Raw genomic sequence first — 125,677 nt, forward strand, 5'->3', positions numbered from 1 at the left:
TGAAAGGATGCTGAATTTTCTCCATCTATTGAGATGATCATAAGATTTTTATCCTTCATTCTTTTAATGTAGTATATCACACTGATTGATTTGTATATGTTGAATCATGCTTGCATCCCAGGGATAAATCTCATTGATCATTGTATATGATCCTTTTAATGTGCTGTTGAATTTGGTTTGCTAGCATTTTGCTAAAGATTTTTGCCTCTATATTTATCAAGGATATTGGCCTCTAGTTTCCTTTTCTTTAGTGTTCTTATCTGACTTTGGTAACAAAGTAATGCTGACCTCATAAAATGATTTAGTTGTATTTGGAAGTGTTCCCTCCTTGATTTTTTGGAAGAGTTTGAGAAGGACTGTGTTAATTCATTAAATGTTCAGTAGAATTCATAACTGAAGCCATCTGGTTCTGGGCTGTAGTGTAGATGCTGACAACTAGCTTTGTTGATTTAATAAAGCCTGATTGTAAGCTTTTGATTTCTGAAGCATCCATATCAGTGTCACCTATCTCAAATAAACAAACTTCAGCTATGCCACTAGACAAAGAGCCAAGCTGCTGTGCCCATAAAGTTTCCTTTTTAGAAAATCCTGGGTGACCTAGATAACTGACCCTTTGAATGACCCTGTGTTTACCATCTTGTGCTTTAAATCCCACTCTTATGTTTTAAATCCGCCAATATAGAGGAAACTGTGACACCCTAGGCACCCTATTTTCAACACCAATAAAGGCAGAACCCCAGATTTTCTTCCCATCCAGGTAACCTCACTGTGTGGCCCCAGTCATACTGTGTGCCTCCAGGACTTGTGAGTAAAACCTTGCTTTTTTTTCAAAGTTCCTTGATAGTTGTTGCTGAGGTGTGTCTTGCAGTCACAATAGGGACCACAGGGTCAGTCCAGTTACAACACTGGTTCCAGTCAGAGAAATGTCTGTAGGAGCTCACCACAAGTAGTACGGGTCCAGGTGGATGCCCCAAGACGTTGCTAGATAGATAGTATCACTATCGATAGGCTAAGACCGACACTAAATATGGGCTTTTCTTTGTTTTGAGAGATTTTTTATTACTAGTTCAACCTCTTTACTTGTTATTGGTCTGTTCACATTTTCTATTTCTTCATGATTCAGAAGCTATATTATTACATGCATACAAATATATAATTTTTTATCATTAGGAGGTGACCCTACGCCAGCCAACTGACCAACAGACTGACAGCTGAGGACACATGAGCCAGCCCAGTGCCAACTTCTGCCAAATATTAATCACTCCCAAACTTAGTGTATTTAAACAGCCATTTGTTTAGTTCATTGTTCTCTTGGTCAGCAATTTGTGTTGGGCTGATCTGGGTGGTTCTATTGTCCTCATCTGGGCTTGCTTCTTTTAGCTAAGGTAAAAGATGAGCCAAAGAAAGATTTAGTTTGCATGCAGAATTTAGAACGAATATAGAGGGGCAAGAGATATTTCTCTTATCTCCAGTCTCCTCAGCCAGAAAAAAGAAACTGAGGCCCCAAAATGAAGAAACTTGCATAAGATCACCAGAGAAGTCCAAGAAGGTACCAGATGCTGAATTCAAGTGCCCTAGGCTTAGTATTTTCCATAACATCATAATCCCAACAATGAATCCCCAACTGTATTAAACAAAGGATAAACCCTGAGAAAGTGCCCAAGGAGCATGAGCACTCAGGAGAGCTCAGGACAAATCCTTGGATTCATTTATACCTTTATAAGATGGTTAAAAGCCAAATTCTGAGCCTACCAATCCCAAACTCTCCTATTTTCTAGAATCCATGAAATCCACTATGTGCTTAAAAATACAAAACAGTCAATTCATGTAATAATTAAAAGACTTAAGCTTTGTGGAGTGAATCAAGCAGATGCCAAATCAGTTACAAACACATTTTAATTCTAATTTTAGGCTACCAACTGATTCATTGCATGAGATTTGATGTCGCTTGACCTTTCTGCATCTTAATTCCTTCATCAGAAAAATTAATACCCCTAGGGCAGAGCATGGTGATAATTAATGAGATAACGGATCCAAGGGAGAAAATGAAAACACATGGATCTTTTTCCACTTGGTGGATGGAACACTGATGCTCTGGTGTCTGAAACAAATGCAGAACATCTACAAAGCAAAGTTTTTTTATTGAGCAAGAGATAGGGAAGGAAAGAAAATGTCAATAATTGTTGAGGGACATTTCTAACAGTCTTTGAAAACAGGCAGAGATCTAAAAACTCAGAACCAAAAGGAAACTTGTTGGGCCCTATAGAGATCAGGCAATTCCAAGCTGAAAAGGCTCAGAATATAAGCATTCTAAATGACAAATGATGTACATATGATGGGAAAAAGGGCAAAAAAGAAAAGTGTGTACAAAGCAGCCCATAGGAAATAATAATGAATTTTTTTCTTGAAAGGAGATAATCAGAGAAGTTTTCACAGAGGCAATGAGAACTAAGCTAGATTTTGACACAGATAATGGATCTGATGGATAGTAAATGCCTATTAAAAATTTTTCAAATAAATGAATTTAAAAAGCATTACCCATAGAAGTCTCACCAAGGGCAAAAGCATGGATGGATAGACTATGGAATTTCCAGAACTCTACAAGTGATGTATTTAGTATTGCTTCGGTGAAAATTTGGAAGGGCAGAACAGCTACCATCACTGATGAGAATAAGAGCTGAATGCAAAGAACAGATCTCTGAGGCCTTGTATGTCATACTAATGCTTTTGAGTGTGTCCTGTTAAATTTGGAAAGCTATAAAAATTTGGAAACAGAATAATAAAGGACATTCCAGGTAGAGGCACTGAGATGAACAGGGAGTTTCTCTCCCCAGATCTCCCTTCAATGAAGGAATTACTACCCCAGATGTTAAGAACGCTGTTGACAGACAGCCTTCAGCTGGACCCCCTCTTGGGCCTGGCACAGCTGTAAAACTGCCTACTCCATGAGCAAACCCTTCTCGGGGCAGCCCACATCCAATGGCCAGTGGAGGTGGGGATAAAGGCCCAGCCATTTTGGCCCCACCTTGGGGCAACTCTGATAAACCCTAGCGGAGTCAGAGCTCCTGTGGGGTTGGCCAAGGCCATCACTAGAATCCTCTTGCATTGCAGTTCGACTTCTCTTTCAGGCCATTCCTGCTTCTCAGACTGGAACTCCCAGGGGTGAAGAGGGAGGTATCTGAGGCAGGTCAAGCTTCCTTCTGTCAGGCAGGAAATACCTTTGTGCCATCTCAGCGCATCCTCCCCCCTCTGTGGCACAGACCTTCAGAATCCTTTGGTGGCAGCTCCTGTTTTGGAACCAATAGAGTAGAGCAAAAGGAACCCTCATGTTGGGATCAAAAGGAGTTTGAGGCCAGGTTATGTTATGTGTCTGGGTCGAGCAACTTCACTTCTTTGAGAATGGGGAAAACAATGGGGGAAAATGGGGAAAACAACGCCATTATCAGAAATTTGGTGGTGGGAGTGGACAAATACATGAGATGAGAAAGTGCTTTATAAACTGTGTATACAGGAATGCAATGAATAGCTATCTAAAACAATAGATAATTGTTCCTGCCCCTTGGTCAGATTGTCTTTGTACTTCAGGGTTTTTCAGGTAAACACTCTGCAGGAGTCAGAAGAGCTCCATGGAAGGGTTATACTGCCAACTTGTCTTTGCCTATGTGTTCTCAATTCCTGGAAAGGGCAGGGTAGGAATAAGAAGGAGAAAATAGATCACAGTTCAAATTACATACCATCCTCAGAGTTGAGAAGCTTGGCTCCTATATGCCTAAGAGGCTGAGGTTATGCCTAAATGAAGATATGCATACATACATCTGCATGATAAGCAGCTCTGCTAAGCAAGATGAAATATCTGCCATTTCATTCCCATCATGAAAATGCTTTAGCCAAAATTAGTTACAATATAGTGTGTTAATGAAAGGGAAAAAAAATAGTATTCCAGGCAGTAGAACCCTAGATTATAGCAAAATGGTTACTTTGGGGAGAAACAATTGTAGATGACCTTTATTTCTTCCATGCGCATTTCAGTGAAAATACAAATTTAAATTACAAATTTACCAATTTGCTACCATGAACACATAGTTATCTTGTTGTGGTCAGACAAAAATAATTGTCATAAAATAGAATAAAATTTTAATGTTTCTATGATTTTATATAAAGCTGCAGTGTTGCTGGGCTTGAAAGGAGAAATAAAAGAGATTCTAGAAATCACAACTTTTGTTATCAAACAGGAACTTGCCAGAAAGCAAGCTCCGCTCTGGGCCCCTGGGGGCAATCACCAGATGCTTGTGATCTGTTATAGACTGAATGTTTATGTCTCTCAAGTTCATATGTGGAAGCCCTAACCCCAAATATGACTACATTTGGAGATATGGCCTTCAGGAGGTTATTGAGGTTAGAAGACCATGAGGATGGGGCCCTAAACTTTAGGATTAGTGTCCTGATAAGAAGAGACACCAGATAATCCTCTCACTTTCTCTCCTCCTCCCCTCTCCCCTCTTCTTTCACTCTTGCTGTTGCTCACTTTCTCCTGTTCCCTCTCTCCCTCTCCCTCCCTCTCTTTTTTTCTCTTTCCCCAAAAGAAAAACTATTTGAAGACAGCAAAAAGACAGCTGCCTGCAAGCCAGAAAAAAATCTCTCACCAGAAACGAAAGAAACCAGCTCCCTGATCTTGGACTTCCAGTCTCCAGAACTGTGAGAAATAAATTTCTATTGTTTAAGTCTCCCCGGCTGTGGCATTTTTTATGGCAGCCTGAGAAGACTAACATGTGATCCTCCACAGGCCCTGTGCCAGGTACCCTCAGTACCCAGCAGCTCCAGAAGTCCATTCAGTGCCAATTTCTTCCCTGAACCTGGGCCCAAGTTCAGAGGCCTAGAGAATCAAGCTGTGAGCCAGAAGGTCTCACAAAGTCACAATCATCCTCAATACTCGTATTGTATCGCAAAATTTTTCATCCAGGGTAAACCTGGATATTTGCATTGACCGCTTCAGCCTGAATTGTTGAGTCACTACATTTTAAAGGGCAAGAGTCACCGTAATTGATGACAAAGGATCAGTCCCATGGCAAAGTCACTGCTGTTTTCCCTCCCTCAGCTGCCATGTCACAAACCGTAGCGTAAATTGCAGTGAGCAGGAATCACGTGCAGCTTCACGTCAAATGATTTCACTGAAAATGACTTTATTTTCACAACAGGTGGTAAGAATGAAATTTCACTTTAAATGTCCCTTTTTCCAGACCCCTGCTTTGACTACTACTTCCAGGTTCTCGTGGTAAAGAAAGAAATCAAGTTTCAACTCACTTCCAAATTAGGTTTTATTCACTGGCTTTTTCTTTTGCTACATAGCCAAAAAAAAAAAAAAAAAAAAATTAAAGTAATGTTATAGGTTAAGTTCAAGTTTCTTTTTCATTCAGTTCTAAATCCTTTAAGTAACTTTCAGGAAAGTTTTGGCTACTTTTTTAACTATTAGAATGCGGTCTTTCTCAAATCACAAATCATTTGGCCCCAAGCCCTCATTGGCAGGAAAATATTCAGGGGTTAGGTATCTAACCTCTGAGGTTGTAGAGTGGGCTTCATCACTTATGAGCTGTGTGGCAGTGTCTCAGGAAAGGTAACCTCATTTTCATCAGCTATTAAAGCAGAAACAGCAGTAATAAGGCTCTGCCCAATTCTACAGGGGTTCTGGGACACACCAAACCTCACACTCTTCCTTGGTTTCGAACCAGTTGGTGTTGCCCCCACAGCTGCCATACCAGAACTGCTGGCAAACCCGCTCCTTCTTGTTATAGTACCATTTCAGGATGTAATCCTGGCAGTCGCCTTCCACTGGATGCAAAGACAAGGACCCGCCGCAAAACAAATGCAGAGGTAGCTGAATTTTCTGCATAAGCATGACAGGAAAGGAATGATGATTTGGTGTCATAGACCTAAAAATGAATCATAGCCTCACCACCAATTGAACAAGTAACTTAACCTCTCTGAGACTTGGTTTCCTCAACCATTAAAGCAATATTAAAAAAAAAAAAAACCTACATCACAAGTTTGTTGTAAGGTGTCACATAACACATGTGAAAGGTACGATACTGTTATAGCTATTACTTTGCACAGTACTTAACATCTGGCAGATACCAGACAATGTATAAGTGAGTGAACGAGTGAATAAATTAATAAATAAACTTTCTAACACTGAGAACTCCTTATTTGTTTATTATACTTATTTCTCTTTTTTTTCCAACCATCCCAATCCCTTGCCTAATCCCAGCCTTCCAAAGGCCTAAGCAAATCCAACTTATCTATGATTTACTGCACCCTGACACTTGCCCAAGAAGTTAAGATATCTATTAAAAGAAAAACATTATGTTCCTGGAAAATAAAAAGTAGTATTGAAAATCAACAAGTTACAACAGAGCAAAATCTTAGATGCCTTGAATTTTAATTCAGACATTTATTTTCCCAGGTGTGTAACTTCTGCCTTCTAGGAAGAATAGATTTCCCTTGGGCACATTTTATATCATAGAAAAATATTCTTGTTTCAGGTCAACTTTGCAGCATAGAATAGTGGTATCTTCTAAATAGTTTCCCCTGGGCCTTCCAAGCACTCCCAAATAAAGAAGACAATGTCTTCAGAATGTATGAGTTAAAATGTATGGTCTGCTCTTGAGAAGCTGCCTACTCAAGTCCCATTAATTTAATCAAAAACATGCTAGTTTTCCTGAAGGAGTGACCGGATGTGCTGGGCACAAGAGGATGAGATACACTCCTAGTGGAGTGAAGAACTGATCTTGAAAACTGTCTTACGCCTTGACCGGGCACATTTGAATTGGCCTGCTGCTTGAGTATGATTCAGGAGGGGCGGAGGTGGGGTGAAAGAGAGCAAGCAGTGAGGGCCCAGGAGAAGGAGCCAGAGAAATGCTTCTCCACAAACTTATTAGAGTCAACAGAAAAACACTCCAGTGATTAACTTTTGACTGAACTCTGTACCTACAAATAGGATGTGGCTCAACAATCCAATAACACCAACCTCTACCATTACAAACTGATTCCAACCGACAAGCCAAGGACTTGCTTAAACAAAGCATTGTTTTTACTAGTGACGCTTTGTGGCTTTTGCTTTTAGAAACCCCATCCTTGCCTTCAGTCAACGATCAAACAGAGGCTGCTTCTCCTCAATTATTTTTCTAGGGCAGCACTGTCCAGAAGAAGTTTCTGCAATGAGGGAAGTGTTCTATATCTGCATTATCCAAAATACTAGCCACTGTCCACATTAATTATTGGGTATTTGAAATATGGCTATTGTAACCAAGGATATGAATTTTCAGTTTCGTTTAGTTTCAAATTATTCAAATTTATGGCTAATACTTGGTCGACACAGCTATAGGTGAATAAATCTTCAATTTTTTAAACTAAGAATCTCAAAGTTATTCTTGCAAACTAACACTCAGGAAGCCTCAGAGTCTTTTTACTTTTATCAGTATCATATAGCATTGAGGGTGGGGCAAACAAGTTTTCACCAAAACAACTGCAAGCCCCCAATTTTACATTTGCATTATTTTTACCATGTGTGTTAACTTTTGCCTTCTTGGAAGAATCCTGCAGTAGTAACCAGTTTTACTCAAGGAAGTCCATGGAATCCAGGAATAAAGAAAGAAAAAAGGAAGAGAAAGAAGGGAGTTGGATAGGTATGAAGAACAGCTACAATGAAATTGCAATTTTGCCTAAGCTGGTTCTGTCTCTTGGTACAAATGTCTTATGTAGCCCTACTTGGTGGAGAAAAGTAAAAGAAAAAAAAAATAGATTTATGTGCTTTGGAAATAACACTGAAATGGTAAATTATACCAAGATTAGCCTGGCTTCTATCAAGAGAGATGACCTTATTTAATTCTTCACAAGTAGGTGCAATAGAGGTTACAGGTGCTATGGCAGAATTTGGCTTAAGATAAAGGGGCACAACACAAAGGAGGCCACGAAAATTTAATACTACCTGGGGGTCAGAAAGGACTCTAAGTAGAGGTGACACTGAGTATGAAAAGATGAGTAGATGTAATCCAGGTGGACATGGTGGAGAGGATGCAGACAGGCAGATGGTAAGCAATGGCATGAAGAACAGGGCATGAAGGGCAACTGTAAATAGTGCAAGGGGTACGTGAAGGGAAGTGGCAGCCAGTAGGTCCCTGAGCACCAACGTAGAGATCTAATCACAGCGGCCTATGTGCCTTACCAAGGCACCTGGACATTATCTTATAAACTATGGGAAATACAGAAAAAGTGTAATGTCACAACCAGATCTGGCATTTTAGAAAAATTAACTTTGGTGTCCAGAATGGAATTAGGGGGATGGACAATCTGGAAAAAAATGAGACCAGTTAGACAGTACTGCAGTTACACTGGAAGTGAAAGCCAAGGTGTTAAGAGGGAGGATGTGGGAAAAGCAGATGGGTCTGAGAGATGCTAAGGAGGCAGTTACTCCAAGAGTAGTTACCTGTTGGAGGCAGGAGGGTAGGAGAGGAAACAACTAGTGTGATATTTGGGTTTCAACTTTCCATTCCTGGCCCAATGGGGGTTCATTCCGGGAAAGAAATAAAGGAGAAAGCTTGGAGGAAAAGACCGTTTGTTTGAGATGACTGAGGGCATGTGCAATGGTGCCATCTGGAGGTTAGATAAAAACACTGGTCTGCATCTCAGGAGAGAGTTAAAGATGGAAGATGCCAATTTGAAGTCATCAGTACAGAGGGGAAGAGTTGAAGTTGTAGTAGGAAAGCTGGCTCCAGTCATGTGTGGAGAATGCTTAGAAGACTGAAGAAAGGACCTTGGGAAAGGCATTGCAGATTCACCATGAAATTAATGAAGCCAAAGCTTCAGGATCCTCCATTTCCATAAGCCTCTTACATGTACATATTCACTCTCATGCTTAATTTTAAAAATTTTTTGTGTTCTTTTTAGTAAACAGAGCCCCCCTAAATTGTATAAACTTCAGGTTCCGTAAAACCTGGATCCCCCTGTGAGGATGAACCTAGGAAGATGAACTCACAAAGATGGAGGAGTCAGAGGTAAAACAAGGATCTTATCTCCAAAGCTAAGACAGGAAAGAGTTTGAAGAGGAAGGTAGTGACCAACAGTGGCCCCCATCTCAAGTCGGCAAGGTCTGAAAGGGCCTTTTGGTCCTTTTTGACAGTTCGGATGGAACACTCGTGAAGACAAGAGACAGTTCTTTTCTCTGGCTGGAGGACAGGAAGACAGGGTGTGCAGAAATACAGGAAGCTGCAGGAGGCCACATCTGGCCACCTTTATTTCTTTTGGAAGCAAACAAGAAGGGCATCTGCTAAAGAAAGAGACATGGAGGACGGAGAGGAGCTGGTAAAGGTTTGGAGTGGCCTCGAAATGCAGTGGGAGGGGACTGGCCAGAGCCAAGTTACAAAGTGGGTGGAAAATTTGGGGAACCTTCGAGCCTCAGTTTTTGTGAATACAATTAGGTTAGATTACCTGTAAGCTCTCTTCTATCTCGTTCACCTTAAATTGTGGGAAAGAATGCCTTAGAGCAGTGGTTCTCACTCTTGTTTGCTCAGTGGAATTACTAGGTAAGCCCCCTACCCAGAGATTGATCTGGGGTGAGGTCTAGGTATTGAGAATTTTAAAAGAGTCCCAGATGATTTCAATTTACAGCCAAGACTAAAAATCACTGCCTTAATAAGATTACTTGAGAATATTATATACTGAAAATAGAATAATCAACAGAGTAAGTAATTCTATGCTTAATTTTTAGCCTAAGGAGGTGAAATGTTACTGTCTCTGCTGGGAGTATGGCTCTGTAATGCCATTATCCTAATACTTTAACTCTTCTAAGCAATTCCTTAAGTCACTCAGTGCCCCATTGAAAGCAGACATTCTGCAGCTTTCAAAAAAAATATTACTGAATTGAAATGCATAATCCATACTGTGAGTTGTTGTATATGAAGGCAAATCCTATCCTTCTACAGATAGCTTACTATGGTCATATAAATGGAGCATGAGCTGAGATCTATGCTTTGTAACATGGCTGGGATTTTCAATAATGGCTTCCTAAGTTTGATTAGTGTTCTTAAATATCTCACCTTTATTCCTCTATCTGGTTTTGTTATTTCCTTTGCACATGCATTTGTTTTGGAATCTAAGGGTGGGACATATCATCAGCATCTTAGCTAACTCAGATTGCAGCTTACTATGTGGCAAACACGTGAATTATCAACTTTTATTTTCAAAACAACCTTATGAAGTAGGTATTCACATAATCCTCACTTTACATATCAGAAAAATAAGCCACAGAGAGATTAAATAATTTAGATGGAGAACAATCTAGGGGCATTCAAAAAACCTCTGGGAAATTATCGCTCATTTAATCTAAGCAGCACTAACCACACCACTCACTGGAAACTCTTTCAGCCATCTTTCCCCTGATTTAAAAAAACTTCAGAGTCAAAACCCCCCAGATCTCTTTCTAATGTATTCACCGTTTTGCTTACTTTGTTCTACCCATGTAAGGGTAATGTGATATTTGCATTACTACATCCTGTGATCCAAAATCATGCTGCTATTGTTTTAGATAGATGGAAATGTTCCTGAAACTTGGTCAGAACACAGGCGGCCACTCATACTCCCTCAAGGTCAGGAGTATGTTCACTACTTCTGCGATAGGCCATTGCTGCTCCACAATGAAGTACAGACACTTCATGATGTGTGCCTCCATCATGCTCCCGGAAATAGCTTCTGTTCAGCTCCAGTTTTACAGATAGATGAAAGTTAGCCATTTTATGTTCTCTTAAACTGATTTCTTTAACAGCATACATGAATTCGTTCATTTGGAAATTGTATAAAGGGAACTGTATAAAAAGGCAAATTTTTCATGCTAACGTAGTGTAAAGGAATTTTTTTTTAAAGATAAAGATTTTAAAAAGTGAATTCAACCTAAGGAACAAGAAGCCGTTTGGTTTTTACCAGAGGCAGTGCCCAAACTTATTTCTTTTCCATTTTCTTTTTGTTTTGCAAGCATTTCTTGTTCATTTTCTTCAGCTGCATATCCATTCTTTTCGTAATTCTCAGGTGCTTCTTTCTGAGTTACAGATGTCATCATGGCTGTTCCACTCTCTAGAAGAAAGTCTGTTGCTTCAAATGCTTCCAAGTCATCAGCAAAGCCAGCTATGCCACGGCGGCGCTTGGGCGACCTGTACAGAAACAACCCACATCAAACTGCATAACCAAACCACAAGAACAGAAAGGTTCAATTACCCTGCCGTTGCTGGGCTCAGTAAGCTTTAGGTTTGGGGCATTTCCTGATGACTTTGTCATCACATTAGCTACTCCCTTAGGTCTGCAGAAGTGTTTGAACGAACGTCAGGATAATATGTTCAGCATTATTAATTTTACCTTTGGGATGTGGGATTAGAAGCTGGGGGGGATGTAGTGAAATGGAAATTTTTCATTTTTTGCTTTTATACAGTTGTGTGCTCCTTGAATGTTTTTTATTCGTCCCATGTTACTCTTAACATTAAAAAAATAAGTAAGAAGAAGAAAAGACAAATCAAACCACGTCAGAGTTGGCAAATACAGGAACATCTTGTGTTTTGCAGGCATTTCTTGTTCAATACTTTGGGTCAAGTCAAGGACTGGTATTGCCTGTGACCATTCTTTAGGGAGACAGTTTCCTGCAGGGAACAGAGCTATGGGACAACTTCAGCTCCCCCCTCAGCCTACCTCTTGATAAGCGTAAGTGGTTGAAGGAGAGTGTCCCCTCGGTTGGGGCCCCCACACTCTTCAGTGAGCTCTGGGGGTGGGTACTGGTTTGTTCCACCTAAAAATAAAATATCAAACCAAATCAAATAAAGCAGAAAATGATATAAAATTTTAAAATAAAATAAACGAAGTAAAATAAAGCATAAAAAAACACAAAATATTACCCATTAACACAAAATTTAAAAGATATAAAATAAAATCAAATAAAGCATAAGAAAAACATACAATAAAGCAAAATAAACATAACAAAAAATGAAATAAAATAAAACATAAAAACAAAAATAAATCCATTGACATAAATCAAAAAGACATAAGATTAATTCAAGTAAAGCATAAAATAAATACAAAAGTAAAAGCCAATAAAATAAAAAAATTAAAACAAAAATGCATCTTATCACATAAATAAAATCACAACATAAAATAATATAACAAGACATAAAATGCAACCTGACAAAATGAAACATAAAAAATAAAGTAAAATGAAATTAAAACAGACTAGAAAAGTGGTCCCTTTAGCCTGCTTTTCCCTCAAATGGTTACTAAACCATCAGCCCGCTATTAGAAATCTCTCCTTCACCTCCTGTAACAATAAGAGATGTAAAGTTCAGAGCAGTTCACTGACCTTTCTAGGATCACACAGCTCACTAGTGGCGCAGCTGAGACTAGAACCGATTCATTGATCTTTGTACCTCTCACACTAGAGGGGCACGAGTGCTGTGTCAGTACTTCTAACATATCCATCAGACTCCCTTTATTTCTTCAGTGATAAAGGAGCAGATGTCCCTCAAGGCTCCCAATAGGGTGTCACACACACTTATAAACTGAAAAACTCATGTATCCCACAAGGAAGGCAAGAAGTCTTCACATGTCACAACAAGGCACCCTGCATGTGAGTTGTTTGGATTATGTACTGGTGGACAAAGCCCAAAACGAACTCCTGGAAATGTGACCATAATAATAATACCCACTCCCTCAATCCTAATAATCTCCGTTATTATGTTAAGGATACAGTTTTGGTACTGGCTGCCCATGAATTTGGTTGAACTAGTTCCAGCTGGAAGTGAGGACAGCAGGACAGGAAGCAGGGAAGAATTCCAGCCAGGATACACTGTCAGTGTGCCCTTTAACCTTCACTGTTGGCTTCCTCCACCGTAACCTGAGGCGGGAGACCCTCCCTCAATTCCTGCAGTCCCTGAAGACCTCTGAAAATATATATCATATACACTTGTTACTCAAAATGTGGTCCATGGACCAGCAGCATCAGTATCACTTGGGAGCTTGTTAAAAATGCACAATCTCAGGCCTCAGCTCAGCCCTACTGAATCAAAATCCACATTTTAACAAGATCCCCAGTGTGTGCACGTTAAAATTTGAGAAGCACTGTTATAAACCACTGGATTCTGGAGTCTGGGTTATAGGAGATAGTAATAACAGTAACTACACTTTATATTTGTACAGCACTTGTGTTTTTCTGAGCCCCTCCATGCACATATTTGAAAGTAGGCTTCCCAAATAAGGAAGAGACTGTAATTTTCATTTTGGAAAAAGAGAGAATTGAGAGGTTAAGTAGAAACCTGAGGTCTCCCAGCCGCCAGCTGAGAGGTTCCAGACGAGAAAGCTACAGTAGGCGTGGCACAGTGTCAGGGCAATGAAATAGCTCAGGGACACTGTGCACTGAAATAGCTCAGGGTTTTCGGGAAATGGGGTGCTCTCTGGAGGCTCCGCAGAGGCTGTGGAGGTGCACACACTTCGGCAATGGTAAAGGGTACAGCAGACACCTGCTTTCCCAAATGCCAGGCTCTGTAAGTTCCTCTCCCTACCCCACCCAGGGTATCCCCAGGGTTCCAGGGCCACTCACTTTTTAGGAGATTCAAAAAGGCCCGCATGAAGCCCTGGGCATAGGCCACCTCTGGGTCTGAGATCCCCTCCAGGCGCAACAGGTGCTGCTCAGAGGGGGCACTGGCTACTTGGGCCAGCTCGGCCAGCTCATGAGTTCCCACGACCGAGCCCAAGGCCAGCACAAACAGAGTGATGCCCTTGCACTTGGCCTCCAGGGACACAGTCCTTAGCTTCTCCCAGTCCCAGCTGCTGGTCTCACTGGCCACGATGGCGAAGAGAATCCGTGCCCTCCTGGGCAGTGGGGCTGCCAGGAGCACCTTCTCTAGTGTCCACTCCAGGGCATGGCCCAGGGCAGGAGCTCCTTGCAGGGGGCGGCCCACGGCCTCACGGATATGCCTCTGCATCTGCATCCGGTGCCCATAGGTGGTCAGCAGGAAACCCTCAAGCACAGGGGGTTGTCCAGAGCCTGGCCAGAAGCCAGGAGTCGTGTGCATCAACAGGGCCGCACGTGCCCCGTAGAGAGACGTGTTTGGCTGTGCAGCCACCTCTATGTTGTTGAGCATGGCATCCACCAGACTCAAGGCAGCCCGGTACACAACCTCACTGACGCTGTGGGAGCTGTCCACCACAAATGCCACGTCCACATCTACCGCCAGGGGTCCAGGTGTGCCCAACCTGCACTCCGGAGCTGGTCGGCACTTGTCTGGGGAAGAAGGCAGGGAGAGGCCAGGGTTACTATGCATTTCTTTCCTTTCCATGCAAACAGATTTCTAGATTCTCAATGAGGACAGCTGTTGCTGAGTGTTATTTGCATTGTGTTAGCACGGCCAGCAGATGGACACTGTAAGTAAATGTGTCCCTTTATCAGAAGAAAGAACTGAGATGATCTGATTCCACATTTAATGTTTCTAACCACTAGGCCATATGGCTTCCCAATCTTTAGCTTCATAGACACCTGTCTGGTTCAGTCTATGCCCTACCTCTTATGGGGTGTGTGACTTCAGGCAAATCACTCAGCCTTCCCATTACCTCAGTTTCTTCATCTTTCAGATGGGGGCAATGATAATAATAGAACCTATTTTGTGAGTTAATCTATGTAAAGTGCTCAGAACAATGCCTGGTGCATAGTAAAAGCTCAGACTCGGTAAATACCAACCAGATTTATGCTTCTATAGGAGAGAGAACTGAGGCCCAGAGAAACAACGTGCCAAATGAGATGATAGATGTGAAAGTGATTGATCAACTATAACATATTCTATGAATGGCAGTTACTACATTTGAGTTGGCCAAGTTCTCAGAACAACTCTCTCATGGCAGTGATAGGTCTTAGTGTGGAGCAATTAAATCCCCTTTTGATTTCACCTGTAGGGCTCACTCTAGCCTTAAATGATATGGGGATGGATGAGAGCTCTCCATACAGGGGTATGCATGGGTTTCAGCACAAAGTTTCCTCTGGCACAGGCTAGTGTGAGGTGTGGGGTAGAATGATGAAGGCTGAAGACACAGAATAACTTGTCAGCACCCTGCTGGTGGTCAATGGCAGTTCCAGGCCTAGAACCCGGACTCTTGACTTAATTCAGTGGTTTGCACTTCACACTAAAATGCCTAAGGAAGGAACACAAGCCCAGCCATCTACAGGAACCTAGCGGGACAGGTAAATAAGCAGAGTAGATCAGCGGTAAGACAATAGGGAGGGAAAGGGACTGCGGGGTGCTAGCAGACACTTGCCCCCTCAAAAGGGGATAGGCACAACTTAGCTCCGGCTGACTATGACTACGTGGGAATCCAGCATCTGTGATTCTCCAGACTAGTCCAACTTCCTAAGAAAAACTCGTAATCCAGAATTAATAGGAAATTCCCAGATTCTAAAATACTGCACATACCAAATAGATACACATCTGCAGAGCAGATCTGGCCCACGGCCCTTGGCTAGACCATCCTGTTCTAAAGACATCGGTCTAATAAGAAATGCTGTGCAGGCTTACCATAGCAGAGAGTGCAGCGGGCCATGTGCTCCACATCCTGTTGGCTCTCAGTCTCCCAGACGAATAAGTGAACTCCGTTGGTGCCATCCGTCTAATCCAAACATATATACAAGTTTGTCATTAGCTGAATTAAATTTCAGACTATGTTTCTTTTTCCAATTCAGACAAGCAAAACATTAGCATGATATTTTGAGGAGAATATATAATTATAGAAATATATGCATATATTATTCGGCATTATTTGACAGTTATCGATAGCCTTTTAGGCCAAGGTCTCACTGAAGGTCAGCTCTCCTCCTTCATTCCTGTGCCCAGGACCAAGCAGGCTCCAGACCCTCCTCTGGCAACAAAGTGTTTAGTATTTGAAGTTGTTATGCTAGGCCTCGGGTAGATTGACAGGTAAGGGTAACTGTATTTTTTAAAATTTAATTTTTTTTTTAATGCCTACAGCTCCTGGTATTCCTAGGTGGTCTCCCATCCAAGTACTAACCAGGCCCCACCCTGCTTCTGAGATCAGACGAGATCAGGCACATTCAGGGTGGCATAGCCGCAGATGCAAGGATAGCTTTAAAAAAGACTGTTCCGTGACATATACTCCTTACAGAGCTCTTCACTCTTTCTGTTTAGGACTGCAGCATATTCCATCATAGTCTCTCAGACTGAGCTTTACTTAAAGGAAAAACACTTTTGGGAAAAGAAATATAAAGAGTTGAACTTTTGTTTATGCTAATATAACATCAAAACAAACAAACAAATAGATAAACCAAACAGGAACATTCCTAAGTCTCCTGAAAAGAAAGGTGAAATGCATCCTATTTTGTTCCTCACACGACAAAAGCAATCTAAATTGTGCTTTTTACCGGACTTAGAAATTCAAATGAACCCAGACTGATTATGCAACTACTACATAACAATGTTCGCAAGCCATGTGGACATACAAAATGACACAGCCACACCCTCAAATCACTTAAAACCTCAGTGGAAGGAGAGATAAATTATTCTCAAGAAAGAAAGAGGTCCAATAGTATGTTTTAGGAACACAAGAAGAGGAGATTAATTTCAAGGGGAAGGGATAGAGAGGATCTGATGAAGATGATGGTATCTAGTACTTTCAAAAGAATGAGTAGGATGCTTACGTAGAAAAGTAGAAAAAAATCATTACAGCATAGAGGAACAGCATGTAGAAAGGCCCAGAGCTAGGCAGTGGTTATCTATAGAATTTTTCTCATTGCTCCCACTCCCCAAAGATAGAGAATACCCACCTCCAATGTGCAGCTACACAGCACATCTGAAACCCTGAAACTCCTTACCAGATGGAGGAGGCTGACATGAAGAATGCATGCAGAGTTGCCAACTTTCAACATTCATACAGATCTACTCCACATGGTTATAAGATCTGAGCATTGACCAAACCAAATGGACCTAATTAATCACCAAGGGTTAGAGAAAACAGAGTAGGCACGCATATGATACATTGATAGTTTACTGGAAAGCACATGGGGTGATTTGGAAGGCCTCTGAAATCAGGATTCCTATCAGTGCTCCAGAAGTTATGAGGAGACTGGGATAACCCTGGGAGCATTAATTTTACCCCCCAAGAGTTGTGGGGAAGTGCTAACCTTGTATACATTATTTTTAAATAACAGGGAAATGGGGGAAGTATGTTATAAAGTTCAGAATTCGTGTGAATGTTTAAGATACTATAAAAGACTTCAAACAAATTCAAATATTTCCCCAAGTCTATACAAAGGAATGGTTCATGGGGAAAGTTCTATGCAGCAAGAATAGATTAGGTGTCATGAACCTGGGTCCTTGTCCTCGGTGAGCCATAGTTGGCTATGTGGTCTTGGACAAGTCTCTGGCCTCGCTTTCCTCAGCAACAAAGCTTTAGGGTTGGAGTCAATGCTGCTGAGTATTCTTTCTGTTTCAACACAGCCTGGTCCTCCATTACTGTCTTCTGTATTTGCCTTGTGTTCAGGGCATTTTGTTACCTTTTCTACTCTGAGCAGCTACAAGGATTATTGTTCTGATTGTTGGAAAATGACCAACTTCAAAGAAATTAGAATAGCTACAGAATGACTCTTTTAAAAATCTTTTCTTAGGAAGAATAATTTTATGTTCCTGTAAAAAATTGTCCTGTTCCTGTAAAAACAAAATTGTGGGAACAAGTACACAAAAACAAATCAGAAGTCCATAGGGAACTATGATTCAGTATAGATTCATCTGTACCTAGTTGTTTTTAAGTGACATTTAATTACTTTGACTTTGGAATGGCCAGCATGATCCTAGTCACTGATCAGATCGATAATTTCTGAGAAAGCTCAAGCAGAGAGATAGTACGAGAGGGAATACTAGGGTGAGAAGAGGAAACAGGATCTGTGATTCCTACTGCAAAAGGACATCTCAAAAATAGAGGCCCTTAAACACCAACCAAGTGATCTGCTTGAGGCTCAAAGCTTTATTATTGTTTGAATCAGCACCTTTGGTAATTCTCTCAACCAACTTCATTTCTGATTGTCCAGTTGTGGTCTGTAGGGACTAGGTATATACTAAAGACAGGAATATATGGAGGCGGGAGGGATACAGCACAGGGATTTGCATTAACATCCTCTTTTATATAATAGAAAGACATGTTTTGAAAGAATACAGACAACCTTCAAACCTCAGCCCTCACTATTAAAGAACTCCCCATGAGCCCTGAACTGGAGAGACCTACAGAGTTAAATTTGATACTTTAGCTGCTGCATTAAACTACCAGAGTCCCATGGGACAATGTTCATTCCTGGGATTGAGCTGAGGGAGGCTCTTGGCTTAGACAGATAGATGAAGAGGGGAAGAAAGCAAATGCTGGGGAGAAAGATTTGCCTTGGGACACAGGAAGAGCTAACTGGACCCCAATAAGGGAGAGTTAGAAACAATCTGGCATCCATTTAAGATAATGGTTTGGAGAACAAGAAGAGAAAATTGAAAAAACTAGGGGAAAGAGATAAAAGAGAGTAGTCACATAACCTGTGACTGACCCCAAGACTTGAGTCCAATTTCAGCTCCTGTCAGTAGGCATGGTCCCACCAAGATTGCTGTGAAGCAGTTGACTTCCTGGACTCCCCAGCAAATAGGGGCCAACATTGGATTGAGGGTGTTGGGTGGCAGAGTGAGACTCGAGAACCAGATGTATGTGAATGCCAATTCCAGGACTATGTTTAAAACAAGTCACTAACCTCGGACCCTCCCTTATCTCCTCTGGGAAATAAACATAGATTGTCATTATTAACTTGTAGGATAGTTACGAGGATCATACTAACACTCTTCAAACTTTAACATTCATGCAAACCACCTGGGAATCTTGTTAAAAATGAGGAACTTGATTGATTAGCCTGGGGGTAGAGCTCGAGATTTGGCATTTCTTACAAACCTGGGTGATGCTGATGTGGCTGGTCCCGGGACCACGCTTTGAGCAATGAGGGGTTAAAATGAAAAAGCATAGAAAGCATGTAAGCATGGCAATTGGAATTCCATAGGCATTCATTAAATGGAAGCTATCGATTTAACAGTTATAGGGCAAAGGTGCACTCTTAGGACCTCGAGAAGATGGTAATAATGGCCTATATTGAGTATGCACACAGAAATTCTCTGAGGCACTATCTCATAATAATTCTCACAGCAAGCCTGTGAGTTTATTCCTTGTTTATGGGTGAATAAATTGAGGTCCTAGTGCCAAATAACATGTCCAGATAGCACAAGGGACAAAGCCAGAGTTTGAAGCCTCATTCCCTAATTTCTTCCTTGGTTGTTGATCCTGGTTTGAGAAAAGTAACGATCTAACAGAAAATAGGAGCCCACAAGGCTTTAACAGGGGTACATCCGTGGCTTCTAAAAAGGCCTGTCTGGCAACCCAACACTTTCTAGAATGTCCTCCTGCAACTTTTCTGAATTCTAAAATTATATCAAAATTTTAAAAACACCCCGCCAAATTCCTTTGGCCTTCCTCTTAATGTTTTCATCTTCTAAATCTGATTTTATTTTTGTCTCTGTGATAGAATTCCAAATAGATTCTTTAGATTTTTTTTTAAAAGAGCAACAAACAGAAAAATAAAATAATACATGAAAAAGAACTTTGAAATTCTAAACTCTCTTCTTTGTCTGGTTTTGACTTTGGATTTAAAATCCCATTGCTAATGAGAATTCCAAACCTTGAACAAATTATTTAAGTTCTCTGTGTCTCAGTTTCATCACCTGAAAAGTGAACCAACGATAATAGTTATCTCATTCGGTTGTTGTAAGAATTAAATGAATCAACAAGTAGGAAGATCTAGAAGAGCACCTGGGTCAAAAAACATAAACTATTTTCTTAGATATTGTTTCAAGTGAACATATGTTAGTTTTTATAAAGAAAACTGAATTTGAAATGTGGCACACAAATTGCATTTTTCCTGTAATCCTCTGGTTTTTAACTTTTAAAAATGGGGCAAATAAAGTTATGTTTTGAGACAAAAGGCAACTGGACAGTTCTCGAAAATGAGATTAGGCGCAAACAGTTCAAATGCTATAATACTGTTTTATTTAAGACTGTTTTATTTAAGAGTAGTTGATGGATGCCTTAAAAAAAAAAATCTTTTCAATATGAGTGCAGCCTCCAAGCATACTTAAATGGGCTGAGAAGTTAGGGCATCTGTTCATATAATCATTCAAATTGAACAACCATCATTTTGCCAGAAGCATCTGAGTATTGTTCTGAAAAATAAAATAACATAAAAGTGAAAGACAAAAGTTCCACAGATAATCAAAGAGAGCCCTCAGGCAGATAATTCAGAAGAAAAAATCAAGGATATTCCCCCTCCCCTAACTGGATTCTCCTAAAGACAGAGCACAGGGTAGGGGAAGTTAAGGGCTGCAATATGCCCAGTTGTGAAAAATGAAGATTTTCTGAAAGGCCCTGAAAGGGAGTTGTAGTTTTTATAGTTTCTCTCCTTGTTAATGACACCAGAAATGGAATCATTTATCACATTTGTGCTGGCAAGCACCATTTAACATCCTTTCTAAACTGTTAAATTTAAGGAACAGCATCCTGGGGCAAGAATGCATCCAATAAATAGAAAGGAGAACATATAAAAATGATAGAACTGAGGTTCGGGTATATTTAAGCCGGCAAGTTCTTTTTGCATAGCATTACATCCTTCTACTTGGAAACTCAAGCAACTAAGAGGGCAAGAACATTTTGGCAAAGAATCATCTCTATGTGAGATTTAAACACTGTCTGCCCAGGATCCCCTCTCAGATTGCAGCACTGATGAGCGTTTGGCGGGGTTGTAACTATACCTTGAGTATTTATTTCCAAAGGTTAGGGAAATTTCTTCCTGAAAGTAGAGGATTACACCTGGCAAAGAGCCTACATATTGTCTAATTGTGACCCTCACCATTTTAGAGCTAAGCAAAATGAGACTCAGAAAGATAAAGAGACTTTTCCAAAGGCACCTCATTATTGATGAAAAAGCCAAAGACAAAAGCTACATATCCAATTTAAACTATTATTTGTTTATACTCTGCCTTTATTAATCCATTCAGGAGATTATTTAGAGCTGCCCTCACAATTTTACCTATCGATGCTTAAAAGCATATTCATAGCTTTTTAAAGCAGAATCTCTCATCTACCACTTCTGCCACACATGAAACTTCAGAGAAAATTAAATGGTCTAGCACAACTAAACTCATTAGTTCTTTGAACCATATGACATTTCCATTTTTGCCAGTCAAAAACAGTTGAATATTGGCAATGTAACATGGTTCAACCCGATACCCATAAGTATCCTAAAATCTCTTAGAGAATTGCCCTTCATTTTAACAAATCATCCCAGATATTCTATGAGAATGTACTACATGGGCTTCAGTTATAAGAGTCAAGTCTGGAGAATAAGTAAATAAGCTGTGGTACATACACACACTAGAATTCTTAAGAGCAATAGTAAAAAACAAACAAACAAAAAACCAGGTTACCCATACAGACAACATGGATGAACAAAAAGAACAGACATGACATTGACTGAAAGAAGCCAGATACAAAAGAGTAATACTATAGTCTCCAACTTATATGAAAGTCCAGAACAGGTCAGTGGATGGTCATAGAAGCCAGAAGAGCAATGCCTCTGAGGAGTGTACGGTTTGGGAAGGGACATAAGAAAAATTTATAAGATGCTGAAAGTGTTCCGTATCTAAAACCATGTCTTGGGAGTTTAAAATTATATATAAACTCAACTAGCTGTACACTTAAAATCAGTGCACTACTCACTTTGCTAAATGGGTATGTATTTTATACCCCAAGTGGGAAAATAAAGAAAATTACATTCTATGGCTCCCCATGATATGATTTAGAATAGTGTTTAAGCATAGTCTCTGAAAGTAGATAATATTAGTCTGCCACAAACTAGATACCTGACTTTCGATGGTGGACTTAACATCTCTAAGCCTCAGTTTTCTTATCTCTAAAATAAACTTACCTTATGGAGTTTGGGGAATTATTAAATAACGTTTATTAGGCACATGGCACAAAATAAGGGCTCAAGAATGGTCAATTGGCACCAGTAGAAGCACTAGTAATAGAGCCCACAATGGGATACACACCCCCCGTGTGTACACATCGATTTCTGGGGAATTCTTCCCTGAACAGCTCTCATAACTCATGCAGTCCTTGATGGAAGGATAGGGACCACATACTAACTGCCCCGGTTCCCCCGCCCACAAGTGGTTCCTCTGCATACCAATAGGGCGTCCGGGAGGTTGTGTTCCTTTGTGAAGGTGATGACCACAGGGACGACATCCAGTGCACTGAGCTCCAGGGTGGCAGTGCTGATGGAAACTGCACCATGGGCCCAGCCTGCCTCGAAGAACACAGCCACTTTCCTCATGAGAAGGCCTGAGCGAGCACGTTTAAATACATGTCTTGCCACAAACCTCATGGTGTCCCCAAGGTTCCTACTGCCAGATGACCTTTCTAGAGAGAGTCTCCTGACTGCCTGCAGGAGTGCGAGCTTCCCCTTGTAGTCCGAGAAACGAATCAGGTAATCTATTTTGTTATTGTATGATATGATGGCCACTCGAGCACCTGTTGGGCAGTTACTCTCACTTATTTCCATCTTCATCAGCAGAGATAATAAAATGTCTCTCATCCTCTCAAAATCCAACTGAGAGACATCACTTGACATGTCCAGGGCAAAGACCACTTCAGTTGGAAACACTGGGCATTTGGAAACACCTTGACACAATGGATAACACAGATTTAAGATTTTCTGCAATGCCTCTAAACAGGTGAAGATTTCAGTTGATAGAAAGAAATATTATTTACCTGTTGAACAAGCTGGAAGGGAATTATTTTGGAGAGAAAAGAAGACGTTATTAGTTTGCATAAGCAGTGGCATGTTTTCCGTGTGAATGCTTCAAGATGAAAAACCATCTCCTCTGAGAAATTCAAGCAGTGGCCTTCTCAGATTCCTGAGTGTGGTAGAGACCTGTACTTGCTCCCCAATATTCGTTCTCTCCTTTTCTATAGTAATAGAACCTCAATCTATGGCTGCACATATGTTTTCCTGGAACAAACACTACATTTCCCAATGGGGCAGCCATCTTACTAAATTCTGGGTGACTAAATAAGAAAAACGATAGGTACACTTCGAAACAGCATCCTTCTCCTTTTCTTTCCTCTTCTTGACAGTCGACAGTTCATAGACATCTCAGACCATGAGGTGATTTGAGAAACAGAACACCCTCACCTCAATGGCAGAGCAAGAAAATATAAAGAGTCTGCATCCCTGAACCCCATGGAGCTCCATAGCAACCCTGGACTGGCTACTTCTGGGTTTTGATTTGAGAAATATATTTGTGTCACTGCTACTGAGCATTAAGGTCACACTGTACTGAACTTAAATCTAACTAGCACACTGAGCTATTCCAAAGCCATAGATAGGTAGATGATAGATAATGATAGATAGATAGATAGATAGATAGATAGATAGATAGATAGATATAGAAAGATAGATAGATGATAGATAGATAGATAGATAGATAGATAGAATAAACTATACATATATTATTTATAAGTGTATGTATGCAAGTAATATATTTTTATGGAAAATATTAGAAAACAAAAAATTGAAATGATTCTGAATTCCTTATGTGTACATTATATATGTGTGTATATGTGTACATTATATGTGTCTATGTATGTATATATATACATATATATATAATTTGTTTCATTTTGTTTTATAAAACTTAGAATTTAGGATATGTTCTATTCTGAATCATTTTCACTTAGTATGTGATGGACATCTATTTTAGAGTAATATGATGAATTGAATTTAGAGCAATATCATATTTTCTCCTATATCATGATTTGTTCCTCCAACATCACTTTGTGATGAGCATACTTATACATGTCTCTGTGCATATTTGCCCAATTGTAGCCCTATTAAATCTCTATCATTATGGCTTTGATATGCATTGTCCAATTGTACTTCAGAAAGATTGTGCCAACTGACATTCTTACCAGCAAAGAGTGCTTTTATACATTTCCCAAATTGGGATAGCGTTGTTCTTGTCATTTAAAAAATATTTCCAATTTGAGAAACAAAGAGTATTTCATTGTAATTTGTATTCTTTAACTTCTTGTAAAGTCAAATATTTCACGGATTTGTTGTATATTTGCATTTTTTTCTTCTCTGAATCTTCCATGTCTTTTGCCCATTTTCAGTCTAAAAGTTTTTTATATTTAGGTTTAGCAAATATAAAATATCTGTATTTGTAGATGAAGATGATTGAGTAGTGGCAATTTTATATATTTTGACATAATAGAGTAAAGGACTTAGGTCCTTTGCTTGGGTCTGTTGCTTATATTTTTTTCCATTTTTCTGTTTGCTTTTGATTTTATGGCTCTCTTCAATGTAAAGTAATTTTCACTTTTTATATGGCCAACTCTGACACTCTTTTCTTTTGTGGTCTAGACAATGGTATTATTCATTTTGACTTATAGGAAATAGGATCCCATAATCTCCCTGAGCAGCAACTGGATGAGAATGAACAGAATATGGAAGAGTGAGCCAGAACAAGAGGGGTGGGATGATTGTGGAGAAAACCCAAGCCCGAACTAAGCAATTTGCTAAGTCAATGTTCTCTCCCTATTGCCAGTAAATGAAGAAATGCATGCATTATAGGATGCAAATATCCTGAAATACATCGAAGACAGTAAATAAATTCTAATCTGAGAACGTGATAAAATGTTACTTAATATTTTATGACTCATAATTCTATTTCTAAAACATAAATTTAAATAAATAAGACATACTTCCCATTGAAGGCTCACTGTTGATCCCTCTTATTTAAATGGATAAGTTAAAAAGAACAAATCTTTTCTTTGCCCGTTTCATGATAAGAAGCACCAAGATGCATACATGCATTTTATGGATGCCATATTGTACAATAGAATTTTTCTTCACCATTGAGAAAATATGCCTTTTGACCACTCCATATCTGAGACTACATTGAGGGAGATTACTTACCCAAGGGCGAGATTGAGCTACATATATTCATTTGCAGGTTCCTTTCTTGATGGACAATGACACCTCCCAAACCTCAGTCAAATCCACAGTAACTTACGTCCCCAATCCATGATTCATCCCCATTTCACACCACTGGCTCCCTTTGACTCTTTTTCAACTTACGACAGTTTTTTCTCATGAAATCAACAATTTCACAAGGCTATTAGAAAGATGGAGAAAGAGAGGAAAAAAGAAAAAGTATTTAATTTGGAGTATATTTCTCCTTACCCTGGTGACTTAGAAATGTCATATGAATATGATTAGTACCTACCCAAAGCTTTTTAAGCCACAACAGAAAACCCAAAAATTGCTGTAGCAAATGAAACTATCCAGCAGTTATATTTCTGGATCCAGTAGTTATTTTAAAACATTTAAAATATATTTTATATACAATATAATGCTCATATTATTAGATAAGGGGAATTCATTTTTCTTATCTGCCTCACAAAGCAATGTAATCAAATCTGATTTTAAAGAAGTTTAAATCCAGCCATCTCAACACAGAAGGTATAGAAATGCCAAATGTCTTTAATTCTTTGGTCTCTATATTAGTAATTTGTGGTGCACTTTTTTAGAATGACTGCCAAGATAGGTACTCCTAATGCGTCACCTAGAATTCTGTCTCATTCCTTTGATTGCTTCCCTTGACCCCATCACTTCTTGCTCTTTGGCTGTTTCCAATTCCTCCTTCACTCACCCACGATAGTATTTTTGTACATGGAAGATGAAGAACATCATAATTTTTGAGATTCTTTTCAGGTATGTCATGAAACACAATGGCCTGCACTATACTGTGTGTTGCCTTATAAATACTTTAAAAGCAATTTTTGACCTTTACAAAAAGGCATATTGCATAGGCGTAGTGGCCCTCAAAGTCTTTCCTTTCATGTCAACTAGTGTTACTCAAAAACATCCAGATTCCCTGCAGGATTTAAAATATAATTCTACTCTTTTTACTTGATTTGGTTATAACATTTTAAAGTCCATAAACCTAAAGAAACTAAAGAATCTTTATAGATTTCTATTTCATGAACTAAGGAAGCTTTGTGTTCTGAAAAGAATAAAGTTTAGAATTAAAATCTTTACCTACCGTCATATCTACCAAGCCTTTGGGGCCCTTAATACCCTGAAAAGAACATAAACAAGTTTAAAATGCAAAATTCTAAGGTACCATACATTACTCTCCAGAGCTGGCAAATGGTTCTGAGAAAGTAAGTTCACCACGGTGCACAAATCACCTGTCCTTCACTCCTGGCCCTGGAGTTCTGTCTTACCCCTTAAGGAAGGAGTTCAGAGTGTCCAGGAGCTGTATCCCAGAACTTGTAGTCCAGGATGCCCAGGTAGAGAGCACATAAAGACTTTTATAAGATGAAGTCATTTTAAGATCAAGCCATAGTTTAAGATAAAATTTAGGAAAAGGCCAATCAAGAACTCAGGACCATTCATAGGCAGTTCTAAAATAGAACTCAGTCCTCCCCTATCCCTTCTCTTCAGGCCACCTACTAGCACCCTATCTCTGCCCTAGTACTAAACAAGTCTTCCCTGGATCCTTTAGAATAGAGCTGCCTGACCCTAGGCTCTCCAGGAGTCTACAGATCTTTGCTTTTATTTAGACTCTGTAAGGTAGTAATTTGTGACCCTGGGAAAATCACAATAATATTCTCAGCCTTTGTTTCCTCATCTGTAAAATGGGAATGAGTGGTCCTTCTACTTCTAAGATTTTTTATTTTATGACCTTGTTGCACCTCTCCAGTAAACCCTACCTATGCTGCAGTGAAATCACCAGGTTCAACACATGGCTAACTCAATGGCCACCCCTCATAGAAAGACAGCCTAGCCTCCTAGGATGAGATATGGTACAAAATGTCAATAGCACCAAATCTTTCCTTTCATACCATTCCAGGGAATTTTAAAAATATCTGTAAGCTTGCAACATTGTCAGTTTAGTTAAGATTACGTAAATGTCATGTTTTGTTAGGATTCCCTTCTAGTTTTTGCATAAATGTTGTTGCTCATTTCGTTTACGCTGATAAATTCATTCTCCAGTGAGTATTATATATTATTTTATGTATTTAGAAAAATTTATAAATTTATATTGAATAAGTATACTAGGTAAAGACTTGAAGTAAATTTGGCCCATTCCCTATAAAGGTCCTCTTGTGTGTCATTTGTTCTTAAAGACATCTCTTATCAAATCTTTACTCATTTTTATACAAAGGCTGAAAATAAGAGAAAGGAGAAGACCACGTTACCCTGGGTCCTGGAGGTCCTTGGTCACCTGGAGTTCCGACAAATCCAGGAAAGCCTGCATTACCCTAAAAATGACCAAAGCAAAGGAATAAGCTTCCTCCCATTGAATACAACTTGGTTAAAGCCATCAGGTCCACCTTGAGATACCAAGTTGTCATTATATCGAAGGTCCAATGAGTTTGAGATGGATCAGTTTATGAACTGTGATCAGCAGAGTAAGACACAGAGACCATGATTGGTGGAGTGAGACACAGAGACTAGAAAGGATTCATGGGAACTATTTAAATTCTCTCCTACATACCTAATCCCAGACAACACTTCCAAACAGAGCCATAAAAAATGTCAATACTCAGCTGAGCCTCCAGATCATGTAATTAAAAGGATACATGAAATAGGCATTGAAGGCCTGGCATCAGGAGAAACAAGAATTTCCTCCACCACCTTCTGGTCTTCAGAGTATGAGTAAAGGCATATGCTAATCATGGACTCACTGCTCATTTTACACATATTTGAAAAGACACAGCATTATCTGCAGACATAGCATTATTTGCATGTAACAGATTATTTTTTCTTTTTTAAATTTGAAACCAGAGAGCTGAATTTAGCTGAACAGGGCAATATTAGCCAGCAGCAAGTAAAGTTAGGCATAGATCAAATTTTTCTTTATGTCCTTGCCAATGTATGAAAATACCAATTATTGACTGCCTAGGAAATATACATTATCTTTCCTTTCCTCTTTTCTTCACTGAGCATTGGTCCATGTCCTTTTCTCAGAAGGCCTTTCTCTCTAATGTCTATCAGCTAAACATGGCCTAGGTTTTAGATACCCACAGGGTTATTCTTTCCAAAAGAGCTGCCAGTGGTTGTGGCTCTTCAAGATTGAATCTTCAGAATCTGAAGGAATAGATTTTTAATGGTAGACTCTATAAAGCACAGTGAAATATGACTCAAAGTCCACCAACATGGTAGCCACATTCTTGAGAGTCTAGTCCTGCAATAGCTAAGAGAAAGTTAAGATTTAGAAGACTCTGAAAGAAACAGCAAGGTTTGCTCTACAGCTAAAACAGTACCTTCCAAATGATATCCTTATTCACCAAAGACAGAGGTGCCCCCAAACTTGTTTGTTAAAAGGTTGATATTGAATAACCGAAACTCCAACTTGGATTTTCTGTTGTTACGGTTTGGGGAGCTGCTTTTGTATTCAGAAGATAAATGAACATGGGATTAAGTGAGAAGTGGGTTAGCCCAAGGAAGGTGTGGAATGCACAGTGCCTGAGGAGGACACAGACTTTCTGCTAAGAAATCCATTAATCCAATGAAAATAGGCTCCTGTGAGTAGAATGTCATGATGTGGGCCTCTATAGATCTTGGAAAATTTCTTTGGTTCTTACCCTATTCCCTCTGATTCCCTTTGCCCCCTTCTCTCCTTGGTGGCCTGGGTCACCATCTTCTCCCTTAATAGAATCAAAAGCAAAACCTTGAATATCAAGAAAAATAAGTACAAACAAATTATTCATGCTGCATACCAGTAACTAGGTCCAGAAAGGTATCTTCTTACTTTCGTGCCAGGATAGCCAGGAAATCCACGTTCACCCTAGTGTCAGAAATGAGATAAGGTCTTGTTTAATGCCATCTGACCAAATCCTTTTTTGGTACTCCTTAGGGAAAAATAAGAAACTATAATTTTGAAGAAAATGACTCAAAACAGTTGCCAGAAAAAAACAACTATAGCAATGGTTGTTATCTTGAGCTACTCCCCAGTGGCCACATTTTATTTCTATAATTCATTGTGACACAACTTGAAAATGATTTTTACGAATTTCTCCATCTGATATCTTGTGTAATGAAATTTCCTCTTAAGCACTTTTGTCTATCAGTCTAAATGGTGAGAAATGATAAAATGTTGAGTATGTTTTGAAGGTAGACTCATCATTATTTATTGTTGGACTAAATACAGGGTGTTAGAGAAAGAAAATTATTAAAGATAATTCAGTGTCTGCCTTGAGCTATGGGCAGGATGGAGTCTCCACTCCTGAGATTAAATGGGAAGTGGGAGGAGGGATACGTTGTCAGGGGAATCAGTTTTGACTGACTGGATGTTTGATGTTATTAAAAGATGACTGTTAATTCTTAGGTGTAATAATGGTATTATGGTTATATTTTTAAAGAATATTTTAGAGAAGCAACTTGGCATATTTATACATGAAATATGTAATATCCGGAATTTGCTTCAAAATAATTGGTGGGAAGATCAGTGGGTGGGAGTATAAATAAAATAAAACAAAATTGGCCAAGGGTTTTGGATTGTTTGAGCAAGATGGTGGATACATGGGCAGAGGCATCATTAGATAAGTCTCACCATTTGTGTACATGCTTGAATTTTTCCATAATAAAGTGTTAACAAAAGAAAAAGAAAAATGTTGTTTGGGGACATGGCAATGTTAAGGTGTCTACTAAATAACCAAGTGAAAACATTTGGAGTTAAGACATTGGTTCAAGCCAGATCACAGGATAGATGGTACCTGATGCCATGGAACTGCATAAGGTCACCCGAGTAAAGACAGAGAGAAATATGAGGATAGAGCCCTGAGTCTTTCAATTTCTAGAGGTCAAGAACATTCAAAAGATCCAGAAAAGGAGACTAAGAAAAGAGTGCAGCTGGCACAAACCAGGAAAATAGGGTATTCTGGAAGACGAGAGAGAAAAGGTTTCAAGAACAAGCCCACGATCATCTTTGTCAAGTGCTGCTGAGACATGGAGGATGACGAGAGCACAGAACTGACCATTGGATTTAGCACCATGAGTTTTACCTGGACTAAAGCAGACATAGTTGAGTGGGGAGAGCTGAAGTGTGAGGGTTTGGTTATCGTGAGTTAGAAATAGCCAGAGGAAAGGAAGTGGAGTTCTTTTCCCCAGCACTACTGTCATTTGGGATCCAATGGTTTGTTGTGATAGGCTGTCATGTGTATTATAGGTTGGAAAATAGTATCTCTGGTCTGTACTAATTAGATGCCAGTAGCATCCTCGCCCCCGGTCGTGATAACCAAAACACCTCCAGACATTGCCAAATGTCCCCTGGAGGGTAAACTCACCCTGGGTGAGAACCACAGTATAGACCTACTCCTTCAAAGAGTTGCCAGATAGAAATGGGGCAATGGGAGTATGTAGTTAGGTGAAGGTTTTGTTTTTGTTTGGAAGGCTTTTTTTTTTTTAGATGGGAGATATTCCCACCTCTTTGTATACTGATGTGAATATTCTATGTAGAGTGACAAGAATTTGGTGATACAAAAGAAAAAGGTGGCACCTGCAGGGGCCAGGGCCTTAAGAAAGCATAAAAGGAATGGAATCCACTTCATGAGAGGAGAGGTTGGTCTTAGATAAGGGCATGGACTCTCATCAGAGCAGTAGAAGGGAAAGCAAGGTACAGAGGCAAGTACCTAAGCCTGTGTAGTGGTAAATGTGTTTGGAGACTTTCTTCTTATTGCTACTATTTAATTAATGAAATGGGAAGCATGATTGCTAAAAATCTGGAAGAGAAAGCAGGTCTTGGAGATTTGAAGGGAGAGCAGCAGTATGAATCTGCATGTTCCACAACATTAAGTGTAGCATAATATGTATAGACTGCCTTTGTGCTTAGATCAGGGTTGGTATGTGGCTCAAAATATGCACATGTGAATTCTGCCCGGGATTCCCTGTTATGCAAACTCTCTCGTAGAGAAGAAAGACTTAATTTGCCAGGATGAGACTCCAATGAACTGGTTTCCTTACTCAGCTCTAACTATATGTGTGACCGCAGGCAAGTTCCTTTACTTTTCTGAGTCTCAATTTTCCTATCTGTAAGTTGCTGAGGTTGAACCAGATGATCACTGATGTACCCCACTGTTCCTCATTCCACAGATATTTACTAAGAGCTTACTATGTGTGGAGCATTTTCCTGTTAAACAGAATGGCAGTGGTGTCGTCTTGCAGCCACAAAGGAAACAAGAGAAATACAGAGAAGCCAGCCCAGAGTCCTGACATCATTCAGTAGCTTGTCATCACTAAACTTCCCAGAGATTTCTTATTTTGGGAAGCAATAAATGTGACTTAAACTAAAGCACCAAGAATAACTGTGGCTATTGACATCTGATCTGTTCAACAAGCTTCATGTGACTTCCATGCTTCAAAATCTCTGTCAATGGCCCATTAACTGCATGTTAAAGTACCAGCTTCTAATGGGAGTGGAAATATTCTACTATAGGAATGTGAATAATGTGCTTTAGGAACACAGAGTATAGGACAACAAATTCTCTTTGTGGAAGTCCAAAAAGGCTTCCACAAGAAGAGGTTGATATTTGAGTGGCTTTTAGAAAAATGAGTAAAAATTGTCCAAAGGAGGGAGATGGAGAATGACATATCAAATAGGCAAGAGTGCTTGCAAAGAAAAGGAGTTAGGAAAGGTCCTGGCATGCCCAGTGCTGGGGTGGGAATATCTGGTGTAGGTAGAAGATGAGGTAAAGGGTTTAATTTTAAATAAGAGAATAACAAAAATCAGCTTTTATTTTTTAAGGAGAGAACTCTGGCAGCTACAACATTTCATAAACAGCAGGTAGAAACCATTCCCGGCATCTCACTTGGGTAATAACTCTTATTCTAGCAAAATAAAGCAAAAGCTATGGTCCTTTGTTCAGAGTACTCTACAAGATAACCCTCACCTTTGTTCCTTTCCTTCCTGGACGTCCATATCCATCAGGACCAAAAAGACCCTAGAAAATGACACAAGATGAATTGTAGAGTCATCCAGATCAATGCTTGGTTGATAATATTCTCTGAACTTTTGGAAAAATCAGCAGTGCAAGGAGGTGGGGAAGGCAGAAGGGGCTTGATGGAGATGTAGCCTACCTTCATAGGATAAACACTTGACTGCCTTCAAGAGATAAGGAGGAAATAGGGTTTAAAGTTTTTAAAGACCATGATATAATTAAGTTTTTCATATTCTTTTTAATTTTTAACCCCCTCTTCAGCAAAATTATGTACCTCAACAAGATGATGCCATAGGCGTAGGAAGCCAAATCACCGTACAGAGTCCCTCTTGGTCAAACCTGCTTTCTTTGCAGGATAAAGGAACAATAGAACAAGTTCCAATACTAGTAAATCTCTAGAGATAAAGACAGCTGGGGGGAGGGGGGGTGCAAAGATTGAGATAAAGGTAATATGGTTTGGTGAGTAAGTATGTAGACTGTAAACCCAGAGAGATCTGAACTTTTAGTCTACTTCCATTGCTCGTTGTAAGAATGACCTTGGGCAAGTTACTCAACCTCCTTAAGCATTAATTTCTTCATCTATTAAATGGGGATAATAATATCATCTACATAGTATGGTTGTTGGAAGATTAAGTCAGTGTGCATGGAAAGCACTTAGCACAGTGAAGGTACCCAGTAAGTGGTCATCATTCTGCTGCTGATGGTAGCAGTAGTAGTGATGATGTTGGCAGGGGAGCAGCAGCAGTCATGGTGGTCATGGTGGTGTTATTGGTCATGGTAATGGTGTTGGAGGTGGTAGAGGTAGTAGTAGTGGAAGCAGAAGTGGTGCTGATGATAATAATTATAAAAATGTTGATGATACTTCTGGGATCTTAGCATCTGTACATGTAGACAGTGAGCTTCCTATGATAAGGAGTGAATTCAGAACATTTTAGGTGCTTTGTGCTGAGCAGACAAGATCAGATGAGAAGAAAAATTTTAAATTTTAAGCCACAGAGATCATTCCCATGGCTAAGGAGGAGCATTTGAAATATTAGAAAATAAGACAAAGAAGATTGCCAAAAATGAATTATTGGGGGCGAGGGAGAAAGATGCAAATGAAATTCATTTGCTGTTTCTCCAGCTTCTCTCTGCTGAAGGACATGCAGAACCTCCAGAGATCCAAACTATATATATTTTGGAAATGTCCAACACCCTCTAAAATTCCTAAAGTGACACCTTCAAGAAAGGCATTACTCCCCAGCTTTGTCTTTCACAGAAAGAAGTCAGTAGGAACAAGCTTTACATTTTATAAATGAGGATTTTTAATAAAGTAAAAGAGTTTTACTCCAACATCTTAATTGAGTATAGATGTAAAACATTATTTGCCCTGCATTTCATCTGACAGTAACCCTGTTCTCTTCCTTCCTTTGCCACATTTAAGTTTCTTAGACCTGCGTTTGTTTTCTCTCCTTGTTAACAAATGCACTTTCAGTGCTGAGCGTAAAACAACTGTAGGTCCTTCCTACTGCTGATAAGGGAAGTCTCAGAAATATGAGTTGCAGAAAAGACATTACTCTAACATAAAGCTCATTTTGATAAGGTGGTGAATTGAAAACAGTCATAAAAATAACTAATTCTCCCTCGTGTTCAGAGCAATGACTAAGGTAAAAATGCATAGCCCTGTCTTTGGAAGTATTATCTGTTGAAGTAAACCTTTTATGATCCTTGGTATTCAACCGTTTTAAGCACCAGGGACCGGTGCTCCTAGGAGAATCTAATGCCTGATGATCTGAGGTGGAGCTGAGGTGGTGATGCTAGCGCTGGGGAGCAGCTACAAAGACAGATGGAGCTTCGCTTGCTCATCTGGCACTCACCTCCTACTGTGTGGCCCAGTTCCTAATAGCCCACAGACCAGTACCAGTCCACAGCTCTGGGGTTGGGGACCCCTGCTTTAATCAAACCTACATCCTTAAAAGTTCGCAACTCTGATTGGCTGTCTTATTTGTTGTCCTGGAAAAAGTGTTTCATCGAACATCTCTGTATTTCTAAAAGACTCAAATGCTTGCTTCTACTGTCAAGCAGAAGAAGCTCATTGGCACTTCCCTCTTGCGAAATAAACCCTAGATTCTTTATTTATATAAGGAGTTTGAGGCTCTTTGACTCTTTAGATTCACAACAGCTCTAGTGATCATATCACATGTGTTACCCAAAATATTCATCAAGAATATTATAATTTTATGTAAAGCGAGAACAAATAATAAACAAAAATTCAATCAAGAGTCCAAAACACAGAAACTAGACTTACAGGTTGCCCTCTTGGCCCATTTTGTCCCTGTGAGCCTCTTTCTCCTGCATCACCATGCTCTCCCTTTTATAACAAAGGAAAAAGATAAAATTAATTTTTTCCTATGAGTTCATGCCATTTTAAATCATTTTTCTTAGAAATTTTACAATTATTCTTTTCAAATCCCATTGGCATCATTCTACAGTCTAAGGTAAATATCTTCCTTTAGACTTCTGTCTAAAAATATATTTAAATTTTAGGTACTGAAAATTAGCAAAACCAGGTATGCAGCACCAGTTACAGAATTTTATATTGCTATAACTTTTTCCAGGGGGTATGTGAATCTACATTTGTAGTGAATGCATGTTTATCTAACCCCTGATATGTCTGTCTAGTGATATATGTGACCATCTATCCATCTTTCCATATGTCTATCTATATGTCTTTCATTCTCTGTACCTATCTATCCAGCTATGAGGTAATGGACAGTCAATATCATCACCAACCACATCATAAACTCCTGCTGGAAATGATCACATAAGAAGAGATTCATTTAAGAAAACCCAAGATGCAATCAAGGAAGAGTATGTTCTCTGACACTTACCTTCATTCCTCTTGGTCCAGTTTTTCCTGTTGAACCATTTGGCCCTGGAAGCCCAGGATTCCCCTGCAGCAAGACCACAATGAAAATCACCTCAAGGGCCACAGAGTTAACTATCTGACTCTCTCATTATTATTGAAATGATAATATGCTCATGAATCACCCTTGACGTTTTACACAATTAATTTGATCCTCCAACATACAAAATGTATAATGTACACATTTAGCCGATAGGCAGGGAGACTGGGATCAGAGAATAAGATGTTTTGTGCAAAAGGCGAAGTTGACCATGTCCCAAGAATTAGATGACTTATCTGACTACTAGAGGGAAAAACACCATTCGATTAAGAGATTGGGAAGACAAATGCCTGGACTTTTACCCTTCCCAAATAGAAAATACTATCAAATGAGGATGAAAATAATACAATCAGTTATGGAGCTCAATTTCTCCTGACCAAGAGAGAGAATGATGATAGAACTATGGCTTAGGCCATCTAGCGCTGCTGTTTTGAATCTCCAGATACTCTTACTCCTGATTTAAATCAGGCTGCTCAGGCTTAAGGTATTTCAAATGCTCCCTTCCTTAGGAAATCACTCCCATCAACTGCCTCAATATGGTGCTACCCTTCTATGAACCACCATAGTATTGAATGGGGTCTATGGCCATGCTGCCCTGAACACGCTTGATCTCGTCTGATCTCGGAAGCTAAGCAGAGTTGGGCCTAGTTAGTTAGTACTTAGATGGGAGACCACTTAGAAAGACTGGATGCTGTAGGCATCAAAAAAAATTATTTTATATATATATATATATATATATATATATATATATATATATATATATATATGATGGGGAGTAGAACAGGTACAGAAAGATCCAAGTTAGAGGACAGTTTAGCCAATTACCTATCTGGATGACAAGTCATTTAATCCCTTTGAGGCTCCATTTCCTCATCTATAAAACTGGAGTAGTAACTACTTCCTTAAATGTCTATAAGGAGTAAACTAGTCATTTATTTCTCTTTTATGTTATTTTTTCTTGAACTGTATACATGAGCTTGTGTTATATATCTTTGAGGCTCAAACCCAATCTCAGTAATTACTATATTCTCACAATATACCTGGAGTAGAAGGGGGTACGTAGCTAGTGATCGATGTCTACTGCACAAAATTAGCTATTTCTAGAAATTCCTGATACCCAAAGATCCCAGAACAAACAGGGTAGCTTTATGCTATTCGTCTTGAAACACTCGGGTGTATGAACTGGCCATTGTTAATGAGGAGCTGTGCTGCAGCTTTCAGTTTTTCATACCTACCTGAGCACCCGGTAAGCCTTTTTGTCCAAAAGTTCCTGGTGGTCCTTGCCTTCCTCTCGGTCCCTGGTCCAAAGATGAAATTAAAGTTCAGCCAAGTTTTTACAGAGCTGCATAAGCATTTTCCATGTGGCCACAAAATCATCTTGGATGCCCTGGCCCATCGCTATCTCATTTATCACACCTTCATCAAGCAGTGTCTGCACCCTAATGCACCCCAGCATACTCACTTCAAACTCACTCTGTCTGAGACACAGGATATGAGTCCTTAACATCTATATCTTTAACCATATCTCCAGTAAAATATGATGAACGATAAAGTTTGACAACATTGCTTTATATTTTAATTCACTCAACTAATTTTAAATCCTAAAAGAGAGGAGCTGCAAGGATGTGATCTCCTTTGAAAAATCAACCTTTTCCTCATACCTACAAAGGCTGAACAAGAAGATTATGTTCTGATTTTATCAAAAAACAAAAGTACATTTAAGTGGCCTAATTTCACTGGGCACATTGCTGGGGAGTTGCTCATTTTCTCCCCAATCTGTTTTACTTTACTGATTTCTGACACTTTAATTTTTTCTCTAGCTTTTCTGAGAAATGTTTTCCTATTAGAAGGCATTGATCATGGTTTCTATACTCCTGGGTGAGGTATTGAATCATCAATTTAAATAGACCATCATATCCACATCCCAGTGGGGAATGAGAATTAAAAAGAGGTTTGATCGATTATCTTGCTCATGGCTCACCACGAGACCTGCTCTCCTTGCTCTCAGCAGCATAATAAAGTGAATACAAAGGAGAAAGCCAGGATCCAATGCTAGTGGGGGGTCCAAATTTGAATTAAGCCAGTGATCAAAGGAAAAGACAAAAACACACCTCTCAGTTGTTTCCCTCTATATTCAGATACTATTTCCTATCATAAAGTAAATACAATCTCTAACTATACATTGATTACCCATTTCTTTTTTTAGTATCTTTGTCAAGTGGAAAAACAGCAGAAACCTTCTCAAATTATCATCTGATACTCATAGGATTTTTAAAGTTAAGGAGAATGATTCAATATGTTAGTGAAATTTGTTGTTTTAAAGTTCTTCCATTTGAGGGAACTTGGAAATAATTTAGCTTTTAAAAGTGAGATGTAGAAAGTACTCCAGAAGTGTTTACAGAGCGACAGCTTTGGGTTATGCTAAGAAGACTCCAAAAGAACTGGTTGGAAGTTTAAACCCCTAGTTACCATGAACTAGTTTACAACACTCCACTGGACTGAACTCCTTCAGGGCAACTTGCCCTGATGGTCTGAATATCCCAGGCCTGTTAGCAAAATGCCCTGTGAATAATAGGTACTCAATAAACATACTGCTTATTTTTCCTGCCAAATTGAATACACATTTAATGAATTAAATACTACTTCATTAATTTAAATACACAGCTTCAGAGGCAGTAATGAAGAGCTTAGATTTATAACTATACTGCCTAAATTGAATTCTACCTTTATCATTTACTAACAGTGTGAGTTTGGCCAACTTACCTAACTTCTCCCCCCCTCACCCCACCTCCATTTCTCCCCTGTAAAGTGGGGATAATAAACCCCCCCACTGAAGAATTAGATGAGTTAATACAAGTGCTTAAAGCCACACCTAGGACATAGTAAGAGCTCACTAAATATGAGTTATTAAGAAGAAAGACTATACAACCTGCTTTGGGAGACCCTGGAAGTTAGGTATCCAAGGCCATTCTGATATATATTAAATCCCTACCAAAAAATCTAAGTTAAAATTTTAAACAAATACCCTGTAGCACTAAAAACAAGTTCACTGATACAACCTGTGGGCCTGGATACCCAAGCTCTCCTTGATAACCCTGTTCACCAGATTCTCCACGTACACCCTGTCAAAACAAACAAAATTCAGTGAGTTCACCAGGCATCTTTAGTGTTCCCAATTGAAGGCAGCCTTCCCTGCAAGATTTTATTTGAAAGCCACAAGAGAAAGATAAAAAGGATTTAACTGTCTGGGCTCAGTCCTCTTAGAATATGGAATTGGAAAAGAATGGGGTGATAGTTCCACTTATGTTGAGAAAATGAAAGACCAGGTTCTTATGTCTCTCCCAGTCTTTGCACTTTTCCTTCCAACGCCTCAGCTAGTGATGGAAGCAAAAATACTTTGTTTAAATTACTCAAACTTCCATTTTACATGATAACTAGTTACTGAAAGCCCACTTATTCTTCTTAAGGGATATGAGCTAAATGCTGACTGGTGTTAAAGACCTTTGTCTTGTATGAGGAAATTCAGAATGTTGAACACAGCAACAAGCATGACGTTCTAGGAAAAAAGAACCATAAAGCATTTAGAGAAATAGCAGAAAATTGGCTTTAAAATCTTATAGTTCTTACAGCAGTAACCTAATTATCTAGGCAAAGGATGAGTTGATAAAATTATTCATCTGATAACTGATTTAATTTCTCACTCAAATTAACTTTTTCATTTCTACAGAGAAGATATATTTGTCAAGATTGAAGATAATACCCTTCTTTCTCATGTTGCTCACATGTTGACATGACCGCTGATTATTCATAGATTTGCAAAGAAAAAAATCTTAAACTCAATTAATCAATATGTAGAACAATTACTTGTGCTTCTTAAGTTTTTAAAACTATTCAAATAAATAGGAAGCATTTCTGTTCATTATTACTGTTATATTAATCTACTCAAGAGTTGATTTTTTAGATTTATAAATATGAACCAAGTTTTATATTTATAAATATAAGTAGCTAGAAATTTTGAAACAGGTTGTGAAATGTTACCTAATTTACACATTACATTAGTGACATTAATAATGCAACACTTCTAAAAACAACATGGTGCTATATAGCAAAACTCAGACTCTTCTATTACGGCTTCACATCTATATATTTATATTAGCATTTATATTAACAAAGCAAATGCAAGAACAAAATAAAACCTATAACACAGTTTTTCTTTACAGCATCAATATGATATATAATAAAATAGAAATTACTTAAATGTTCTACATAAGAATAGTTCAGTAAATCATTGTTCTTTAAGAAAGTAAGGTATAATGTATTAAAATGATAATAGGAAGATTTGAAAACAGAAAAGCAGAATGCAAAATAGTATATACATTATGATAGCCCTTTATTATCTATGCAAGCAAAGGAAACACACAAACACGAAAATAATTGCAGGAAGATGATAGGTTTATAGACATTTAGAAATATATTCTTAATTTTATCATAATTAACAAATTAAGATTTTAGCTATTGTCAAAATGATCTATGCATTGATTTGTTTGTCATGATACAATCTTTTCCATAAATAAAATTTTATTTACAATTCCATTTTATTAGGCATCTTGCATAAGCCGGCATATCTAATTTTATAGATAGCAATGAGACCTGTTTCTCCAAGACCCACGGGATGTTGTAATTTGGAATTCAGCACCTCTGTAACCTATTTTCTTCCAATAGTACTGGCTGATCTTTAGCAAGTTATAGTCTTAACATAAATGAATTTATATGATCAATGCTCCAATACTGGGTTAACTAGCAAACCATTGACATGTTGGATAAACCCAGTTCACCCCGGAGTCTGCAAATAGTTATGATTTTGCCTCTTATTTTTAGAAAAATCAAAGCTTGAAAAGGAAAAGGAGACAACAACTATAGGGATTCATCAAGATTAGAATGTATTAAAGGGAGAGATTTCTTATTGAAGATGGCAGTTTGCACGCATTTTTCTCTACTTCCAAAATGAGAGGTTGCTCTTCCAAAATCTGTTCCAATAAGATAACAGTACAGAGACCCAGAGAGCAATCAGTCTGGATTAGAGCAGGAGGACAGAGAGCCCAGTTAGGAGGAATCCAAGAAATATAAACCTCCTATGTTTGAATATACTGAGAGGTTGTCAGTTTCGTCAAAGAACTTTAAGATTAACTAGTAATAGGCACATAGAATACAAAGCAAATGGGGAGAAAGGGTGACTTAGGAAAACAAAAGTTACATAGCTATAAATAATATTTACCTAGTTATCATGTGAATTGATTAAACCAAAAGTAGAGAAAATAAGTATATTGCAAGAATGAATTGAAGAAAAGTGTATGAAGAAGGAGATGAACAGGTTAAGAAAAATCTTTGTCCCCCATAGTAAGAAAAAAAAACAAAAACAAAAACAACAACAACAACAGAAAGAGACTCATAAATATAGAGGACAAACTGATTGTTGCCAGAGGGTAGACAGGTGGGGGGATGCGTGGAAAAAGTGAAGTGGAAGGAATAAAAACAAGGAAGGAAGGAAGGAAGGAAGGAAGGAAGGAAGGAAGGAAGAAGGGAAGGAGGGAGGGGAGGGAGGAGGGGGGAGGATTAGGGAGGGGAGGGGGGGTGAGTTTAGTTGAATTTCTATTCTTGGTGTTTCTTTCTTGCTGATTTTCCTTTATCTTTTCTTTTTTCGGGGGAGGGAGGAGAATGAAAAATGAAGAATGAAAAGCCAGACTATCTTAACTTCAGGGAAATTAGAATAGTTCTTTCTATTCCACTGCTTTGAAACTAAAAAAAAAAAAAATGCCTTTTAGAACTAATCTTGAATCAAGCGATGTTTACCAAAAAATAGTGGAGGAAAATCCCTTTAGAAGGCTCCGTCAACAAGGAATTACAGGTTCACCATATATATTATAACCCTAAGTGCAGCCTGAACAGGAATCTGAATTAGACACTGACTCTTGGCCATATACTGCAAACCAAATATATTTATTTTACAATAAATTTGTCATAACAGTAAATTTATTAAAGTTAAAATACAGAGAACTAGAGAAAAGAGTTAAGAGAAACAAAATTTTCTTTACTCTTGAATATAAAAAACATTAAGGGCTTAAAGAATTCTTATTCAGAGTCTAGCTGTGAAAGTGTGATAGAATATACCACAAATAAACATACAGCAACAGCCCGGAGGGAAACATTCTGATTCAGGAACATGCCAGGTGAACCTAGATCCATATTACAATCAACAGAGGAAAAAGAAAAAAGAAAGAAAGAAATAGAAAAACATCCAAAACTAAAAAGCAAGAAACAGCAAAGTAAAACATGTTGTTTAGAAAATGACAATAATACCAGAAGGAACAGCTCGAAGAGATGAAAGTGAGTGCTTCTGAAGTGCTAGGAGTCACAAAAAGGGAGAAGAATGGGCAGGGAAATAGTTTTCATTATAAGCTTGACAGTGCAATTTCATTTTAAATTTATGCACAGGCTTGGCTCTGATTTAAATTAAATAAAAAAGAAAGAAATAGGAGATGGAAGAGCATAGGGAATCAAAAATAACCTAAACCCAAGAGGGCCTACTGTTAATGGATATTTAGATAAACCACACATAGCATCATAAAAAAATTAAATAATTTTTTAATTTATTATTAAAAATAAATAGGAGGGAGAGGGAGAGGGAGGGAGTTAGGCAAGGACCTAAGTACAGAAAATGATAAGACTCATGTGTCTTCAAACCAAACATGTTGGAAAAGCTAGGATAGTGAGAAATCCCAATTCAAAAATCCAAACAAGTTTGTTGATGCCAAGGAAAAATTTATTTCTCATGCAATGTTAAGATCTGAAATTAATTCTTAGATAATTTTTTGTGCTATTAATAAACTCTTAGCACTTGTGAAATAAATAATATCCTGAAATAACATTTTACCACATTGGTTTTATCCACCCAAAAGCAGAAAAAAATTAACTATAATTGATTACGGCAGGTTCGGGAGAAATTAAGTGGCTCTAGGCAGTTGGGTGAATTTTCTACTCGAATTATTTAATTTTTTTATGACACATGTGTCTTATCATTTTCTGTACTTAGGTCCTTGCCTAACTCCCTCCCTCTCCCTCTCCCTCCCCTTCCCCCTCCCCTCCCTCTCCCCTCCCCCTCCCCTCCCTTCCCCTCCCTTCCCCTCCCCTCCCCCTCCCCCCTTCCCCTCCCTTCCCCCTCCCCTCCCCCTCCCCCTCCCTCTCTCCATCCTTAAATCATGAGAACACTAGAAAATAAAATAATATAAGCAGAGCAAGAGAGCAACCAGACTATGTTAGAGGTAAGTCTACACAATAAACTTAACTTTTATTTTGTACAAAAATTTCCAAGAGCATCCTGATCTTTGAATTTGAATTCTGTCTCCATCAATTATTAGCTATGTAGCCTCTGACAAATAACTTCACATTTCTAAACCTATATTTCCTCTCTTATCCATAAAAAGTAAGCAGTGATGCTCATAACTCCCAGGGCTGTAGAAAAGTTTACATAAAGTAATGTAAATAAAGGTCTAGCACAGTGATTTGTGCTAGATAAACACTTAGTAAAATACAATTTCCTTCACAGAAATATCCCCCCATTCCATCCTCAAATCATATCATTCCTCCTTTGGAAATAGTAAAAGTTCAAACTTTTTCCTTAATCTAGTGACTATGAGATTCCCTTATGTACCCATAGGAAGCCTTACTTCTTTAAGTGGAAGAAAATATTATTTCAGGGGTAAAAGCCATTTTATTAGGTATTAGTTTCTAGTCATAATACCTGAAGTATTATAGCAGATTGGAGAGGAAGCAGAGAAAGACCATATAAACTTCCCCTTCTTCATGGAAAAGGTCCCCATGGAAACTTCTCAGGGATCCTTGTACAGCCTCAGACAGCCCAAAGAACACTCTCCTTGACCTCTCAGAGAGAACTATTTAAAGTAGCTATACATGTGAAACAAGAAGCAACTCATTCTAGAAAGCACTGACCTTCCACCCTGGCAGACCTTGTCTTCCTCTTGATCCCTACGAATAGAAAAGAAGTGAAGACCTTAAAAAAGGAAACAGCCAATTTTCGCCCCAGCCTACTTCTCTGTTCCACAAAAGCAGGTGAAATATATCCCACGAGCATTTACACCTACCTGAGGGCCAACATTTCCAGTCTCCCCCTGAGGTCCATCAAAACCAGAACTTCCCTGAAAATTAAGAGGTAAAGAAAAGATCGCTTTAGATGTCTACATGCTTTTGGATTTTTCTCTAGACATGGGCTGTTCAATATAGAAGCCATTAGCCACATGGGAGAGATTAGTTTAAATTAACTTAAATTAAAATTTATTTTCACAGTTATACAAGGCACATTTCAACTGTTCTATAACTCCATGTGGCTGGTGGCCACCATATTGGACAGCACGGATGTAGAACATTTCCATAATCTTGAAAGTTCTGTTGGTTGACACTCCTCTAGAGCAAACAGATTTAATTCTGGTGTTTTAAAATATCCACATTGTAGGCATCTTTCCCCGAAGACTGTTCATTTTATAACTTCTCAGGGCTCACCATGCTGGGACAATAGTTATACACATTCTCCAACGAGTCATGTTTAATATTTTAAAAATATTGGTACTTCTATTTCTACCTGCATCTGAAAGGGTACAGACAGAAACAACAGGTAGAAGAATGTGTCTCCGCATGTGTGGAGTGATCAAGATGTACAGATGATGACAAAGGGACTGGTTGCAATAAGGAAACTCTCTAGTGCTCTCGATTTTTTTTAAGATCAGAAATGGAAAAATTAGTAGAGAAAGTATGATTCTATCTTTCAGGAGAAATGTATATCACCTGATCCAAAGTAGGGATATCTTAGACTATCATCCAGTGAAGTCGCATGCTAACTCAATGAAAATATATAAACTGGGAAAGAACGTGAAATGCAGAAACAAAAACATGTTCTGCAAAGTATTCTTCCAACTGTTATATTAGATTAAATTCTGAAACAATATGAGGGAAGTGCCAATTAAGTTGTGGTGGAAATGTTTATTTAAATATACAACGATTAAAAATTACCTTTATCAAAAGTTTATAAAGTAGAAAAATGTGCTGTAAAATCATTCTTTTCAAGTATGCTAAATTTGAGAAAGAATAATTTATCCCAAATATAGAGAAAGACAAAATGATAATTCCTCATTTTCTTATATTGTACTAGGACATTTTCAGGGAGAGTAACTTTGCCATCAATGAGTTAGGAAAGTTCAGTAGAGTGATGGTTTTCTTGGTTACTGAAATTATTGGTATTTCTCTCTATAGTTTACTTTTCTGTATTCCCAAAGTGTGACTTTTATAATGGGATTTTAAAAAATAAAGTGGGTTGCGTGAAGGGAGAAGGCTTAAGATACGGCACTCTCACAATAGGTCTTGATATAATGAAGATTCTTTCTTAAAATGTTTATCATTTTCTCATTTCAACAATAAATAGTTTTTGTAGCCAGTATAATAAAGGAATTATTTGAGCCAATGCTGGAACCACTGGGTAAAAGATGGTTGGGAAACAAAAATGTACAGTCTCAGAGTATCATTGTTCAGATTAGTTAACCATCAGAAAGAGGGAAAAAGTATGTTCACTATGGATAAACCTGGTGAACACCATCTTAATCAGGTGACCAAATAAATGTACCAATAATGAAACAAATTGACACAGTGTCTCTCCTGGTGACTGAGAAGGTTAAAGCACTTCTTAATTTCTTGCCAAAAATGTTTAACCTGAATCTAGTGACAAGGAAACAAATCCTAATTGAGAGATGTTTAGCAAAATACCTTGTCTGAAACGTCAATGTCATGTAAACAAATGAATGACTGGACAACGGTTGTGATTAAGGGATCCTACGGAGGCAAGACAACCACACGCACTGCAGAGTCCTTGACTAGAATCCAGAACAACAATAAAAATAGCCACAAAGGGCACCGTTGGGGCAAATGTGGAAATCCGAATATGGACTGTATAATGGAAACAATTTTGCATCAATATTTTCTTGAGCATGATGATTGCATTGTGCTTATATAGGAAAATGTCCTTGTTTTTAAAAGATATGTATTGAATGTTTAAAAGCAAAATGTCTTGATATCATCAATTAATCCTCAAATAGCTCAGCAAAATAAATACATAATTACCTATGTATTTGTATAGAAAGACATAAATCAAATAGGGCTAAATGATAGCAATCGATGTTCGTTGTGCTATTCTTACAACTACAACTTTCCTGTAGATTTGAATTTTTTCGAAATAAAAAGTTGGGGTAAAAGTTATACAGGTTCAATACAGACTCTTTCAACAATTCTTCCAGGATAAATAGACATAGATATATTCTACCAATTTGAACTCTTGCTGAATAAATTTATAATCTGTTTCTTTTTTCACCTAATATTACATCATAAATGTTTTTCTTGTTATGAAATAGTCTTCCAAATTATTTTTCATGGCTTAATAATGTCCTATCATGTGGGTTTGCCATTGTTTATATAAAATATCTCCTATCACTGCACATTTAAGCATTGTAGTGATGAAAAATCACTACGGTGATCATCCATGGAGCTGAATCTTTGTGTTGGTCCATGATTAGCTTTTGGATAAACTTCTAGAACTGGAAAGGCTGCATCAAAGGATGTACACATCTTAAGCTGTGACAGATGCAGTCAGTGGCTATAAAATACTCTCTCCCCTTTCTTCCTTGCTAAGAAAATCTTAGTTTTGTATGGGGAAACAACATGCCTGGCTCCAAGGGGTGAGTTGTGACAGGTCTAAGTCAATCATGGCAATCTCATTTCCTTTATCACAGACTTGCTTTCTCTGGCTCTCTTAAAATGGGGCGAGGGCAGGTAGGGAGTATAGGGCCCACCCAGTCAATGAACTACATGAGCTATAAAGAGAATGTTGCTGGTAGTGCCCTAATGAAAGGAAAGTCCCCTTTCTTATGGCATTTTATGTAAAGGTAAAGGCAAAATTCTTAGGCTGCCAAGCCCACGGACCATGATGAGGATGGCCCCATGGAAAGAAAGATGCTGCATCCCTAATGACATCACTGGGTTTTGATAGCATCATTGAGCCACTATACCAAACCTGGAATCACCTATTCCTGGATTATCAAACACGTTTATTAGCTAAACACTGCCAGTCAGGCCTTCTGTCACTTGTATATTAAAAAAACATAAACAACAACAACAAAAAAAAAACAGCATTCTAACTGATGTATGTTGCCTAAGACTGCCTTCCAAAAAGGTTGTATTGGTTGGTTTTCATTCTCCCCTGAACTGCAAAAGCATGACTGGTTTTCCATTCTTTCCCCAGTCCTAGGTATATAACAATGTTTCTCAGTTTGATTTGAAAGGCTGCTTCATCAGAGCATCTTCTCCATCCAAACCGCAACTTCAAATCTGCTCTTTGGATCCACTCAGAACTAAAACCAATGAAAGAGCGCCCCCTAGGGGAAATGTCTTCTAAATTCTTAGAGTACATTTCTTAAAGCTCATGGGAGTAGAAGAAACCATGAGCAACACAAATGCAAAAACATGGCACTGCCTCAAAAGGTTACAATTTTTGATTGCATGCACAATTCAGGGATCTGATGTTCAAGCTTAATCTTAGCTAAAGTCAATGATGGAGACCTGTGAACGCTGTGAGTATGAGGCTCACATCTGCGCTGTGATGGACACAACACTGGATGGTGTGTCCGGAGGCCTGAGTTCCTTCCCAGCTGTTAAACCACAAGCAAACCACGGAACCACAGCTCAATTTATACATAGATCATGACATTTCTTCCCACGACAACCACCAACTCATGGGAACTTTGAAGCAGTTTCTTTAATCTGCCCACCTTCCAGATGAGGAAACTGGGGCCCAAATGAATTAGTTGCTGCCCTGCTGTTCTCTTAGCTCAGTCACATAGTTGAGTAGGTTGTCGTTGTTATTGAGTTGATATTCACAGCACTCCCTAATCTCAACTCATCAAAAAGAACCCTCTCAGTGGACTTTCCAAAATAATTGTAATTAACAACAGGATGAGAAATTCTTACAACAAATCGTGATGGTTTTTTCACATAGCTACGTAATAATGATCTTGTTACAAACTGGATTTTATTCAGGACCTAGACATATATAAAATGGATATGAACTAACTACATTCAGGGAGAACTGATATTCTAAAGTTTTTTCAAAGGATGTAAATTAGAGATGAAAATAAACAGAGGTTCCTTTACAGCTGTAAATATGTTGGTATGCAGACCTCATTCCTAGAAATTGGGAATGAGATATGAGGACAAAGACACTTAGGTTATTTTAGTCATTTTTCAGAGTCATGTATTTTAATGTCTAGGACATAAATATATAAAAATGGCTTCAAACAAGTAAGCATCTGTCAAGTTAACAAGTCTTTTTCCTTCTGTGATGTCTTCTATCATGACACTTCTAGGCTTCGGACCTAGGTGAGGATCCTATCTCTAAAAATGGCTAATACCTGACCCACATCAATCGGCATCAGCAGTGATGGAAAGCAAGCCAGCAGAGTAATGACCGTGAGCATGTTTTAAAATCAAGACATCATTATAAAATTGGAGAATTCTAAAACTGAAAAGATCTCAGGAATCATTGAGTCTGATACTTTTTCATTTGGGATACGAAGAAACCAGGGACAGAGAGGTAAAGTGACATGTATCACTAGTGTTATGGGAGATAAGATTTGTACAGAAAAAAAGAGAGGAATCTATGAGATGAGGATGCAAGGACAAGGAGATAGTGGGGATTAACATTGGAAGCTCCTATCTCCATGGACAGGCTTGCTCTCCGGTTTTTCCTATGCTGATCCAACAGCTATCATCTTTCCCCACGTGCACCAGTATCCCCAAGTAAAAAGAGACCATCTTACCTGATGTCCACGCCTTCCTTTTTCTCCATCAGGACCTTGGAGGTAACTATCAATGCCAGGATCTCCCTGAAAAGTAAAAGGTTGCTTACTTCGAATGGTCAGGAAAGACCAAAAAAAAGGAAATTATACGAAGCATGCTTTTTTAAAAAAACAAAGGCACCAAAGTGGACACTTTTAATTGTTTAGGCTTACTCAGTAATCCCAAATACATAATGTAATTAAAATTCCAAACTCTTGTAAGAAACCAAAAGTTTCATAAGATAGGTTTCCTCTCAAATCTTTTTTTTGTTGTTACAATACTAAAATAGGCTGAATGATGCCTCATGAATGAATGATTAATTGTTCTTTGCCTTTGTGCTCATGCAAACAGTTTACAAGTCCCTGGATTAAAGCAGCATAACCCCCTCCTCCACCACTCACAGGATCTCCCCTTAACCCAGGCTCTCCATGCTCTCCAGGATGTCCAGGTGGTCCCGTCAAGCCCTTAAATCACACACACACAAAAAAAGTGTAACTTTCTAAAATCACCTATTGCCTAAAATAAAGAAAACATTAAGAGGAAAAAACAAATTGAATTTAAAGGGTAATTTAGTACTCGAATTTAAAGTATCCATTTACAAAGAAGTGAGACTGAGAAACAGAAAAAAACACAATATTATTGGAAATTTGTCATATGCTTGGCCCTATGTGTGCACTACCTCATTTAACCCTCAGAATTTAAGAATTACCCCACTTGCAGATGAAGGACCTGAGACTCAGGGAAGTTGGATCCAGGTCTCCTTACTACCAAATCCCTTGACCTTTTCACTACTCACAGAAACACGTGTAAGAATAAGAAGGCTTTCTGTATCTCAAATGTGGGCAGCATTAGTGGAGGAAGATCTCATTTAAAAAAAAAGTGAATAAAAGAGAGGAAAATGCTTCCAGAGCTCCTGACTACTCCTGACAGGGAACCAGAGAGATGAAGCAACTTGCCATAAGGCTATGACATGATAAGCAAATGGTGGTTTCTATTAAAACCTGCCCTAGTGGTACCATATCAGAATGCTAGTCCCCACAGAGCTACAGAGTCAGGGCGAGTCCCTACCCCAAGAACCTTCCTCAGAGGATGTTCTAGTTCTATGCCTGGTTCTAGAGCAGCGGTTTCCAACCTTTCTGGCACCAGGGACCTGTGCTCCCATGAGAATCTACTGCCTGATGATCTGAGGTGGAGCCGAGGTAGTGAATCTAGTGCTGGGGAGGGGCTGCAAATACAGATGAAGCTTCATTCACTCTCCCACTGCTCACCTCCTGCTATGCAGCCCGGTTCCGAACAGGTCATGGACAAGTAGCAGTCTGTGGCCCAGGGACTGGGGACCCCTGTTCTATAAGGTATATGCCACATTCAGAAAATAATGAACTGGGGCCCTTTTCTGAGATCTGGCTCTCAGACACACAAGGAGTGGAATGTTCTCGAAGCGCCAAAAGAAGCCACACCTCATTATGACTTGAGACATTCTTACCTCTGTTCTGGCTGATACAATGGTAAAAGGAAACATCCAATCCTGATGCTTACTTTACTTGGTAGGCAAATTTTTTTTTGACTTCTCTAAGACAATGTTCTTATTTGCGAAACAGGCAAACCTATCTTACAGAGTTGTTACAGGGATTAAAGGGAATAGTAAATTAAAATCCTGAGTACAGAGACTGGTTTATGGTTCCTATTATGATTTGTTCAACTTCCCATCCCTCCTTTTTCTGACCCAGACACCAGCTTCCAGAGTAATCCCTAAACATGTAGCTTTGAACAAGCATCTTCCTTACCTAGACACTGTCAATAGCACCTGATTACACAGTAGAAAAAAACAAAACCCCTAAACATGGCATGAAATTGACTCCAAGTTGCCCTTCCGCACTTTCCTCTCACTCTTTATACTTTTTATCTCATCTTCCACTCCTGTTGAATTGGAATCCTTGTTTGTCCAAACCCACTCTAAGCCCTTCTAACTCTCAGCCTTTAGTTTTTCTTAACCTGGAATAACACTCTGTGTGTCTCTTACAGAAGTGAAAAATGTCTTGATTTTCTGTATTCCCTTGAATGCCAGAGTCCTCTCCACCCTTCAGCACCATGTTAGTATGGAAAGTTGGTGCCTTACCCTCCTCTCTTCTCCCTCATCATTTGGTTGTTACTCATCCTTTGAGATTCATCCCATCTTTACACCCTTAATGAAGGCTTTCTGATGGCACAGGTTAAATCAGATCTCCCTGTCATTTACTTCTCTTTCATGCACTTATCTCAGCAATAATCTTATGTCTATTTACATGGTTATTTCATTAATGGCTGTCTCTCTTCATAAAATCTAGTTCTGGGATAGAGAACCCATGCCTATTTTGCTCCTCATTCTATAGTCATGCCTGAATTACAATAGATGCTCAGTAAATATTGATGATTGATTGGATGAAGAAACACCATTCTATTTTAGATTCCTTCCCAAGTCACTATGCTCCCATTCACTCTTTATTTGTACCATTCTTACAATCTTTATCTTATCCTATCTTATATTATAGTTCTTCCTGTACAAATCTTATTTCTTTCACCAGCTAATAAGCTCTTTGTTGTAATTATGCCTTATTTATCTTTTAACTCTTCTTTGTGTCTAGCAAAACACCTTACAGGTAGGAAACATTTGACAGGTGTTTATAGAATTTAACTATATTCAATGGAAACTGAAGGCTCTCCCATCTTGAAGAAAGTGTCGTGTCCTCCACTTTCTCCAAATTCTAATCCACAAACTACAGATTGGAAATTAAACCTCAATAAAGAGCCATATCTTGTGACTTCTTATTTCACTTATCAGGAAATCAATCCACACCTTGAGGTAAAGCAATACTCTAGTTCCACGAGGGGTATAAATATATATATACACACACACACACACACACATATATACACATACATATACATATATATACACATATATATACATATATATACATATATATACACATATATATGTATATATATGTGTGTGTATACATATATATATTTATACCCCTCATGGAATTAGAGTATTGCTTTACCTCAAGGGGGATTACATATATATATATGAGGGGTGTGTGTGTATATATACACATATATGTATATATACAGATATGTGTATATATGTGTGTGTATCTGTATATATACATATATGTGTATATATACACACACATACACACACACACCCCTCATATATATATATATTTAAATAAATGTAATCCCCCTTATCTAATCCAATTAATCTACAGAAGCTGATCATAGTATTGTGTTGAGATGGATCCTTCAGGCTGTGTTCTATAATTGGTTAGTAATGTCTGCCATAGGCACAGGAAGGGAGAATTGAGTACCTATGTCTTTCCTTACACATAGAAATATAATTACAAGCATAAGGCAGTGTAAAGTCACTATCAAGCAAATAGTACAAATAATGTACTTTGGAAGGATGTAGAGAAGGGGGAGATCACTACAGATTGACATGGTGGACGAGGGCATCATGAAGAGGAAAGAGAAGAGCTGGAAACTGAAGAAAAAGTGATACTCAAATAACCACTGAGGATGGAGGCGGGGAAAAGGCATTCCAGGATGGGGTACCTAGCATGAGCCAAGGCACAGAAGTAAGCATGCACAGGATTCTTCAGGGGACAATGAGTAGTATACAATTTGAGCTGAAAGGATGTTTCTTTTTTTTATTTTTTAATTATAGTCGACATACAATATAATATCAGTTTCAGGTGTACAATATAGTGATTAGACATTTACATAACTTACAAAGCTATCACCCTGATAAGTCTAGTAGCTACCTGACACCATACATAGTTATTACAAAATTATTGACTATATTCCCTATGCTGTCCTTTATATCCCCGTGACTATTTTATAATGGCCAATTTGTATTTCTTAGTCCTGGGAAGGACAATTCTTGACTAAGTTTAGTGAAGAATGTGGTTGAAAGGCCTTGGATGGGAAACTAAATCATTGGTGACACTGAGATACAAAAGCTTATGAGACAGAGAACGACAATTACAAAAGTTAATTAACTTTATTTACATTAATTATTTCAGTATTGACAGAGTCAGGCCTTAAGTTAAAGCTTCCAAATAGTCACCTAATATTTATTGCCCTTTAATTCCTAATCATCTAGTACTAGATGATCTTTTCCCAAAGCTTAAAAATAAACTCTCAAGGTCAGTTTAACCAGCAGAAGTATGAAGGAACATTTTCATACTTTACCCGATTTCCCCTATGTCCTTTTTCTCCAGATGACCCTGGGATTCCATGATTACCCTAAAATAAACAAACAAACAAACAAACAAACAAGCAAGCAATCTTTGTTATATTAGTCACACTATATTATTAGAAACTGTAGTCACATTCTATTGAAACTTTTTTCACATACTTTCAAAATCCAGCCAACAGTAGAAAGTTTCTCTACCATTCTATTTCTGAGTATGAACAATTCTCCCTTGGAAAAACAATTTAAAATTCCAGATAAATTTAAAAATATTTTACATCCATTAATGAGCTGATTAAAAAAAATTCTTTAGAGTTCAGAATAAAGAAAAAGCAGGAATCCACGTAATAATAGCCATTGGCTGTCCTAAGGACTTCTTATCACTCACTGTGAGTGTGGTGGAAAATGATCAGCTATTCTAAAGTGGTCCTAGAAGGCTGTGCCACCAAGTATGTGGCAAAAACAAACAACCTTCAGCTCAGGCCTTAGTGACTTCTCACAGTTAAGTTCAATAAAAAAATGAGTTTAATCAAAGATCACACAACACACACGAGGGAGACACCGAGACGGGGAGTCAGCAGAAACAACAGACGACAACGTCAGACTTGCAGTGACTATAGATATTGGAATTACAATATACAGAATACAAAATAAGTATATTTAATACAGTTAAATAAGTGGAAAAAAAGAATAAGTAAAAACAAAAGGCAACTATTAAAAAAAAACAAAAACACCAAGCAGATTTGAAAAAGAATCAAATAGAACTTCTTGTGGCGAGAATTAGAATAATTTAAATTAAAAATCTAACTGACAGTTGAAATGGTATGTTAAACAGAAGTAATGGAACAATTAGTAAATTAGAAACTGAGGAAATTATTCAGAATGTAGCACAGAAAGACGAAGAAAAAGGAAATATGAAAGAGAGGTTAAGATACATTGAGGATAGAATGAAATCTCACAAATTTCTAATTAGACTCCCATAAATAGAAAATAGAGAAAATGAAAAAGATAAAAATTTCAAAATGATAACTCGCTAAGGATTTTCCAAAAATTATAGAATGCACAAATGCTTAGATTCAAAAGCCTAATGAATCCAAACCAGAATAAATAAAAAGAAATCCACACCTGGACACATCATATTGAAACTGCAGAAAACTGTGAAGATATTAAGAAGTACAAATTGGTAGTAAGAAAATAGTCACAGGGAGGGAAAGTACAGCATGTAAATGTCTAACCACTACGCTGTACACCTGAAACTAATACAAAATAATAAAAAATGTCAAGTGTACGTGAAAAAACTACATGTGTTTATACCTTAGAGTTAAAAGAAAAAACTGCACCAAACTAAAAACAAGGGAAATTTTAAAGCAGCCTGATATTTTTTTTTAAGATTGGTGACCAAGGAACAACAATTAGTTGATGGATAACTTAACTACAATAATGAAAGATAGTAAAAGGCAGTAGAAGCCAGAAAAATATGAAATTACATTTTTGAAGTATTCAAAAAAATTAATTGTTTACCCAAGAACTACCTTTCAAGAAAAAGGATAAAATAAAGAGATTTTCCAGGAAATAAAAACCAGGGGGAGTTTATGGACCTCATTAAAGGAAATTCTAAAATATGGCCTTTTCATATTCTTTTGAAGGCATCAGTAATAGTAATAAATATGATGGTAAAGTTAGATAAGCATCGGCTTATAAAACAATAATAATAGTGTCTAATTGGTAGAATTTAACAACAACAACAACAAAAGATGGAAATAAAATACAAAACAATAATATGTAATATAGAAGGAGGCAGCTGATCAGAGCTAATTTCTAGGATCTTAGTATGTTGAGGATTAGGACAAATATATAAATTAATGTTTGACATTATTGAGCATGCATGTTAAAATATCTAGACTAATTGTGAAAAGTATAAAATAGAGAGTATAAATGTCAAGCTAGTAGAGAGGATAAACATAGAATGAGAACCTTTCTGTACCTGTTCTCCATCCAGGCCATCAACACCATCCTCACCAGCACTGCCCTGTGAAGTAAAGGAAGATGGGAATGCTAGGGACAAGAGGACCAGGTGGCCATAGTTATTGCTTTGATGTTAATTTCCTTGCTAATTTTTTTTTTTTACTCAGAAAAATCCAGACCTTTCAAAGCAACATTTATATACTGCATTCAATTACTAAAAAGCAATGATTATTTTCTTTCTGAAATAGTCATTAGCATTATACACTGTTTTTCCCAGCAGTTTCAGAGGCCAAAGAAAACGATAAGAAAAAAAGAGAAATTCGAATTGTGAATGGCTAGAAAGACTTCCTTTTAAATTTTTGCACTGGAAACAAGTAAGTCTCTTTATGCAAAAAGAAGACTGAATGAAACATTTCCCACTGGTTGCATGTTAAAGATGGTCCTTTTGTCATTGACTTTTTTTTTAAGAAGACTGCAAAATATGCCTGAATTAATCTGCAAAATGGAAACTTGGATGGTCTCTGATTAAGGAGGGACTAAAAGGAAGTATATCCATATGTGTGGGGGATTTACAATAAAAAATCTCCTTAAGAAAAGAAATGAAAACTAAGGCTACATAGATGATAAGAGTAAGAGCTGGCAGCTGCACAGTGACATGTCATCGAATATGCCATCGCTTTCAAATTCCGGGCCCTTCACTTTGCCAACTATCTCAAAATGACAGTTAACACATTTATTTTAAGTATCTTCTGAAAAAAGTTTAGAGTTTTATAAGCAGAAACAATACATTTTACATGTATAGAATAGTCGGTTTACTCCTGCTGTCCACACGAGGAAATCAAATATCAGGCTTTTTTGAAAACCAAGTACAGCTGAGTTAGCGCATGAACATAAGCATATCAAACTCTCAGACTGAAGGTACATGATATATTTGCCCCAGGCCATAGCAGGTGAATCAGTGGTACCAGAAGAAAGAAGGAAAAAAGCTTTATGAGCCCTTGTCTCCCTTGTTCATCACTTTGCAACCACCCCCTTGTATAATGTAGGAACAGAGTGTGTACCTAATAAATACTCTTTGATAAATAAATGAAAAAAGGGATCCTTTGCTTCTGAATCTAAATGTGAAGTTATTTCCTTATTGTGCCAGCTCCTTTCTTACCAACCCCGTCCTAGCATCCCTCTCCCATTTGACACCTACTCTGTCCAGACCCTCCTAACCACACCTTCAATTCAGGACCAACACTTCCAGATCATTAGGTGATAAATATGGTGGCTCAATTATTACAGCATTAGCAAGGCTTAAGCCTGAAATACATGTCTTACAAATAACCATTCTTTAGCATGGCAGTTTGCCTGTTAATATTATATGACATATCCCCTCATATAAAGGTTTTAAGCCTCACCTTGCTCAAGCAAAAGAAAAGTGACTGAACTCAGTATTCTGTTTCCAAAAGAAACTGCTCTCCAGTTTAAAAAGAATAAAGAAGGTCACCTACCTTCTCTCCTGAAAATCCTCTTGGTCCCTGAAGTTAGGAAGAAATAAGAAGAATTGAATTTCAATGAGACTTTTTAAACCACTGTTTCCTTTAGAAAACCATATGTTCCCTGACTTCAAGAAAAAGCAATTATTGGATCAAAATGAAGATTTCTTCTCGAGTGGCTATAACATATGTCTCAGCACTCTGATTGCTGCTGCTCCCTCTTGTTTGTGACTTGAAGAAAATGACACTTTGTAACTCCTCACATAGTAAGGGTGAGCAAGAAACAGCAGTGACCTGCTATTTATTATAAGTCATATTTTTCAAACTAAAATGAGAATACACTGGCCAACAAGCATGAGGGAGCCTCTAGGAAAAAGAAGACAAATTAATTTAAAAAATTACTTGTTAAAATACACAGAATATGATCACTGTGGTCAGAAAAAAACTCTATATAGTACTATAAAGTTACAGAAATTTTTTTCTGGCCTTATTAAAGGAGATTTCTCTAAACATAGAAGGTTAAGAGACATTTAATGCAATTGTTTGAAAAGGGTGCTTCATCTATTATCCTTTTGGCCTTTGAATTTTCAGTATGTCAAGTTCACCTTCCAACCGCCAGCACTGTGACTATTCCAGAGGGGCTTTTTCTGGCACCAGAGCCTGTCCACACGCAGGATAGGCCAGAAGTGCTGGAGAATTATTACCCTCTGGCAGGAGCACTCAATTAATGCCTGACATATTTGGTGTGTGAATATCCCAGCTCCCACAGCCCTTAAGTGAGAGTTAACATTGAGGTGCATGTTTGACACTGGCTGCTAGAGTTCTTCAGCAGGATTAAGCTCTGTCTGCCCACAGTGATGATCCAATTGATGATGTACCCTTTTTAGGCCACCTTCCCTCCCTGTTTAACTTCTCTACTCCCTACTAGTGTTTACTGAGATGGCTTACCAGTAAACTATTTGCACTTGATTCCTTTTCTTGGGCCCTGCTACTGGGAAACCCTCCATTTGAGGAGGAGCCAAGATCCCAAAACTATGTCAAAGAATTCAGGTTTTCCTCAAACTCAAGAATAAAACACAGATAGGGAAAGAATTTCACAGCTCAAAGTCATGCTTACCTTAGGTCCTCTCACACCTGGGCATCCTTCCTCACCTTGGAGTCCAGGAAAACCTTGGGGGCCTCTTTCTCCCTATAAGACAAAGATACACTTGGAGATGGTCAAGCAACTATTTCTATTACTGCCCAACTGATTCAAACCAACAATAATGACCATCGGAATGACTAAAATATGGCAGTTCTTACAATTACTTCCACATCCTCAGAGACCTGATCAGGTCATCTGAAAGGCAATCAGAATATTCATCCATCAACTGCCCATATTGATGACCCCAAATCATACAAATCCAAATTATCCGTATTTCTGATCAATTCTGTCAAGCCACACGGGCAAAACTTCAGCATTCAAACAAAACAGAAATGTGTCTGAACACGTCCTTCGGGCAGTTAAAATTGGATGGTTTCTTTGTGGCCCCACAAAGAAGAAACCACTATTTAACTCTCTCTTCTAGGTGAAATCCTTCCCATTCCTAACCCGTAGATCATTTGCCACCTCCCCTTTTAATAACCGTTTTCTGTTATGTCATATGTTATTGTTGTTCTTGTGTTATATTGTTTCCTGCTGTATTGTGAGCTTCTTGGAAACAAGGACAATGTCTCACTTATTTATCTCTGGGTTTCCAGCCCTAAGTACAGTGTCTAGCACACAGTAGACATCCAATCAGGATTTGAAGAATGACTCCATGAATTATATTAATATCATCTTTTGACCTAGATATTGGATAAGAAAGGTAATGGTAGATATTACGCCTTTTGCCAAACTGATTAAATACAAATTAGAAAGTACTGTATATCCCATGAGCTTTCATCATTTTACATATAAATTTTTAACGTATAAAAAGAGACTTTAAATAGTTCTATGTAACTAAATAAACATTATGAGTAGGCATTTGTCTAGTTCAACTACATCCCTAAAAGTCTGTATATTCTAATTGGGCAAAAACATTTTTTAAGGTGTTCTCATGAGAAAATGGGATTTGCCTTATAATGGGCACATATGTTAAATTGTTTGAGAACAAAATTTGAGCATACTGTGTTTCTCATTTGGATATCAAGCTCTATCATGTTTAAAACTGGTCCCCCATTCGCTCACAGTAGCTGATGAAAGCAATCAATTATAGCCATGATTTAATGGAAAAAATAACATTGACAGCTTTTGAACCATGTGGGGCTAGTTCAAGTTTCTTTATGAAAAATTAAAATAGCAAAAATATAATACAACAATAATAATATCCTGTTTTATAGATAAAATGTATACAAAATATGTAGGCACATATGAAGCTATGAACAAATATCAGCTGTTTTTGTTACTGCTGAAGTTACATACCTATTTCTTTTAACCTTAGATAATCTGACTAATTTGATATATAACTAAGTCTTTGATGTATAACCAATACATATTTAAATCACCATCTCATGACAGGTAAATTTTGAAAATATATAGAATTTGTGAGTCTGGCAGATTGTATTTCCCAAAGATGGCCACAACAAAATCTCTGTAGCTCTTCTACATTGTGACCCTGCCAAGGCTCCATCAAAGGAGGAATCTAATCTCCCCACCTGCTTCTTGAGTCTAGTCTGGATTTAGTGACTCGCTTGTATCCAATAAAATGTGGCAGAAAGTGACCACCTGACTTCTGAGGCTTGCCCAGAAGCGTTGCAGCTTCAGCCTTGGTTTTCTGGAATGCTCACTCAGGAGGAGCCTTCCCTGCTGTGTGCTCCCTCTTAGACCCAGCCACCACGTGCCATACACTTACGTCCTGGCCTTTGTCGTGCCAGCCATCCCAGCAGAGCACCAGAGAGCGAGAGAGGAAGCCATCTCAGCGGTTAGAGGTCCTCCACCTCTAATGGCCCAGTCAGCTCATCTGAGACCCCAATATCCCTCTGTTCCCTTTTCACTTTACCCATACAGGTTTTGAGGACTTAATAAAAATAATTGTTGTTTTACACCAATAAGAGTTTGGTTTTCTTGGCGGGGGGCAGGGAGAACCTACAAATTATGAGTCCCATTATGAAACTTGTACATCTGTAGAGGGATGTCTCCACTGTTGAGCAAACCAATAAGACCTGCTTTGCTGGAATATGACATTAAAAGCCATTCAGAGGACGATATATTTTAAAGTCACCTTTTCTTATAAGAAACACAGAAAAAAGCAAGTGAGACCTACTAGAGCTGCGGTGGAGTTGTGCTATAAGTGCTATAAGTGTAAAATAATACACACTGAATTTCAAAGACAATATATTTTAAAATGTAATATATCTTATCAATTTTTATATTAATTACATGTTGAAATTATTATATTTTGGATATATTGGGTTAAATAAAGTATATTATTAAAATTAACATTTTTTTACTTTCTTTAAGGTAGCTACCATAAAATTTTTAAAATATATACAGTAGCCCCCCCCCTTGTTCCCAGGGGAACACATTCCAAGACCCCCAGTGGATGCCTGAAACTGTAGACAGTACCTAACCCCATAAATACTATGTCTTTCCTATACATACATACTTATGATAAAGTTTAATTTATAAATTAGGTTCAATAAGAGATTAACGATAATAACTAATAACAAAGTAGAATTATAATAATGCACAATTATAATAATAAAAGTTATGTGACTGTTGTCTCTCTCAAAGTATCTTATTGTACTGCACTCACCTGATGTAATATAACGAAATGCCTACCCAATAAGATGCATTTGCAGTTTGATACGCAATAGCATAATCAGCACCGATTTCTTTTCCTTCTTCACAATTCCACAGAAGACTCATTCTTACCATAGATCTTAGCAGGCTAAGCATATTATTTTTTTCCTAATTAAATTAAAAACTTTCACTTTTTCACTTAAAGAAAGCAACTTACAGCTTCTCTTTGGCATATTGGAACTGCCAGCCTCACCACTCTTGCGCTTTAGGGCCATTAGTAAGTTAGCCCTTTTAACTGAACACAAGCACTGTGACACTATGACAATCAATCTGATAACTGGGACAGCTACTAGGTGACTGAGGAAGGAGACTCTGGAGTATGGAGATGCTATACAAGGAAATGCTAAGCAAAGAGATGAGTCACCTCTCAAGAGGAACAGCTCGAGGTTTCATCGCACTACTCAGAACGACATAGAATTTAAAATGTATGAATTGTTTTTTTCTGGAATTTTCCATTTAATATTTAAGAGAGTAGTTCTTCACAGGTAACTGAAATCTCAGAAGGGGAAGCTGGGGAAGGGTGGGGCTACTATATGTTGCTCACTGTGAACTTCTAGCTCAGTACTTGAAAGTCTTTATATAAAAATATCTTGGTTTTAGGGTGTTAAAACAGTAGAGAAGTGATACAAAATCAACTCTTACACTAGACAGACAAGGGCTTGTTTGTCCTGTTTGTCTGAAATTAGTGGCAATGATACTGATGTGTTGGTTAAGTTTGGCCAGGCTCATTGTTCCACAGGCCAAGCAAAAAAAAAAATAATATAAAAAGTAAAGGACATTTTAGAATATCATAAAATGAGAAGGAATATTTTCACTACTCCTAAACAAAATAGCAAAAATTCACAATTTGTATTTATGACTATATTTCTAATGCCTAAGACTATGCTTACTGAGGCAAAATAAAGAGAGAAAATTTGAGCAATTCTTCCATAAGTGTAATCAAAGAAATGGATCAGCTTACATACGTCTCAGCAGCTGCATTTTTCTCTTTCTCTAAGTTCTGCTTATTTTCCAAGTTCAGGCAGCCTAAATGTTCAGAATAATAAAATTGCTCCAAGAGGAGCAATGAGAACACTAATGTTCGTACTTACCAGTCATTTAAAAAATTCAGTCCAAGGACCCCTTCAGGTACCCAAGACCCTTTGGGAGTGGTGCCCACAAATTAAAAGTATTTTCCCAATTATACTAAAATGTTGTTTTCTTTTTTATTCTTATTCTCTCTCAAGTACAGAGTTTTTAAGGGGCCACATTACAAGCAATAACCCCGCAGACTGAATACAGAAGCGGATCTATGCATCTAGCTGTCTTCTAATAAGCTAGACATTAAAGATATTTGAAAATATGGTTTAAAATGCTGCTCTCCTTACTAATTATACTTTGTTTCAGAAAATATCATTATTTTTTATAAAGGAATATTATGTATATTAAGGATGTATTTTTGTTATTTTGAAATAAAATTAATAAATCATTTCATATTCTCTCAGTTTTAATTTCTTATAAGGTAAATATAAATATAAATTTCTCATGTGGTTTCAAGAGAAAACACATCAATGAAAGCTCCTCAAGTCTCCAATAATCTTTGCGAATATAAAAGCATCCTGAGATCAAAATGGTTGAGAACCAGTGGTATATACAAATCAACTTTAAAACAGACACCTGTAGCAAAGTGGTTTTCTATAATTTAAAATTAAGTGAAAACAATGGAGTTTTTTTATCCTTTTCTTACTTATATGATGTAATAAAGATGATCCCTACTGTATTTCAGTCCCCTAGCTAATAATTCTCTCTATAATATACATTTTTTTCCATAGCCAAGCACATGCTCAATAACTTTCCCTTGCCTAGGATGTACCCAGGGTTATATGCAAACCATCAGTAGGAAACTATAACCCCATCACCTTTTCAGCCACTCAGGAAGGCATCTGAGTGATTTTGTTATAAGAATGGCCTTGATTCTCTTCAATTTATTTTATTAAACCACTTACAAACATGACTACTTCATCAGTAGTAACAAATTACCTACAATTTCACTCACGATTAACAACTACTATTATGTTTATGCACATCAAACACAGACCACATTTTCAGTTATCTCAAATTTACCGATTAAAAAAGAAAATGACCATATTTCCTCAATAAACACCTTTAGAGACTATTTCTTCACAAAGTTTGTAACAATAAATAGTTATTTTTATATAGATATTTTAAATCCATTTTAAATGGCATAGTCAGAAAAACTTTCATAACAAGTGCAATTAAGTATTACTGATTATAAACCCATTGTACTCTATTCTTTCAAGGAAAAAAGACAAGATTTAGTGCTTACATGTTCGCCTTGTTCACCAGGATGACCAGGTGATCCATCAGAACCCTTCCCTCCCTGAAAAGAAAAAAAAAATCAGAATAAATAAATTGGACTCCAAATTCTTCATTTCTCAAACCTAGGTGAAATAAAAATTGTTACTAATAGGGACCCACAGCTCGCTGAGTAGACATTTTATTGAGAAGCTACTAAATGTTGAGCATAATGAGCAGAGACGTATAGAAACAAGTATTCTTGGCCTGTCCCACAGTGAAAACTTGGATGCCTGCTTGTCTTAATAGTCAATACAATAATCTATTTTTATTTTGCTAAAATACCTTTCGAGCCATTCTCTTGTAAAAATCCAAACAAAAACTAGTTTCTAGTTATATGTTTAAGGAAAACTGCTATCCTTAAAGAGACTTTTGACCTTGTTTTACAAAATGTCAGTAAGCAAAGTTGTTACCACCCGTATTATGAGAAATAGCTGTTTACTTCTGCATGACTCAGCTATTTAGTCTCTCTCTTTTTCCACTTCTTTGTAGATACCTAAACACACAAACCATTTCCTCCCAAGGGAGTTTGGCTTGACCTTTTCTATCTAGATTTGTTTATGTACACTAAAAACTGGTTGATAAGATATGGGAGCCATAGTCTATTTGAGATCAACAAAGATATGAAAATCAAACACCCAACCATTGAATTCTAACTGACAGAAAGAGCAGAGAAGTCAAAAATTCAAAACACTCTCATCTTTGGCCTTTGAGGCCTCAAGTTGAAAAAAAAAAAAAAAATGATGTCAAGAGGTTCCAGAGTTTGATTTTCTGATTCTCCAGTTTGCTATTTAAGAACATGAAGAGGAAAGTAATCTAGTGCTGAAGCATAACTACAATTCATTTTTCAAAATGTAATTATTCATATTATACTGTTCTAAATTAAGACTGATCCTCAAAGTCAGTAAGAACGCATTCCAACAACCTGATGGAAAACCTTACAAAGAGAGAATGTAAAAAAATGGGCAAAGCCAAAGGGTTTGGTTCAACCTTACTTGTGGATTTATGATAATACTCCTAATCATGAAGCTGTTGAGAACAGAACCTTGTGTCCTGGATATCTGAGGACCATTTCTAATGAGATAGTCTCCCTTAAAAGTATGAAGTAGTTAAAAAAAAAAAAAGTATGAAGTAGTAATTTTCCTGTCTCTTAACCCTCAAAGTGATAGAGAGGTACAAATTCACCACTCAAAGTTTTATGTTATAGAATAGGATGATAGCCAAGAGGGGAAAGGTCAACTACTACTATAAAGAAAGCAGATGTTGTAAGAATTTTGTACACAAGTAAAAACTTCTGTGCAGTGAGAGAATCTATGAAAGCATTTGTCAAATAAATTAAGTAGGCAGCATAATAGACAGAAAGTGGGACTTGGAGTCAGGATGACATAGGGGGCTTACATTCCAAAATGCTTCTTCATAACTGTGGGACTTTGGAAAAATGATGTCCCTTCTCCGAGCCTCCATTTCAAACCTATAAAATAATATTTACCTCAAAGTTTTGTTAAGAGGATAGAATTAGATAAAGTGTTAAAGACAAAACACGGAGCCTGGGATGTAGCCATCTACAGTCATCTACCTGAAATGTCAACTCTCCCCCTCTCCCTCATCCACACCCAACAAATTCTCACCTTCTTCCCAGGACTCCCGCCATCACCTCTGTGCCCATCTTCTCCAAAACACTTTACATACATATTGCAGCATGTTCTTTCCACAACTGTATCCTGAAAGACAGAATCCATATCACATACATTTGTGTGTGTGTGTGGTTTTTTGTTTTTGTTTGTTTGTTTGTTTGTTTATCTCTTAATCTAGATCACATTATACACTAAAAAGACAAAATTCTCTCAGGCTTGTAAAAATTATTAGAATTAATAGGCCCAGTGAGGGATGGTTTTTTAAAAAAGTACTTACAAGTTGCTTCAGTAAAATGTTTGGGAGAGATTGCAGTGTGATGCTCAGAGGTTGATTATATGCAAATCCTCTGCCAAATTCCAGCTCCTGAAGTTCTTCTAATTTATGCACACCTTCCAGCCCAATAATGAGCAGTCCAGAGAATCCTTCAAGATACCAATAGGTGGGCAATTTACTTGTATGTCTTTTAAATGGTCTGTCTTTTTTTGGACCCAGACATTCATTCTACCCCTTCTGTTCCTCACCTGTCTTCTCTCAAACTTCATGTTCATTAAAATCAAAACTGGCCCATGGGGTGCCTTCTCAAAGAATTGGTCTGATACTTTTCGGTCACACTAATTGAAAGTTAAGCAGTTAAATGGAAACACAAAGTACTCTCATAGCTCTCTTACAGTCCCTAATTTTTATTTCATAGAGGGTTTTCACCCACTATTGTTGTTGTTACAGCCTTTAAACCCATTCCTAAAATAGATATGTGGTTTATCATAGAAACTGTGGCAGACATTGGGACTGTTCACAAATATTCTGGCTCTTCTCCTTAACGGCATATGATATATATGATTTTACTACTTTGGGAAAGTTATAGACTCTCATTAAACTTCTATTCCTTACCTGTAAAAATATTATCTGTTTCCTGAAAGTTAGAACAGTCCATATGGCTTCTCTGACCGATTAAATGTCTGCAGAGGGATATGTGTCACCCCTGGGAGAAATTTTAAGTGCACAATTTGCCCCATTTCCTTTTCCTCACCATAGGAATAGACACTTCCTTCAGCTTCAGTCCTTGAGCAATGAGCATAAGGGGTAGATGAGTGGGCATGAGGCATAAAATGAATACATTCTTGCTACTTTAAGTCACTGAGATTTGGAGGTTGTTTGGTATTGCAGCATAACCAAGCCTATTCTACTGAATCAGGCACTAAGAGATCATCTAGATCTATCCACATAACAGAGAACGAATGGACAAGAATAAATTTCAAATTTGGCTAGAAATCATTGTAGAATTTCAGAATAAATGTTAGTGTTAATATTTTGAATAGTAAATTCATACAAATACACACACATAAGCTTTTCTCTATTATTGAAAAAAAAAAGCTGCTTAACAATCTTCTGTTTAAAAGTTGTTATACATATCCTTAATTATTTCTGAAAATGGAATTGCTGATCTAGCACATAGGCGGAGTTTTCAGTCTTTTGTCTTATATTCCCAATTCCCTTCCGAAAATGGTATAACAATTTAAACTTCCAGTGGCAATTGATGTGATAAATTTAGTTGAGAGGAAGTTGTCATAAAAATATTCCAGCACATTATTAACCAAGGGAAAACATCATCCCCAGAAGAACATTGTGAACATATTCCATTGAGAAAGGAGAAGGGTGAAGGAGACTTCAACAAGTCAAGTTGCTGGTTGTTCATCCTGAGTTTGCTTGACAGCCTTTATGTGGCACAAACTGGGAATGGCCGGAGCCAACAGGCACACTCGTCCAGGTGGTACTACCCAATGACGCCCAGATGAGGGAGCTGGTGAGCACTGAAATGCAGCCCGCTCACCACTTACCAAGCCAGATGCCCAGACACAGGCTTAGAAGCACCCAGAGCACTGAGCATCTTTTTCTAACTTCGCGAAGATTACATACATACTAGCAGCAGCCCTTGGAGATGGAGAAGGAGGAAGAGTTAGAGAGCAAAAGAGGGAGGAAGGGCAGCGAAAGAGCAAGGCCCAGGTTTCGACGGATTCCAATGTTTAAGAAAAAGAAACATATGGACCCCTAGGTAGCCTAAAAAAGCAAACAGCACCCACTCACCATGAAGTAGGAGTTGCACCTGCACCCTTTCCCCCACTCTCAAAAGCGGATGTCAGGCTGCTAATTAGTCTGTCCTGTCTCGGAGAGGCCCTTCATCAGTGTCAGGGATGTGGGTCTCTCAGCCCTGAACAGCCCTCTGATTCATACTAAGAGGGAGATGGGTATCAGCCCGCTGGGCACCGATACTCCTATCACATGGAACACAAGAGGTTTAATACAGTCCAGGGTCATCTGGAAATCTAAAAGAGCATCTCCGCCCGGTGAGAGAAATGAGGCCCACGCAGAGCAACTCCGCGCCATCATCCCTCAGGGCAACTCGGTGCCCTCACCCCGAGCGGCAACTCCGCACACTTACCTTTGCCTCGGAGAAGCTCGGAAGTTTCCTTCAGTCTCTCTAAATCATCATCCAGTCCATCTGTAAACACTAAAAGGACCTGTTGTTTATGAGTGGGCAGGAGAGATGAGGAGAGCAAGGAGGGAGAGAGGGAGAAAAGGCGGGAGGGGGAGAAGGAAGAGGCCAGAGGAGGAAGGGAAGGAAGAGAAGAGAGGAAAGGAGTTAAAGAAGATGGATGCTATAAATTGCACATTTCTTCAAAATGTAAGGGTAAGCTTAGCTTTTCTAGGTGTATCCAGTCTTTCACCCTGTTCCCTCTGCCCATACGTTATTCATTTTATTACACATTCACTTTTACTTCAACTTCCCCTGTGGGGGATGGGGGAGGGAGGGGTGCATGGAGGGGAGTTGAACCAGCTTAACATGTTCACTTAAAAATATCTTCCAAAAATTGTCTTACAACATTATCTTTATCAGTGTAAAAATATCAAAAATTTATTGCATTCTCTACAATTGAAATGCATTACCCTTACAGAAAATTTTAATTAAAAAAAAAGTATTATACTAGTCAAGAAATAAATTCATTGAGGGCATGATTGAAGGAAAAACTAAATGTAACTGTCAGAGCTTGGAGATGTCATTTCTTAATAAATATCACATGAGACCTTGCAATCTCTGTGGACTTGTGTGGGTGTAAAGTCTCAGGGCACCAGGAAGGGAGGAGGTGGCCACACTAGGGAGCCATTAACTGTCACTAAAGACAGTTCAAGGAGCTGAGAAGAAAAATATGCCCTACTCTACATGTCAATCAGTGGCCATAAGGAGCTAGAGAGTCTTAAAATAGCTTCCAGTGGCCTTTGGAATAAATTATCCCATGGAAGAATCTGGATCACTAAACTGTGGGCAACCTGAGTGCAGGGTCTTTACCCTCTCCTCCCCAGTGACATTATTCAACATAGAGCCTCCTGGACATAGTAAATATTTATTAACCGAATGAAAGTACATTTTTTTTGTTGGTCTTGACTGGGTAAGACTATGATTTCCCTCGAGGTAAGATGTCCAGTGAAGAACAGTTTAGTTGGCCTCAGTCACATAAGTGTTCTCCCCCAACCCTGCCTGATGGCTCCATAATGTGGTTTCTCTGCACTTATTACCTTCACTTTTGCAGAAGAGAGACGGATAGCGTGATCTCCCAGGGACTTCAAAAAATCCACATCCATATAGTTGCTCTTGGCAGCCTGATGAACTAAGAACTTCCGAATGATCTCATCACTATACTCCTCAAAGCCTGAGTCAAAGATAACCTGGCCATTTGAGCCAGGAACCAAGTAGCGAAACATTGTGCTGCGCTGACCAGAAATGCCACAGCTGATGTTAGAAAGCAAGGCCAACCCTTGCATCAGCTCTGGCAGTAACTCTTGAAGCTTCTGCTGAACTTGCCTTGTGGGAGTGGAGATATCAATTCCTATGGATAAATCTATGTTGCATCCTTTGAAGGTGGAGAATAAAATTAAATTAGTCATCTATAGTTACATGACCAAGCCCAGAAGATATCAGCCAAGCCTCCCGTGAAAGAAGAACCCAGACAATCCACAGAAGTATAAGCTAAATAATAGTTATTTAATTTAGGGGATGGTCTGTTACACAGCAAAAGCTAACTGATACAATATATACTGTTTCATTCCTCTACACCTCTGCAGATCCTATTCCCTCTACCCAAAGTGTTCTTTCCCATCCCCTCTACCTCAATCTGGTTAACTCATACGTGTCTAGCAGTTCATATAACCCCTTCCCTAAAGCTCTTTTCGACTCTCCCCAGCTCCTCAAGTTGAATTACTAAATGCCTCTGACTGTCCATTGTTATTTTACTTGAACTTCTCTCCCACTAAACAAAGATTTCTTGATAGTAGAAACTATGTCATCTTACTTTTCTAGTGTTAAATACAGATGCTTTTTAAATGTTTGACAAATGAATGAAGAAGGAACTGTAAATGACCCTTGAGTCTCTTTCAGCATAAACTGTACTATTTCCTTTTCCTCTGGAAGTTTAGTTTTTTGTTTTTTGAGTTTTTTTTTTTTTTTGTCTTATTCATCACCTATACATATACCTTGTTTTATGGGAGCATATTAGAAAAGATCAGAATCGACAATCACTTCCAAATTTCTGTTTCTTCTACCTGAAAACTTTTTTTAAGATTTGTCATTATTGTAATTAATACTATTTTAAATATTTCTTAAGGTACAACTTTTCAATATATTTATTGATGGATAACAAACATAGATGGACTTTATGTGTATTTTTTTCAATTACAGTGAACATTTAATATTATATTAGTTTCAGGTGTATGGCATAGTGGTGAGACATTTGTGAAACTTATGAAAACTTTTAAACCTTCCTGGAAAGTTGTAGCTAGAATTTGAAGTCCCACTGATCGCTCAGGCTATACTCACCCACCCACTCACAGGTAAATAATAAGACCATCCACAAAATTCTATTGAAGGAGGCAAAAGCTGATGGTCACAGATGCACTGGGATTAGAATCTGAATAAATAACTGAAAATGTAATTTATCAACCATAAAAGGGCCACTATTATTAACTACTTCTGACAAAGAACATAACTTGGGACTGTCCTGAGCAAGCCTGGCCATGTGGACATTTTCCCCTGAGATCAGCACGCATTGGGATATTTGGCCCAGGATCAATAAAAACAAAACTGCAGATTTTGGGAGGGCACTTTTGAGGAAAATAGATAAATACTGGGCCCTTCATCAGTGAAAAGGGTCATAAACAGTGGCTTAAAGTTTCTCAGGACCTAAGATCTGGGGCAGAGCCGTGGGTTTTCCAACCCCTAAATATCGTACTCTGTGACAAATATGTTTCTGGAGAAGAAGGAGAAAATGCTGTCTTCTCCTCCTTTCATATAAAACATCTTGGTTTGAGTTTGATTTTTAAATCTCTAACTGAAATTCACCAAAAGGAGTTTTCACAGATATAAATCCCATTCCTATATCAGATCTAATTTCAGCAAAAAAAAAGGAATTTCCCTTTTGCTATATGACAATTATTCCAACATTTTTAATTTATATTTTCCCCAGAGATATTTTTGGCTGGCTTTAATCTGTGATGCAAGGAGCATTTTTGTTCTCTGTTAATGGAAAGGGTTGAACCTTGCCAGATAACCTCTAAAGTCTTTATGATTCTAGAATCCTAAAATTAATTAGGTTCCAGCTATTAGTAAAGTGTCCAGCTAATTTCATCAAAAAGTCAAAGATAAAGCTGTAGATAAATATAAAACCAAATTTATTACATGGTACAAAATGAACTAAAAAGAGAAGCTGGAACCCTATATCTCTTTTCCTTCCCCTAATAATACCCAGGTGAATATGAACAAAAAAGGACTTTGATTCCTGAAGAATCTAAACTGCTTAATTAATGCAGGACATCCAATCCATGTCTACTTAAAAAAAAAATGTTACACATGCACTCTTTTCAATTGATTTTTGAATTCACCAAGGATACTGCAAAATATTTTTAGGCAGTATAAACAAAAATATTAATTTAATACTCTGGCAAATTGGCTGCAACTTTTGAGACCAAAATTCTGGGAAGTTCAAACTCTGCCTCCATTTTTTTCCATCTGTGTTTCTTAAACTCTCTCCGGTTTTTCTCATCTGGAAATTGGGTATTATAATAATAACATCTGCTTCACACAGCGTTGATGTAAGAATATTGGACTTTATGGGTTCCATTATATACTCTACTATATGATTCCATTCTGTGCTTTACACTACTATACCATATTAAATCATTTGATGACATTTTATGCTATTCTATACTATACTATTATTATGTACCTCATAATGACATTTCTGTCAACAACAGACCCCATATGTGATTGAGGTCCCAGAATATTATAGTGGAGCTGAAAATTCCTATTGCCTGGTGATGTAGCCATAGTAAGGTCATAATGCAATGCATTACTGTTTTGTGCAGGTCTCAGTCTACTATGGTAATGCTATCAGCTAGAAACGCCTGGGGCAGTCGCCTAGGCCCCAGCGAGCTTCCCACAAACAACTCTTTATACACCAATGTTACAACTGGTCCAACCCTTTAGTTCTTATTATTAATTGTGAGATGCTCTTCAGCAATAGTCATTAGAAAACCTTGAAGAAAAAAGCTTATTACTTACAGGCCCTGGAGTATACAAGGCATGCCAATGGACACACAGTGAGGTCACAGGTAGAGAAAGAATGCAGGGGCCTGGGGTTCTGCTTTTATTGGAATCAAGCCTGAGAGAAGGTTTTGTGGCTCATTATTGGTGAATTTAAAACATAAGAGAGTGAATTTAAAGCAGAAGAAGACAAAAAAAAACAATTAACCCAAATGGTCAGTTATGGAAATCAACCAAGATCTCTAAAACAAAGGAGCCTTAGTGGCTTAAGGCCTGACTCTTTATCTAGTGTGGCAGGCAATGTGTTTGTTGGAGATAAACTTCATTGAAGCTGATGCCCCTTCGAAATGGATGCCTCAGCAATCAAAGCTTACTTCAGACACTTGCATTACAAAAAGAAAAGCCAACTGTCAGGGCTTCCATTTCAATTACTCGGATGTTTGTGGTGGTACTAGTATAAACAAACCTACTGCATGCCACAAGCTGACAGTCCTGTAAAAGAATGGCACTCACAATTACAGTAGTAGACTACACCATCTAGGTTTGTGTAAGCGCACTCTATGATGTTCACACAACGGAATCACCTAACGACCCATCGTTAAGCAACACGTGGCTATATATCGTGCTACATAGGGCTCTTCTATAGTATCCAATGCCTCATTATGCCATAATATACTATCTTATCCTCCTACTCAAAGTGTGATTGGAAGATCAGCAGGACCAGCATCACCTGGGAGGTTGTCAGTACTACAGAATCCTATGCAGAACTACTGAATCATAATCTGCATTTTAACAAGATCTCTAGGTGAGTCAAATGCATGTTAAAGTTTGAGAGGCTCTGTTATGCTCTACTCTACTACATATACCAAAAGGTGGTACAGAACAGTATTTGATACAGACTCTAGAACCAGAGTGCCTCAAGTTCAAATCTCAGCTTTGCTATTTGCTTGGGGCAAAAAACAGGATTTTTTTGTGCCTTGATTTTCTCACCCATAAAATAGTATCTATTATGTGAGGATTCCATGTTTTAATATATGGAAACCCTTGGAACAGCCTCTGGCACACACACACACACACACACACACACACACAGATACACACACATACACACACACACATACACAGCACCATCTAAAGATTAGCTATCGTAACTGTAATGTGGTTGTGCTGTAGAATCTCACTCTCTGTGGGAAGGAGGTGGAGTCGATCATGAAAAGAGCAGAACAGACCCAGACAATTGAAAAGAGAAACCCTTATTGCTAGATCTTGCTGTTTTGGATAAAAGCTTGAGGAGATAAAATGGGGTTGAAGATGATCTCAGCTATATGGAAGCAGACTGGCAACAAAGTAGAGAGACCGCAGGACAGAACACACATAGAACTACTGTCTAACTGATATTCTCTGCTTCTATTTCTCTTTCGATATGCCCAAATCTTCAGTAAACTATGTTTACACATTCCAGTCTGGCTTCATCTATCTATAAGAAATAAAGGACTTTCTAGAGACAGAGTCCTGAGAAGGATCGGGCCTCTGGAGGCCAAAGTGGTGACAACCAGGGAATGCGTAAAAGAATCCCCAGGGGAAGGTGAACCACAGCACCTGAGGAGTTCAAGCCAGTTCTCTTCCCCACACAGCTATCTTCCCTCCCTCTCCCACTTAGAAGGATCAGCTGTATTTTACTAAGAGAGCCAACAAGGTCCCTAACACCTATGATGGGCCTGTGGATCAAATAACAAACCCTCTGTCACTCACCTTGTGGAATGCAGACCTTATAAAGAATTTCCTTCTCTAGATTCTGCAGGGACTCAAAATTTTCTTCATAGTACACTTTGTCCTGATCATTCGTAATCTCCAAAAGCTGAGAGTTTTTGGCTTCTCCCACCCCAATGGCAAAAATAATTATGTTTTTGTCCCTGAGGGCCTTGGCTGGTATGGCTACATTGTCCCTGGCCACACCATCGGTGATTACAATCAAATACTGATAAACACTGGGTCTCCCTCCTCTTGAACTGTCAAAAAAAGGCAGAGTGAAATTCAGAGCTTTCCCAGTGTAGGTGCCATCATTCATTTGCTGGACATTTGAGATGGCTTTGTGAATGTCCACCTTTGAGGAGTATTGGTTGAGCCTGAATTCTTCTTGGGGTGTTGAGCTGAACTGCAAAAGACCAATACGAATTTCATCAGCACCTATATTAGATTGGTTCACCATCCTCTTCATGAATTCTTTCATCTTCTCAAAGTCTTTTGAGGAGATCGATTCTGAACCATCTATCAGGAAGATAACATCGGCTTTCCTATTCTTACAGGCTGGGGAAAAAAAGGAACAGAACAAAACATTCACTCTCAACCTGAAGCCAATTAATCACAAGTCCCCAGAGACAGGCTGAGTGGCATATTCGCAACATGAAAACATTTTTAAAGGGGGCGGAAAAGAAAGTCAATGAAATAAATTTTCTGTGACCCAGCATGAACCAACCTCAAAAAAAAGACACAGCTGTATGATGAAGATTTAAAATTTGACCAGTTTGGTTCATTCCAGGTCATGGTCACTCTGTGTCAAACACTTTTGAACCACTGAATCTACACCCCAAGAATGAAGCCAATTCACATAGATTAGACACATATGCTGAAAGAGAAAGAGAGAGAGAGAGAGAGAGAGAGAGAGAGAGAGAGAGAGAGAGAGAGACAGAGAGACAGAGAGAGAGAGAGAGAGAGAGAGAGAGAGAGAGATTGAAGGAAAAAATTCTTACTCTCTGAGGAGCAAATGTCTTGTACCACTTCTTGTTGGATGACCTTCAAGGAATCAAACTCATGCACGAAAAACATCTTGTCTTTAGCTATCTCTTTAAGTTCAATAGTGTTAGCGTCTCTTACTCCAATAGCATAAATGATGACTCCATCTCCCCTCAGCGTCTCTGCAGCCTCAGCCACTGGGTCTGCAGATTTACCGTCGGTGATGACTACAAGATACCAAGGCACATTGCTGCGAGCAGTGTCTGCAAAGACCTGAGCCATGTGTCTCAAGGCCTGACCTGTCATGGTGCCACCTCCCCTCTGCTGGATGCCATCAATGGCTACCTTCAGCCTTGCCACACTGGGATACTGGCTGAGGATAAATTGACTATGAATTCCGTCTGAGTACTGAACGACTCCAAACTGTACTCTGTCAGGTCCGATATAAAACATCTTTATCACTTCATTCATGAACACCTTCATTTCAAGAAAATCATCTTGCGTGATGCTGCCAGACCCATCAATAAGGAAGTAAATATCTGCCTTCTCGATGTGCACACAACCTAGGCAATAAGAAGTAGCAACCCATTAGAAGAGAGGTAAGACAGCACATAGCCAACCAAAGCTACTGATCCCAATACCCACTCAGCACTCACTGTTCCTTTGAGAGCCAGCATTTTTCTACTTAAATCATCTGTGACTACCAAAGAATATTCTTTGGCCAGGAACAAGATCAGTTTATACACAAGGCAGGCCAGAATGCCTGAAAGTGAGTTTTGGAAGAGCCCCCAACCAATGATTGACAGGAGTCAGTGGATAAATACCGTAGCTTCCTTGTACTTTGGGTGGGACATCTCTGAGGTGAGATCTACATATTTTTCCCTTAATCCCCAGCAGAACTGAGCCACAGCGGCCTACAGCCACAACCTGCTCACTAACTCAGCTTGGTCGTCTACCTTCCCTTTCTGCCTCTCATCTCTACTCCCCTACCAATGTGCCCAGGGGTCACCTCCCAGATAAATCACCTGCATCTATATCTTTGTCTCAAAGTCTGTTTCTGGTGAATCTCACTTGAGACACGAAGTAAACATTGCTTGATATATCTCAAATGAGGAAGTTGAGAACAAACTAAAAGTAAAATATCAGATCATATTTGAAGATATGAATTGTCTCAGAATCCAATATTCCCGCTTCCCATGCAAGTCACACTTTTTAAATATATGAGCAAAAGATTGGCACTTTTTAAATATATAGGCACTTTCTGAAATGTAACTCAATTTAATTATCTTAAATAAATTTAAAACTGTTTTAAATAAGCCTTACTTAAATGAATCACTTTGTATTAAGGCCAAAACTCAATGGCATTAATTTAGATCTTGTCTTCACCACTTACTAGCAGGCCTGCCCCTTTCCATCTCAATTTCCTAACCTGTAAAACAAAAATCTTAACACCTACTCGATGAGTTTATTGTGAGGATTAAATAAGATTATGGAAACATAGCAGAGCTGAGTATTAAAAATTTACTGTTGAGTTCTCCCAGTGCTTTATTTTTGCCACACAGCTGATTCCTCAAAAAGAATGAAACATAACTTTGCCCCTGCTTCTTTCTGTTAGGGTGGCCCTAATAGCCTTGTGTTATTAATCTTTGGATTCCCAGACTCAAGGAAGAATCAAGAAGAGCCTTTTCGTGTTCCCTGGCAGAAAGGGAAGTGGTCCAAGACAGGAGTTGGGCTCCCTTGCTCATGCCTTCATTTGGGATGACCTTGGTCCAGCAAATATGTGAGACATATTAATTTATACTTAAAAAAAAAAAAAAGGATTTCTCGTATATGTGAATGAAATTCAAATTTAACTGGACATCCTGTATTTTATCTGGCAACCCTACTCTAGAGAGGCAGACATCAGAAGGAGGTGTGGCTTAGAAGGGTGCAGAGAAGGATGTAAGTGTTTGGAGAATGGTGGGGAAATCATGGAAAAAGGCAGAAACTTGGACTTTGCTGGAACCCAGCACCCACTGGTGACAGGTAGAAAGGCTAACCCGAGTCTGAGAAAAGGACCGCTGTGCAGGAAGAGGCATCTCTTGTAGTCAGCCCCATGCAGCAGTAGCCCAAAGAGGCTCCACTGCAGCCCAGGGCCTTAGCACTGTCCGGAGGAGCCAAGAGCCCTGAATACATCTGGCACTACATATTCTTGCCAATCTTGGCAGGTGAAGATTTGGAGGGAGGAAGAGAAAGATATTTCTTATAGTCTGGCTACTCTTAATTATCCACATCTATAACATAAATTAAGTTCTTAGCAGAATCTCTGATACATAGCAGATGACCAATAAATGGTGGATTTTATGATCATTATGATCAGCTAGGACAAGATACAGGTAAAAATGTCCCAACTTCTATTCACCTCTAAGACACCCCCAAACCCAACTCCTCTATACTTTGGGTTGATTTTTCTGATTCCAGGTTTCTTTTTAGCTATTATGCAGTCTGGGGGGAAAAACTGACTCTCAATACTTTATACTGTCTGTGAGAAAAGTAGCCTTCTTGCCTTTCCTACAAAGTATACGCAAAAAGTATACAAGAAAATGAAATTCATATTGAATGATTTGTTCTTCATTCCCCAGGAGAAAGGGACTAAAAATTCAGACCAAAGAGAAAAATAGGAATTTATTTAGATATTTTATATCTCTAGGCCTCAGCACATAATCAGGAAATTATGAGATCATTTAGTGATTGATTTTAAAAAAAAAAAAAATCAGTCATTTCTCCCTCAAGATATTATCAGAGCCTTAAATTTTTAAGTTAATAATCAACATTTCAAGTTATCACCTTCTTTCTATAATTCAGATTTGAATCTAGAAAATACTAGCATGGGTGGACAAAAATAGATAAGTAGATGGACAGAGACAGAGATATTTATAACAGCCAATAAGTGGGAAATTTGGGATTTAAAATTCAGGCAGTTTGACCCCAAGGCATATATATTTAACTGCTATGTTTTTTCTGGTGTGTGTGTGTGTTTTTTTTAACTGCGTATCTCCTAACCAACCTCCTCTTAAGTGGCTCCCTAGATTTAAAAAAAAAAAAAAGCAATGCTCCCACAAAGCATTGAGTGCTCTCACCCTAGAGGCTCCCCAGTTGAACACTACACAGTTCTGCTTTGTGCAGTGGAAGAATAAGCCTACCGAGAGCAATGCGGGTTTGTCCCCAGAGTGTTTATGGCAGTTTTGTATTATAATTATACCATAAATCAAATATTGTGCAAATCACTAGGATATGAGTGTGAATAAAGGAGATTTATTGAATCTATGAAAACCATATTTACTGCTTAGAAAACCCAAAAAAGGCAAGCTGTTATAAAAAGAAATTGTTGGTGTACTAGATAGCACTACAAAAGATTGAATTTTTTGAGATCATAAAAATCAGAAAGGATTTCTGTACTCAGATTGTTCCAAAAGTGGCTAAGTTATCTCTTTAAAGAAACTGGAGTCTATGGTCATGCCACCCTGATAAGCCCGATCCCATGTAATCTCAGAAGCTAAGCAGGGTTGGGCCTGGTTAGTACTTGGATGGGAGACCACCTTAGAAGACCGGGTGCTGTAGGCATAAAAAAATAAAAAGATAAGAGATCGTAAGCTGACAAGGTCCTTGCAATTGGTGAGGTCAACCAAGGGTTGCCTTGCCTAAAAAAAAGTTAAAATACAAAGTAAAACTAAAGAAACTGGAAATTATAGAAAATATACTATTGGATGATTGATGAAGAAAATATACAGAATTCCAATCAGCAGGGCTTGTGTTCAAAGTTTCGGCCTTATACCAAAGACTAGAAAATTCATGTTCATTTATTACATTTTAAGATAATTTTTTAAAATTTCAAGCATTTGTATCCTTTTAGAAATAATTATCTGCTTTAAGTGACTTTGTCAATCCATACTCATATCCCTAGGGTTTCTACTGTAAATATACATATATTTTCATCAACTTCTTAAAAAGGATAAAAGGTAAGATAGAAAGAGGAAGGAATGTTCATTTTTTACTTCATATTCTTCTGCAGTATTTAGAATCAAGACAAATGATTTTGATTTTAGAAGATTTGTATTTCTGTTTTTTAATGAGTTGATTTTAAAATCTTTTCTTGGATGGTGGGGGAGGGTAGAGGAGGTGGCTATATGGAGCAAGCAGAGTAAAGACTTCTTTTAAAAACAGATCAGATTTGAAAAAGGTCCTACCTTCTTGTAGGGTAGAGCCCATCTCAGTAACGAAGGTCCTTTTGCCCACAGTCTCGGGGCAGAGCTGGTTCTTAATCTTGCTTTCCACAACGAAGAGTTGCAAAAAGGATTCCAGGGGGATGACATGTTTCCAAGGAGGATATGATGCTATCTTTTCCAGGTCCTCACTCTCTGAGGCAAGCTGGGTGCCCACTGCATAGATGGTAACCCCTGCCCTGCGGAGGAGAGAAGCCTGCCTGGACACATTGTCTTGGGAGAAGCCTTCCGTGATGACCACAGCTATCTGCTGCACGCCTTGCTTGGACCGGCTGCCCTTCTCCTGAATGAAAACCTCATTCCTTAGGAAATCCAAAGCAGCACCAGTCTTGGTCCTTCCTCTTCTTTTCTGGTAGGTTAATTTGTCCAAATGATCCAAGATTTCGGCTGGATTCTGAAATGTATCCAGTGAAAACTCAATTCGTGGCTCCTCACTGTAAAAGACCAAGCCAATTCTCACAACATCTGGACGAGTGCTTAGAGAGCTGACAGTGGTCTTTAAGAAATTGACAACTTGTTGGAAATTAGATTGCTTAACCCTGCTAAATTCTTCAATGAGGAACACTAAGTCGGCAGGGATAGGAGTTGGACAGGCTATAAACAAACGAAGACAAAAAGCAGGGCTTTAGCATGAGAACAGAGTAATAAAAACACTTATTTTATATATAAAAATTGTATTACACTATATTTTTATATACTGTAATACTTAGAATTACAAAGTGTATACATATTATACTAACTATGTTAACGCATTTTAGAATTTAGTGGAAGCCTTTATGACCAAAATTTGGCATGATGGTCAAAGAATATCACAGGGTTCATTCACACCTAACTCAAAATTTTTACATGAAAGAGTATCCTCACCTGCAAAATATGTAAATATATGTATTTCTACAAGAAAGTGCTATAAGGTCATTTTTCAATTCATCTAAATCCATTAGAGGCATCTGAGCCTTGCTCGACTAGTTTTTTCTTAATTTTTCTAATTTCAGGAAAACCTGGGTCAAATTCTCTATTATGGGCCTAAAATCTGGATTTAATCATTTTTCCTTCGTCTTGGTAAAAGATGGAAATATTAAACTGTGACTCTTAACTTGTGTGCCTTTCTCTGATAAATTTCAAGTCATTTCAACAGAGGCAACAGGAAAAATTGCAAGTTTCTATCAAAAATCTGTCCAAAAAATTAGTCTAAATGGCTGTTTTATTTTGCTATGAAAGAATCTTCCTTTTAACCTGCCTTAAATGGGGTAATGGAGTTATGATTGCACTAAACTCCCTTCTAAGAGGTGCCCAAACACCTCTCTCACAATTTAAGGCAGCACCTAACATAGAGACACTTACTGTGCCTACATACCAAAAAAGTCTAAATCTGCTTGGATGTATGAAAAAAAAATCTCCTTAGCAGAGAATCGAAATCACATATGCAGGAGGCTGAAATCAGTGTGTAGACAACTGAAGATTGTGAAACAAAGTTTGGAAAAGAGAATATTGGGGTAACAGAATAACCTTTTGACTTATCTTTGGTCTCTTGGTGCCCTAAAATTTCCCCCTTCGTCTTTTTTCATAAAGAACCAAAAATCAATCCTAGATTTAAAGAGACGGTGTTGCCTTTTGTTTTGCTAAGTCTAAAATGCCTTCTCTAGAAACTATAAGCATCTTTGACATCTCCCTTCCTTCACTGGTTGTCATCAAGATTACTCACCTTTCCTCATTATCAGAGCTACCATTGGCTAGACCCAGGTAGCCTCCTCATGTGGACAGATTACAGTTCAGCCTTAAAGTCTTTCTGTGTCTAAGATGTCATGTGGCGTCCAGCCTGCCCACCGAAGGCTTCTTTAAAGGCCATTTTGATTGCCTTTTCCCTACTTAAAAGCCTACTGTTATTTCCCAGTGCCTTTGGGACCCCATGATCAGGGTGCATCCTACCTAATCTAATTCATCCCTCACTACTTCTAGACCCTCCTCCCAATCCCAATTGACTCCATTTTTTACCTTCCACATTCATCATTCCCATTTCCACATCCTTACTCATGCTCTTTCCCTTACCAAGTGAAGTGTACCCTCCTCCCTTCTCCCTATATATTAATATCACACCCATTATTAAGAGACCAACACAATTCCTACAAGGTCAAGTTCTCCACACCCTTCTTCTGTTCTATTTGTACTTAACATGGTGTACATAAGGTATTTCTTTGTTCTTTATATCTCTGCTCAATTTTTTTTTTCTTGTCTCACATGTGTTTGTCTCTTCTGCCTATAAAATTCCAAGGACCCTCAAACTCTATATGTTGAGAGGTCTGGGCAGAAATATGATAGCTCAGAGGAAGGAGAGATTGATTGCTTCTAGCTGTGGGGATCAACTAGACCAAGGGTCCTCAACCCCAGGCTACAGACTAGAACTGGTCTCTGGCCTGTTAGGAACTGGGCCGCATAGCAGGAGGTGAGCGGCAGGTGAGCAAGTGAAGCTTCATCTGTATTTGCAACCGCTCCCCAGTGCTAGCATCGCTGCCTCCACCTGAGATCATCGGGCATTAGATTCTCATAAGAGTGCCAGTATCTGGTGCCAAAAATATTGAGGACCACTGAGATGCTCCACCAAGCTTCTAGTTGTTAGGATGTTCCACCAAGAGGGTAACTTAAGAAATTAAGGATAAAGTTTTGACTATGGACATTCCAGACTGATGGTATACTATATTCAGGGCAGAGACAAAAGTGAGAAAGTATGACACACATACAGCAAATGGTAAGTGGTTCAGTGTGGCTAGTGGTTAGAATGTATTAACTAAGTTAGCGGAAGATAAGGCTCAGTGTTTCTCAACCAACAATGGTACTCATCCCCAGGGGACGTTTGGAAATAAGATTTTAGATTGTCATAAGATTCAGGGATGTTACTGGCAGAGACCAAGGACATTAAACCTCCAATAATGCATAGGACAATTCTACACTGTAAAATATCCCACCCAAAATGCCAACCTAAGGAAAGACTTTATTTAATCTCTGGAGAGAAGCCTGAGTGATCCTTCTGGAAAAGGCACATGATAACTTGGATTATTGTAGGGACACCTCACTTCCATGGGAGGAATATCCTTTTGTCCTCCATCAATGATGATATAACCATGTGACTTGCTTTAGCCAATAGAATATTAACAGGTAGGTTTTCTCTCTTGTACCTCTACAGTTACCATGGAAGGATATGCCCAGACTGGCCTCATGATCCCAGGAGGAAGATGAGAGCTATGGAGCAGAGCCCAATGTAGATCAGCCAACCCTCATCCAAATCCCAAATCTGTGAATAAACCCAGGTGAGATCAGCAAAGCTATTCAGTTGAGCCCAGTTAAGATTAGCTGACCCCCAGCCAGCAGATCTGAGAAAATGAATAATTATTTTCAGCTACTGACTTTTGAGATAGCTTGTTGTGCAGCACCATTGTGACTATAGTTACTAACACAAGGTGTTTGCCTGAGGCAGCTCCATGCCTCCTCCTCTTTTCCATCCACTGGTGCTAGTGTCTCAGTACTATGGAAACCAGAATCTTTCTCTGCTCATTCTCCCAGACTTTCTTGTTATGCTAAGACTCCCAGTGGCTCCGCCACCTAGGGTTCAAACCTTACCTACTACAGCCTCTTTCTCAACCTCAGTCCTGATCTTGGGATGTCCAGTCTCTTGGATCACCACACTCACATCTTGCATTATCTGTCTGACTCCATCTTGCCCCTGCATCTCATACACAAGGGATGGGGTCCCCATCCCCTCCAGTTCTCTCCTGTCAAAGTCCTGTACACCCACAGACATGACTTTCACGCCTTTCTCCCTCAATGTCTGTGCAGCATCCGAGACCTCATCTTCAGATTTGCCTGAGGTAATGACCACTGCATACTGGGGAATTCCCTGGAGAAACCGGCTTCCTGCTGCCTCCTGGAAGAAGGTCTGATGAAGGTATCGCAGAGCTTTGCCTGTCCTCCTGGAGCCACCCCGGAACACAAAGTGTTCATGGATGTGAACCATCATCTCATCCTGGGTCTGGTAGGTATTGAGCAAAAATTCAGTGTGACCTTGATCACCATACTGAGCCAGCCCAATCTGGTACTTGTCCCTGCCAACATCCAGCATGCCAACTATTCTGGAGATGAAATTCTGCATCCACTGGAAACTGGCCTGTGATGTGTTCTGTGAGGTGTCCACAAGAAAGACCACATCTGCGTAGGCCTGAGTGAATTCTGGAATGAAAGAGAGACAGGGGGTGGGGACGGGGAGGAGGCACAGAGAAGAAAGTAAATCAAATCAAGACCTCATGAAAATTGAACATACAAATGGTTTTATGTGGGGGATATAAGAGAAAGAGGTACTCTACTTAATGTAACACTGTATATATTACACTTCTGCTTCCTCCTCGCAAAGCTCTTTCCCTCTGGTACCCCGTTGCTTTTGTTGTCTTCTTTATTAGACTAAAGTATCTTTCAATTATTCTTCTTCGACCGATGGAGAAGACAAGAGAAACTAAAATACGCTGAGCAATTACTTTGTGCTAGAGATTTTTACATACTTTATCTGATTTAATCCTCATAAGCCACCCTGCTAGGCAGGCATTATCTTCATTGCGTAGAAGAGAAAACTGAAGTAAAGAAGCAAAGTTGCTTGTCTATGGTTACATGACTAGAAAGTTGCAGAGGGCAGATTTTAAAAACAAAAACAAAAACAAATGAAAAAACAAAAACAGGTCTTCCGGACTCCAAAACCCATGCTGTTTCCTCTTACCAACATGTTAGGGTGTCCTTTTCTACCCATAAAAATTTCACTTGTCCTCCAATCCCCAGCTCAGACATTCCTTCATCTGGGGTCTCCCCAAGTTCTCCGGGGACAGAAAACAGCTCCTTCTCCTACATTCCACTGCACTCAGTGTATCCTGGCTCATATTGTAATTAGTCATGCTGGTTGGAAGGTTGGGTTTTGACACAGCTTCTTACCTTTTATCTTACCCTCCACTGCTGAGCACAGGGTCTGTAGAATGCCTCCTGAGACATCCTGCAGGATGTTGAAGTTTTCAGTATTGAAGAGAAATTTCTCAAATGGCTCACTGGCAATCTTTTGCAACTCCTGGACGTCCTGCACATTGACCCCTACCACGTACACAACAACTCCATCTTCTTTCAACCTGTCAGCTGCCTCCTGGACTTCATCATTTGACTCCCCATCTGTCACCAGTATAACTATCTGAGGAACCCTGTCCTTGGCCCGGCTGCCAGCTGCCTCGGTCAAGTAATTGGTCCTGATAAACTCCAGGGCATTCCCTGTGTTTGTGCCTCCAGTACGGTAGGGCAGATTCTGGATATGCTCCAGGACCACGCTCTTCAGAGGGTACTGGTTCAGCTGAAAGGCTGGGTAGATGTTGTCGTTATACTGAGCAAGTCCCACTCGGACCTGGTCGCTGCTGATGTCAAGCCCCAAGACCACAGAGTGAAGGAAGTTCTTCACTTTCTGGAAGTTCTGTGGTCCGATGCTAGTTGAGCTATCTACTAGAAAGACAATATCTGCCAGGACTGCTTCTCTGCAAGCTGCAAAAGAGAGGACAAAAGGGATAGGATCTGTGGGTCTTGATATAAAATGCTTAGAACCAATGAAACCAAATGATATACAGAAAGGCAGAGCAATGCCAGGCAACCTATACTCAGTGGTCCTCGAACACCACAAACGACAGAATGCTCAGAAAAGTGACAACAACCCTGCACCTTTTCTTCCCGCCGCTCCATCATCTTCTGAGACTTCTGTTCAGCTCTACTGATACCTCCAATCTTGAAATCCACTTGGACAATCTTTTAACTCTCATTAAGAAAACAATACTTCTATAAATGCAGCAGCATGCTAAGAAAGGGGCTGTCCTCTTTCAACTGGGGAAAAAACTGTATCTCTAGGAATGTCCTGGCACCAACATGTCAGAAAGCTAGAATGCATCTCTCTACAGACCTGAAAACTTTATACCAGCCCTCGCAATCTCATGGGATTGTTTTGAGGATAAAATAAGAGAATCTACTATAGCAGACAATATCAGTGCTCTGCCCAAGTCTTTTTGGATCCCTTTTTACTTTTTCTGCACACTGCTCTTTGGAAGACTTCTCTTTGGGTCCTGGAGCTACTTTACCCACAATGTATGAAAGCCTAGCTCCTTGCCTTGGGTCAAGACAATCTTGAGTTCTCCTGCAGGATCAAGCTGAAATTAATCACTTTCTGTGGAACTTTTCTCTGACATCATACCCTTCCTTACTATCCCCTACTTCTCTTTTCTGCATCCCCTACATCCTTACCAACCTCCTTTGAGAGCTCTTCTGTAATAAATAAACTGTATCTGAATCCTTGCTTCAGGCTCTGCTCCTGGGGAACACAATTTAAGAGCTTACTATTGGAATGGGTCTGCTCTATAATACTTAGGGTCAAGTCCTATCTGTGCCATCTAGTTATGTTACCTTTGGCCTCAGTTTTCTCGCATGAAAAAATGCAAATAATAGTGCTATTTGCCTTGTGTGTGTCTATGTGAAAACAAATACTAATTGCCCTACGTATCTAACAAAAAACCATCATATAGCTATCTATCAGTCAGATGGGCAACGCAAACAAGTTTCGAAAACTATATAGCACCAAGTAAACCATGGTTATTACTACATATATATAATCTATTTATAAATCTTGAAGTGCTATAGAAATATAAGATATATAATTTGGCTGTACAAATTCAATACCACCACCGCACGCCCACGGCATCAAATGACTCAAAAGTTTTAGCAGTTCTTCCAGTTCTATCCTATGTAGAAAACCAAAATAATGAATAAGTAATGAAGGCTTTGTTTTTTTGTATGGGTCTTAATAGAACCTACAGCAATCTTCTCTTTCTCTGCTCAAAGTTCTATGCTGTCTTATAGAATTTAGTAATTAATTTATAAAGAATTTTCACCAGTTTATGCCCCATCGCCAACAGCAGAAGTACTAAGCTGATGACAGGTATATCATTACAGGTAATAATCATAATGCTTATGGGCACCTCTGATGGGCTAAGAACGGTGATAAGCACTTTATTTGCATAATTTTTATGCTTTCAACAACTTTCTGAGGCAAGTACAATCATCCTAGAAATAAAATTTAGATTCATGGAGATAAAGGAACATGTTAAAGATAATACAGAAAGTGGAAACCCAGGATTTGAACCTAAATCTTTCTTTTCCCTAAATTCATACTCTGTACATTACACAAACACACTGGTAGTAAAACGAGCCAGCCTCCTGGGTGATCCACTGCTCTCTCCCTTCTTCTGCCCCACGTCCAGGTAATATGGGTAAGTTAATCCTGGAATAATAAAATTATTCTAGAAACAAATATTTAGAACAGCATTACACCCACAGTATGTATAAACAGAGTTGATAAGTTTTTGGCCAATGATTGGAGAGGAGCAGAGAGTACAGATGGTTTCGTGGAATTTTAATGTAAAAATCAAACATGCAGACATATGGAAAGTAAGGACAGTGGGAGGAAGGAATAAGAGATTAAGCTTTGTGTTCTGGGACTTCTAGATCAGAAATAAGAAGGAAAACGCCTTTGTACCTGGAGAAATGTGGTCAACGGGTTGAGCTGCTTTTGCCAAAATGTCACAGAGCTCCCGCCGCAGCTTCTGGGTAAGACTGCCCAGACCAAAGAAGTTGGGAACAAAGAAGGCGAACTTCTCTACAGGGCTGCTCACGATCTCCCTGAGCTCTGCCAAAGCTGCATCTCTGACGCCAATTGCATAAAGCAGAATGCCTGCCCTCCTAAATGCTTCAGCAGGTTCCTGCACGGGGTCCTCAGCTGGGCTGCTGCTGACCACCACTGCGACCTGAGGCACACCCTGGCCTGCCCGGCTCCCAGCTACTTTCTGGAAGTGGCGATCTAGAAGGAACCGCAGGGCCAGGCCCAATTTGTTGCCCGCAGGGTCCCCAGGATTAAATTGAAAGTTCCGAATGTGTCTCAACACATCGCCCTTGCGGTGGTAGGTGGAAAGAAAAAACTCTGTTCGGAGCACATCGCTGTACTGGGCCAGGCCCACGCGGATGGTCTCTCTGCTGACATTGAAGCTGTTCACCACCGTGTACAAGAAGTTCCGCACATTGCGGGTATACTGAGACTTGATGCTGGCGTCCACTAGAAACACAACATCTCCTACAGAGGCCTCCCTGCAGACTGGGGAAGAAGGTCAGATTAAGATAAAACAATTTAAGATAAAACATTACAAAATTGACAGCTACTGGCTGTGAATACATCTCTCCCAAATAAGCACCTTTACCCCACAGATCTGCCTGCAGAGCTCTTTGGCGATAGCTTATATGTATGCAGCCTAAGCACATAATCATCTTCCTTTGCTTTTTCTTGGCCACCATCTACTCTTGTTCACTTACCACCTTCTGTTCCATTCTAACAGACATTTGACCCTCTAGTTTGACTCATGGTATTACCTTCAATTAGATCCTTTACCATGGCCCTCCACTCATCCCTTGACATAATAAAAGAAATCAGGGGAAACGAAAGTAAAAGTAAATAGGACTACATCACACTAAAGAGTTTTTATACAGTGAAGGAAAGCATCAACAAAACAAAAAGACAACCAACTGAGTGGGAGAAGATATTCATCAATGCTATATCTGAGAAGGAGTTGATATCCAAAATGTATAAGAAACTCATACAACTTAACATCAGAAAAAAAACAAACAATCTCACTAAAAAATGAGAAGAAGACCAGAATAGACATTTCTCCAAAGAGGATATACAGATGGCCAATAAACATATGAAAAAATATTCAACATCATTAATCATCAGGGAAATGCAAATTAAAACTACAATGAGATATCATCTCATACCTGTCAGAATTACTATGATCAGTAAATCAACAAAGTGTTGGTGAGGATGTGGAGAAAAGGGGCCCCATGTGCACTGTTGGATTATAAATTGGTGCAGTCACTAAGGAAAACAATATGGAGGCTCCTCGAAAAACTAAAAATAGAATTACCATATGACCTAGCAATTCCACTTCTGGGTATTTATCCAAAGAAATCCAAAATACTAATTCAAAAAGATATTTGCACCCCTATGTTCATTGAAGCATTATTTACAATAGCCATGATATGGAAGCAACCTAAGTGTCCACCAGTAGATGAATGAATAAAAAAGATGTGGTACATATATTTGAAGGAATATTACTCAGCCATAAAAAAGAATATTTTGCCATTTGCGAATACGGATGGACCTATAGGGTATTACACTAAGTGAAATAAGTCAAACAAAGAAAGACAAATACTATATTATTTCACTTATATGTAAAATCTAAAAAACTAAACAAACAAACAAAAGAGAAAAACTTAGAGATACAGAGAACAAGTTGATGGTTGTTAGATGGGAGGGGGGTTAGGGAGATGGGTAAAAAATGAGAAGGGATTAAGATGTACAAATTGCTAGGTATAAAAACAATCACAAGAGTGTAAAGTACAGCATAGAGAATATAGTTAATAATATTGTAATAACTTTGTATGGTGTCAGACGAATACTAGACTTATTGGGGTGATTACTTCATAAGTTATATAAATGTCTCATCATGCTATACATCTGAAATATAATATTGTATATCAACCATAATAAAAAAATGAATTAAATTAAAAATTAAAATTAAAAAAAAAATTACCTTTCTATCAGTAGAGAATGTTTTTGGTACCCCACCTAGATCTCTGTTGCTGGTTAGCACACTTACACCCAAGCCACTTCGTGTGGCAGAGTTAACTGTTCTCGTTTGAGACTTTGTCTAGAGTCCTGCCCCTGGCCAAAGGAAGTAACCTCATCTGGAGATACCGAGGAAGCGACACCAACTTCACCACTCTGGATGCCCAATGTTTGGTCATCTTGGGATACAAATGCTTGGCTCCCTTGTCCTATCTGAAACAATTCATGGTGCTATTTATGCTCCAGCATCTCCCATGGTTCATGCCAAGACTCGATTTTACCTGAGGCTACATGCTTGCTTGACTTCTTCTCCCACAAGCCTACTTCACTTCTCTCACTCCCTTACAGATTGTCTTGAAGAGTACTCCCTCAAAATCACATGTTCACCAAGTCCCTGTTCCATGCTCTATTTCTAGAGAACTTGACCTAAGACAACAATTTTCCAGCTTTGACCTCTGCCATGTCTTGGCTACCACCAGCCCTCTTTAGTTTGACTCATGGAATTACCGTAAGTGGCTCACATTCGTCCTTTGGCTCCCTGAACCCAAGGCTGCATTGTTCAACTGCTTCACCCAAATCCAGATCTAATCCTGGGAACCACAATTCCAATAGCAGTCAAAGTGGTGCTCCAGCTGGGCCCACCCTAGTCTTCAGCATGAAAAGGATAAGACACCAATGAGGTGGCTCCAGGACTTGAGCAAATAGCTGATACCTCCTATTCTCAGATTGTGTTTCTCTAGAATAAGGGATGGACCAGATCACCTGGTGTCTTTCAACTTAAATTTTGCTTTTCTGTGGCAAGAAGTAAAATATGGCTTCAGCACAATGCTTGTGTAGACAAAAAGAAGAAGAGGCAATTATGATCTATCTTCTCAGGAACCACCATGACTTCTCCCCCTCAATACCTCACAGTTTGATTATCTGTGATAATGAGAGAAGAATACAAAAATTAGTGATGAGAAGAGAAACAAAAGCAGAAATCAGTCAAAGATGATTTTAAAGTGGCTAAACTACCAAGGGATAATTATCTCACACTCATTAAATACATCTTGCATTTAGTTTTGCAACAAGAGGGTTAAAATACTGGCCTGGGCTGGCCCTGCACTATCTCTTTAGCTTTATCTCTCTATCCTTTGTTCTCTGTGTTACAGGCTCTTTAGTCCAGGTTTCCAAACTTTCCATGCTCCCACTTGCCACCGGCCTTTAAACATGCTATTCCTTCCATCGAGTTTTTCTTTCTTTCTTTTCTCTCTCCTCTCTCCTCTCTCCCTCTCCCTCTCCCTCTCCCTCTCCATCTCCCTCTCCCTCTCCCTCTCCCTCTCCCTCTCCCTCTCCCTCTCCCTCTCCTTCTCTTTCTATTTCTCATTTCCTTCTTTCCTTCCTTCCTTGCTTCCTTCCTTCCTTCCTTCCTTCCTTTTTCTTCTAGTAAACTCCCATGGAATCATGCTCTTTTATCTTGGTTTGTAATATAATATTCATTAATGTGTTTATTTGATTAATAGCAATCTCATCAACTAGACTATGAGCTCCATGGAAACAGACACCATATCTTTTGTTGGCTTCTCCACCATTCAAATGTCTACCATAGAGTAGTCACCCAAAAAATATTTGAGGAAGAAAATATTTGGGAAAAAGACAGGAAGAGAAGGAAGGAGGAAAGGAGAAGATATCACTTACAAGGATAAAAATATTGAATATAAATGAAATCAAAAAAGAGAATCAGAAAATTTTAGAGCTAGAAATAATTCTATGAGACTATACAATGCAATGCCATAGCCACTAGATACATGTGCCTGTTGAGCACTTAAAATGTGGCTAGTACAACTGAGAAAGTAAACTTTAAATTTTATTATTGAATTTTAATTTATTTTAATTTAAATAGTCACATGTGGCTAGTAGCCACTGTTGAACAGTGCAAGTATAGAATAATGAATCTCATTCAACCATCTCACAGATAAGGAAAATAAGACCCAGAAAGACAAAGTAACTCATGTAAGTCCATTCAAAGAACCAGTATTGGAAACCAGTCCATACCCTGGACTGTCATAAAGAAGATTAAATTAAAAGCTGACATTGCAGAAAGGCAAAGACCACATAAGAGTTTAGATAGAGAAAGGCTAGGAAGGTTGCTGTCCTCCAGGGACATTATTTAACTCATTTGTTACTTCTAGAGTCCTGAGTCCCACCACCTCTTGGAATTTTGCCTAATTTTGGTCATAAAGCCAAACAGACTCATGATTATTGAAAAGGAAGACAATACATGAGCTTAAGTTCTTTTAAGCATTATTTCTCTCTGAACCTCTGAAATACACATCTATGAGGAGGAAAGAATTCAGTGAGTGCTCCAGGGAGGGCTAACTGGTTTGTCCCCTTAACATCTCTTTCAGAAGAGAGCAAACACAGACCATAAAGTGTTTTTCTGATCTTCACAATCGGGGAAACACAGCTGCGAATATTTTTCAGGCAAGTAAGTACTGCTTCTATCATGTGCAACTTGATAAATGTATTCCATTTTCATGCTGTTACTTTTTTAACTTCTCCACTAACTTTTTGTCATTTTAGAAGGTGTTTGAAACATGAAAAGACTCTCACAGTTTTTGTTCACAAATGAGGGGAGTCAGAACTAAAGGGAAAATTTGGAGAGTTTGTCTTTTTCCCAACCAATAACAATCTATACAATTATATTTGAATATTTAAACCTATATTGCCTCAGGGGAACCCTAGGCTACTCAAATAATGTTCTCTTGCTGATTTCCATCTTGAAAGGCCCCAACAATTTGTTAAAGTGACTGCAAAAATTTCAGAGGTGCTGCTAGCATTCTGTTAAGCTATCCATCTTGTGATGACAATTACCTCTAGGAACAGCTCTGCCAAAGTAGATAAAGCAAAATGCAGGATCAATAGACTGAGCCCATGTTTACAAAAATGTCTGAGAACCTAGTAATACATTCAGAAGTATAGTATTTTTTAATATCTATTTTTTGTTATCTGATGTTAAGCTTTGAAATAAACTAAGTGCCCACTCTTCACTACAAATTTCCAGATTCTAAGTTCTCTTTACAGAATCATTTCTTTTATGTTAATTACAAAGCTCCTATAATATTTTCTTTCAAGATTGTCATTATCGCTAAGTTCCTGACAAAGTCGTCATTTTTGGCTTAAAGAATCTGATCCATTACCAATTCTCTGTGACTTGACGAAGCCAAAACTAGCTGCAAGGAAGATGGTCCCCCAAAACATCTTCATAATCTCCATTCTAGATATGTACCTAGAGAGAAAAAGAAACCTCATAATTAAAATTATGTCATCATATACTTGAAATAGATACCTTATATCATGTTAATTATACCTCGATAAAGCTAATTTCTTTTAAAAATGTAACTGTACCTTTCCCCAGATTGAAACTTTATAAAGAAGGACATGTGGCCACATTGCCTCAAGGAAAGTGGTCTTGCTGACCCAATTCAGAAAGAATTTTGCAAATACCCAGATTATACCTCAGACTTTAATGTTTAAAGTTGTCCAGATATGTCTATAAAAGGAAAAAGCATATAGGGCATGGGGTGGAACTTCTGTTTCACACACTGAATTCATTTGGTGGGACATAAACATATCTGGATGATTTTGTCTGTATTTTTATACAAGCACCAGATGACCTAGTAAACATTCGTGGCATAAAGAAATATCCAAATCTCTCAAGAGCACATCTGCCTGATAAAATCAGGCTAGTATGAAAATATTTTATATGTTCCCAGAAGAAGCAGAACCTCAGACTCCCGCCCCGCCTCCTCCCGCCACCCCCCCCCCCAAAAAAACTAACTTGGATCCATTTCCAAAGGCTCCATGAAAATTATACATTCCCAATTCCATTTCTATTTTTTGACTCTAAAAGTCCATGTGTTTAAAAACAAGAACACAGCCATCACATTGAATGAGATATCCCATCTGGAACAGGAAACACTTCATCTGTATTTTCTTAGCCAGCCAACCTCACGGCCATTCTCAGCAGAGTGTTGCAGAGTTAAAAGGAAGTATTCTTGGAAATTGACTGGGTTTGAGTCCCAGGTCCACTACTTAATAGTCGATCTTAAAAGCAAGTCGTTTCACCTCTTTGTGCCTCAGCTTCCTCATTTGTAAAATGAAGGCGATAATGGCATCTACCGCAGAGTCCTGTAATCAGGATTAAGTTGAGTTTATTATTGTAAAACACTACCCATGACGTGCACATAGGAAGCACTCTCTACGTGCTAGTTAAACAGAACAAGTCTTCTTGAAACCCGCTGTATAAAAGTAAAGAAGCATTCCCTCTAATTCGAAACTCGGGATATGGAGAGAGCCGCATTTGCTACCGGCGGCGGCTGCAGACCGGTCCTCAGCGGCCAGCGCGGTCGCTCCCAGCAGCCCGGCGCGCGCATCCCAGCCACCGCTCCTCCACCTGCTCCGCAGCGAAGGGAAGGTGAAAGGGTCGAGCTCCAATTCCAGCCAACGCTTGGCTTCCAAGCAAAAAAGGACGGCACTGACTGAGAAGCGAGGGCGGTGCAGGCCTCGCAAGCCGCCTCGGGGGAGTCCTGGGACGGCGCTGATAGGGAGTCGGAGAAAGCCCGGCGGAGTGACAACACCGCAGAGACCTCGGGCGACCAAAAGAAAAAACAACAGCGCGGCCGAGCCCAAAAACTGGAGGAGGATGAAGAGGGCATCCCGCAGGAGTCCTTAGAGGAGGAGGAGTGACCGCGCAGTGCCACCTCACTGGGGGGCAGTTTCCTTCTGAGACTGGACGGCTCGGCTCCCACGGCCCCCGCCCCTTCCCACAGGCCCGCGCATCGCTGCCACCCACCTGCGCCCGCACCACCACACCACACAGCACACCAGCCCCTTCGGGCCCTGGCGGCCCACGTGGGGAGCAGTTTTCCTTTGGTCTTAGTTCCCCGCGACCCCTCTCACCCACGTGCGCACCCTTGTCCTCCCGGACAACACTGACTTCTCACTAAGCCGCACCCTGCGCCTGCCGCGCGACCCCACTCCCTCAGTGGCAGGGACATTGCTGACCAGGCTCCTAGTTTGAGGGTCCCTTCCCCAGCCCCACTCTTTCCTCTGGCTTCCATTAAGGAGCCCTAGAGGGCTCCCCTGGTTATAAAAGGAGAGCCTAAGCCCCATTTCATCCTGCCATGCCCCCTCCACTCCACTGGCAGCAACCGCAGCAGGTGTGGCCAAGGGATGATGTTGCTTGGCCCCATGATGCTCCCAACCAACCCGTGTCTCAGCAGGTGTGGCTCACACCTGCTTTTCTTACTTCTCCACCCTGCCTAGTCCCTGCACTAAGTAGCACAACCCCCTTGGGGCAAAAGGGAAAAAGCAGGAGGGGTTTGAGCCACCTACCCCATCCGCTTCCACTCTAGGCCTCCTTTCCTTTTTCTTCACATGGAGCACTACTAAAGAGCTATATCCTTTTCTGGAAAAAGGACAAAAACTCAGAATCTGAAGGAACACTGATATTTCGCATTGCATATTAATAAAGCAGTTATTTTTTTAATGTATGTTTTTACTTTATTTTATTTTAATTTATATTTTTATTTAATTCATTTAATCTTTCTTTTAATTAATTGTTGTTTTGTAAGTTACGATGCTAATATCTCCACATTCCTTACCTCAAACCCAGAAAAGGCCAGCGAACCAGGCCTAAATCCGCTCATTTCATTGATAGAAATGAAGAAATTGGGTCCCAAACATCGAGCGGCATACCAGAACTACATATCTATATACTGTCAGGTTCTGCCCCAGATTCCCTGACTTCAGGTCTAGCGGCATGTGACTGGACCTCAAACATCTGCTTCAAACCCCTCATTGAAAATCTGTGAGTTTATGCTGTCATTCAACTCCCCAGAGTTTACTTCATATAAAATGAAAACCTGTAACCAATTTATCATGGGGTAAAAATGAGAACTCAAGACTTAAGTTCCTTTATCAATTAGATCTTCAAAGAGCATGGTTTTATGTCCAAAATACTGTATTAGATGCTCCAGAGAATGGAATTAAAAACTATGTTTTTGCATTTAAAGAATAATCTGTTTGGGGAGAGAAATTTAACATAGCAGAAACTTTAAGGTGCATCCTTTAACGTTATTGAAGAGTTAAAGCAAGAATTTCAACGTCTAAATCATTTTGTAGTCTTGGGCCTTCTTAGCGGAATATGTGTAGAAATGATACCGTGATGCCCAGAAATAGCAGCCACCCAACAACTGAGATCCTCTTTCCAGAAGGTGTAAGTCTAGCCATCCTGCTTCCTGAGGACGCATTTCTACTGTGCATGCTTAATTCACTCCTTAAGAGTGACTCAAGATACACATCTGTTTTATTATTTTATGCCAACAGAAAATACTGGGAGTAGTGTTGACTTCAAAGGAAGCCAAAAAGGCCTTGATTCTGGATTTGGCTTGAACATTTGCTCTGTGTGTTCTTGACCGAGCCAGTTCACTTTTCCACATTTATGTGATGACTCTAGGGGACTTGGCACTGATTTGAGACACCTACTATATTGTCCACACTGTTACAAACATTCCCCAGGGTATTAGTTCAGTGATCATCCAATAAATAGATGTGAAATAATTGGATTTCTCTGTTCCTCAGTTTATGTATCAACTTCCCATTAATGTTTCCTCAATGAGGCATATAAGTTATTTGAAAAAAGATACTTTAAGACTTTACATTTCCATTCCCCAACAAAATTTCATCTAATGACAAATAAATGAATGCATGAATCTTAAAGAATAGACCGTTCTAATGACTTAAGGACAGTAGGTGGGTAAAGAACTTGAGAGTTTGACAATGCCAGAAAAAAATTATACTAAATAAATTCTTCTTTTATGATTATGAGTATTATTACAATAAAATACTATCTTTCAACTTTTTTAACTCAGGTTAATAAAGTTACATGAAATATAAAAGTAGAATATATTCTTATATTTAATTATGTCCTAATCATTAGTATAATGTCATTAGTCATAATGAAAATGAAATGAAAAATATTTTTACTTAGCTGTAAATAAAGCACTAAAGCTGTTTATGGAAATCTAGTGGGAAAGTCAAAAGTTTATAAACATATTACAGCTGTGCATATGCGTGTGTTATATTAACAAAGAGAAAAACATCTGTATATAAAGGACTTAATATCTATATTATATATACTATTTCATGAAGATGTTTATATCTCATTAAAGTTGCTGAAATGGTTTTGCATTTAAACATGTAGGGCCCAAAGTGGAGGCAAAAATGAAGTCATTAAATGAAGTGTAACTAAGTAGGGATAGCATAGAACACCAATTCTTTCTGGAAATAATTCTAACGGGTTTGGGATAGAGAGAGACTTCTCTCAGAATATACACATTTTAACATAGTTAATTCCCTAGAGCAATCTATTTTTTAAGATAAATTCATTCAATTAAAAATTATTTTGCAACTATACAGTAATAATTGATTCAGGGAAGAATCATTAAGAGATACTTGGGTAAAAGTATGTTGGAAAACAGGATTTTAACACAGTCCTGAAGTATCTCTTGACAAAATACTGACAAATACAAAGGGAAAAATAGTTTCCGCAATGGAAAAACTTGGTAGATACAACTTAACCAAGTGATCAAAATTAATATCAACAATAGCATGATAAACCAACATCGAGTACCTTAATTTTATGCATGAGAAAATATCACCTCACTTAAAGGATAGCTCTCCTCAAAATTCACGACCTAAATATAATAATGAGGAAACAATTATAGAAGCCAAAACTTGGGGATAGTATAAAAAACAACTGGCCCATGCTCCTCAAAAATAGTAATGTCACCAGAGATTCAAGAAGGCATAGTGCACGCCTCCTCCCACAACCACACCAAAATTATAACAAAACTACAGAACAACCTATACTCAGAGTCACCAGAGGTCTGGCCGAACAGAAGCCCTACATCTAGGACACCTCACAACAATAGGTGAGGCTGAGACACGCGAAATGGCCTGGTCCCACAGCCACGAGTGGCGATGGCAAATCGGGAGGGCAGTCTTGGCTGAGGAGCCTCCTCCTCTACCTGAGGAGCCAGGGGTCCCAACCGCACACTGTGAAAACCAGCAGAGGTGTGGCTGAGTGACACAGAAGGCTGCGGGGAGCGGAGACCTTCCTCATAAAGGGCCCGCACCAGCCTTGCTTTCTGACGGACTCACTCACTCTGAGCTCAAGTGCTAGGGCAGCTGCTCAAGGAGCACTAGGGACATAAGAGGAGGCTGAGAGCTATTGGGCTTTAGGGTGCGGGCCGGAGGGGTGGCTGGCTCCCAGACAGAGGTGCAGGCAGAAGCCATAGTTCCTTCATTGAGCCCTCCCTGCTCCCAGCCTGCAGACACAGGTGCCATCAACCTGGATAATACAGGTCTCTCCGCCCCAGGGGTTCCCTGAGACTGTGTCTCTCCCATCTTGAAGGCCCACCCAAGCCACTTCCAGCGATTTGTTCCATACAAAGGGGCTGTCTTGGCTCCTGCTGCAAACTTACATAAAATCTATCGAAGGCTCACAAAACTCAAAGAAGCAGCATCTGGCCTCAGCGTGCCCTATACCTCTAGCTAAGCAGTCCCAGGCCCTACATCAGTGGAAGCCAGCCTCAGTTTTGGACTTGACCCTTTAAGGCACCTATAAGCCCAGCACAGGTGGCAGCTATATGTGGATTGCTTGATGACTCTTACCAGGTGGCCCCAGAGGTGCACAGGGTACAGTTGAACTTGGCCTGCATCTGGACCCCTCTCAAGTCTGTGCCAAGGGGCCCCACACCAATTATACCTACTACATAAAGTCACTCTACTAAGAAGAGAAGACTTAGGAGCCCCGCCTACTACATAGAAACAGACACAGGGAGGCAGCCAAAATGGGGAAACATGTCCTATGTGAAAGAGCAGAACAAAGTTCCAGAAAAATAATTCACCAAAATGGAGACAGGCAATACACCAGATACAGAGCTCCAAACGCTGGTTATAAGGATGCTCAAGGAACTTAGGGGAAGAATAGACGAACTCAGTGAGAACTTTAACAAAGAGATTTAAATAAATAAATAAATAAATAAATAAATAAATAAATAAATGGAAGAAAGTGGAGATGGAAATTATAAAAGGGAACCAGTCAGAAATGAAGAATACAATATCTGAGATGTAGAGTATATTAGAGGGAATCAACAAAGTAGAGGAAGTGGAAAATCAAATCACCGATATAGAGGATGGAGTAGCTGAGGATACCCAATCATAACAGCAATAAGAAGAAAGAATCCAAAATAATGAAGATAATATAAGAAGCCTATGAAACAACATAAAATGTAACGACCTTTGCATCATAGGGGTCCCAGAAGGAGAAGAGCAAGAAGTTGAAAACCTATTTGAAAAAATAATGATGGAAAACTTCCCTAACCTGGTGAAGGAAATAGACCTACAACCCCAGGAAGCTCAGAGAGTCCCAAAAAAGTTGAACCCAAAGAAGCCCACACCAAGACACACTATAATTAAAATGCCTAAGGTTAATACAGGGAGAGAATCTTAAAAACAGCAAGATAAAAGCAGTTATTTACCTACGAGAGAGCTCCCATAAGACTGGCAGCTGATTTCTCAAAAGAAACTTTGTAGGACAGAAAAGCTTGGCACAAAATTTTCAAAGTGATGAAAACCCAGGATCTACAACCAAGATGCTTTATCCAGCAAAGCTATCATTTAGAGTCAAAGGACACATAAAGAACTTCCCCATACAAGAAAAAACTAAAGGAGTTCATCATTGCCAAGCCAGAATTACAGAAAATGTCAGAGTGACTTCTTTAAGAAGAAGGAAAAGTATGTAGCAAAAACATAAATAAAAAATGGCAATAACTATATATCTGTTAACAAGTATTTCAAATGAAAAAGAATTAAGTGTTCCAATCAATAGAGAGGGTGGCTGAATGGATAAGAAAACAAGACCCTTACATATGCTGCCCACAAGAGATGTACTTCAGTTTAAAAGACATTCATAGACTAAAATTAAGGAAAGGGATGGGAAAAGATCTTGCATGATGGACCTAGAGGGTAGTGTGCTGAGTAAAGTAAGCCAGACAGAGGAAGACAAACGCCATGTGATTGCACGTATATGTGGAATCTAAAGAACAAAGTAAACAAACAAACAGAAACAAACTCATAGATACAGAAAACATTTTGAAGGTTACCAAATCAGAGGAAGGTTGAGGGAGGTCAGTGAAAAAGGGGGAAGGAATTAAGAAGTACAAATTGGTAATTACAAATAGTCATAGAGATAGAAAGTATAGCGTAAGGAATATAGCCAATAATATTGTAATAACTATGTATGGTGTTAGAGAGGCACTAGATTTATTGTGGTGATCACGTTGTGAGGTACCTAGATGTCTAATCACTATGTTGTACATGTGAAACTAATACAGTATTGCATGCCAACTATAACTGAAAAATAAAAAGTTATTATTAAAAAATAATAATGTCATGAAAGACAAAGAAAAGCAAAAGAACTGAATGGGATTTTAAAAGTCTAAAGATACATGACAACTAAAGGCAATACATGATCTTGGATTGAAAAAGAATGTTATAACGGACATCGAAACAATAGGTGAAATTTTAATATGGACTGAATATTATATAATAATTCTGTATCGATGTTAAATTTCCTATTTTGATCATTATGTTGTAGTCATATAAGAGAATGTCCTTGTTATTAAGAAATACACATGATAGATTGTAGAACAAAGTCTTGAGGTCAGCAACTTACTCTCAAATGTTCAGCAGATTATAACAATTCAGAGAGAGAAAAAGAGAAATAAAGCATACAATGCTCTTGCAACTTTTTTGAGTGTTTACAATGTGCCATATAATATGTCAGGTGCTAGAAATGGCAGATTAAAGAAATAGTTCTTTTCCTCAGAGGACTTGGAACTCTAGTTGAGAGATAACTATGGATAAATTGAAATATCACGAGATAAGCAAAATAATATAAAAATCTATACGTGGTGCCGAGAAAGACAGTGGGGTGAGCACCTTCAAGTTGAGACTTGAAGGATGAGTAGAAATTTGTAAGTGAACAAGTAGAGAAACCAAGTTCCAGGCAGAACGGCTTGTGCAAGGGCCGAGGAAAGGTTTTAGACGCCCCAAGCAGAGCTCATCCAAGGCCTTGGGAGCTAAGGTTTCGGAGTGCTGGGAACTTGGCTAAGCCTTCATTGGTGCTCACACACCAGTGCTGTATAAGCTCCCAAAGCATGGTAAGTTTTATGGCGACCTTTGGTTTCCTGAAATACCTGAACTGAGAAGGTGGGATAGAAGAGGGGACCAAGGCAAAGTTTCTCAGTCTTCAATCATAAGGCACCTTAATTTCATTTACCTAAACTAGCAGTGCTTTCTACAACAGTCTCTCATTCAAGGTTTCTGTTCTATGTGTGGACACTTCAACCATAAACGTAAAGATAATATCTCTAATGTTCAATGACAGTGGCTCTTAAACTTGAGCATTGCATCAGAATAACTTAGAGGAATCATTAAAACCCAGCCTCCTGGACCCCACCTCTAGAGTTTCTGATTCAGTAGGTTTGGGGTGGAACCTGAGAATTTGCATGCTGGGTTGGTCCAAGAGACCACACTTTGAAAACCATTCTTCCATGCACTTAGCATGCAATAGATGTCTGCTGCACTTACCTTCAACAGCATTCCTAGCTCTACATGGAGAAAATCAAGTGTCTTTTATTAACTAAGTGGGGAAAGGCAAGAGACAATCAATTAAAAAATGTTTTCTTTATATTTACATGACTGAGAGGTAAGCAAAAGCTTCAATATATTTGGATGAAAGACTCAACGCAAATGTGCAAAATTCATTTAAGATGTCTTTTCAATTTTCTTTCTAATTATACTTTACTCTGAAATCCAGAGCTATTCTCTCTCCCTCCTTCTCTCTCTCTCTCTCTCTCTCTCTCTCTCTCTCTCTCTCTCTCTCTCTCTCTCACTCTCTCTCTCTCTCTCTCTCTCATCACTTAAACAGGCTTATTTTAAGCAACATAGATTTGGCTTTCCTACAAGACAGTCTTTCAGTATACCACATCTGGGCAACAGGAAGCTCCAGAAGACAAACAATCGGGGGACATGAACAGATTCTTCTATATACAACATATTAGAATCCATAAAGCATGTCTGACAGTTAAAAGAAACTAAAGGTTAGCTTTAACCAATTGCATAAACATTGACATTTGCTTTCTGTGCCCATTCACAAGTCTTACGATGGCTTGGATATATATACGACTTTGTTGTAAAATATTTGAGGAAAGCTGTGTCAAACATTTCAATGACAATTAATGTGTCATTAGGCTCTGAAAGAAAAATATAACAAGATGCAGAGTCTTGGAGGAAAGGATAAGGATGACAATGCCAGAGTTGAGCAAAGCGCCCTGCAAAGGAGTAAATAAATGGGTGCTGACAACCATGATACTCCCATCAGCTGTGGTAATTACAAGGCTAGCACACAATTAATTTGCAAGGTGTTTAATTTTGAAACAAAATCTCAGCTTTGGGGCAGTTTTTAACTATCCCAGGCCCTCCTCATATCCTGACTCATCTAGTTTCCCATAATTCCTGGTTCATACATCAATTATGTCAATTGCCATATTGCATTTGCCTGCTTAATTGTTTATCTCCCTCACTGGGCTGTGTTGAACACTTGGTCTGGGAAATCATGCAGTGCTGGAGACATTGAAGCCAACTAATAAATCTTTCCTTTTGTTATCATTGTATAAGTGATTAAACAAACTGCTGAATGATTTAATCCAATGAAAAAAGAATATCTACTCAAACTCTTTCAAATTATGTGTGGCTTATAAACTCAATCACCCCAGCACTTAATGAGCTGGGTTCCAGCAGAAAAATGGGGATGACTACCCTATCCTTCCAAGGCATTTTATTCAAAAAGGATGCCTGTGGTCCACTAATCAGATCAGTCCACTCCAAAGGCCCTGGGTAGGTCAGGGCACTCTGCGACTCCTTACTTCCTGTCACCAGGAAACATAGAAAGCAGGTCATGATTATGAATCAGGATAAGATCACCTTCTGCGATTAGCTAGTCTTGTGTCACATACGTGGTCCTTTATTTCTTTTATGTCTTTTAAGAAGTTTGCTCCAGAAATTGGAAAGAAAGTGTAGTGTAGTGTGGAACAGTAAAAATTGCCAGAGTTTGACTTTGAATTATTTGGTTCAAGTGTCACCTGTGCCACATTCTTGTTATGTGCCTTCTTTGAAGTCGCTTGAACTCTCTAAACTTCAGCTTTTGTCAGCTTCAAATATTGGCAATTATACCTTGCCATCGCCACTTGGCAGGGCTATTGTGAGGATGACATGAACTAATAGGGGAAGAAGGACTTTGTAAAAAGCTATAAAACTTGAGAGGTTACCATTACCTTTGTCAAGGAATAATCTATGGAACAAAGTCTCAAAAATTTAGTCCCTTCTCATTGACAGAACCAAGCCCCAGCATTTTTTATTCCAAGAAAAAATGTTTTGCTTGAATCAAAGAGCTGTGACTACATTTTTGCTTCCTTATATCTAGGAAATAACCATGCTATGATGAAAGCTATATTTTGGATTGTAATAGAGTAATGAGAGAAGATTCTCTAAATCGAAGGGGTACCAAGTGTAACACCAAGCTAGCGGCAGTGTGGTCACTTGGATGAGATGACTCTTTAAAACTAGCTGCCTATGTTCTTTGAGCTGAATCTTTCACTTTTGTCTCTAGGTCTTCAGCTTGAAAAAACAAAGTGCCATTGAACTATCTTTTGTATCATTTTTTAATATCTTAAATAGTGCATAATAAATGTTTAAAGACAAATTAAAAAAAAATACTCACTAGATGTGTCAACACAAACATATCTGGCCCTCAAAATAACAAAGAACATTCTTTACAGATTGTAAGATAACATTGACTAAACTAACTTTCTAAATGTACATAATTAGAAGACAGCGTGTTTTATCAAGTTCATTCAGACTTTGCAGATTCACGATATGTCGCTTACTCCTGCCCTTAGCCTGTGCACATATACACACGCATGTACACTATATATACGCCTGGAAGGCTCTTAGTCGTCTTTTAAAACCCAGCAAAGATGTCCCCCCCGTAACCCAAGCCCGATGGCAAATCACTTCCTGTTCTGTTCTTCCTCTGAAACTTGTACACATATTTCAATTAATAACCGCGCTTTGTTAAGACTGTGTCTTCATCATTTATATATGGTCAACACCTAGAAGAGATCCCTTCTTTGCACTTTGCTTTTTTCCCCTCCCTTCCTTTTTTCTTCCCTCTCTCCCTTCATTTCTCTCAATCCATGTCAACTGCAACCTTCTTGTAGCACAAACCGAAAACCATGGAGCTATTATCAACTCCCTCATATACACACATACCCTACATTTAACCTTTCAGGAAATCCTGCTGGCTCTCCTCCAAAGCCACATGTATATCCAGAAACTGATCCTCTCGCGCCACTCTTACTGCAAACAACCTGTGTTGAGCCCCCATCACCTCCCTTGCTTGATTACTACAGCAACTGCAGTGAGTCTCCTTCTTTTCTCCTTTAAGTCTATTCTCAATATATATTCAGGGACATCCTTTTAAAACCTAAGTCTCCTCTGCTCAAAAGTTTTCAATGGCTCTCTATTTCACCTAGAGTGAAAAGATAAAATAGGCTATAAGGTCGTATGTGATCTGGACCCCCAGTTTTCTCTCCAACTCATCTCTCACCCTCATTCATTTTAACCAGATCAATTTGGCCTACTGGATATTCCTCAAATAAGCCAGTTACACTCCCTGTGTAGGGTCTTTGCACAGGCTGTTTCTTCCGCCTCTAACACTCTTCCTCGTATATCCATATATATTTACATGGCTAATTCTCTCACCTCCCTCAAGTCTTTGCCCAAATATCAACTTTGCCATTCTACTTAAAATTGCTACCCACCCTGTTCTCCCAGGCCACCCGACCCCCTTTCCCTGCTCTGCTTTTCCTCTTTTCTCATAGTTCTTAATGTCTCCTGTTTAATATTCATCATCATTTTTATTATCTGTTGTCACACTCTTGCTTTCACATAGAATATAAGCTTACAAAAAATCTTTTTATTTCCATGATGTATCCTCAGAGCCTGGCACATAGCATGTGCTCAACAAATATTTGTTGCATAAATTTGTTTGCTCAGAATAAAAAAATGACTTCCTGTTCTCTGGGTAGAATATTTTATACAAATATTTAAAGGTAAACTTGGGAAGATTGGTGTCCCCATTATTTTTGGTAAATCAAGGACTCAAAGCCAACCGGGTTATACTTTTATATTTTAATTACAATTATATTTTTAATTCATTTATAATAAAAATATAATCAGATTGACCAGCATAAGTCTAAACATTTAGAAAATTTGTAGAATGGGTAACACTAGACTATGGGCACCGTATTGAAAGAGACTTGGGTTAAGATCTCTGAAAAATCTAAAATGAAGCCAGTCTATGACTGCAACCCATGCCCAAGGGGGCAGGGGAGAAATGTGGCCAGAAAGATGAATCTTTTAAAACTAACAGCCATGAAAATTCACTTAGATAGTGAGTTGCTCAAACATAAGACCCAAGATTAGGTTGGAATTATTTTACTTACCAGTGACTCTGTAACACGTCATATTTACAGTTCTCGCAAAAATATTGATAGAGCTCCATTACTCATGGTCAGTAGCAGAATAAACACATCTTTAGACCTTTCAAAGACCATTCCTAAGAGTCAGAAACTATCAGATGAAATTATATGATGACAGACTACTTCCAAAAGCCTATGGGCTATACACTCAGGGGTCAAAATAAAAAAGGACCCTTCTGTATTTGGTATTCCCTGGGTTATTTCTTAGTCTCTGAAGATCTCTTTTCTGTCTCAAAAGAGATAGAAAAATGATAGATTTTTCTCCTGTAGATCCTGTGGAATAATTCTCAAATCAATATTTGATTCTTTCACCCCATAGAAGTCACCCTTAATAGTCATCGCCATCTCTATGTTTGTTTAGTGAATTTAAATATAGAAATATTTACCCCAATTACCTGAAAATTACATACAAAATCTAAATCTGAACAATTTCGCCTTAGCTTTTCTGCAGTTATTTATAAAAAAAATCATTGTCTTGAGCTCTAGTGAATTATATGCATGCTGAAGTATTTAGGGAGAAGTATACTGATGTCTATGATTTACTTTAAAATGCAGAAAAATAATAAGATGGATTAAGAGATGAATAAAGACATAGATATGTAAAAAAGCAACTATATTAATGATGAATCCAAGTGTTGAGTATACATGTATTCTCTGAATTCTTTAATTCTGTAAGTTAGAAATTATTACTTAAAATTTTAAATAATCATTTAACTTATTTATTAAAATGTGTAAGCTAGCCAAATGGAAAGGAAAATGATAGTCAAATTATATGAACCTTGGCAAACTAGATGAACAAAAACTCCTATTCTTAACTCAAAATTTCCCCTACTGGCCCTGGGAATGCTCTGAGAGAAAGAGACAGTCAGTTTACCTGACTTTTATCTCCCTACTAAGTCCATTTATTCATTAAATCTTTAATGTTTTCTTCTTCTTTTGGCCTTACATTCTAACACCAATCTCTTTTTTTCAAGTATCCCAAAGATATGCATCAATGCAATAATTCATGCCACATGTGTGAGTCCCCATAAGTCAGTTTCCCCTTTCCGCACAGATGATATACTCTGAGTGCAATCTCAAAATAGTTCACATCTTCCTGCTCAATAAAAGTTCAGAGACTTGCAGATCCATTTTGCCATATTTTTCATTTAGAGGTTTCTCTTTCTCTGTATATCTAACATATTCTTTGGGATTTTTTCCCCTCTGTGTCTTTCTCCCAGTCTCAACTTCTCTCCATCTCTTTGCTATTGAAGGTCTCTCCTTCAGTCTCTATCTCTTCCGCCTGTATCTGTCTATATGTCTCTGTCTCTCTCTGCCTAGAAATAAAAGAGAAGCAGTGTATATGAAAAAATAAATAAATAAAACAAACAACAACAAAAAAGGAAACAGACTAGAGTTTACACCTAGAAAACTATCCCTGAGTAAAGGAATTTCCTCATACCTGGCAAAGCCTTTAGGGCTGCTCCTTTCAATTTATCTTTCTTGTCTTCATCCCTTAAGAAGCTGTTTGAGCCTAGAGTACAGGAAGGCTCAAATGCACAATGACACATCAGCTTTTCTGGTGTTTAATACTCTCCTAAGAGAAAGCAAGGGGGGAGGGGCAGCAAGAGGAGGAGCAAGGACAGTGTTTATGGTGAGTGACACATTGCTTGTGCTCACAGATGCTTTATTGCCATTAAATAGAAATGGTCCTTGTTCCTTCATGCTGTAAACCCTGGCCTTGAAAACAAATACAAGCTCTTATCAGGGAGAACATTCTCAAAAAACAATGGTAATAATAATTAATTTAATTAGCCTTTTTCAAATGTAATTAAAATTTTCTAGAATAAAAATTGACCCTGATTATTCCTATTTTAATGATTTAGTCTCCACCTAAAGTCTCCAGACTATAAACTTCTTGAGAGCAGAGACTGGATATCATTCATCTTTGTGTGGCTCATATCCCCTGGATATCCCCTAGCAAAGAGTTTTGCACATATTAGGTCTCAAAACAGCATGTATAATAGATGGATAAATGGATAAGTTAATGAACTGAACAATGACAAACACTCCCTGCATTGGTAACTTTCACCTGGCAGGATAAAGCTCAAGTGTCTATATCTCCCTTGGGCTCTCTATACTAGCTCACACCAACCAGGGATCAGAATGGAGTCAAAGGAAATATATAAGTATTTACATGTGTGTATGTGTGAGTTAGGGTAAGAGTTAAGCTGCTATAACAAGAGACCTAACAATAATATGGCTTAAAGTACAATGAAGATCATTTTCCTCTCACCTAATTCAGTTCAACTTGGGTATTCCAGGTCAGCAAGAGGCTTTTCTCCACACAGTCATTTAGGGACCCAGACTAATATTCAACATATAGCATCTGAAGTTTCTGCAAGTACCACCAGGGTGACCAGTGGGAAGGGTGAAAGAGCTAAACCGAGAGACTTCCTCTTAAATAAGTGAGACAGATGTTGCTCACATCCTTACCACTCACATTCCTTCCATGATGTTTCCTTCACTAAATTGTGAAATGCTCAAGGATAGAAATTCTATCTCCTTCACAATGATTGGCATATAATAGGAGTTCAACAAATATTTGCAAAGCAAATAAATAGCAAGTAATTGCCTCAATAATAAACCTAAACTCCAAAAGACCTTATTTCACTTTTCCTTGTGACATGACTTTTCCACCTTAACTCACTCCTTAATGTTAGACTACAAAAGACGTGTGGTTATTTCAAGCGAGACCCTAAACAAATATATATATGATAAGTGGAAGAGAAGACTCTTCAGTGAAATTGCAAAAAAAAAAAAAACAAAAAAAAAATGCTTTTGTTAATTAACAAAAGGGACATGACAAAACTTGTTCTCTAAAACCACAGACTGTCAGAAACTTTGCTGTTTGAAATCATATTTAGTGAGAATGAAACACCTCATTCTTGCCTGGAGGATCTAAGTCATTTAAACACAGAAAAACAGCCTTGATTTTCAACTGAGGTGCAGAGCTTCAGATAAGGATTTTGTATACAACATTTCATACTTATCTTAACTTTGAAGTTTCTAAGAAAACCGGACCCTGAGTTCTCATCTCAGTCCAAGCCTGATGTCTACTTCTTTACATACTGTCCTGCTTTGCTTTAAGCAAGCTCAACACTTCTTTGTTTAAATTTTACCAAAACCCCACCCTTTCCCCTAATATATAGCAAGTTTGTATCTTCCTTTGTTTGTTCCTCTGGTATGTGGTTCCCTTGCTCAGTAAATTAACTTACCTTTGTTGGATGGCAAGTGTGCCCTTGGTGGTCTTTAACAAAAGGACTTTGTTACTTACAGCCAATTTGTTTGCAACACATGTTAATTTATCAAGGTCCTAGCTACTGCCATGAAAAGCACTTAATAATAGACGCTAAGAAGACTGGGCAGGTAAACTTCAGTCAAAAGCAAAGCACATTTTTAAAAAGACCTAGGGGCTTTGAGGGTATATTGGACTTTTGGGAAGAGCAAATTTATATGGTAGACCTGAACCTAGAGTAGAAGGGGTAAGGGAAGCAACCATTACAAGGTGAAACAGTCATTTCTTACTTGCATCCTCCTTATGGGAAAATTTCATTTCACCCTCAGCTCCAGTGGAAGGCAGCTCTAGTCCCCACACCATATTAGTCAAGGAGTCAGCATGTGACCCTGGGCTGGCCAATCAAAATCCTTCCTTAGATTTTTTTCCCCTAACATCTCTGGTTATGAAGCTTTAGAGATTATAAGGCTGAATTTGCCTGTTGCCTTGGTTTCACCTTCATGGGGCAGCCTGCCTGATCTCAAAACACAGAGGAAAGCAGAGATAAAATCCTGAGGGCAATTCAAGTACCTACCTTTCCACATTTGTGTGTGTGCGCGCGCTCGCACAAGTTAGTACATTACCGTATTTGTTTAAGCTAGCTCAATTTGAATTCTGGTCACCTTTAATTCAGAATCATCACTATGAGTTTTGCATAGGCACAATTTAAAACTTTTCCAGGGTCCAATAGCATGCCTTCTTACTTGAGTGTTATTCCATCTCTGTAGGTGCAAGCTTGCACTTCTTTTGTCAGACAGTGAACACTATATAATTCAACATCTTTTCCTATTTTCATTTGCTACCAGGAAACCTAGAATCAAATACAACATCCAGCTGTACTTTCAGAGAATTTAGCTCTAGAAAAAGTCTCATAGGACATCTAGCCAAACCTCATTATTTTGTGGAGAAAACTTGAGGTTCAAAAAGGTGATGCAGTTTGCCCAAGGGACACGTAAGCAATTGATAGCCAACTTCTTCTGTAACTGACATTTACCCACTCTACTTTTTTAATATTCTTTGTTCTTTTATTTGAAAACTGCCTTCAATAAACTGCCTTCAAAACTGCCTTCTATTTTCATCTTTGTTGATAAGAGGACAGACATCAGAGGGCGAAGGGATGATCCAAGGAAAGCAGAGAGGAAAAGGGGCAGAGATAATGGCATTTAACCAAAGACTTAATACTATTCAGACCCTGAAAAAGCCTGGAAGTTTACACAGAGATGTAGTTCACAGTGATTTCAGAAAAGGAAGGGATTATTGAGGAGTCAGGGAGGAAGAGTTTTAAGGCTGGCAAAAGAAGACTTGGTGCTAAACTGAAGAATTCCTAAAACGTAGTTACAGTTATAGTGCTTTAAATACTTAAAGACATTTACTTATACCTAACAGAGTGAATTAGGCAATATTAGTCATAAATTTGTAACAGCACATTCCATCAGATCTGTATTAAAACCACGTTGTAGCAGAATCTCAGATGTAAGCCACCCCTCACAAGAACTTTTTGGGTAAGAAATAGCAAGAGGGGAAATGATGCAAAAAATGCAATCTGTGATTCACAATATCCTTGTGGGATCCTTGAGAGATAAGATACTCCATGAGCCAATATGAGACCCCATCGGAAGAACATGTGCTTATTAGTAGACAAACTAACTTCCATTGGTAATATCAGCTTCATTTCTCTCAAATTTTTCTTTATTTGGAAGCTGGAAGAGACACTTAGACTACACACAGCCTTGTTCCCCACACCCATGCCCTATAAACACTGAGACATAAAGGACTTCCTCATTTTGGTTCAGAAAGGCATAGAAGATTTTAAACTATCCCCCTCCATCCTCGCCACCCCGCAAACTGGATCCCTGAAGAGATGAAGAGCTCTAGTTATCACCAATAAATGTTGGCTGAGTATTCACAGAGGGAGCAGAACTTCACTGGTCTGTTGGAATCTAAGACTAATCCCAAAAGCCATGTTCCATGGGAGAGAAAATTTCTGTATCCATGACAAAGAGCAGACCAGAAAGGATTGAGATATCAAACATAAACAAATAGCTAACTTTTGTACAATCAAAGCCTGAGTTTTTTGGCCTTTCATATATCATCATTTTCCAAATGGTACCCAGAATGTTCAGTAATTCTGTCACATGACTTCATCAGGCTTCAGGGAAAAGGGATCAAATCCTATTTTACACAAACCCTCTTGTGAGACAACGAGGATTTGCTTTACCTGCTAAAGTCACATATTTAATGTTTACTTAGCTAGAACTTGTGTGAGGAGGAATAACATTCCTCTCTCCAAAAAAAAAAAAAAGTTCAGTTTTTATACAGTGACTAATTAATTACAAAATGATCAAGAGGTCATAGTCGGATCAATGATTCCAAGGCTGACATAAATTCAACCTCCAGTGACAAACATAATTTATAACTTTGAATGCTAAACATTGTTCTCTACAATAAGTATTCTAACAAATGTAGTTCTTTATAACACAAACTAATGGTCTCAGAGTTACTAGTCAATGGTCTTTCCAAGACTCTTAGTAAGTAAACTTTTGACTATTATAGAAAACTTCGCCTTCCTAGAAAACTGAGTTAGCCTGAAAATCAACTTTATGATGACAAGACACAGGTTGAAAGTAAGTTTAACCTCATTTCTTTTACAACCACTACATGAATATTTTCTAACCTTCCTAATCTATGTAAAGCAGTGCTTTGCCTTCTCAAAAGTACTTGCATTGATGACTTACTATCTTTTCAAATTTACTGCTATGAAATTTATTTAAACTTAACTTTAATCAAGGCTGATTCAAATTGTAAAGATAATTACTACACCAGCCGACGAGAGTACAGTGAATTTTTCCATATCTTAAATGTGATGAGATTGGTAAATTCTTTAAAACCCTTCCGCACAGTATGGCATGTGGTTTTTAGTTTTCATCTATGTCCTTGGAGAAGCAGATTGCCCTAGTCTGGATGTTCAAGCAATATTTAATAGAAAGGCCACGCACCAGAGATGGCTATGCCAGTGCTTCAGGTACCTCCAATGAACACCAGGTGCTTGTTAATTAGTGTAATGACCACTGGAGATAGATTTTCTTCAGTAAAATCTGTGACATTCTTGATATGTGGATTTCCCAGAAATATTAGAGACATGCCCCTCATTATGCAAGCAGGATCTAAGAATTTAACAAGCCTAGTGTACTTTGGAAATCTTTTTTGAGGCTTGACTCTCAAAGTTTCTGTGTCCAATCCCTGATTTGGAAGAATTCTTGGTCCCTTTGCTCACCTAAATGGTGGGCCAAAGCCTGTCCCTAGAACATTGTCACATTGGCCTCAGTCTTTTTTTCATGCAAGATGCTATCAGGCGCTCCTACAAGACAAAAGACTAACACTTTCTCCATCTTGCCAAACAAGTGGTCTGTAAACTAATTCTAATCCTAACCACATTCTGCCTGTTCGCGTCTGCTGAAATATAAATATCTAAGTGGATGAATTCAATCTGAAACTTGCTATCTTCTAACATAATAGCAAAGACATATATCTAGACTTATAGTTCTAGTTTCTAACTATTGGACACTACAATAAAATAAAATAAAAACTAAGAGCTTATAATTGTGAACAACCACATCAATTTAGGTCAGAGTGTAATGCTGAGGTGTCTACCTTTATATTAATTGATTTTTGTCTGCTTAGTTATAGCAGGTATTTAAACAGCTTATAATAAAAAGATACCTTAAACAATAAACACAGAACAAAAAGAAAGAGGCCACATAACATAAAGACAAGAAAGGAAGAAAATAAACCAAAAACTTCTGGCCAAGAAGGGAAGAGTAATTGAGTGTAGAACTTAGCTTTCAGCTTCCTAGCAGGGCAAGAGTTATGTGACTGGTCCAGAAGGGTGTCTTAAAACAATCCTGGTCCACCCTCGTGGGCCACACACAAAAAGAACACTCAACAGCCTTGTCATGTTTACAACCTTCATCCTGGACTGGTCACCTCAACTTTTCTAGAGTTCTGTCTCTCGGTCTGCTCCTAATGAGTTTAACTCTTGTCCCTTTGACTGGTTTCCTGTTTACTGCCTCAGCTTATTGCTCAGACTTAAAAACGCTCGGTATGTTTTGTGAAAGCATAATTTGAAGGAAATCATAATCCCCATTTGAATAGATAATAAGCACATTCCAAGTCTTATCCAATTTATTAATGCAGGAACTAGCAGAAAAACAAAGCCAATTCCATGAGGATATGAGAGATTTGGCTTATAAGGTCAGTGGGGAAAAAGAATGCTGAAATCAGAGTGCAGGTCAGATACGGCGTTGATTAATGTCCTACAAGCAATAAAACCTTAATCTTTGAGGTTATCTTTTCTACTGGACAAGAAAAAAAAATTTTCCCTTCTCAATTTGATAAAACTTGATCTCTAACTTTTCAGATCTGTAAAACAAATGAAATCTAATCAAATTGCAAATAGCAAGCCACACAAGTTTATATTCCCAGAAATACAGATGACCCTGAGGCAGACCTATTAGAAAATACTCTAGCAAGGAATTAAAATGTCAGACAATCACCTTTTTTTACTTCATTCCCAAGCTTTAGATAATTTTCCCGAATACAGTCTTTTGTCCTAACCTCAATCAACAAGTTTCCTGCTTCCCCTCTGAACGCACTGCTATGAATAAACCCCAGAAACAACCTCACTCCGCCATGTGCACACGCTCGCATGTCATGGCCACCCCTTGCAGCTGGGGCGTATCCATGAGGTTTGCTCTGGCTGTCCTGAAAGACCTTGTATATTACATAACTTCTTTGGTCTACAGTAGGATGCCAGTTCATGGATGAAGTGGAAATTTTCCAGACCATGCAGACCGAAGGATCTCAAATTTTAGTAGTCATGAAATCCTCTAGAGAATTCTGATCCCATAAACTCGGAGGCAGGTTCAGGTGTTTTTAGCAACCATCCTTCAGTGATTCTTGCCTATCCACTTTGTAGTCCGGAAGTCCTCCCATTTTCACCTCCATCCAGTATTGATTCACTTACTTCACGTATTGGTTCGCAGGAATCTGCAATAGGATAAATGATTTACAAATATATATGAGCTTTTAGTCTGTCTGTTCCCACCTCCAACTCCGGTAGGAGGGATCAGCACTGGGCTACCTTTGCCTGCTCTCCCAGTCAATCTTGGGAACGAAGTAAAAATCCTTTGTTTCAACATGACAGAGGATTCAGCTGGGTGTTCACAGAAAGAGGTGACAGAAGCTATTACTTGGGCTGAGAAGAAAGGCAGACATGTCTCAAGACTATACCCTTAAGTGGGGTTTGGAGGTCTCCATAGAGGATAGAGCCTGGCTCCTATGTGCCCACTGAGCCCTAGTAGGTGAGAACCCGTGTAGGGATCCCGATTAGGGCAAATCTTTAGCACAACACAGCCCAGAGAAGTGCTTCTCTGATTTGCTGAAAACCAGCTGGGAGGACCAGCCCTGAAGATGGCTACTATATGGAACCAGGAAGCCACAGATGGGAGTACACTGAACTCACAACCCGCTCCTTGCTCCAAGTTGAGGATTCTTATTTGACCCTGTAGAGATGAGAACCCCAATAAAGTCTGAAGTTCAATTTCCTACCTACCTATGAAGGATTCTTGGAAGAGGTCATCCCATTGAGAGAAAAAAGTACAGAAAGGATATTTAGTGTAGTCATTGAGAGAAGGGGCTATGGGACCAGACAGTTCTGGGTTTAAATTCTGTATGACTTTGAGTCAGTGACTTAATCTGTCTGTACCTCAGTTTCTTGATTTCTAAAATGAAGATAGTAATACTCACCATCTCATAAGGTCTCTGAGAAGCTTGAATAAGTTAACATAGGAAAAGCATTGTAACCATGTCTGACACATAAGTGCTACCTAGGTGTCTTCTATTAATATTATTCTAAAATTCAAATGCAATGATGACTGTGTCCTCAAAAATGATGTTCTCGATTGGCGAAAATATTCTCTTTTGACTGTTTCTTTGCTCTTCAGCAAAAAGTTCAGCTCCTAAGATTAAGGCTTGTTTCTATAAAGCAGCTGTGGGGTCATTGATGGGAACAGGGGTTGGTAGAGAGATCTGGACCAAGTGTGCAGGAATTTAACGTAAGCGCTGAGGAATGAAATAAGAATTTTGAACATACATAAAATTCCTCTATATGCAGCTGTTCCAATGATTCATTTATTTCACAAATTATCTGTGTAATTGATTTTTTTTACCCTTTTATATTGCCAATATATATATATACATGTTCCAGGGTAGAATAGAAAATCTAAAAAAAATACAGGTAAGCCTAAAGGAAAAAGAAACACATCACCCATAACCATCACCAACCACTCAGAAATAACCTCAAGAGTCTCTTTTAAGAAGGAAAGCATACCTTGCTTTGCTCTTTGAAGGTTGTTTTCTTATTATGTTTGGGAGTGGTGTCAGATGAGCTGGATGCTGCCGAGAGAAAGAAAAAGAACTCCCTCCCAGTGAGCAGAGATGAAGAAATGGGTTGACCATGTGACTGTCAGCATCCGAACTTATCTCTCTGATCTGCATGGGGCAGGCCACAGGCAGGGTTTTCTTGGCAGGTCTTTCATAAATTCAAAGAAGAAAAGCTGAATTTTCAGCAAATTTTAGCCTCTGGCCCCAGCTTCCGAACACAATAACTAGAGATGTCAGTTCCTCTGCAAAACTCATTTCAAAAGATGAAATGAATGAGCTGGCTGCCAGAGGAAAGAGGGAAAGCTCTGTTTCCTCATCTATTCGATCACAGCTTGGACCAGAATTCAGGCTGCTAGGCACATTTACAGCCCAAGGACACACTGATCCAGCCACCCTGCTGTCCTAGAGGTACCCCCCTGTTCTGCATTCTCCCTGAGCAGTTTCCTTTTTCCTAATCTGGAGAAAGGCAGTTCTCTTAATTAAAGCAGAGCCTTAGACACAGCGCCTTAGAGGCAGGTAATTTATTTGAAAGGTGAGCCCATGAAGCAGGAGTTGAGGAAACAGAGTGAGAGAGACAGGGACAGGAAAAATCTGGATATGAGGTCGTGCTGTTGACATCACTGCTGCTGGGAGCAAGGGGGACCTGTGTGGGGGGTGGGGAGCCGGGGAGAGGCTTGATTGTACTGCCGCCTCCCCCCAAAACGTGCTGAACGCTTCCAGGAACTGTACCCCTTAAAGATGTGAGATCGGCACATTAATCTCCTAGTGATTGTTTCCCATTAGTGGAGGGTTTCTCCCAAAGGTGTCAACTTCAGACCAAGCTTACTAGAAGGCCCAATGGACTCCCTTAGCATGAGAGAAAGTCCAAGTTAGAAATAGGGAAGACACAGGGACACATACTTGAGGGGCCGTATTAAGTGTGAGAGGGTTCTGGGCTCTCCCAGAACTCTCCACCGCAGCTGCTTCCGAAGCCAGAGATGGACCGAAGGGTTGCGACATGGGGTGCCAGCTCTCCTGCTGCAGAACAGTATAAACTGGCTACAGCCCCATTCTGTTCCAAATCTCTAGACCTCTGGCTTCAGACCCATTTAACAGATAGAAAATTTGAGGCTCAGAGTTTGAATGGCTTGCCAATTTTGCATCCTCAGGAAGTAGGAGACAAGGACTGAACCTGTATCTCCTGCTTCCTGACACAGTGCTCCTTAAGGCCCAACCCCACTCAGGCAGGAATACACTGAGATCTTCCTTCTGTTCTTTTCTTATCAAAAGCTTCCCCATACCTGGCAGTCTGGAGCAGGCTGACACTTCCATTGGGGCCACTGGGACTGTGGAGAGTTGGCACATGTACCTGTGGTTAAACGCAGGAGCTCTGGGTTCTTGGCTCTGCCGCTTCCTAGCTGTTTGACCTTAAGGTAGTTACCTAGTTTCTCTGTGTCTCTGGTTCCTCAGCTGCAAAATGGGACAATTATAGTACCTAAGGCATATCACTTAATAAGGATTAAATCAATTACTACTTGTAAAGCACTAAAAAGTCAGCCCAGTTCTTGGAAAACACTCAATAAATTCATTCAACATGCATTCAACAAATATTTATTGACCACCTACTTTATGTTAGACGCTGTTCTGAGGATGCAGCAGCAAATGAACAAAGACTCTTCTCTCTTACTTTCTAGACCAGTGATTCTCAAACTTGACCAAATATCAGAATTACTTTCAGGGCTTATTAAAACACAGGGTAATGAGCCCCAGCTCTGAGGCTTCTGATTCAGAAGGTGTTGGATGGGGCTGGGTAATTTGCATTTCTCACAAGTTCCCAGGTAAGGCTGGTACTTCGGGTCCAAGGGGGCTACTGGTCCAGAATCAGAGTCTGGAAGTGGGGAGAGCAGAGATAAGTAAATACAGTGTATGTCCAATGGCAATTAGTGATATGGAAAAAAACAGAGCTGGTCAAGCGGATGGGGGTTACCACTCCCAAAGGGAGAAGATTTCTCTAATAAGGTAGCTAGAGGAAAGGCCTGAAGGAAGTTAATGAACAAGTCAGGTATTCTGAAGGGAGAGAATCCAAGGCAAAAAAAAAAAAAACAGCAAGTGCAAAGGCCCTGGGGCAGGAGCACATCTTAAGAGGTCAAAGCAGCTGCCGGGTAAGAAGACACCTTGGTTTCAATCATGCCAGGAACACAGCATGGTAAGTGCAGCCCAGGCTGAATTTCACCTCTCTCTGTCCCCTCTACTGGTTACTTCCTACAGGACATCATCCATACAATAGATAGTGGTGGCTCTGGGAGGGCTCAAGGAACAGCAAGGAGGTCTAAGCGGCTGGAGCCCAGTGAGTAAGGAAAAGAGTAATAGATGGGGTAAATATGAAGGGTCTTATAAGTTGTAGTAAAGACTCTGGCTTTTACCCTGGATGAAATGGAAGCCATCAGAGGTCCCTGAGCAGAGAAGTGACATGATCAAACTTAGAACCAATCTGCCTGCAAGGGGGAAAATAGACAAATGGAGGGGAAAGGCAGACGCAGGGCAACTATTGAGGCGGCTGTAAATACTAGTTTCATAGAACTATTCCTCCAGGAATGCCTTCTAGTAATAAGCCTAGTGGTGCCCAGTTCTGAGGGGCATACAGCCTAGAAGGGCAGTAGTTATAAGAAATTCTTCTGCATCCTATCTCGGATAAATATTCTGATTTGAGGCAATCATTATTATGCATTTTTCCTACATTGTATTATTTAATGTATCAAGTACTCCATGAACCAAATATTACCAATACAGATAAATAAACTGAAGCTCAAAGGGTATGAAACATCTCCCCAAAATTCTCACACCAAGCTCTCTCAGACCCCAAAGACGGGCCCATGCATCATTCTGTTGCCTCCTAGACAAGAGCCAAAGTATTTCAATTAACTAATGAATAACTTTTTAAAATTTAGGTTAGTGCTGCTTCAGATTGTCCCTATAATACTGTCATTCTAGATTCACTTTCTCCCATGTTTTCTTGGCCTCAAGAGGACTGAAGTTGAGCCAGTGAGCTAGACGCTACATCTATCACTGGTAAACCTCTGGAAACTTCATGGACCCCCCATGAAGGGTCCACATTAGTGTTGCTATATAACAAACTACCCAACACTTAAATGCTTAAAGCAACATCTTATTCTGCTCATAGTTTGGTAGGACAGGAATTCAAGAAGGGCTTAGCTAGCAGTTTTCTCTGCAGTTAGAGTCTCTGATGCAGATGCAGTCACATGTCAGCTGAGACCGTGGTCATCTAAAGACTCCACTGCCCTGGATATCCGAGATGCCTCTTACGTGGCCAATAGTTAGTCCTTTCTGTGACTGAGAGTTCAACTGGGCTGTCAATCAAAGTGCCTACACAAGCCAACCTGGCGGTTCCAGGGTGGTCGGACTCTTTTCACAGTGGCTGCTTTCTGTTGCATGAGGATCCCAAGAGGACAGGTGGCAACTGCTTAGCATTTATGACCCAGCCTCGGAAATCATATAGCATCACTTTGCCACAGCTCTTTGTCAAAGCAATCACGGCCCACTCAGATTCAAAGGGAGAGGACATAGACCCCATCTCTCAATGGGAAGTATGTCAAAGAATTTATAGACATGTTGTAAAATGTCCACAAAGACATCATCTGGCAATGTTCAGAAAATGTCGGCCTAACTCCTGTACTTTGCTGGTGGGATGATAAATTGGCATAAGCCCCATAGAAACCATAATTTTGAAATTATTTATCAGAATTATAAATGCATATACTCAGACCGAGCAATCCCACTTCTGGGAATTTATCTTACAAATGTGGTCAACTCAAATCACTACAAGTTCTCTTTAATATTTCAGGAATGTTAAACATGTAGGGCTAGCATTTCCACTAAAATAAAAACAAAAACAAAAAAAGAAGTGAGCATCTCTCTATTTAAGGAGACCACAGAATTAGTATGTATATTAGATAATACCAACTATTATTATATAGCCTCTAATGTGCCCAGTGTGCTACCCGCTTTACACCCATTGTTTCTAATCCTTTGTATGACTCTTCAAGATTATTTCTATATCTCTGGGGGTTTGGAGAAAATGGAGAAACGTGATTTGCCCAAGGCCACATAGCTAATTAAGTAAGGGACCTAAAACTTAGATCCAGTTCTGCCTGACTCCACATCCTGACCTCCAGACAGAAGCATAATTCAGTATTTATTATGTGCTTTTCTTTGAGAATCTCTAATCCGTTTGCATTTCCAAACCACGGCACAACATAAGAGAATATTTCATTACAAGTTGTTTCCTATCAAGAGTAACACATAAAGATGATTTCACACAGTTCTTTGAAGGAGAAAGACTATGAGATTAATGTTTGTACTGAATATCTCCTTAGAAATGGAAATTATTCTTGCAGTGTATAAGTGGGGTAAGCGTCAGTATGCATATCTTATTAAGAAATTCCTGGAAACTGAATCTCGGCACAGTTTTCCCTCATCTCTAATCTTACCTACATTATGTAAGGACAGCTGAAAGATTTGAGAGTAAATGTTAAAAATAAATGGATCAGTAATGGTCTTTCATTGCCCAAAACAGGGAGCAGACATAGATAATGAGCAAAAATTTTGCATTAGCAAATTAGCCAACAACCTTGCCACTCCCTGATTCCTCACAAACATTATTAGAGGGAGGCACCTGTAGAAGGGGTTGCCCCATCTTAACACTTTACACACACACATGCACACACACACACGCACACTCACACTCTCTGCACCCATTAACTTCTGCTTTTCTTCACTGAAATATAAATACAGAAAATTCTCCATCTTAGCAAACTCTTTTCCTGGTCTCTTAGGCTAAATGGATCCCTCCTCTGCTCAGACATTTACAATAGCTCCATATTGCTGATTGCGGCAAATCCAAACTCTTTCCAGAATCAAACTTAAAAAGTAAAAAAAGTTAAAAAAAAAAAAACTTATGAAGCATCGCTCACTCTTTTCCAACTTTCTTTCTTTCTGCTTCACTTAGTCTAGTCCCCAACACTTATTCATAAACTGAGTCCACTCCCCTTCTCATGCTTTTTGGGTGCTATTCCTCTTTACTTACGTTTTCACTCTCCTCCACCTTTCCTGATTCTCCCTATCCTTCTGGACTTATATCTAGATCCAGCTCCTCCAAGAACCTTCCTGTAGTACCCTAGGCCATAATGCCGCTCCCTTCCGCAATGGCCTATGTTATTTGGGACCTTTCAGATGCAACTTAACAGTTGGTCATCTATGATATTTCAAACTCTCTAATTCTGTGGTCCACAAATATAAGAGTCACTTGGAACATTTTGAAAAGATATTCAGATTTTGCTAGATTCCATTCCCAGGGTTTCAGATTCAGTAGGTCTGGGCTGGCGCCCAAGAATTTGCGTTTCTAACAAGTTCACTGTTTCTGCTGACATTGCTGGTCTGCTCATCCGGGGAATGCAGTGTGAGAACAGAGGAATGCACACGCTGCTTGCTTGCTCTTTGAACCTAGGCAAGTTGCTTAACTTCTCTGTCTCAGGTTCTTCATTGGCAATAACATTACCTTGAAGGACTGTTGTAAAGAATGAAATAATGTATTTTAAGTGTTTAGTACAGTTGCTGGTGCATAGTAAGAACTCAATAAATAGTATCTATTATTTCTAACGACAACAACAAAAAGACAAAACTTCCTGGGGATTACCTAGATAACAAGGCTCTGGGCTATAGGCTTGTTGGCAAGGCTTCTGCATTTCCTGCCACGGCCTGAAAAAAAACTACGTGAATCTTTACTCACTAACTTATTTTTTATCTGGAAAGGGCAATTAAGGATAACATGTCCCAAGTATGCTATAAACCCATTAACAGGGGTTTATAAGGCGCTTCTCAAAGCTAAAACACCTGTGACTGATTTACTTTCAATTCAAGGTAACTGTTTTTCAACTTTTAGTCTGCAGAAATATCATTTTTACTTTATTGTAAATTCTAGCAATTGTAAATGAGTATAATATCTTAAGTTTACCCCAAATTGTATTATCTTGGTTTTTCATTAAGGAAAACAAACCAAAAATAAAAAGGAAAGTAGAATCTTAAAACCTTAAGGAATAATTTATAATTACAAACTCCAGGATTAAGGCTGGGGGTGGGGGGGGGGGCACACAGTGAGGCAGATACAGGGCGAGGTGGTTCCTGCGCAGCCTAATCCAAACAGGGGAGAGAAATTAGGGTGCAGAGGTTTAGCATCCAGTTTGGTCAGCCCCTGCCCCACTGGCTTCCAGCGTGAACAAAACTACAGACCTTGGCAGGCCTGGACTTTTCTTGGGACCTCCTGGGAACCGGGAAATAGAATGGAGCTGACAGAGCAAAAAGGAAGTCTATTATGTGTGTCCTCCAAAACCCTCACCCCACTCTTCCACTGCCAGTTCCAGACCAAGATCTCACACCTCTTTAAACATACCACCTCATACATAGTACCTGGGACATGATAGGTGCTCAAGAAATGCCAATTTGCTTAGTCAAGTCATTAAACGAGGAAGTATTAAAAGGATTTTTTTTTTTTGTTATGACACTGGTGCAACATATGATGGCCATGGTAAATTCAGGAAACGATTTTAGTCATGAGAAATCAGTGGGTATATAGGCACCAAATATGTGAGGTTGTATTTTTTTTTCCCATACCTGTATCAGTTACGGTTTGATCAAAAAAGCAGAACCACTAGGAGACATATAAATAATAAAGGCTTTATTAAAGGGATTTGAACTTACATAACCGTGAGGCCTGGTCAGACAGTATAGGCAGGGCTGTCGTTTCCACATCTGGTGCTGAGGACTGAGTTGGCAGGGCTGGTTGGCAGAAGTCAAGATAAACATGAAGTGGGGGAGAGCAGGACACGCTGGAATGTACAAAGAAGGCACAGGATGAATGGAACCATGTCAGTCTCTCACGGCCTCCCAGCCGTCATCTTCAGTGATACAGGTGACCTGCACCTGCAGGCGAAGGTGCCCTTTGTCACGGAAATAAACACACACCTGGCCCAGGAGTTGGAGAAGCCGTGGAGGAGGTTCGGCAGAAGTGGAGGAGTTGTAGGCCCATCGCTGCCCCACACCCGTCAGATTAGCCGGAGAATGAGCTGCCACAGCAGCTAGCGCCCCGCACTACCTTCTAAACCTTAGAGACAATGTAGCTGCTGCTGCACGTCTGTACTCCGCTCCACGCGCCACGTGTCACACAAAAGGCCTAAAAGGGCCCGCACTAGACAAAAACTATGCCGGGAAGGAAACTCTGCAAAATGTAGTTCCAACTTAGAAGAGTAGAAACCACAAATCCACCAGGACTCCAGGATAGCTAAAACTCACCTATGTAGGAGGCCAGAAGCGGTGTCTCCTGAGGGTGAACTGCCTCGCTGCAGTTCAAAGAGCTTCTAAGCATAAGAATCAGGTGGCAATCAACCCTGATTTACGGTTAATATTTTTAGAAAAGACAGTGAGAAGAGGAGGAGCAGATTCCAAGCTGCCACTTGGGACGTTTTAGCACCTATCTTTCATTTCAAAGGGTGTTAGAACCGATTAGACAAGCGAGACCACTAAGGATAGATTCCTGGTGAGCTAGCCCTTCAGAGCAAGATGAGGAATATAATCTAGAGTCGGAAAATAGACTGCATAAAATCCCCATGATGTTTGTGTAAAAATGCAGATTACTTAGCAACCATGGCACAGCAAGTCTGGGGAAATTCCCAGGAATCCGTGTTTCAACTAACACCCAAAGCGATTCTCATGCCTTACTCCACACTTTAAGAAAGACTTCTCTAGAGTTGTGCAAGTCAGCTTGCAAACTTTGAAGTCCATTCTGTTTGCAAAAGCTGGTAACCGTAAGTGAGGGAACATCTTTATAAAAAGAAAGCAGTGGAAAATAAAAATCTGCTATTTATTTTAGCATGATGTTCTAAAGGTTATTTTAGAACTCTTTATTAAAGGTTCATAAATATTACTTGCTTTATTAATAAAGAGCTCGATGGCTGCCAAATTGCATCCTCCACAGTCTAACAGCCCACACACTTTTGTCACCTCAAAGCAGCCAAGGATGTGGAATCGCCACCTAGTGGCCACTGTGAGGACGTGCTAAGTGCAAAGGAAGACATCTGAAATACTTGTGGATGTCAGAATGTGACGGCTGTAGCACAGCAACGAATAAGAAGCTGGACTTTGAGAATAGCCACTGGCTTGAATTTGATTCTTCAGTCGAAAATGACTGTGATAATTTTCTGCGGCCTGCCTTGACTGCTTTAGAGAAGAGAAATAACATGGACTTTGGAATTCGGCAGACTTGGTATAAATCCCTTCTCCATCTCCTGAAAGCCATGCCCACGTTTGGCGCCTGGCCTCGCATCTCCTTAGCTCACCATCTTCAGCCATAAAGTGATGGCAATTTGCCTTGGCTTCACTGAGTATCTCTCACTGTCCTCACCAAGCCTTCTCTAAGGCAGAGGACACTTGGGACAACTGTGGGAATCTATATCATTCACACAAATGTATATACCTATGTAGGAACCTTAATCACAGGGACCCTGAGCCCGTAACAAAATTTTCACTTTTCTCTCTCAGGCAGACAATTCTGAGGAACATTCTTTCCAGCTCCTCAGAAGATTTCAGGAGACAGAACCGGGAAGCTTCCATCACCCAGAGTGATGACCAATTCAAGAAAACCCACCTTGCATTAGTTTTTCTTCCTTCCGTTCACATCCCCTGAGAGCACTTGCCAAAATAAATTACCTGCAGGCAAGCCCCTGTCTCATGCTCTGCTTTCTCAGGGAACTCATGCTAAGACAAAGTATAACCTGAGGCAATTTATTTATCCTCTGTGGGCCTTAGTTTTCTCAGCTGAAAGATGAGATTATTGCAATTTGCAATATCCTCACAAGGATTTGCGAAAATTAAATGAAATCCTGTAGGAAAATCGCTTTCACAGCGTCTGATCCATAACAGAATTTCATCATTCTAATAGGTATAGCGGAATCTCATTTAATTTCCATTTTCCTAATGACATATGATGTGGAATATCTTTTCATATGCTTATCTGCCATTCATATATCTTCTTTGGTGAGGTGTCTGTTCAGATCTTTTGTCCACTTTTTAATTAGGTGGTTCATTTTCTTATTGTTCAGTTTAAGAGTCTTTGTATGTTTTGGATAACGGCTCTTTATCAGATATGCCTTTTGCAAAAATTTTCTCCCAGTCCGTCGCTTGTCTTCTCATTCCTTTGAGATGAACTGGGTTTTACCTCTAATTATGTTAGTAATACACTATAAAAACTATAAATAAACTATAAAAAGCTTACAAATAAGTTTCTTCTTTCATCCAAAAGTACATTAGTACTCCTATGTGGCAGACATCTACTAGGCACTGGGAAAATGATGGCAAATAAGATTGCAAACTTTTCTCTCAAAGAACTTCCGATTAGTGGGGAGACTGAGAGGCAAAGAGAAAATTACAGTGCAGTATGATCAGTTCCATAACTGGAGAAGGTGAGGAGAGCCTGATCCATTCAGACATGGGGAGTGTTCAAGGAAGGCTTCCTGAAGAAGGTAGCCTAAAGAAAGAGAAAGAGAGAAATCATTCATCTTGAGGCATAATGTAGAAGGACCAGGAAAGAGAATAAGCCAGGCCCATCCCCATTATTCCAGCATTTAGGTGCCAGAACCACACCCTGCACAACTTCAAGAAGCACATTTCCTATCCTGCGTCAGGGTTTCTAGAACTCTAACACACACAAGAATCACCTGGAGATCTTGCTAAATGCCGATTGTGGTTCAGTAGGCCTGAGGCCAGCAAGGCTGCATTTCTAACAGGCTCCCAATGCTGGTACAGGGACCACACCTTGAGTAGCAAGGTCATAATGCACATGCATGGTATGCTGAAATTGGACAGTACACAGCCTAAGAGGCTTTGGCAAGCAGCCCTGGGCCCCTCCAACCTTGTCTGCACCAGCTATGAGCACCCCATTGTTCTGTCCCTCCCCTCCCTACAGATCTCAGCCCAGTAATGAGATCTTCTCTACCCCATCTTTGCAAAGCATTTGGCCTAGAGTTTTCATTCCATTTTCATACCTTAGGCTGGCTTCTACTCTTTGAAGATCCATCGTAAACTCACCACATGGCTTGAACAATTCACTGAACTGATTGGAGAAGTGTTCTCATCTTTCACATGGGTTGTGATACATTTGGATATTTATCCATCCATTCAACAGTTAAGACTCACGTATACCAGACCCTCAGCTGACAGATCTCCCAGGTTCTATGAAGCTCAGAAAATATATGTATGAAACTATCTACAAAGCAGGAAAGATTTCCACCCCAAAGTGTGATTGCAAATGTTCACAGCAGCTTTATTCTTAATAGCCAAAAACTAGAAACGGTGTTCAAAAAGAAATGAACGGATAAACAAATGGTGCTATATCCTTACAGTGGAATGATACTCAGCAATAAAAATAGAATCCATTACTGATGCACACAGTAACATGGATGCAACTCAAACACATTATTCAGAACAAAAGAAATCAGGCACAACAGAATATAAACTGTGATTCTGCATTTCTGAAACTCTAGGAAAAGACAAAATTTACACAGAATGACAGAAAGCAAGTCAGTGCTTGCCTGAATTTGGAGAGGCAGAAGATGGGTTGCGAAGGGCCAAGGGGAATTTTTGGAGTTATAGTGTTTATGTGGGATATACAAACTTATGAAAACTCCTGAAATTGTACACTTAAAACATGTGCATTTTATTATTCGTAAATTGTACCTAAATAAGACTATTTTTTAATTTGTAAAAAAAGTAGGAAGGACTGAATAAATATTACCACTTCATATTTATAGCAGTATTATTATTACTCTTTTAAAAGTTGCCAGCCAAGCAATGGTCATTTATTACTTCATTCAATAAATATTTTAATCCCATGGGCCAGGCACTGAAGGTTAAAACGAAATGTACAAAACGGTTCCCCTCATAGAAAAAAAAAAGACTTGTACCCATAGTTCAAGCGCCTTTTGAAATAGCTAAGAGAGAGGTAAGTCAGAGGCTGGAAGGGCCAGAGGAGCAGCATCTAAGTCAGCCTGAGGAAACTCACACTTGTCCCATATGAGGGAGTGTTTGAGATGAATTCCAAAGGCAGAAGAGCAAAGCAGAGAGGAAGAGAGGGAATTTTTAGGCTCAACTAGAGGCAGGAGCACTGAGCTCGGTGTATTGGAAGGCTTATGATTCATTGGGTCTGGCTCTGGGGAAATAATGGAAATGAGACTTTAGCAGAGTGCGTCTCACATTTTGGCAGAATCTGAATCTGGGGTTGTTGTATATAGCCAGATTGCTGGGCTCCGCCCCTAGATTTCTAATTCACTAGATCTAGGTGGGTCCCTGGAATTTGCCTTCTCACAGGTTCACAGGTGATGTCGATGCTGCTGGTGCAGAGATCACACATTGAGACCCATTGTTCTGGATTTAAAACAAAGCCTGGAAAGCTCAAGGCCTGTTACCAGGCAAGACTCTTGGCCATGGCTCCATAGCCTTGAAATTCCAGTGCTCAGGAGAAAGCACATTGTGCTAATGATGCCAGGACAGAATGAGTAAGTTTCTTCCCTGCAGTCCCATCTCTGCTGCGTGGGTCCATGTTCTCGAAGTTTCCTTCTTCTTTTCCTTCCTAATGTTTTTCCCATGACCCTTCAGGCTACTTTGCTTTTGATCCTGCACCATGTCTAAACACCACTTTACTAGGCTCCAACATCTCACAAGTCTTGTATGCAAAGTTTTTATGAGTTATCTGGGCACAGGTGGCTGACCCTGAGGTACTCCAGTCCTGATGCTTCAGTCCCTGACTTTTTGTAGAAACTGTCAATTTGCCATGACCTCCTTTATTTCCCATTTCATGGAAAAACATAATAATTTTCTTACCCACAAATATTGCCTGGTGACTTTCCACATAGGAAGAGCAAAATTAACTGGCCTTGGTTTCTTGATTATATTGCCTCACTTACTCTGTTAAGAGATCAGTTTTTCATGTCATTGACGGATTGGGGAGATTGTAATTAGAATCAGAAAACAGAAGATTCTAGTGAAAGAGAACACAAGATAAGCTTTTTTTTTTTTTTTTTAACTGATAATAACTTTGGCCCATTTGAAATGTTAGGTTCAGCTATATAAAACTGCTGTTTTCGAAGGTGAAATAGTCATTTCATATGGTTCAGTGTAATTAGGTATGTCTTAATTGTGTATAAATATTATATATATTTGATTATATATCCTAATTTCAAAGATATCTTATTATATAAATTGTAATAGATACTAATTACATATATAAACCTTAATTACGTATCTAATTTTAAATGTATTTTGACTATACATATTCTATTATATAACCTAATCACATATTCATATCACATATGAACTAATTGCATTAAGATAAATATATATCTCCTAATTATGTATCTTTGAAACACTTTATTATTATGTACGTGTGTATGTGTATAGATAGATAAACATGAGGATATACCTAAAATTACAACATAATATTAGAAGTTATACACGGCCAACTGAATTCAAAGTCTGGCCAGCAAAAATCAGGATGTTAACGCTCATCTTTGTGTGTGCACCGCGGATGTAGGTGGATTTCTGAGCATGCACCACCACCCTGTGTCTTCTTGTTGAATTACATGTGAGTATCCGGATTTGTTGCCCTAGAAGGGACTTGTCACTCGTTTATTCATTTAATAAACAATTATTTAACACCCTGCACTGGGAGAGATTCAGAGTATAACAATTTCCCATCTGAAGCCTCTCTGGAACTTTTCAGGGCACATTAACTCCATGCCTCAGGCAAGGAATGTCAGTGTGAGAAGCAGGCTGAACGGGGGAAGCGAGTTAGAGAACAAGTGTCCCACCTAATCTGAACAGCCACTGCTCAGTGCTAAATAGTTGCTCCAAGAAAGGTATATGGGCCTAGTATTTTTTTCCCCAAGAGAAGCCAGAAATTCAAATGTTGGTATGAAAAATCTCTGATTTTTGAACCACTAATTCTAATTCTTTCTAAATGTCATGAGCCAACTTTGCACATCTGCAGGCTCTGTTCTGCTCAGAACACTCTTCAAGAAAGAACTCCCTTTCTGGCTGAGAAGAGTGTGGTTGGCTGACAGCCTCCAGTTATTAACTGCTTCAGCTTTCAATGGAAGGTATGCTCTTTTTGGAACAGCCCCTACCATTAACTTAGCAAAACAGCCATACAAGGGCCTAGACATTTGTGCCCAAAGTGAGGCATCTCTAGAGAACAATGCTTGCTCTGGAGTTCCCCATTAGACTGGAAGAGACTTTATCAGGTCTGCA

The 125,677-nt window shown here is 39.0% G+C and overlaps 1 protein-coding gene and 4 pseudogenes across 9 annotated transcripts; 3 read left to right on the forward strand and 2 right to left on the reverse strand.

Annotated features, from left to right (window-relative positions):
* Positions 1-5,385: 5,385 nt before the first annotated feature.
* LOC107508459 (collagen alpha-4(VI) chain) lies at positions 5,386-119,521 on the reverse strand. Of its 9 annotated transcripts, none has more exons than XM_016140253.2 (38): positions 119,345-119,521; positions 119,081-119,208; positions 90,037-90,125; positions 84,719-85,330; positions 82,096-82,683; positions 80,743-81,348; positions 77,095-77,724; positions 72,886-73,431; positions 71,888-72,442; positions 67,117-67,451; positions 65,984-66,062; positions 63,823-63,968; positions 63,540-63,632; positions 61,883-61,936; positions 56,851-56,922; positions 55,749-55,775; positions 54,272-54,316; positions 52,287-52,340; positions 48,458-48,520; positions 48,038-48,103; positions 43,268-43,321; positions 43,116-43,151; positions 38,168-38,230; positions 36,344-36,406; positions 35,034-35,096; positions 34,451-34,513; positions 32,116-32,166; positions 28,980-29,015; positions 28,813-28,875; positions 27,424-27,486; positions 26,262-26,297; positions 25,295-25,331; positions 22,924-22,935; positions 22,340-22,833; positions 15,588-15,678; positions 13,622-14,305; positions 11,725-11,821; positions 5,386-11,195 (listed from the first exon to the last, which is right to left on the reverse strand). In XM_016140253.2, coding segments are annotated over exons 2-38 (6,930 nt in total). In that variant the 5' UTR covers positions 119,083-119,208; positions 119,345-119,521; the 3' UTR covers positions 5,386-10,933. The 9 variants fall into 9 exon arrangements, with proteins under 9 accessions (XP_015995739.2, XP_015995743.2, XP_015995741.2 ...); XM_016140257.2 differs by lacking the exons at positions 119,081-119,208; positions 119,345-119,521 and adding exons at positions 90,965-91,027; positions 112,275-112,326; XM_016140255.2 differs by lacking the exons at positions 119,081-119,208; positions 119,345-119,521 and adding exons at positions 90,965-91,027; positions 104,012-104,084.
* On the reverse strand, positions 16,029-16,142 carry LOC118601842 (annotated as a pseudogene).
* LOC118602037 lies at positions 35,686-35,808 on the forward strand (annotated as a pseudogene).
* Positions 76,354-76,471, forward strand: LOC118602494 (annotated as a pseudogene).
* LOC107508460 lies at positions 91,184-91,589 on the forward strand (annotated as a pseudogene).
* Positions 119,522-125,677: the final 6,156 nt, after the last annotated feature.

Source organism: Rousettus aegyptiacus, unplaced genomic scaffold (assembly GCF_014176215.1).
Source record: "Rousettus aegyptiacus isolate mRouAeg1 unplaced genomic scaffold, mRouAeg1.p scaffold_m13_p_4, whole genome shotgun sequence".
NCBI classification, from domain to species: Eukaryota; Metazoa; Chordata; class Mammalia; order Chiroptera; family Pteropodidae; genus Rousettus; species Rousettus aegyptiacus.

Bases quoted from the DNA above. Each gene is read 5' to 3' on its own strand.
- LOC107508459 (XM_016140251.2), bottom strand. From the start codon at position 112,441: ATGCAGATCAGAGAGATAAGTTCGGATGCTGACAGTCACATGGTCAAC. The intron at 73,432-77,094 runs GTAGGACCTTTT...CTTATTGCCTAG, and splicing joins GGGCTCTACCCTACAAGAAG to GTTGTGTGCACATCGAGAAG. The intron at 61,937-63,539 runs GTGAGAATTTGT...TTTTCTTTTCAG, and splicing joins GCGGGAGTCCTGGGAAGAAG to GGAGGGAAGGGTTCTGATGG.